We start from the raw sequence: 144,179 nt of genomic DNA, 5'->3' as shown, positions 1-144,179 counted from the left end.
TAGAGTTGGTACTTTTTTCTACAGTAAGAATGTTGACTAATGCTGTTCACCAGAGGAATGTCAGTGTTAAGTAGCAATTCTAGAGTCACACTGAAGACGACAGAGCACTTGATGAAATGCACTTGATGGAGATGGAATGAGCAGCTTAGCTAGTGATTGCTCATTCTGCTTCACATATGACATGCTATCCTAGGTTGCTGAGGTACTCAGCGGCCTGGAGGATCTTTGAAATGTGTGAAAAAACAGAGTGCTAAAAGGCTTGACACAAAAGCAACCAGTGTCATGCATCCTTTTTACATACTTAGTTTCAGAAAAAGAGTTTTTCAGACCCTAAGAAAGGGATAAAATGAACATTAGTATAAAATTGTGTGTTAGGCAGGTGCTATAATTGGGCGAGAAAATAAAAAATAAATATTGACTATCTCTATTTCCTAGACAGATTTCATTAAAGATACAAATATTGTAAAATTTTCTACTATTGTATCCAAATAAGAATATACAATTTGTATAGTCTAACAAGTTCAGTATATCTTTACTTATTATAACAGACTTAATAAGCAGTTTCTTTTCTGGATACATTTAGCATAATTTTTTTCCATAAAATATAGTTTTAGAGAAAATACATAAGAATATAAAAAGGCAGTATTTTAAAAAGAATCCAATTAAACTGATTCAAACTTTTATTATTTTTTTTTGCCAGTTCTGGGTTTTGAACTCAGGGCCTGAGCACTGTCCTTGGGCTTTCTCAAGGCTAGAGCTCTACCACTTGAGTCACGGTACTATTTCTGGCTTTTTCTATGTATATGTAGTACAGAGGTCTTTGTGCATGCTAGGCAAGCACTCTACCACTAGGCCAAACTCCTGGTCCCACTGATACAAACTTTTACAATCAGAATATATAAGCAAAAATTTTATCTGTGTGCTCTATTTAGAAGATCTATAAACAGCTTGATTTGTACATTTAATTTAAAGAAAGCCTGATCACACATCCAAATGATCTGAAATGCAATTTTACTTTTTCTGTTACAGGGTTTTCTGTGTTACAAATTTGTTTCAAATTTAATTTGGAAGAAAAGTAACTATGAGTTCTGATTTATGTAGACATTTTATACAAAAAATGTGTCTTTTTACAAATAAGTTGTCCTCATCACTTAGAATCTCATTCCATTTTTCGTTTTTAGCAAATGTGCAAAAGAATGTATTTAGTTTCTATATTTGTAGCTTACCATATTAATCCCTTACTGACTCCGAACTTATAACCCATTCAAAGTTATTCAATTCTTAAACATAGGAAACATTCAACTACAAATATGATATTACTATACAAACAAGATTAAACCTACTTGTGTGTGTGTGTGTGTGTGTGCCTATTGTGTGCCTATTGTGGGAAGCAGATATTCCACTGCTCAAACTCAGATTGGGCCACTGTAAATGAGACTTTAAGCAAAAATTTTTATGTTCCTGTGCTTTCATTATAATTTTTAGTACTAACATAATAGAAGCTTTAATAATCTACTTATTGAATATTTGCTATGCCCAGAAATTACCTTAAGTATTTATATTTATTTCTTAAAACTCCATTAGATAAAGTATATTGGTATTCTTTTTCAGAAGGAACCAAAGTCAGCAATGTTTGAACAATAGGCCTGCAAGAAATATTTGTATATTGTAATGTACCCATTACCTGGCAAATGTAATACCTTTATACATTATCCTGACAATATAATAATAATAATAATAATAATAATAATAATAATAATAATAATAATAAAATTCAGGGCCCTAGGTCCTAAGTTTAATTCTTAAGACTGGTACAAAAGAAAGAAAAGTAACCTAAGTAATCAATGAATGCATGGAAAAATGTTCAACATATTTAGTAATAAAGAAAATGAAAACCAAAACCATACCAAGATGCCATCTCACCATAATCAAATAGCTATCATGAGGAAAATAAACAATAACAAATGATGACAAGAATGCTAGAGGGGAGAACTCTTATGTGCTATTGATAGGAATATAAATTCTTACAGTCACTGTGTAAGCCAAAATGGAAGCTCCCCAAAATACCAAAGAAAGAAACAGAGAAGCCACTTTTTATTTTTGCAGTACTGGAGCTTGAACTTAAGGCTTGGGTGCCTTCCTTGGGCTTTCTCAAGGCTAGAGCTCTATCATTTGAACTATAGCACCATTTCCAGCTTTTTTCTGTGTATGTGGTACCGAGGAATAGAATCCAAGTCTTCATGCATGCTGCAAGGCAAGCACTCAACCACTAGGCCAAACTCCCAGGCCTGAGAAGCCACATTTTAAAGAATCAAATCTTGGAGTCTTTATTAAAATGACAGTGACTGCATAGTGGACTCCTTTCTCAAAGACCAGCAGCCACTTAACACTGTTAGGAAACTGAGCCATGAGGGCCAGAGAGGAAAGAAAGAACAGAAACAATATCAACAAACCAATTCCATTTCAATGGAGTGTTGAGTTGGAATCCATGATGACTACAGACGGTCACAGGACACAAACATGGAGACATGTGGCATGGGGTTAATGCAGTAATGATGCTTAAGCTGGTCCTGCTCTAAATAGAGTCAGGTCAGGGGATTGGGTCGTGGGAACTGGAGCCCCAGGCACTGGACTGACAGGTTTAGTAACCTATCAGGCAAGCCCATTACCTGGAAGGCGGTGCTTCACCTTCCCTTATCATAAATACAAGGTGCCAGACCCTACCATCCACCATGAGGCCAAGATGACGCCAAGGTCCCAAACACTCTATTTCATTCATTATGACCCTTTTATGCTCCTCGTGGGCATGTGTTCAAAGAAGTCAGCATGAAATTGAAACACACACCCAAGCACCCATCTTCTCTGATGCACCATTCAGAAAAGATTTTTATTTTTAAAATGTGATGCAATGTAGTACTATTCAGCCATCACGAAAAAAGAAATTGTGTTATTTGCAGAAAAACAGCTGAAACCGGAGATCACGTTATATGAAATAAGCCAAGCTCAAAAAAGGCCAACCATTCAAGATTCATTGTACTTGTAAACTCTATGTTGAATTGAAATCCCTTTATACAATAAAAATGTTTTTAATAAAAAAGAAATATTTTGTATATTAGAGTATACATGGTTGTCTGAATGCTATAATATGTAAATTTATAAAATGTAGATGATCCTTATATTGAGAAAAAACAAATTTATAAGTAGACAATGCTAGTTAGAAATAATTTTACATTTGTTGGCAAACATCACATTTCAGATTTATGATAGTCTGTCTTCTTCTTTCCTACCCCTATCTGTTCTTCCCTCCTTTCCTTTCTTCCTTCTTTCTTTCCCTATTTTCTTCCATGATTGCTCTTTTCTTTGAACATTTTGTTATCTCTGCTCAAATTTCCGCTCATTTCTACCCTCTGTCAGTTCATTGCTCTCTCTTACTTTTCACTGCTTCCTTCGCTCCTTCTTTCTCCTACTTCCTTGATCAGATAGCCATATTATTATATATTTCCTTTGGATGGAACATGGTGCCTGGACATGAAGGACAGATACAATCCCTATCCTAGTGGAGATTCTGCCCTTATGGGACAAAAAGATGGTGTTAGTAAATAGTTGGTCAATTATTAAAATGAAGGAAGGGACATGAGGACCTCAAATATTTTAAGTCTAGAAATTGTTTTCACATACAAAAATACTTAATACACAGATTTAGAAGCCAATTACATTCAATTAAATGTACTAATTCTTGTTTGAGATTAAACTTTCATATTAATATTATGTTTTACAGTATAATTTTCTGGTTTATTTTCCTAAAACTCTAGATTTTCTGAGGTAATTTTAAAGATATATTCACAGTTTTAAATTTTATAATAAAATTAAGACATTTTAGAAAGAACACTAACTGTACGTTTCTCATTGGAATTGCAGTTTTAAAAATCAATAATGAAGTAACACTTGATTTGAAGAATTCAACGTTACAAAGAAATCTTTTTAAAGAAATATATCTTGTTGCACAATTTAAAACTACTTTAAAACTTGGTTTAGAACATCAAAAAGAGTATACAAAATATAGATTTCTTAGTATGATATTGAGTGAGTCATGCCATCACTGGTGAAACTGAAAGATAAGTGATTTTTCTCAACATAGTAAGTGCATTCATATAGTTAGATTATCTTAATCTCTTAATCAACCCCATGGGGATAATGTGAATTTGTTGGACAAGCTTAATGGAATCATTAGAAATGAAAATAGTGCAAGATAAATTTTATAGTTTGAAAACTTGGGAATAAAATAAAACTCAAGTTCCATTTCTGCAGAGAAAATTGGGATGTAATTTGAACTAAGTTTTATTGTTGATTTCCCACCACTAATTTTATTAATTTTATTATCAGATATCAGTCTATCAATCTTTCTGTCTGTCTGTCTGCCTATACCTATTTCCTACCTAACTTTGTTTTCTGGGCTACTTTGGGACTTCACTGGGAGAAGATAACTACAAGCATTTTCAACTTTACTGTTCAAACTGTGGAAAAGAATGTATTGTTGCAAGGTCAAAAGATCATGGCCATTATTGATAGCAAAAGGAGAATTGTGAATATTCTCCTGTGGTGATTTCTTCCTACTACAAATCAAAGAACACACAAATGAAATCTTAATAAGGTATCTTGACTGCAGCATGTCATAGTTGTAAGTCTGAGCATAGGCTGGTTCTGCTTCTCTGAATGTCATGAAGAAATTGAAGCAAAGTTTTCAGCTAGAGACATATTTTCATCTGTAGCTGAGAATTTCTCCAGTGTTCACTGGATGTTAGCAGAATCCATTCTCATAAAACTGTTAAGTCTAAAATCCTAAGCTCTTAGAAGGTGCTTACACTTTCGAGTTGTGGGCCCCTCTGAACTGTGGTAGTTTATTTCTCCCAATGCCAAGATAACGTGACTCAGACACTTCAAAGAATTTTTTTTCTGTATTGAAGTTCCTAAGTAATAAGCTCACCTTATTGAAGCCTATTTGATTAAAGTGATAAATTTAAAGGCTATAACTAATTCTTTAAAGTCTATTCACCCAGCCACGTAAACTAAGAAAATGGCAGTCTATTCCTATGGAGAAACATTGCCTAATATCTGGGACTTTCCCAAGGTCATTGCAAGCTGCATTAGTTTCAAATAGTACTCTAAAGAAAGAATATCAAAAAGGGAGAATTATTTTATGGAAACACAAGAGAACAGAAAAATGATATTTCTCTAACATTTTAATTGGTATAAAATAGATTTTATAACTGTAGAAATATACCTTTCATGTTTAATTATAGGCATACTAAAAGGCTTTGAAACATACATTTTATAATTTAGATAGAAAAGTAAACTATTAATAAGTATAATAGAGGGGGTATTTCATATAAGATTTTTATTATAAATTAGCAACATTTTTTTCTATTCCTGAGCCTTGAACTCAGGGCCTGGGCATGTCCTTGAGCCTTCTCAAGGCTAATGTTCTACCACTTGAGCCACAGCACCACACCTGGCTTTTTCTATGCATGTGGTACCAAGGAATCAAACCCAGGGCTTAGCGCCTGCTAGGCAAGCTCTCTAACACTAGGCCACATTCCTGGCCCCAATTAGCAACGTTCTTGATGAACTGAATTTTTAATTAGATCCATCAGTAAGCTACTTCTACATATTCATTTCAATGTGTATTATAAGGAAAATTATTTTATATGATTCTGCTTCTAGAGTAGGAAAGAAAAACTACAAGCTGATATTTAAAAGACCATGGAATTAGATGATACTAATGTTATAGTTTTATCTTTGGTAGTTTATCTTTTATGTCCAATATTTTTTTTAGAAATATAAGAAATGATGGGGAAAACCGTGAGAAATTGTAAATGTTGAAAGACATATAAAACAGATTATTAATGTGTAATTATGAACTCAAGATGTACAGAGTGGTTACAGTTGTATGAGTAAAGTAATGAGCACATTTCTTGCCAAACTTACCATCTTCTTCGTTTTCTTCCATCCCCCTCCCCACTACCACTTTGTAAAGTTCATTTCCAATAAAGTGTCTTATGTGTATCACTATTGCATTGGTTCACTCTTTCTCCTGTGTCTCACCATTCTGTTATTTCCCTTTCCTTTCCCTAATTCAGATAAATATATATACAAGGCACAGGGTACCAAAATAAAAAACAGAGGGGCCAGGAGTTTGGCCTAGTGTAGAGTGCTTGACTAGCATGCATGAAAGGCCCAGGTTCGATTCCTCAGTATCCCATACATAGAAAAAAAACAACACAAAACAGTGACAACAGGGGATAAACCAAGGGAGAAAATGAAGGAAAAAAGAAGTAACTTAATATAGTATATTAAAACAAAACTCTTGGTTCCTTATCTTGGAATTCTTCATTTGTATTTTTATTTATTTTTTTAATTTTATTTTATTGTTGGGGTGATGTACAGAGAGGTTGCAGTTACATTTATCAGGTAGTGAGTACATTACTTCTTGAACATCATTACTCCTTCCCATATTTTTCTCTCACTTTCTCTCCCCCTGCCTTTCCCCCTCACCTTGTTTTTCCCTTACCTTCTCATTTTCAAATACACAAATAAATGTGTATACAATATACCAGGTACCAAAATCAGATATAGTAACAATATGAGATAAACCTTAAGGGGAAAAGAAGAAAAAAGAAATTTCTTCACATGGTACATTAAAAACATCAATCATAAAGATAAACTTCATGTTCTCTTGGAGTTCTTTTTTATTAGCATCATTTTATATGGCCATATCCACATCACTATTGAGCCATTGTGATCCTCTGCTAAGAGGATACATATTCTGATATTATAAATAAGAGAAACAGAGCAGCCTGTGTTTTGGGGTCTGGCTTACTCCTCTTAATACAAATATTTTAAAATCTTTCCATTTCCTTATGAATGAGGTGATTCCATTCTTTATGATGGAGGCATAGCAATTCCATTTTAGGGGTCAGGTCATATCTACCTAGATTGTTTACTTTTGATTAACTAAAATATAACTGATCTGAAGAAACCTTACTTATATCTTCAAAATTGTTTCACAGATTTCCCATAATATATTACCTTGTGTCCACAAAGTCTAATATTTAATCCAGCTGCTCATAAAGAAAGTCAAGTTATCTACCAGTTGAGTTGTGTAACCAGACTAAGCCACACCTTATCTTTACTGAAGTGGCTAGTATTAGGCAAGACAAAGCTTATTAGGCATAAACTAAAAGTGATGTTTGCCAAAAATACCTAACAAAGAGATAAAATTGAAACACAAAAAGTAGTCAATAGCTCCCAAATTAAAATAGGTGGTAAATGCAAACCTCCAGTCTCATCCATGCATTAATAACATGATATAATTTGTTTTAAAAGCACACTTGCATTTCATTGCTGATGTATATCGTAAAGCTTTATTTTTCTGTCAATGGACATTTGGACTGTTTTTTCATCATGCCTATTGTGATTAATGTCAGAGTAAACACAAAAGTGCTATGTTGACTTATTTTGTATTTGCCATTATTTTGATAGTACTATCATTTATTATCATAAGCATGAGGGAAATGGTTATAAGTAACTGAAAATTTTTTTGAAAGCATCATTTCAATTTTAAAATATTCTCTGTTCAGGACAGAAATTGTCTAAATTGTGCCAGATTTTTAATTTCAGGGTTTGTTGACATTCTGTCTACCATGTTTCCATAGTACATGGACTGTCTTTAGCAAAGGCAGATGTTTTGAAGACAATGGACCCTAAGTGCTGACCCCTTTTGGCCTTCATCTGCCATCCACTTAATGTTCATACAGGAAAGAAATTGTGTACTGTTGACAACCTGCCAAAATCTTGTTTGTCCAAAGCCCTCAGATTAGAGCTTCTGACATAAATAAACTGTGTCCTTAAATCAGTAGGCGAGGAAATTAGGATGTCTTTTACCCCAACTCAGGGGATTCTGGGTAACTATTTGATACATTTTGAAAGATAGTGACCTTTCATATTAAAGACTGATTATGTTTCCTGCTTCACATCTCAATCAAAAGAAACAAACACATTACCAAGGCGATATTAGAATAGGCTAATTATCTGATTAATTCAGTTGGAATATTTTCATTGAGAACCTGCATTTTCACTTTTCCTAAAGAAACTAGGAAACCAGAAAAATGGTCCTTGTTTTTTTTTTTTAATTTCTGAGATTTTTTTTTCTGGAACTTATGCTACAGGGTACATAGAAAACATTATTTTGGTTTTTCATTTCATTCTTTCACTGTCTAGGTTTTCTTGTTAGTGTTTTCCAGTTCTGTAATCCTGTATCAATAAATTATTCTTCAAGTTTTCTATGTATAAAAGAAAAACAATGGCAGCAATTAAGAATTTTCTAAAGAAGTAACATTATTGAGAAATAGTAATATCTAGTAGAGAGAAACTTAAATAAGCACTAATAATCTGAATAATAAGAATAATTATTATACATGACTACCAAAATAATGATACAATTATAATAATAGTTTCTATGAGAACCGCTCATGATTGAATTTCACAATGTATTTAAATTTCAGAACCAAAAATGTGTATTACAGCCAGAATACAAGATCTCTCTGTGAAATTAAATACAGAAGATCAAGAATACAATATTACTAATTGGGTGAATAAGGATTCAGATATCTTGAAGCTAAATATTCGAACTGACAATGGTGGTTCTAAATATGAGAAAATGATGACTTACAGAAGGGATTTTAAAAATCTTGGATTAGGTGACCTTTAAATAATTTTAAAACAAAGAATAACCAAATTGAGCTCATGGTTAGATCTAAAATATTATTTATAGAAAAATTTATACTATTTACTTAGATATAAGAAAGAATATCAGACAAAGGAATGATATGGACATGGAATAAAAGACCACAAAAATTGTGGGACAAAGGGTGAAGAAAATCAGCAGTGATACTCACTAGACACTATGCTGAAAATTAACTATACAACTTGTCTGTGAGGGGACTGAGAGGGAAAAAAACTGGGAAAAAAGGAGAAGATGTGACACTGTTCAAAATAAAATTAATCCATTACCTGACTTCTGTAACTGTAACCCCTCTGTACATCACGTTATCTACATGATAATAATAATAATATATAACTTTTAAATATAAAAAGAGTATTTTACATGCATTGAACCTGGTTTGTATCTAGTATGATATATATAAGAGCTCCCTGTGCATGTTCTACATTAGTTAATTAATATTGAAGTTTGAGAGATAATTTCTGCATGAGTCTCATTAGGTTCTGGACATCTAGCAAACAGGAGCATTAACTATCTTTACTCCAGAAGAATTTTCTGGGGCATTTTTCTAGCACAAAGACTTAGAAAATAGAGACAATTCATCTCACAATAGAAAAAGGCAGGAAAGCTTGCTAAAAGATTTATGCTATTGGTGCTGAGAGTTTCTGTTCTGGTAAACAATGACATACATTTCACACACTGATTTGCATTTTCCTTATAAGTCAGGTTGAATGCTTTTCATATCGTCCAATCCATTGTATATTTTTATATTCATTTGAGAAGTGGTATTTGACTCATTAGTTTACTTTTAGTTTGGTACTAGATGCTTTGTTGTTCATGCTCCTATATATGTTTATAGTAAACTCTATATCCCTCATCCAATGCATAGTTCCTCCTTTGCTTATAATTTCTACTCTGTTGATTGTTTCCTTTGCTGAGCATAATCAGCAACATATTTTGATAACATCCAATTGTACAATTCTGGTGTGTTTGAAGAAAAACATTTAATGAACACTTTAGCCTAAGATCTGGACTCAGCTCTAAGGGTTCAAATGTGACTAAGACAGTTGACCTGTTGGTACCATTAACAGTTTTACATAGAAAACCATAGTCTTCTGAGATAAACAAGTGCAGGTTTAATGTTGAATCTTGTTTAATTTGATAAACACCATGAAAACATTGAAAAGCTGTTATAAATCCAAGTTAAAGGAGTGTTCTATAGCCCTTTTCCTATGTATGAGAGTATGATGTGTTACAAAGCAAAATGTAGTGTAGTAGAGATGGATTTATGCCTTTGAAGGTTCCTTATGATATCAAGTAGAAATGAAAATTAGGTAGAATGAGAGACAAGTCACATCGCAGAAAGAACTAAAAGGTCACAGGCTTCAAATCACAAAAATATAGATTAGAGAACATAGTGTAAGGTAACTGTCTAGCAAAGATTTTTGCATGAATACTTGGAAGATAAGACAGAAAGATTAATTGGAAGCATATTTTGAAGAGTATAGGCTTCAAACATTGACATGTTTGGGTATTACACTGCATAAATTGAAATCATTGGAGGTGTTTATGTGGGAAATGATATGATAAGATATTTATTGTGCTTGGGAAAATGTTATAAAACTCATGTAGCTTCAATCAGAGGATAAAAGATAGGAGACAGAAAACAGTTATAATTTTTATGTGTTCCATCTTAAAGTGTTCTTGCCTTTTTATTTCTCCCATTTAAATAGATTTTCCTTAAAACCCTTAAGAAAGCAGTTTTTGAAGTATATTCTATTACACGATAGTAAAACATCTTTATTGCATGATGATAAAGATGCATCTAATATCAGAATTTTCCTGCATGTCTACTCAGTCCAAGAACAGAGTGTTGATTAACATCACTACTACTTAGCACTTCTCTCGAAGCAGTATTAAGTGTAATCAAACAGGAAAAAAATGCCAAAGAAGACAGGCTGCCATATTAATGGAAAAACAGAAATAAGCATTTTGATGCTCTCCTGCAATCCCAACTTCATGAAAGGTAAAGACTGGGAAGAATAAGTGTTGGGTCCCAGTCTAGGAAAAAGTTAGTAAGACCTAGTCTCAAGAAAGAAGCTGGATGTATTGTTACACACCTTTCATCCCACTGACATACAAGGCATGTATGTGAGGTTTTGTGTTCAAGGCCAGCCCCCAGAAAAAATAAATGACCCTCTCCTAAGTGTACTTCAAGTGGTAGAGTGCTTGCCCAGCAAGTGTGAAGCTTTGATTTCAGAGACAATGGTGAAAGTCGGGGATTTGGGGAAAAGAAAAACCATTCAACACCTAAAGAGAAATTTAAAAATAACGGGGCTGGAAATGTGACATAGTGGTAGAGTGCTTGCTTTCCATGAACGAAGCCCTGGGTTTGTTTCCTCAATTCCACATAAACAGAAAAAGCTGGAAGTCACACTGTGGCTCAAAAGAAGCTCAGGAAAAATGCCAACACCTGAGTTCATGCCCCAGGACTGGCAAAAAAATTAAGTGATTTACAGGAGGCTTTAAAGAATTAAAGAGATATACATGGATCACAAAATTATTATAGTATCAATTCTTAGAACTAATTTTTAAATTTAACAATTCCATAAAAATATGACTACTAAGTTTTTGACTTGAAACAAATATGTTAGAAAATTTGTTAAAAGTATGTGAAAAATATATGGTGAGCTTGTATTAGTGGCTCATGAATATAATTCTAAATACTCAAAAGCTAGGATCACTGTTTGAAGCCAGTCCAGTAAGGAAAGTTTATTAATTCTTATTCTCAAGTAATTAATGAAGCCAAAAGTGATGCTGTATTTGTAGTGCTAGAACATTTGCCTTATAACCAGTCCCTGAACCAGCACCAAAAGAAAAAGAAAGAAAAAAAGAAAAGACAGTATCTATGAGGACGCAAGTTTTGCAAAATAAAGATAAATAATAAACTCTCAATATATTTATTATCAGTTATGATTTCATAGTTAATAATGGATAGAGTTAGGTATAGGAATATACAGAAATGCATTCAAAGACTGAACCGAGAGATAAGGCTTTCATGCCTCTACTGTATAACTACATAGCCATCTTGAAAAGTAAAATTGGATATGTTTTCCTCCTTTATTAATATGAATAAACATAATCACTAATATACTTATGGAGCATTAGATTTTAAAATATGAATATGCAAATTAATAGCAAGTAAACATATAACTCAATATAGATGAGTAAAAGTTAAGAAAATTACTGTTAATGAAATAGCAGCAACAACTCTAAATCATATTACACATGTACAAGTTTATCAAAGATCAACATACATTCAAATAACTGTAAGAGCCATTTCTCACTTATTGGATTTATGGCTATCAAATAATTTGACAGCATATTGGTTTGGCTACATTGCAATGTAAAACATGTTAGTGTATATACAACATATCTGTGGGAGAATTTGTGAGCTAATTATATTTGTAATGTGAGTTTCTTCTAAGAAAAGAAACAGGTTTGCTAGGGAAATGAGTAATAGAGGATTATATTGTATGAATATCAATTTGTAAATTTTTATATATTCCCTATTGACATCAGGTTTTAAATGTGATTATCGCCAATAATATTGAGTTATTAAGGATGATATGTCTTTTTTCTCATAAAATCTGACTTTTTTTATATGTGTACAAGTTGGTGTTACTGGTGGGCTGGTAGTGTGAAGGGATGGAGATATTTGATACAACCTCCTTTGCAATCTGATGAGTGGTAAAGGTTTCACTGCAAGTAGTTTTAACTGTATGTATGTCTGAACCTTTGGAATATTACAGGAGTATTTACAACACACAAGCCTCTTAGAATCATATGTAAGAGACTACAGGCCCAATCACAAAGACACCATGCCAGGAAGCCTACCAAAGTATCTTGCCAAAGGGTCCACGGTGTCAATGCATCTCTGTTTTTCCACTTGAAATTTCAGAGAATGGCATAGATACACGGATAGCAAATAGATTGTAGATGATCATATCAAATAGCAGATAGATTGGAGCTCTAGCAGACTAAGACTTATAAGTACACCATTGGATTCAGAGATCTAGCTGACTAGATTTGTATAGTAAAATATTATGATCAAGTCATGTGTGCATATCACTTCAGAAAACAGTTGGCTCTCTCTGTTTTTGTTTCAAGACATTGAGAGGAACATTTCTGCCACTTTTCTATGTGAAAATGCATAATTTATTTTTTAATCTTATTTTCACCTGTATTTTAATAAACACATATTAAGTACACCCATATATATATACTGGTATTTATGTGTATGCACATACATATGTATGTGTTTGTATGTGTGTGTGTGTATAGAACCAAACATGCCAATTTGTGTACAAACAAATTGGAGAGTAAAAGGTCATGCTTGATTATATAATAAACAATATAACACATTAAACTTGTAAGACATAAACACATATTTATTCACAGAATGAAGCTTAGAATATGACAAGAACAACAATAAATCTAAATCCAAACATCAGAGAGAGTAAAGGTACTCAAAATGCTGAGATGAAAATGACATTTCTGTTCCTGTAGCATCCAAGAAAGAAAGGTACATTGCAGTATTCAGAATAATTTATAATTCTTTAAAAATGCTTTCTGAAAGGCTCAAGAACAAGAAAGGAAAACTGTTTGATTCTGTTTGAACAGTTGTTTTTCCTGTGGGGAGAAATGTCTTTGCCATAACCAGAGACCCAGAAATCTGTCCATTTTACAAAACTCTGGTTCACCCCAAGGTTGCAAAGCTTCTGTATCTGCCAAAGCCCAAAGCCCTCTTAATAGAAGAGATAATTCTCTGTATCACTTTCTTAGTGTTTTCTTTTCATTTTCTTTCCTTTAACTTTTGTAACTTTGTTGGTCTTAGTTATTTAGAAATGTATTTGTTCTTGTATAAACCACTCTGGACTAGCCCTTATGCAATAGAGACATGAAAATATTTTCTTCATACTAACACCTAGAAATATATTGACATTAGAAAATACTTTTTTATATTGTTTTTATATTGTTCATTAAAATATATCACCTTTAGCTGACTAAATTGTTCCAGAGGAGATGTTATTTACATCTCTTGTTCCTATGTGGTTCAATCAAGGTGATCATATTCGGTTATTGTCAAATTGAGGGAAATTTTTCTTTCAAGTCCTCCTTGGTTTGACTGATGCGGAGGAAGGCATTCTTGCTGAATTGCCACAGCAAATTATACTTATCTTAAACAAATTAATCAGTGTTGGTAAGATAGGGTAGCATTGAACAAATCTATATCATTTTGATGGTCAAGGTCCCAAATTATGTGTGTCCTACACTATGGTGCAGGATCTTTTTTCACTTCAGCAGTAGCTGCATCCCTTCTTCTGCCAAGAGCACATTTGAGGTCACAGGCCACTTGGCATGCAGTGTTGGCTTGAACTTGAAAGGCAAGAGTTCTTTGTAGAGCTGGTAAAATTCAGCCAGCTGGACACAGTACTAGGTGTATATATCTCTCTGTAGGACATCTAGGTCTATATCTGTACCACTGCCATTTCAAATGCTCTAAGAACCACACGGACTCTTGAAAGTACAACCAGAAGTGTAGTGAAAGATTAAATAAAACATAGCTGCTCTGAAGAATTGAAAACACAGATAAAAGAATTATGAGTCAACAAAAGAAAAAAGAGCAAAACTGAAAAGTCATAACCTAGTTCTTTTTGGAAAATGAGTCTTCAAACATAGTTAAAATCAAACAAATAAAATGCCTCCACAGAATCAGAAATATGATCAATGCGGGCCTGTACTTTTCTCTTCAACTATTCCCCCTATAACTGCTAGTATATCTCTAATTCCTTTTAAACTTGTGATTGTAACACAGATAAATGGAAAATATAAAGCACATAAAATTATCAGAGTGCTGCTGAGAGTGTGGTCTAGTTGTAGAGTGCTCGTCTAGCATGCATGAGGCCCTGGGTTTGAATTCTTGCTTCCACTTACACAGAAAAAGTGGAAAGTGGTGCTGTGGCTCAAGTGGTAGAGTGGTAACCTTGAGAAAGCTCAAGAACAGTGCACAGGCCCTGAGTTCAAACCTCAGGACTTATGAAAATATAAATTATCAGACTATAATCATGAATTATATATATATAATTATCTCTTTTAAAAATATTTACTATAAGTATCTTGCATTTGGACATATGAATATTAGGAAAGTGTTTGTTGATTGAATAAGTATATCTTTTTTAAAAAAATAGAGCGTACTATAATATGTAGATGTTAAAAATTACTTTTAACCTTGAGGAATAGTTTTGTTTTCACTGCAGATATTGCTGAAAATGTGAGAAAATCAATATAACCAAAAATGAAGATGCTCTTTTTTTCTGTTTTGTAACTCAGGAAATTTTGTTCTCTCAATTAAATTATTTATCTCATCTCTTAAACTCAAGATTCTGAATACATTCCTGTTTCATAGTGTATTCTAAGATCATTAATTTCCTTAAATCCTTATAGAATATCCTGAGCATTTTAGACTCATAAGTCAGAATACATGAGTTTGTCTCTACTATTGAAAATCAGACATTAGTCATAATGTACTACTAGTACATTCTTGAGGAAATTCACCAGAAAAGAAGATGGTAATGAAAAGTATTTTTTTCAAGATTTGATGGTTATGGATCTTTTTTTAAACTACTGTTTCTTGATGTCTTGAAAAGAAGATCTAACTCTATTTTTCAGAGTATCTTCAATGATGTATATGTAGTGAAGAGTCTTGGTTAATAGGCATAGTCTCACACAGAATTAAAGTACAATAAAGAAAAGAAAACAAAGGAAAATGTAACAAGTCTATCTCTAGAGAAAGGGCTCTGCAGGTTGTTTACAATTAAACCTAACATTACAGGGTCCAGTGTTTGGACTAGTGATAGAGGTGCTTGCCTAGCATGCACAAAGACCCAGGTTCAACTCCTCAGTACCACATACAGAGAAAAAGCTGGAAATGGCGCTGTAGCTCAAGTGGTAGGGCTCTGAACTTGAGAAAGCCCAATGACAGTGCTCAGGCCCTGAGTTCAAGCCCCAGGACTGGCAAAATAAATAAATAAAAAAATAAATAAATGAATAAATAAATAAATAAATGAATAAATGAATGAATGAATAAATAAATAAAACAAAAGCTTGCATTCCATAGTTTCAGTTTTATTCCCTCTTTTGTGCAAAGACCCACTGGGTGCATTCAACATTGAAATGCATTGCTCCTTGTTCCCTAGGCAGTACTTTTAGATAAACGAATGGTCAGAATATGACATTCCTTTTGCTTGCTTTGCAGTAAATGAAAAAGACCCATATCTCAGATCCAAGATTTCTGTGTTATCCATGAAGCTATGCCAGGCAAATATTTTGTTTTCCAGTAGGAAATGTTTCATCATTTTTAGGCTATTAAGTATAACATCAACAATGATTAAGCCACTCTATTCAGATTTTCAATTGATAAAATAAAGTTTGTAAAATTAGTCCTACCATAAGAATGGAGTTTAAGTTACCTGTCCCAATGCTTATTATAGAAAAACACCACCAAAATCAACTAGCATCACCTATATAAATCAAAATAGTCTATCTAGGGGAGATATAATCTCTTCTAATATATTATTATAATTATATTATTTACATATTAATTATTATAATATAGGATAATAATGTAATAATATATAATCTAACCAATGAACACTTCACAGCATTCTAAAGTTTTGTTCTTAGAAAACTGCTATATTTCTTCAGCTTCTTATTTTTGCCACTGTAGTTCATTCAATGTGTATATTTTTTTCACGGAGCAGTGATGAGAGGGATAAACTACCACACCTTAGCATTTTTTAGATAAGGTGAGATATTGTGAATTATTTTGGGGAGTGGGGAACTGGTGCTGACCTTCAATCATAGCCTTCTTTTTCTCTGTCTCCAGAATACGTAGGAATACAGACCTGAGCCATCACTCCTGATATGAATTTGCTTTATCTTGTTTGTCTTATCTGTGGTATATATATATATGTATATATATACATATATTCATATATATGCCTTATTGGTTTCAAAGTAATGTGTAGGTTTTTCTGTTATTGTTTATTTTATTCTCTACAGCTTCATGTTATTTCTTTTATTACTAATAGGTAGGCATTATCTCAGAAATTGCAAGGTACTTGTACAAATTAGTGCTATTGTGCATCTCATTGCAAAGGCCTTCTTTGTTCACCTTTTGGAATACATTTTTGTATTAATTCATCTTGCATTGGTAAGCCTTGAGTGTGGTATTGTTTTGTTCATTGAAATGAATATTCACTTAGTTCTGTCCCCAAGTGACCATTTATATTTCTCTTCATTCTTTTTTGCACAGTCGGATTCCCAGCCATTCTTTCTGCTTCAAGAAATCTCTATTGTAATTCTGTTCTTTTTTATGTAGGTTTTTTATCTTACCTTCATAATACTTTTCCTGAGTTTTAAATTCCATTTAAAAATATATTTTTGATACTCTAAAGAGTATTCTTGCACAGTATACTGATTTATCAATTTCTATCCAGGTGGCTACCATTACTCAGCACTAGAACTTTTAAGATAAAGTTTTGTGTCATTCCCTGGCAGCTGTTAAGGTTTTCTCTTTTTCTCTTGGCTTTTAACAATCTTATTATCTTCCGTTTCATTTATTCTGTTGTGAAGCAAAATCTGCTGCAGGAGGCTTTAATTGTTCATCTGGTATACTGAACAACTTTAAAAACATTTTGGTCTTGATTTCCTTAAATCTTATTTTTTAACTTAAAAAATCCCTTTATTTTCAACATATGTTAGACATTATCTGTAGGCACATGTTTCTTCCTATATTTTTCTATGTTTATCTTCCACTAAGTTTCTTCCTATTTTCTGTTAAGTTTTTCATGCTTAATGATATCTTTCATTTCACAAGCACATGAGCTACAATTAAGGCCATTTATTTAGATTTTAATTTGGTATTGTAGTTTTAATTTTGCAGTATCCACTCCATTAAAATGTCTAGAAAATTAAATTTTTATCATATCCTGTATTGTCTTAAATGTATGAATTACTTATTTAAAATTTTATGCCTGGTAGTTTCAATGGTTTCATTCCAATGTTCATTTTCTGATGTTTGTCTGTCATTACAGCTCATCTGTGGTATATGGGACAAGTTTTGCTTGAATGCAGTATACTCGGCTTAATTGCAGAGGCTAGCGTCGTGGAGGGGTGATTTTGGTTCCTTCAGACAGTTACACTGATGGAAGACAATCCTATTTCAATTAGTATTGAGCTAATTTAAGGCATGGTTTAGCTTTTGCAAGGATTGGTGCCTGTTTCACTTTTCCTATTCATCGATGTTTCTTTTCTATTATGAAGTACAGTTGTTGTTGTTGGTTTTTTTTTATCAGAAGTGGTTTGCTTTTGTAGTTGTCCATGTCTAGCAGACAGTCTTTCATCACCATGAAGAAGAATCTATTTTCCAAATCCCTTTCTTATTCTTATCTCATCCCCCAAAGCTCTGTGCAGTTCTTTAATTTCATTACCAGAGGTGTAAACACAGCAAATGTCTGGGGAACAACGGGGACATGAAAGAGAAGAGAGTGGAATATAGGCTTACATTATGGTACCTTTCAAAGTATTCTTGATTACATAAAAATGGTAGATATCTAAAATGTTTTCAAATGGATTGCATAATTGTCCAGCTTCTTATATCTCTTTTCTCTGCAGAAGAATTGGTCTGACTTAAGCAAACTCATCTTAAGTAAAACAGATTATTTTCCTTTCTGTTTTTTTTTTTTTTTTTTGCCAGTCCTGGGCTTGGGCTCAGGGCCTGAGCACTGTCCCTGGATTTTCTCAAGGGTAGGGCTCTACCACTTGAGCCACAGCACCACTTCTGGCTTTTTGCTACATATGTGGTACCGAGGAATCGAACCCGGGTCTTCGTGCATGCTAGTCAAGCACTCTACCACTAGGCCAAACTTCCAGCCCAGTTTTTTTCCTTTCTAAGTATAAATTAAATATTGTTGCTTACCTAAATTTTAAGAGCTATCACAATACATAAACTTTCTTGAAACTTAGAATATATTTGGAATTCGCTTCTGCTAATGCTTTAGCAAAAGGATAAATATTTTTGTATTAGACTAATGAATCCTTCCAGTCGTCCTATAGGTACTAAGAATGTATTAAATCTGACCACAATTGAGATGATACTTTAATCTATCATAATATTTTATATCTACTTTCATCCATGGCTTCTATATTCTTTTACCAATTATTTCATTGAAATTTAGGATTGATATCCTACATATTATTCATTGTTTCATCACTGTAATTATTCTGCATTCTTGTATTTACTGCAATTAGTTATTCATTTGAAAATTATTCTAATTCCTGATGTAGAGTTGGGCAAGCTATATGAGACATCACAGTTTCTGTGCTAGGCATGGATTGATGTGATTTGGTTTGATTCCTAACACGTATTCTCTCTTAAATCTATTTTATAAATTTTAAGTATGCTTAAATGACAAAAGTATGACTATCAACACAGAAAGATTATTTTTGGATTTTATTATTGCTGTTACTAAAATTAATTTACCTACACATTTGATAAAATAAGTTCACTTAAAAATATGTTCCCCAGTGTCACAAATTTACATGTTGTTGCATGAAATTGTCTTGAGATGATAATAAATATTCATAAAATATAGGTATGATACGGTTATATCGTACCTCCGCTAGGGAAATGGAAAGTTACTGAGTATTTGATACATAAGAAAATCGGATGGATTGGTTACAGGGAGGTATTGATAAGGAAAAACAGGTTTGATGATAATATTTGAGTATGTAAAAGATGTTGCAATAAAAATGAAAATAAGAGTCTGAAAATTCCAAGGATATTTGTATGTATACATTCTAGTATCTTAACTCTGCAGCTTCCTTCAATTACCAGCTTTCAATATATAGGAAAAGAGTGACTGAACAAAATGTACATTACTGGCCATATCATTTTAGCTCTCAATAGACGAAATGAAGTAGTTTTTTTCTCAGAGCCCGGGTTCTGTCCCTGAGCCTCTTTGTGCTATCATTTGAACCATAGTGGACTTTAAACCACGAGCCTAGATCTCAGCTTCCTGAATGTTAGGATTATAAGCATGAGCCACCAGTTCCAAGCATAGAATTATTTTTTCAGAAACATTTCAAATAAAAAATATTTTTGGCAAATGTAGGTACAAACATTGAAATATAAGTTAAGGTTCTGATATTCAGCAACTTGAGGTACACTATTTGTGTACTTGAGAGAATTCTAGGTTAATATTGGCTTGATTTAAAACTTTTACTTCCTAAGAAGTAATTTATTGAATTTATCAGAATAATACGATTCAATATGATCTGCAATGGGTAAAATGCTGAAGAGATGAGTGCCACAAAAATTCTGTTGAGTTTTAAACAATATGTATTTAAAATCTAAACACATGCTTAAGATGATTGCAAAATTATTTAGCATTTGTAATGTTCCTTGAAACTCGTATACTTCTTCTTTTGTCATGAACAAATGTTTTTGTTAGTAAATTCTTCCAGATTGTCTGAACTCCCTTTTGACTCTGCTTCCAAAGAGCTACTTACTGACCAAAGAAAAACTGAGCAAAGCAAAAGTACAATTTTGTTTCAGAAATATTTTCAATCTGAGGGGCCAGGAGCTTGGCCTAGTGGTTAAAGTGCTTGCCTAGCATGCACGAAGACCCGGGTTCGATTCCTTGGTACCACATATATAGAAAAAGCTGGAAGTGGTGCTGAGGCTCAAGTGGTAGAGATCTAGCCTTGAGAAAGTCCAAGGACAGTGCTCAGGCCCTGAGCTCAAGCCCAGGACTGGCAAAAAAAAAAAAAAAGAAATATTTTCAACCTGAAATACAATGATGTATGTGACAGGTAAATTCTTTGTACTGTCCAAATGTTTTAATTGTATACTAATAATTCTATTATATCTAATACTATTTTAATAAATAGAAAGATAATTGACAGTACATTATGTTGCAGTTTTCCTATGCAACAACAGTCAGATTTTAGTTTTGCCATCCTGACATTAAAATGACTGCATTATTGTAGCTCATGTTCTATGTTTAATGAAAATAAGGTTACATAATACTAAACTACTCAAATCATTGTTCATTTTCATTTTAATATAATGTACTCTAAAATTTTATACATATAGCCTAAAGTGTCTATTAATTTAGGTTAGGCATGTTTTGCTTAGTTTCAGGAAATGTATGAAAAGGATTATATATATTCTAAAACAACTCGAAGAAAAATGATTGAAGATCTAGAATCTAGTTGTAATATGAGTAACATGGCTAATTGACATGAGAAAATATTCAGAGATACAGAGATAATTACAAATTATTTCTCTTTTTTATGAAACCTATAGATAAAGAATAAATGAGATATACAACTGAGGGAAAGGATTAACTACACACCAGGAAGTGCATTCCCAAATTCAGATTTTTTTTAAACTACCTATAGGTAATAAGTTACTGAGAATTCAAACACTACAAGTGCCAGGGACATGGCAGTGGATCTAGGAAAATATCCAATAGCTATGGATATCCATTCTAATTCTTACAATCAATTATTATAAATGACAGACTAAGTATTGTGCCACTGTATATTTGAAAGTCATCAGTGGAAGAAGCAGCCTAAGCAAAAAAGATACAGTGACTCTTGAACAACAAGTTGTACATAGTGGTACAGGTCTATAATCTCAGGGACAGGTATAGCTAGGAGAATTTCTGTACCAGTTTAGCACCCAGCAAAAACATAAGATTCAATTTGAAAGTAAACAGATGTGAAAAGCCTGGAGACATGGATTTAAAGGAATAGAGGGGTCAGACTAGTAAGCAGAAGATTCTGCATTCAAATCTTAGTATCACCAAAATAAATAAACAAATAAATCAGTATGATCTATGCACTATTACAAATACATGAAATATATAATACACATATACAAACATATAGATGTGTGTGTAAAATATACATGTAATAGTGTACAGGTTATCATTGCATTATAATGTATAAAGTAAGAATTTCTATTACTATGAAGTCTCTAGAATGATGTTAAACATCTTACACACTAATAATAGAGCATGAGTCAGAATGCTAAGGTGCTTAGTAACACTAGGAATTCTGAAAGCTCATTTAATACTGCTTTTTTATTAGTACATAAAGAAACAAAGGCCAAGATACATAAAGTTAGAAATTGTTGAAACTTTTTAGGTAGAGAAATAATACTATTATATATTGACAGCTGTGGCTACACAGTGGTGAATGCAGTAACGCTGCAGTAAAACACTAAACCACAGCCAAACTTGGCACCATATACAAATTCTTGAATTTGCACTCAACTTAGCAATTTTATAAAATTGGAACTGGAGGAAATAAAATGAGTATACAAAGGAGACCTAAATGATAGAGAATGTAATAGTGGAAAAGTTTTTTCTCTTGTGAAGACTTTTTATTGTGATTAATAGAAGGGTTACATTATATTCACCAGATAGAAGGTGCATAACTTCACAAACATAGATACCCTTTCTCATGACATGGTCCCCATTTCCCTGCTACCCTTCTCCCCGCTTATCTTGATTTCCGTCCTTCCCTATCCAATTTCTAATAACCAATTAAGCACATATAAAATATATCAGATAACAAGGTGAAAAATTGTAACAATATGAGATAACCAAGGGATGGCAAAAGAGATGAGAGATAACATAGTACATTAAGGACAACAGTCACTCATGATATGGCTTTTGTTTCCTTATCCTGGAGGTCTTTCATTTAGTGTCATACTATTTGGCCTTATGTCTCTAGATTTTGTTCTACTGTAAATTTCTGCTAGGAGAGCCCAAGGTTTCTACTGATTATGACAACTGAGGGAGACTATTGGGCCTATGTTCCTTTGAGTCTGGCTTACTTCACTTAATATGAGTTTTTCTAAGTCTTTCCATTTCCTTACGAATGGGGCAATGTCGTTCTTTCTGACAGCATTGTGTATAAATACCACATCTTGTTGAACCACTCATGACCAGGGGGCATCTGGTTGGTTACATATCTTTGCTATGGTAAATAGTGCTGCAATGAACATCATTGTGCTAGTAGATTTAGTATGCCCTTGTTTCTGGACGGTTGGGTAAATGCCAAGTAGTGGAATTGCTGGGTCACAGGGGAGCTCTATATTTAGTTTTTTGAGGAACTGCCATACTGTTTTCCATAGTGGTTGAACGAGTTTGCATTCCCACCAACAGTGTAGTAGTGATCCCTCCTGGCCACATCCCCTCCAGCATCTATTGCTATTAGTTTTCTTGATCCTGGCCATTCTAAAAGTGGAGTGAGGTGGAATCTTAGAGTTGTTTTGATTTGTATTTCTTTTGGGGCCACAGACGTCAACCATTTCTTCATGTGTCTATAGGCCATTTTTATTTCTTCTTCAGAGAAGACTCTCTTTAAGTCTTTGGCCCATCTTTTAATGGGATGGTTGCTACTTTGGAGATTAGTTTTGGAGTGATTCAATTTTCGAGCTGTTGATATATTTTAGATATGAGGCCTTTGTCTGTTGTATGGTTGGTGAAGATCTTCTCCCACTCTGTAGGCTTCCTAATTGATTTACTAGCTATGTCCTTCGCCATACAGAAGCTCTGCAGTTTAATGCAGTCCCACTTACCCAGCCTTCCTCTGATTTGTTGTGTTTCTAGATCCTTGTTGAGAAAGTTTCGACCTGTGCCAAGGAGGCCTGGTGTATCTCCGGTTCCTTCTTGTAAAGTTTTCAGTGTGTTGGCTTTTACCTCGAGGTCTTTGATCCATTTGGAGTTAGTTCTAGTGCAGGGTGACAAAGAAGGATCCAACTTTGGTTTTCTGCAGGTGCTTAACCAGTTCTTCTAGCTAGACTTGTTGAAGCGGCTGAGTTTCTTCCATTCTATTTTTTTGGCTCCCTTATCAAGGATTAGGTGGCCATAATATCTGGGTCCTCAGTTCTATTCCATTGGTCTTCAGGCCTGTTCTTGTGCCAGTACCAAGCTGTTTTGATTATTATAGTTCTGTAATAGAGTCTAAAGTTTGGTATTGAAATTCCTCCTGCGCTGTTCTTTGTGCTAAGAAGTGTTTTTGGTATATGGGGTTTTTATTATTCCTTATGAAATTTTGGATTGCATCTTCTGTTTCTTTAAAGAGTGACATTGGGATATTGATAGGTGTTGCATTGAATTTGTAGATAGCCCTGGCAAGATTGTCATTTTCATGATGTTGATTCTTCCAATCCAGGAGCATGGGAGGTTTTTCCATTTTTTCATTTCTGCTTTAATTTCCTTTTTCCAGAGTTTTAAAGTTTTCATCAAAAAATTCCTGTACATTCTTAGTTAAGATAATTCCTAGGTACTTTATTTTAATAGCTTCTTGTGAAGACTTTTGAAATGTATATTTATCATTACTTTAGTTTCCTCTGTGTTTATTTTATACTGTAATTAATTAAAACATTTTAACCAAAGTGTAGGTTTATGTTCTATCTTTTGAACAACTTTGGTGAGATTTTGCTGTTATTAGACTGTATTCTTAGAATTGAACATACACAGTTCAAATTTACAGCTTTGTATTTATGTATTTTGGTAATTATTTTTATTAGGTTATTTCTTTTCTTTCTTTCTTTTTTTTTTTGCCAATCCTGGGCTTGAGCTCAAGGCCTGAGCACTGTTCTTGGACTTTCTCAATGCTAGAGCTCTACCACTTGAGCCTCAGCACCACTTCTGGCTTTTTTTTTTTCTATGTATGTGGTACCTAGGAATTGAACCCGGGTCTTCATGCATGCGAGGCAAGCACTCTACCACTAGGCCAAACTAGGTTATTTCTTAATTTTCTTTGTGTGTACAGTTCTGGAAACATTTGTTGTTTATGATAGTGTAATTTTTAATGCTTCATCTATTTTTGACAATAAATAAATGAAGGTTCAAATATTTTGTGCACATATAATCTTAAATACTACAAAATAATTTTTAAAAGCCTTTCAGATTTCTAACCATACCAAGAAATGAACATTTTTAACAAAGAGCATACAACAATTTTCATGAGACAATATGCAACTTGGGAGGGCTGGGGAGAGGATAAATAGGAGAAAAAGATCAAGGGAAGAGTGACAATGTTCAAGAAGTAATATACTCTCTATCTTACAAATGTAACTGCAATTCCAGTATACATTACCCTGACAAAAATTATATTAAGTGAAGTAAGCCAGACCCAAAGAAACATGGGCTCCATGTTTTCCCTCAATTGTAACAATTAGTATATTTTTAGAATTCTCATAGGAGAGGATCATAATAGTTCTAAAGCTATATACATATGTCAATATAGAATGAGATTAAGTAAACTCCAGGATATGGAATCAAGAGCTTTATCTTTGTGATTGTTGTTCTTAATGTACTATGAGTAGCTGTTTCTTTTTCCTCCTTTACCCTTCATATTTATCTCATGTTGTTATTATATCTGACTTTGGTACTTGGTGTATTGTATATACGGTTATTTGTGTATTTGAAAATGGGAAGGTAAGGGAAAAGCAAGATGAGTAGGAGATGGTAGGAAAACCAAGATGAGTAGGGAGGAAAAGTGGGAGAAAAACAGGGGTAAGAATATTCATGAAGTAATATACTCACTACCTGATGAATGTAAGTGTAACACCACTATAAATGCCCCTACCAATAAAATAAAATTTAAACAAAGAAAAAATGAATAATCATTTCTCAATTGCCAAAAATCTTTTGTAAAATTTTAACTGAATTTAAACATATATGATATTGAACAAAAAAATTTATATTTTAGGAAAAATTTGCAAGATTAAACAAACATTGTAGACTTGAATATTTTATAGAAAATTTCACAAAATATTTTTAACATTTAACCTTAAATATCCCTACAAATGAAAGTTTGGACTTAAAGATAGCTTCTGAATAATTATTTTTCTGGAAATATTTCATGTTCTCAACATACCTAAATAATAGAAAAATAAATAAAACAGTAATATCAATATTTTAACCTCATAGAAATATTAACATTTTAAACAGAGCTATTTCTTAACAGATCTTTTCAAAAGAATACTTAAGGCTCCTCCATAATTGAAATGTATTAACTCATTTTATGCATAAGCCTTTGAAAAATCTAAGATATGTCTTGATTCTAGGAATATATCATGTGCTGGGTTTCTCTACTCTTACCATGTCAGTGTCCCACTTGAAGTCCTCCTAACAATTCTCTTTATTCTCTTCTGTTCATTAGAAATATGAATTCATCTCCAAAGCATTATCCATTATGGTTTTTTAGTAGAATAGAATAAAAATATAATTATATTTTCTAAATATATTTATAACCTTGAAAAGGATATTTTCCTTATTACTAAAATGAGACTTTGGATGTTATACAACATTGTCAGTATACTAGAATGAGGAACTTGGTATTTCTTTAATTTGTATTATTTTCCTTCATGTTTCCTAACAAAATATGTTGCATCATAGAGATAAATTCCTTTGAATAAGAACAATGTTCAGGAAAGCAAAGGCTTACATTTTCAAAAGCGAGAAAGTCATGCATTCGTGTATGTATTTGGTTAACAGAGTGTTAACTGATTTATAAGGCTACTTTTTGAAGATTTAATGGATGTTTAATTCAAGAATCTAGGTACATAAGGTCATATAGGATGAGACTAAATGAAAAGAACTCTAGGATATGGAATCAAGAGCATTATCATGTGTGATTGTTGTTCTTCATGCACTGCTATTTCTCTTCTTTTTTTGCCCTTTGGTTAATTTCATATTGTTACTGTATATGACTTTTTTATCTGGTATATATATATATTTATTTGAAATAGGAAAGGTAAGAGGAGAAAACAAGATGATTGGGAAGGGGTGAAGGGATGGATAAAGGGACAAAAACATGAGAAGGGGTATCAGTGTATGAGAAGAACCTACTAACTGGAGAATGTAACTATAATCCCTGCATAAATTACCCCAACAATAAAAAATTAAAAAAGAATACACAAAAATCTATTATGATTTTCTATACTGAGCAAAGATTCACCAACAATTGACAGACTAAAGTGAAGGTGCTCGAGGTAAAAGTATCTATATACTTAAAACAATCTATTTCAGTTTACATTTATATGCCTCCATACAATTTGAAATAAGATTTCCAGTTATCTTCAAATAAATTTGTTAATGAAACTAGACTGGTGGCTCACACTTATAATCCTAGCTACTTAGAAATCTAAGTGGCCTAAAGAAACCTATTACACTGTTGGTGGGAATGTAATCATGCTCAACCACTATAGAAACATAAGCCATATAATGAATGATTGTTGTTCTTAAGGTACTATGTTATCTCTCATCTCTTGCTGTCCCTTACAGTACCTCACTTTGTTACCTGATATATCGGATATATTTGTATTTGGTTATTTGAAATTGGATAGGGAACGAGGGAAAACAAGCTGAGGGGTGGGGTTGGGGGGGAGGGAAATGGGGACCAAGACATGTGAAAGGATATCAATGTATGGGAATTAATGCATCATCTATCTGGCAAATATCATGTAACCCTTCTATTAATTACCATAAAAATATATGAAAAAAAGAGAAAGCAGTATGGTGGTTCCTTAATAGACACAGATTCCCTATGACTCAGCTATTTATTCAATGGACTACAAACAAGGTCACACTAAAGCCAGAACCATGTTTATTTCAGCATTATTTACTATAGTCAAGATATGGCATCAATCTAGATGCCCCTCAGTAGATTAATGGACCAAGAAAATGTTATACACACACACACACACACACACACACACACACACACACACACACACACACACACAAACAAACATAATGGAATTTTACTTACATTTCTTTAAGAATGAAATTGTATCATTTGCAAGGAAATGGAAAAACTTGGAAAATAATATATTAAGCGAAGTAAGCAAGGCCAGAAAAAAACATAGGCTGCATATTTTCCCTCATTTGTGGTAACTAGATTGTGCCTATAAATCTACAAATAAACACACTGAATGACCAAAACAAGTAAAAATTGAGACATGACATAGTGTAAAGGATCTTAGTCACTAACATACAGAGGCAAAGGAGACTAAGACTCACTAGCTGTGGACAGGCTATGATAGAAAATAATATTTTATGAAATGAACTCTAATAAAAGAAATAAAAGGCACTCTCAGTTGCTGTTGTTGCTGCTTTCCTTCTCCGTTCCTTTCATATTGTTTATTACTGATTGTACTTGGGAAAGTGTGAGGGTACTTAAAATGTGGAAAAAAGATGAATAAACAGAAGAGTGATACTCACCAAGTAGTATAGAAAGTGAACGAACTTGCTATCTTTCTTGTGGGTAGGGATGGGAGGGGAAGACTGGGAAAGAATGACAGAAGAGGAAAAATGGTTCAGAAAGAATTTTACTGATTGTATCTGATTCTTGTAAATGTAACCCTTTGTTTTATCAACTACACAAAAATAATTAATGAAAAATTATTACTAGAAGAAAATGTTTCAAAAATGAGTAACTCCTGTATTTTTAGTAATTACCATATTCTGTGTTGTTATTATTTGTCCATTTAATTTTATTTTCTAAAACTCTAACTGTAAGGAATCAATAATATCACATTTTTAATAGGTGCAGGAAGCATTACAGCTATCATGATTTCAGCAATCTTTGGAAATCTTGGGACTAATACTCCGTTGATAAGTGGACAACAATATACTAGTCACATAAGTGAAGAAACCCTGACCTTTAACAAGGTGCACCTGTCCCTCATGCAAACAATACACTGATTTCAAAATGTACTCATATAATTTAAGTGTTCATATGCTAGGAGAGTGCAATAGAAGTTTGTGGTGAGAATCCGTTTAGCTTTTACTGCTTAGACTTTCTAAAGAGGCTTTTTCTAGATGTGATCTAGTAGTTTATTGGAATGACTGAAACATAAGTTCAATATATCTCCATTACCTAGTGCTAGAGAAGAGTGCTGATATCCAAGCTGTTTTTGAAATATTTCATTGACCTTATCTAAATGTTATACACAACATATGCAACCAATACATTTCTAGTCCAAGGTAAAACAGAAACCAAGATAATCTAAAACATGGCTTTCAGTTTTAAAATGAGAGTGCCCTATGTTTAACTTCCATTTCTACAGTCTTTTGCCATTTAATCTAAATCTAAGGTAGCCACACAAATATGTACAATGCATGGTAATTAACAAAAATGCTCATGTGAGGTCTAAGGTTGATATGGTGGTAAGTTCTGATGAAGTAGTTATATGATGCTGTCCTTTTTTCTGGTTTCTCCTGACAATCAAGTTTTATGAACTAATTTGCAGTGCTCAAGGAAGATTTCCTGTACCTGATGTCAAGTCATTCTGAGGACTGACAAGCTTATGTTTCTTCTAGATGATTGTGCTGAAGTTGATTACATTGTAGCTTGCATTTGATATTGTGTGTGTGTGTGAGTGTGTGTGAGTGTGTGTGTGTGTTTGTGTGTGTGTGTGCACTCTTGGCTTGGTGGTGCTTTTTCAGAATGCCTAGCATTTCTTACAAAATGCTCTCTTCTTGGCTTTTATATCTGACTTGAAAAGTTATTTAACTCTCCACCTTTAGCAAGTTAATTTCTTCACACCTGTTTAATCCTGTTGAACACAGGCATCAGCTATGCCAGGCATCTGGGTCTGACTTCCTAGTGTTACTGAGACCTCTTCTTGGTGTGCATTCCTGTTCTAGCATTTATCAATGTCAAGTGCAATCATTCTCTATTTCCCTCTTTGATATGCTATCAACTTTTTGGACACAGGGACCACATCTAATGCGGAGTCTGCATTGCAGAATATCTCTCATTGTTCTAGGTCAAGCAGGGTGGGGGGTGATGGAAAGAAAGGCAGTTTCTCAAGTCTATCAGTTTATCCTTGTAATAAGAATCAAGTAACTAGAATCAAGTTTGAAGTAATCACATTATTAAGTTTTTGTTGTATCCATTATTTTAAAATAGGGATTAATCATGGTAACTGCTAAATGTTCATTATTTCATTGGTAAATAAGTGAACACCTTAGTTAATTTTAATTAGCAAAAATGCTAGGAGACTTATTGCCCAGAAAGTTTTGTCCTAGCCTTAATAATAATCAACAGTAATTTTCAGTACCCCCACCAACTCATATTTATGTTAGCACAAAAAAGTAAAAAGAAATATCTTATTTCTTAGCATAACAGAAACAAAATTCAAGCAAACTGTGAAAAGTATTTGATATACAGAGTAATGCTTACCTCTTTATATCTTACTATCGCTTAGTAGCATTGTCGGTTATTTTACTTGTTCAGCATCTGGACCTAAACGTCTCCTATCCACATGATATTGGTTCACCAATCCCATCAATCCTTCACTGTACCTAAGACCCATTTGCCTCTGATCTACTCAAGAGTATTTTTCCATGTTCCCTTCCAATTTCAACCTCATCAAATTTTCATGCTACAGAGATCATTTCCATTAGATGACAAACATGTGTCATTTACTTACTTAGAACAACTTGGTTCCATCAGTTGTATTTCTCTAATGTGCTCACTTTCTAGTTTAGCATTCTCTATCTTATCATTATTTCCTCCTAAGCTTACTACATCCACTAAAATTGTATTCAGGTAATTTGGTCAATTGTAATTTTTTTCATCTTATTTGATCTGTGCTATGGTTGGAATGTGTCCTCTCCAAAGGACATGCCGAAATTTTATCCCCAATGTGGTGATAGTAAAGAGAGGGGAGGTTGGGAAATGAACAAATCACCAGGATAATTTCACACTTATGAAAGAACCAATCTTATAAAAGCACTGGGGAATCTAACATTCAGCCATTTTCACTTTCTCTTCTTCTGACTGTGAAGACACAAGTAAACCTTTACCAAACATTGAATAGATAGATATCTTGCCCTTACAATTCTAGCCTCCAGTAAAGGAAAAGGTGTATAAATGTTTTTTCCTAGTTAAGTTAGTCTGTGCCACATTGTTATAGCAGAACAAATGTATTGAAATGACACCTCATAATTTTCTAACAGATCATCATTCTTTCTGTGTTATGAAATCTGTTTTACATTGATACATAGAGTAACATGTCATCATGGGTTTCTTCTACCTTACCAGCCACCACTTCTCAAAATACTGCCTTCTGTTTGTATTTTCACAGTTCTGATTATCAGTGCTGGCCTTATGGTTTTAATCTTTCATGTTTACTTTATCAGTGCATTCCTTTCTTATTTTCATGGGGTCCCACAGCTATAAATAACATAAATATGCTAACCAGAGGAAGCATACTTACATCTACAATTCTTATATAACCCAAAGTTCACATATACATTTCTGTAATTGATATCTTCCCTTAAATATTCAACAGATTCCAAAACCAAGACCCTGCTTTTCTTTAAGTTCTGGGTGGTTTCAGTCTTTCTGTTATTTTGGTCAGCACTTGAAATTAGTGTTAGTTTCCACTTGCTTTTCATAGTTGATATTTCACCAGATCAAAGTGTTATTACTTCTACCCAGAAAGAGCTCATGTGTCATAGGACACATCTCTAATTTGAGCTATTCACTAAACAGAGGTCACCCTAACTTTATCTCCAACTTGCATCAAGTCTGTCTCTGTTTAGTGAATAGCTCAAACATTACAACAGCTCTGAGCTGCCATAATGGTTCATAACTGTATTGCTAATTAGGAAGGAACCCATTTATAGAAGGGTCATATTCTGGTCAAAATCAAAACTAAAAGAATTAAAGGAATGTCTCAAGTTCCAGCAAGTATGAAGTCCTGAGTTCAAACCAAAGAAAGTATACATATATTTTCCCCCATTTTACATCACTCTCATGCAGTCATAAAATTCAATTTGTTTTAATTAAAGAAAAAAGTGGAGGGAAAGGGAGAGGTTAGAAAGGGATGGGGGAAAATGATAAAAGGGGTGATTTTGATTAAGTTTCATGGTAATTTATTGTTCTAGTCGATGGCTATACCTTGAACAACTACTTAAAGATAACTTTTAAAAAGCATGTGGGGTAGAGGAGGGGAAGAGAAATATGTCACCCATGTACACATCACCTGCAGTCCCTATTGCTGCCACTGTATTGTGACAATTACTCTTCACCTTACAATTGCAGTAAACTGCAAACTTGTCTCCTGTTATTATTTAATTATAAAATGTTTCCCCAAGAAACTGGTGATGGTGACCAGATCCCCTAGCATGGGTATAAGAGGGAATTCTAAAAATGTGGAGATGTAAAAACTGATTGACTAAAAGTTTGTAGCAATAGACAAAATCATTGTCCCTCATCCCCTTCATTCTTTGTGCCTGTCATCACTTGACTGACCACTGCCAAAATGCTCCTGCTGCCATGATGCTGTGCATCACCAAGCATCTTGAGACAGGAGGGCCCGGCAAATTACTTGTCTTGGACATGTGATCACAGTAATGGGAAATTTGAATAGGAGAATCTGGATGCACTGAAGCAAGATTGTTGTGTAACTAAATCTCTCCATGTCTCAATGAGGTATCTGTGCCTTTGGAACTTTTGTACATTAAGTCATCTGGGAAAGTTTGGGGAAGAACAATATAGAAAGTCTACAGTGTGGTAGGCAGGGCTTGCTATATGATTTTGGGCGACCACAGAAGACCCATATATCTACAACAATGCCCACAGTGAAGGCTGCGCTGAAAACATTTCAGATGGAAAGAACTCTATCATGAATGGAGCTGGAAATCATTCATGAATCATTCTGGCAAGTACTTTGTTTGCATTTCGTGAATGTGCTTGGAATGTGAATGAGGTTTAATTGAGAAGTAATGGACTCATTAATTAGATAGGAGAAATTCAAGAGAACATAGATTCGGACTGTATTACTGTTTTTGCTGGCTGCTGTTAGCCAACGTTATAGTGAGAGCTAGAAGCAAACAATAGAGCAGAAAAATGTGAAAGATTTAACATTTCTTCAGAAAAAAACTATGAATTTGAGGCTAAGGATGGTGTCATTTCTGATGAGTACAGGGCCATTAAAAGGAAACCAAGTCTTAGTATAGGGATAAGATGAAAGATGCTTTAAGAGCATCTTAAGAATTGGCAAGACTCCACAAATGCAGGCTCAAGAGTATGAAAAAGTCAATTTATTTGAATGACTTTACTTCAAGGGGAGAATACTTCTGTGGTTCCTGATTTCACAGGGACACGAAGTAAGATGTTCACTAGGAATCTCTTCCAATGATCAGCTGACCAGTTACTCAGAAAACACTTCTCTTTGGTCCCAGGGGAACCTGCTGCTACTGAATCTGATTATTAACATCTTTGATCTTGTCAATATGATACCTGTATTCAAATCCTAAGAGTTATGAGTTTATGGTGGTTTCCACCAAAGTTTCAAAGGAAGACCTGGGAAACTAGGCAATGTGTGAATGGGTCAGAATTCAATCTGGCAGCTCCTCTGTGGGTAAGGAAGAAAACTGTGAGGGTGAAGCCTAAGTTGCATTAGAATTCTCATAATGTTGGGAATGCTTTAAATGTGAAATTTCTAGGAAGAAATATTCAGGCAGTAAGTGGATTAAGATCATCAAAGAAAACATCTGGGGAGTTTGGCCTAGTGGTTAAAGTGCTTGCCTAGCATGCACGAAGACCCGGGTTCGATTCCTTGGTACCACATACATAGAAAAAAGCCGGAAGTGGTGCTGAGGCTCAAGTGGTAGAGCTCTAGTCTTGAGAAAGTCCAAGGACAGTGCTCAGGCCCTGACCTCAAGCCCAGGACTGGCAAAAAAGAAAAAAAGAAAAGAAAACATCTGAGCTGCAAACAGCAAAACAATAATGCTTAAACTCATTGGAACTCACATTATATCATATCCTCCATTTAGTAGATCAGGGCCTGTAATATGTAAGATGTATCCTGCTGGGATTGGGTTGCTGTAGGTCCCATTTCTCTTTTCTATGAAACTAAATATCCCATGTGGAATGGGAATGCTTATTGCATGCCACTGCATATCAGAAGAATATAATTTTATTTTTGTTTTTACAGTGCCTCACAGATAAGAGTTTGTCTTGTGTCTCAAAAGAGAATCAGAACTTGTTTCTTTTTTATGAGTGCCATAAAAGTGGGGACTCATTGGAGATTAAATGAGTGCATGAATATGAGTCCTTGGTTAATATGGGGAAATACTGTGACTTAGATTTGAAACTTCTCTAGATGTTGTGTTCTTGCAGGGATTCTGGAATGTGGTTGAAAGAAGTCGGGCAGGTCTTCAGGGTGTATTTTCCCTGGTCGTTGCTTCCTGTTAGTCTTAAAGAGTATAGCCTTTGCCACATGCTCTCAGTGTACATGCGCTTCTTCATCATAGGCCAAAAGTCGACGCAGCTGACCTTGAAGACTCAACTCTGAAATCTGAGATCCAAATTCACATCATGATGCGTGTATACTTTAAACATTATAGTCCTTTAAGATGCTTTTCTCACATATCTGTTCTCAGTGACAGAAAAGTCACTCACAGATAATACTCATTAATGGACCCAAAAATCTATTTCCCACTGGGGAAATTTTCCTTGAGTCAGATTTTGTGATTTTTTTTTAAGGTTAACAGTGGATTTCCCTTTCACTTGGAATATAGGTCACAGCCCTGGCAATAGACTTAATTGGTCCACTACCCCCTCATCTCCATATCTCCTCTAAATTCAATCAACCCCCCTTTCTCTCTTTCAATCTCTGCTAACCAGATTGTCCTATTCTAACTCTCTAGAGCCCAGGCAGCTAGATATGCTTGTGATATGCTTTCTTCCTATGTAGAATGTTCTTTTATGTGAGTATCATTCTCAGTTACCTGCCAAGAATTTCATTTGGATTAGGCCTTTTTTTTTGTTCTTTTTTTGACGATAGAGAAGTACTCAGATTTGAACTGCGGATGTTGTCTCTTAGCTTTTTTGCTCAAGATTGACATTCTACCACTTGACCAACAGCTCTATTCTGGCTTTTTGGCTGCAAATTGGAGATAACAGTCTCATAGATTTTCTTCTCAGACTAGCTTCAAGTTACAATCCTCAGACATTAGCAACTATGATGACTTGACTAAAAATAGTATAATTTTAGCTTTGCATATAACTTCTTCCTGCTTCTGCTATACTTCTTTGTTACACTTATCACTTCACAATATACAATAGCATTAATGAAAGTACAGTATAATCATATTTTACAATGCACTATAATTTACAGTGCAGTATACAGTATTGCTCCTGAAATTTTAAATTGTCTGATCTCCTTTCAATAAAATACTTAATTTTTTTTCAAAATTTTTCTCTTCAGTCCTATGACCTTAGTTCCTAAAAGATAACTAATGTGTAGCTGGTGTCTGTAGTAGGAGTTCTCTAACAGGATATAGATTTTCAGTCTCCCATGTACTCATGCCCTGCCCCTGATATGCAGTTAACCACTAATCTACATAATGAAGTATAATTTTGTAGACGTAATCAAGGTTTCCAAACAGAGTTTGATAGAAAGACTAGCTGAGTAGACCTGACCTACTCACATGGCTCTAGAAGTTGGAGATGGCAAAGAAATTTAAAATGTGAAATATATGAAGTAAGGGTCTTGTGTCAGTATTTGGCATGGCAATGGTTGACACTTTTTGACAAGGAGTTTCTAGACATTGAGAGAAACCTTCGTCTAACAGTCTGCAATAAAACATAGAATTCAATTCTACAAACCTAGTGGACTGAATTCTTCCAGTCTCAAGAGGAAATTTAAACTAATGTTAATCCCAAGAGGCACCATAGAAGCACTCCACATAATTGGCAGCCTCTGAAATCCTAACAAGAGAATAAAGAACTCTGATGTATGGATTTCCATTCTGGAGAACTGTAACTTTAAAATGTAGTTACTTTTATTGGCACTAGTAGCTCATACATGTAATCCTAGCTACTCAGGATATTGAGATGTGATGGCCTCAGTTTGAAGTCGGGCCAATGCCTACAAATCAATGAGACTCACACTTCCACCCAACTAGCGAAAAGCTGAAACTAGAGGTTTGGCTCAAATAGTAACATATCAGCCACTTCCTAGTACCAGCACATACACAAAGAAATAAATACTAGTTTAAACCACTGTATTTGGTAATTTATTAAGTAGTGGCAGAAAGCATTACCAGTAAATATGTATTTAATTAATAACTATTAATGAATTCATTCAAATGTAATTGATGTTTCATTATAGCATGATCCTGGCATTCCATTTAATGAAACAAACTCTCACTCTTCTGAAGCATGTCTTTTCACATCTGAATAAATATAAAGTATTAATTTTTCATTTTTAGAACACTAAAATATATATTTGATGATATTAAGTACCCTTTAGTGTAATAAATTATGTTTACATTTTCATTAACTTCTTTCAAGTCACTGATATGCTTGAGTCCTAAAATCAAATTTACATTTAAAATTACATTTAGCATTTTCTACAGATCTGAGTTCAAGTGTATTCACCCTCCACTCCCAGGAATGGATAGTAATGACAGCATTTCCATTTTTACATTGGGATAATCACAAGTGAGAGATGATTGATCATGGCAAATTAGAGAGCTGTGAATAATAGCTTTATCACCTAGCACCTTCTTTTGAATTGTCATCTATTCTGCACAGTAGCACTGACTATCAGGCAAGTGATAAATTTTAATCACACTTTCTGACATGTGCTTCTCCTTTTCTGCAGAAAAATAAATTAGACTTCCTTCCCATCTACATATCTCAATATAAAAACTAAGAAGTATCTGCTTGATGTTATCTTGAAGTGATATGAAGATCATTTTTAGTTGATAGTTCTTTAATTTTCCTAAAATCAAAGGGAAACTTTTAGTTCCTTTACCACATTTTTACAGAAATTTTCTGTTCATAGACTACTATAGATCAATTGGAGAGCAGAGGTAAATGCTGATACTGTATAAAAAGACCAACATAACATAAAATATACATATCAGAGTATCAGTGATAGCTGAAGTTTGGCTTTCATCATTTTCTAGACAGAGGGCAAGCATCACCATATATATTTTTCAGGATTTCTACTGATTATCTGCATTTCATGGAAAAATGAGTTTATTCATTTTAAAATGAAAATTCTCCCTATTATTGTACATATATTCATATGCTATGATGGCTTGGATTGCATTTATTGATTAAGTTGGCATTGTTGTATTCATCTAAGAGGTAATAGTTCTGATAAATTATTGTACCTAACTTTCTTGACATGCGATGCACTTGAGAACAATGTAAATGCTTTTCCTCTGAGTAACTACTATTACTCACTGGAAATTTTTCTCATTTTTCTCAGATTATAAAGCAGTTGCTGTGCAGAACATATATTTCTGAGGAGTCAGCATTTTTTTCCTAAGATGTGATTAAAAATAAAAGTAGCAGAAGGCTCAGTTCAAAGAATATTGTTTGTTTGATTGCTCCATAATCTGATGTGATTTTTCCTATGAGTGGGATAAATGTTACAAAATGTGGAAAAAAATGAAGGCCAAAGTTCTTCCTCTGAACTGCAAGCAGTAAGATGTTTTAAGACATGAAATCTATAAACTTTATTACTGACTTTGCAGTATTTTTCCTTTCTTCATTTTCCTTGGAACCTGATTTTTTTCTCGCACATTCCATTTTCACCTTTGAAAGTAAACTGTTTAAATCTTTTGGGGAAAGAGCTGGAAAGAATCATAGTTTTCCTTTATTTTTCCAAGCAATTTTAAAAATTGGATGCAAACAATTCTAACACTATTAGGAAAACTTCAAAATTATGCTGTACATTTGCCAAGTTTTAAAAAGAATTACCCTGAAAAAATGTTTGGATTTTGGAAACTAAGTCTGCTTCTACATTTTTAAAACTGAAAGGAATGCTATAAAAATTTTGATTTTTATTAATTAGTTTATTAACCTATTTAATTTGTTGGAAAAGTAATGATCTTAATTTATTCTTTATAATCTTAAGAAACTCTTCAAATTGATGAATATCAATCATAATTTCCTTTCTATAAAAGCAAAAATGAAATTGGCCTAATGGTGTGGGAAAATTCAACATGAGTTACTCTGTGGTTTTGTGAAATGACATGAGCCTGCTTAGAGCCAGTAAAGCAGCAATAAACAATCCTCTAGCAGTTTAGAGCTCTAAAGTTATGGATAAAAAGAAATGAATATAATTCTGTATAACAGAATTTATAAAAAGCAGCTACTAGGTAAGTACAAGCAGAGGAAAAGTCTTTTATTGGTCTCTAGAGTTGAAACAAGCTGCAAGGGATAAAAAATGACTGAGACTAGAGAGGCCATAGAAGTTGAATGAGTAGAGATGAGTGCTGTTAAAAGACCAACACAGATACTTTTGAGGAACAAGTAAGTTTGTTTGTTCATGTGAAGGTAAGAACTACTGTTAGACTCCTAGCCAGGCAATAAAATCCTAATCCAAGCCAACTTCTTGGGCATTATCTTGAAGACTTTGTGCTCAGAAGTTGTTTGTATATAATTATATATAATTTAATTATATAATTATATAATATGTATTATATATAATTACATAATTATATAATTAAATGTTTGCACTTTTTTTTTTTGCAAGTCCTGGGCTTGAGCTCAGGGCCTGAACACTGTCCTTGGACTTTCTCAAGGCTAGAACTCTACCACTTGAGCCTCAGCACCACTTCTGGCTTTTTTCTATGTATGTGGTACCAAGGAATCGAACTCAGGTCTTCATGCATGCTAGGCAAGCACTCAACCACTAGGCCAAACCCCCGGGCCCTAATGTTTGCACTTTTAACAAAAGAAATACATTCAAATTTGAGGGAAGCAGTGGCTTTTTGGAAGATAATACATTATTTTAAAAGACAACAGCTTTAAAATTGCACAATTTTAAGATTCAGCTTCTGGGGTAAATAAGAGACAAGAGATTTAAGAGTTATTTTGGATATTTCCAAACCACAAAGTGTTCTTGCTGTAGGAAATTGGATAGAGCTTCGTTCTTTGAATCAGACATTCAAAGTTCAGTTAGTGCCATTTCTTCTGAGGAGAATTTCCTGGCAATTTGCTTAACTCAACTAGAACTCTTGACACAGACAAACATGCTGTAGATCTGATCTTAACACATGTCCCACGTTAATTCTTCCTTCTTAGAAGTATAATTCCTTTTAGCATTACGTATAACAATACACAATGGTGTGCAGTTTGAGAGGTGATACCTTATTTATGTCATTATTTTCATGCCTGAACCTTACATTGTATTCAGAGTATTTAGTGGCTAAGTGAACAAATCATTACCAGGAATAAACAAAACAAAACAAAACAACAACAACAAAAAACGAAAACAAAGGTTATCATCTGAACTCTAAGAGACGCCAGTTTATATGTGAAGGCTTAATCTCTTAGCATTTTCTACAAGATTGTTTCAACTTTATTTGGTTTGACGTTCAAATTCTAGTAACTTCCAGAAACTTGCAGAGCTTATCAAAGCTTTATCAAAGCTTGATAAGAATCTTAAAATATCAACTGACATCTAATTGATGTGTCAGAAATCTAAAATACTCCTCAGTCTGTTTCTCACAGAGATAGCCAGATGAATCTCAAAAGTTGAAGTCATTCAGATTTTCTGAAATATTCTTTTCCTGTTTTAATTTTATGCTATGGTTCACTTAAGGAAACAAGATATATAGCTTCTGAACATCCAGAAAAAATCTTGCAACATTTAAATTCTTGAATTTAATGACAGTTGTCACTTTAAATTTATATATAAGTTTTGAAAGTCTATCAAAATATGAAAACGTGATTCTGTTCCTTACAATGAGTGGCATATATTCAGGTGTGAAAGTGTATTCATGTTTAAAAATCTAAAACTGAAAGAATTTAAAAGCAGAGAATTATTCTGTATAAATTAGTGCTAATGTTACTTGAAAGGTCAGGCACAGATAGGTATTTATTCTGGACATTTGATGACTCTTTATCCTGATGAAAAAATATATATTATGAGTACCAAGAAAAGATTTCTAGAAAAAAAAACAGAAACCTTAATAGATGAGGAATAAAGAGTACATTGTAATTATAACTGACATTCTGATATATACAAGGATCAGACAGTCATATTTGCAGATCAGGGTGTCAGTGCATACTAGTTAAATAAGTCATTTGACTCTCTAGGATTTAGTATTTTGATCTGCAAAATTAAATATAAAGAGCTTGCAGCGTTGCTCTGAATGTAAATGAAAAAACTTTAATAATCTCCAATAAATGTTGGATGTTATAATTTTACTTTCTTTTTTTCTTCATAAATTCTGCTTCTAACATCTCTTTGTTTCTATCTTACTTTATCTTTCCTTTCTGTTTTTCTAAGTTTGAACATGATCCACTTATTGAATAACATTTTCCTCTAAAATTATTATTTGAAGCCAAATATTTATTTGCAATAAGATACAAAACCAAAAGGACACAAAATTTTATCTATTTCTCCCTTCTTAGTAATTGTAAGTGAAATGCTTTTCTCTTTCTCTTTTACACCAAGTTCTTCTTTTGAGTACTTATATGTAGAAAATTAGACACATAAGAAAAGTTACAAAATTTAAAACTAATGAAGACCTTACACTTCAGCTACTGATTTCAATACTTCAATTAGTTAAAGATTTAATGAAAAAATAAATAAATTTATGGACCAGGACTTTGGTCTAGTGGTAGAGTGCTTACCATGCACTAAGACCTGGGTTCGATTCCTTGGTACCACATACATGGAAAAAAAAGCTAGAAGTGGTACTGTGGCTCAAGTGGTAGAGGTCTAGCCTTGAGAAAATCTACGGACAGTGCTCAGGCCCTGAGCCTAAGACCAGGACAGGCCAAAATAAATAAATTTAAAAATGTGGTATAAAAACCCTGGAAACAATATTCACCACTCTTGGAGTTACAGAATAAGATAGACTTAAACACAGTAATAGTGAGAGACTTCGATACACAACTCTCACCAAATGACAGGTCAACTCAACAAAAAATGAGCAAAGACACTTCTGATTTAAATGACACCATAGCCCAGCTGGGCTTAACAGATATACACAGTCTTCCACCCAACGACAGAGCATTTTTTCTCAGCAGCATAAGGGACATACTCCAAAATAGATCACATAATTTTTCCTTTTTCATACAGAAAATTTAAGCAGATACAAGAGGACTGATATAATGCATTTTATCTGATCACAGTGGAATCAGACTGGTTCTGAACAACATAGTAAAGGTAAAAAACATTCAAACACTTGGAAGCTGAGCAGCACACTTTTGGATAACTCCTGGATTACAGGACAAATCAAAGAAGAAATTCAAAACTTTCTTGAATGTAATGGCAATGAATGTACATCACAAAGGAACTTATGGGACACAGCAAAAGCAGTTCTAAGGGGCAACTTTATTGCAGTAGGAACACATATAAAAAGACAGCAGAGGCTCATGTAAATAACCTAGAGAAGAAATTGAAGACCTAGAGGAGCAAGAAAAAGTTAAATCTACAACAGCTAGAAGGACTGAAATAATGAAAATAAAATCAGAAGTATCAGAGATTGAAATAAGACCTATTATACATAAAATTAATAAATAAAAAAGTTGGTTCTTTGAAAGAGTCAAGAAAATTGACAGACTGCTGGTAGGATTAATTTAAAAAAAAGGAGAGGGGGAGACTCAAATAAACAAGATTAGAGATACTACAGGCACAATCATGACTGATATTAAAGAAATTCAGTCATTATGAATAAGTTCTTCAGGGCCTATATTCAAAGAAACAGGAAAATTTCGTGGAAATGGATGATTTCTTAAATAAATACAGGCTACAAACATTGAACCAAGAAGAGATGAGCAAACTGAACAAACCAATTTCATACAGTGAAATAGTGGAAGCAATCAGGGAAATGCCAACCAAAAAGAACCAAGTGCAGACGGTTTCACTGGGGAAATCTACAAGAATTTTAAAGATGAATTAATTAATACCTATACACTTGAAACTATTCTGAGAAATAGAAGCAGATGGAGCCATACCAGAATCATTTTATGAAGCTAATCTTATTTTCAGTGTCTTTTCTCAAGTTTTACTTGTTGAACATGGGTAGCTAGACTGGGAAAATATTTCTAAATTGCATTTTTCTTTTCTTCTGACTATTACATATATTTTAGTGACAATATTTCTAGCCAGATAAAAGAAACAGAAACTCAGTCAAAATTTTAAAAATGTATGAGAATGTGACAGGACCACTGTGCCAGCTACACATGAGATTTTTTTACATACATTTTTATTGTAATTAATAGAAGAGTTACATTACATTCACCAGACAGAAGGTGCATTACTTCATAAATATTGATACCCTTCCTTAGATGGTTTATTCAAATTTGGTAGCTCTTAAGTGGAAATTCAAATAACATTAGAAGCACCATTGAGGTGTCCTAAGTTTTCAAATCTTTTGAAATCTTTTTCCTCCATGTATGCTTTGAAATTTACCACAATTTTTTTCATATATTTTGTTTTGTTTTGTTTTGTTTTAGGTACTGGGGATCAAACCCAGGACTCTGCACTTGCTAGGCAAGCACTTTTGCCACTGAGCTACATCCCAGCCCCCATAAATTTTTTTATTGTAATTAATAGAAGGGTTACATTTTATTCACCAGGAAGAGGGTGCATTACTTCATATATATTGACACCCTTTCACATGTTCTGGTCCCCATTTCCCTCCCCCCACCCCTGCCCCTCATTGCGTTGTCCCACTTCCCTATCCGATTTCAAATCACTAAATAAGCATATACCCAATATATCAGATAATAAGGTGAAATACTGTAACAATATGAGATAACCAAGGGACAACAAAAGACATGAGAAATAACATAGTACGTTAAGGACAACAGTCACTGGATACATGGCTTCTATTTCTATATCCTGGAGGTCCTTTCATTTAGTATCATACTATATGGCCTTCTGTATCCCTGCTGGGAGAGCTCATGGTTTCTACTGATTATGAAAAATAAGGGAAACCATTGAGCCTATGTTCCTTTGAGTCTGGCTTACTTCACTTAATATGAGTTTTTCTAAATCTTTCCATTTCCTTACAAATGGGGCAACATCTTTCTTTCTGATGGCAGCATAGAATTCCATTGTGTATAAATACCACATCTTGTTGAACAACTCATGACCAGGGGGCATCTGGTCAGTTATATGTCTTTGCTATGGTAAATAGTGGTACAATGAACATCATTGTGCTAGTGACTTTAGTATGTCCTTGTTTCTGGTCAAGTAGGTAAATGCCAAGTAGTGGAATTGCTGGGTCATAAGAGAGTTCTATGTTTAGACTTTTGAGGAACTGCCATACTGCTTTCCATAGTGGTTGGACGAGTTTGCACTACCACCAACAGTGTAGTAGTGATCACTACTGGCCACATCCCCTCCAGCATCTGTTGTTATTACTTTTCTTGATCCTGGCCATTCTAAAAGTGGAGTGAGGTGGAATCTTAGAGTTGTTTTGATTTGCATTTCTTTTATAACCAGAGACATCAACTATTTCTTCATATGCCTATAGGCCATTTTTGTTTCTTCTTCAGAGAAGACTCTCTTTAAGTCTTTGGCCCATTTTTTAATGGGATGGTTGCTACTTTGGAGATTAGTTTTGGAGTAATTCAATTTTTTGAGCTGTTGATATATTTTAGATATGAGGCCTTTGTCTGTTGTATGGTTAGTGAAGATCTTCTCCCATTCTGTAGGCTTCCTAATTGATTTACTAGCTATGTCCTTCGCCATACAGAAGCTCTGCAGTTTAATGCAGTCCCACTTACCCAGCCTTCCTCTGATTTGTTATGTTTCTAGATCCTTGTTGAGAAAGTTTCGACCTGTGCCAAGGAGGCCTGGTGTATCTCCGGTTCCTTCTTGTAAAGTTTTCAGTGTGTTGGCTTTTACCTCGAGGTCTTTGATCCATTTGGAGTTAGTTCTAGTGCAGGGTGACAAAGAAGGATCCAACTTTAGTTTTCTGGAGGTGCTTAACCAGTTCTTCTAGCAAGACTTTTGAAGAGGTTGTCTTTCTTCCATTCTATTTTTTTGGCTCCCTTATCAAGGATTAGGTGGCCATAAGTCTGTGGTTTAATATCTGGGTCCTCAGTTCTATTCCATTGGTCTTCAGGCCTGTTCTTGTGCCAGTACAAGCTGTTTTGATTATTACAGCTCTGTAATAGAGTCTAAAGTTTGTTATTGAAATTCCTCCTGCACTGTTCTTTCTACTAAAAATTGTTTTTGCAATGTGGGTTTTTTTTTATTATTCCATATGACATTTTGGATTGCCTCTCCTATTTCTTTAAGGATGACATTGAGATATTGTTTGATATTGCATTGAATTTTTAGATCTCCCTTGACAAGAGTGCCATTTACAAGATGTTATTCTTCCAATCCAGGAGCATGGTAGGTTTTTCCATTTTCCCAGTTCTGCTTTAATTTTCTTTTTCAGGGTTTTAAAGTTTTCATCAAAAAATTCCTGTACATTCTTAGTTAAGTGAATTCCTAGGTACTTTATTTTCTTTGAGACTATTGCATAAGGAGTTGCTTTCCTGATTGTTGTCACATTCATCTCATTGGTGGCATATAGGATGGCGGTTGTTTTTGAGGGTTAATTTTATACCCTGCTACCTTGCCAAAGTTTTGAATCAGATCAAGCAGTTTGGGAGTGGAGTCTACAGCATAATTTGAATACAGAATCATGGCATCTGCAAGGAGGCAAAGTTTCACTTCCTGTTTCCCTATTTGGATCCTGTTTATGCTTGTTTCTTGCCTTATTGCTCTGTCTAGGAATTCTAATTATGTTAAAGAGGAGTGGAGAGAATGGGCATCTTTGTCTCATTCCTGATTTTAGAAGAAATGGCTTTAGCTTTTCGCCAATATAATGTTAGCTGTGGGTTGTCATACACAACCTTTATTATACTGAGGAAAATTCATGTATTCCTAGTTTCTCCAGAGCTTTTAGCATAAAGGAGTGTTGGCTCTTGTCAAATGCCTTTTCTGCATCTATTGAGACAATCATGTGATTCTTGTCCTTGCTCCTGTTGATGTGTTGAATTATTTTCATTGATTTGAGCATGTTGACCCTGGGATAAATCCTGTTTGTTCATAGTGTACACTGCTTTTTTTTGATGAGTTGCTGAAGACTGTTGGTCAATATTTTGTTTTTTTTTGTTTGTTTTTTGGGTTTTTTTTGACTTTTTATTTTTTTATTGTAATTAGTAAAAGGGTTACATGATATTTGCCAGATAGAAGGTGCATTAATTCACATACATTGATACCCTTTCACATGTCTTGGTACCCATTACCCTCCCCCCCACACCCACCTTGGTTTTCCCCCTTTCCCTATCAAATTTCAAATAACCAAATACAAATAAATTCAATATCTCAGATAACAAAGTGAGATACTATACCAATATGAGATAACCAAGGGACAGTAAAGGAGATGAGAGACAACATAGTACATTAAGGACAACAATCATTCATTATATGGCTTTTGTTTCACTATCCTGGAGGTCCTTTCAATTAGCTTCACATTATATGTCCTTATGTATCAAGATTTTGCTCTATTGCAGATCTCTGCTAGTAGAGCCCAAGGTTTCTACTGATTATGATGAATGAGGGAAACCATTGAGCCTAAGTTCCTTTGAGTCTGGCTTACTTCCCTTAATATGATTTTTTCTAAGTCTTTCCATTTCCTAACAAATGGGGTGATGTCATTCTTTCTGACAGCAGCATAGAATTCCATTGTGTAAAAATACCACAACTTGTTGATCCACTCATCAACTAAGGGACATTTAAGTTGGTTCCATATCTTTGCTATGGTGAATAGTGCTGCAATGAATATTGTTGTGCTAGTGGATTTAGTATGCCCTTGTTTCTGGATGGTTGGGTAAATGCCAAGTAGTGGAATTGCTGGGTCATAGGGGAGTTCTATGTTTAGCCTTTTGAGGCACTGCCACACTGCTTTCCATAGTGGTTGAAAGAGTTTGCACTCCCACCAACAGTGTAGTAGTGATCCCTCCTGGCCACATCCCCTCCAGCATCTGTTATTATTCGTTGTCCTGATCCTGGCCATTCTAACTGGAGAGAGGTGGAATCTTAGAGTTGTTTTGATTTGTATTTCTTTTATGACCAGAGATGTTGAGCATTTCTTCATGTGTCTATAGGCCATTTTTGTTTCTTCTTCAGAGAAAACTCTCTTTAAGTCTTTGGCCCATTTTTTAATGGGATGGTTGTTACTTTGGAGATTAGTTTTGGAGTGATTCAATTTTTTGAGTTGTGGATATATTTTAGATATGAGGCCTTTTTCCGTTGTTTGGTTGGTGAAGAACTTCTCCCACTCTGTAGGCTTCAGAGATTCATCAAAGAAAGAGAACTATAGACCTATTTGTTTGATGAACATCGATGCAAAACTTGTGAACAAAATATTGGCCAACCGTCTACAACAACTCATCAAAAAAATTATACACTATGATCAAACTGCATTCATCACAGGGAGGCAAAGCTGGTTCAACAATCGCAAATCAATTAATATAATTCAACACATCAACAGGAGCAAGGACAAAAATCACATGATTGTCTCAATAGATGCAGAAAAGGCATTTGACAAGATCCAACACCCCTTTATGTTAAAAGCTCTGGAAAAACTAGGAATCCATGGAACATTGCTCAATGTAATAAAGGCTGTGTATGAGAAACCCACTGCTAGTATTGCACTTAATGGTGAGAATCTAAAGCCATTCCCTCTAAAATCAGGAACAAGACAAGGATGCCTACTCTCTCCACTACTCTTTAACATAGTACTAGAATTCCTAGCCAGTGCAATAAGGCAAGAAGCAAGCATAAATGGGATCCAAGTAGGGAAAGAGGAAATAAAACTATTCCTCTTTGCAGATGACATGATTATGTATTTAAAGAATCCTATAGACTCTACTCCCAAGCTCCTTGAGCTGATTCAAAACTTTGGAAGAGTAGCAGGCTATAAAATCAACCCTCAAAAATCAACTGCCTTCCTTTACGCCAACAGTGAGAGGAACGAGGAAATAATCAGGAAAGAAACTCCTTTCACAATAGCCTCAAAGAAAATAAAGTACCTAGGAATTACCTTAACTAAGAATGTAAAGGACCTTTTTGATGAAATCTTTAAAACCCTGAAAAAGGAAATTAAAGCAGAACTGAGGAAATGGAAAAACCTCCCATGCTCCTGGATTGGAAGAATCAACATTGTGAAAATGGCAATCTTGCCAAGGGCTATCTACAAATTCAACGCAATACCCATCAATATCCCAATGGCATCCTTTAAAGAAATAGAAGAGGCAATCCAAAATTTCATATGGAATAATAAAAGCCCCCGTATAGCAAAAACACTTCTTAGCAGAAAGAACAGCGCTGGAGGAATTTCAATAACAAACTTTAGACTCTATTACAGAGCTATAATTCTCAAAACAGCTTGGTACTGGCACAAGAACAGGCCTGAAGACCAATGGAATAGAACTGAGGACCCAGATACTAAACCACAGACCTATGGCCACCTAATCTTTGACAAGGTAGCCGAAAAAATAGAATGGAAGAAAGAGAGCCTCTTCAACAAGTTGTGCTGGCAGAACTGGTTAACCACCTGCAGAAAACTAAAGTTAGATCCTTCTTTGTTACCCTGCACTAGAATTAACTCCAAATGGATCAAAGACCTGGAGGTAAAAGCTGACACACTGAAAACTTTACAGGAAGGAATAGGAGATACACTAGGCCTCCTTGGCACAGGTCGAAACTTTCTTAATAAGGACCAAGAATCACAACAAATCAGAGAAAGCCTGGATAAGTGGGGCTGCATTAAACTGTAGAGCTTTTGTATCGCTAAAGACATAGCTAGTAAATTAGGAAGCCTACAGTGTTGGCCAATATTTTGTTGAGAAGTTTTGCCTCAATATTCATCAAAGATATAGGTCGATAGTTTTCTTTCTTTGATTAATATTTGTCTGGTTTTGGGATGAGGGTTATAGTGGCTTCGTAGAATGAGTTTGGCAAATAGCCTTCCTTTTCAGTTTCATTGAAAAGCTTGAAAAGTAGTGGTGTGAGTTCTGCTTTGTAGACCTTTAGTTTTCAGGTGTGAATCCTCTGGCCCTGGGCTTTTCTTGTATGGAAGGTCTCTTATTGCCATTTCTATTTCAGTGCTTCAAATAAGTCTGTTTATTTGTATTAGGTCTTCTTGGTTCAGTGTGTGTATGTTAACATTGGCTAGAAATTCATTCATTTCTTCTAGATTCTCAAATTTGTTGGCATAAAGGTTTGAAAAGTATTACCTTATGATGCGCTGGATCTTGTTAATTTCTGTCGTGATATTACCTTTCTCATCTGTGATTTTGTTTGGGTTTGCCCCTTCATTTTTTGGTATGGATTTGTCAATTTGTTAATTTTTGCTAAGAACCAACTCCTTGTTTTGTTGATTCATTCTATTGATTTTTGACTCCAATTCATTTAATTCTGCTGATTTTAATAATTAGCTTCCTTCTACTGAGATTAGGGTTGGTTTGCTGCTCTTTTTCCAAGAGCTTAAAGTGCGACATTAAATTGTTGGTTTGTAATTTTTTCAATTCATTAGTGTAAGCACTAATGAGTAGTGCTTTGGATGTGCCCGAAAGGAGCTGGTATTTTGTGTGCTACTTTTTGTTAAATTTCATAAACTGTTGAATTTCTGTTCTGATCTCCTCAATGATCCATTGGAGTTTCAACAATGTGTTGTTCAATCTCCATGAGTTACAGGGTTTTTGTTGATGGAAACTGGTGTTGAGTTCCAATTTGATGCCCTTGTGGTCTGAGAGAATGCAGCAAATAATTTCAGTGTTTCTGAATCTGCACAGGTTTGCTTTATGCCCCCAAATGTGGTCTGTTTTGGAAAATGTTCCATATGCTGTTGAAAAAAACATATTGTGATGTTGCTGGGTGAATTAAACTGCAAATGTCTGGTAGATCTATTTGGTATATACAGTTGTTCCATTCTGGATTTTCTGTCTTTAGTTTTTGCCTGGTTGATCTGTTCAGAGGTGAGAGTGGTGTGTTAAAGTCACCAACAATCTGTGTATTTTGATCTATGTGTGATTTTGGTGAAAGTTTACTTGATGAAGTTCGGTGCTCCGGGAATAGGTGTGTAGATATTTATGATGGTTATGTTCTCCTGGAGGAGAGATACCTCTATTAGTATGTAATAATCTTCTTTGCCTTTTGTCACTAATTTTAGTTAGAAGTCTATTTTATCTTATTGAGGATGGTAACTCCACCCTGTTTATGGGGGTTGTTAGCTTAATAAACTTTATTCCAACCACTCACTTTCAAAAATGTTTGTTTTGGGGGGCAAGATATGTCGCTTGAAGACAGCAGAACGATGGATCTTGCTTTTTGATCCAACTAGACAATCTATGTCATTTAATTGGAGAGTTAAGTCCATTGATATTGAGAGTTAGGATTGAAAAATATTTACTAGTTCCTGCCATTTTTAAAAGCTTTCATTAGGGCCTGTGGCTTGACAGTTCTTGCGGTACTTAGCTGGTATGATTTTTAGGTGCCACTTTTTGTCAGTATCACGTTTGTGTTTGAGAAGTTTCTCCATATTGATTTGGTTGCTACATAATGTTGCAACTTTTCCTTGTAATGGAAGGGTTTTAAAAATGTAAAAATAAACAAACTAAAAGAAAAAGAAAAACCTGAAAAAAGGTGGGAGTAGGTCCACACAACTGTGAGTTCTTAGACAAGAAATACTATGGCTAAGATCCCAGAGATTAAAAAGCACGTGACTGTATCAATAAAAATATCATTTGTATTCAGTCTGTACTCAGTGCTGTCACTATGTTTCTAGGAAGGACCACAATGACAAAAGGAAAGCAGGGGGGCGGGGGGGGATGAAAGAATCATAACATTAGGGAAAAAAAGGTGGAGGTAAAATGACAAAAAAAATAAGAACGCATAAAAATGCAAATGAAAAAAGAGGAAAAAAATGGGGTATTCTTCAGTTTGGTTTTTTTTTAGGGTGGCACAGGATAGGAAACTTGTGTCTCCACTAAATTTGGGATCCAAACACTTCAAAAAGTCTTTTTCTTTTGCGATTTGGCTTTGCCATTTTTCTGATCAGTTTGCTTGATTGGGCAGGAAAAAAAAAACAAAAAACAAAAAACGGTGGAGCTGGGAGAGGCTTTGTTTACCAGTTGTGCACCCACTCCCCCCAATGGGGAGGAACTTGTGCTAGCGCCAGGTGTGTGTGTGGGGAATCTGGCTAAGCTGCCTCTGGGAAAACCTTTGCCCTTTTGAATGATGGCGCTTCCAGCACCACTTCTCAAGCTCCAGTTGGTTTGGCAGGGTCTTTGCCAGCAGTCAAGATGGCATTGCTCTCAGCTGGTGAGGGAAAGGATTCCTTCCCAATGCCGTTCTGCAAGCAGAAGTGGAAACATCCCCCTTGAAGGTACTCACAAATTGCTAGATTTTCTGGTTCTGTAAAGCTGGTAGGTCCGTCCGATGGCCAGGTGATGGCTCTGGGCTCACGCAGGCTCTGTGTGGCTCTGTCTGGAGCTGGCAGTTCTGTGCTGCCAAGAAGGGCTATCTGCTCAGGTTCCGGAGGGAGGCTTTAGGCTCTGAGGGTCTGATGCTGCTCCATTATGTCTTCTTGCACCGGTTTTCTGCCTTTCTCCTCTCTGATTCAGATCTCTGTAGTGCTAAAGCTTTCCTAGGAATGATCTTTGTGTATGAACTTTCCCCTATGATGCTAGAACTCATATGTGAGAGCTCAGAAAGACTCACACTGAACTGCCGCCATCTTCCCAAGAACCCAAATTTTTTGAAAATAAAAATTTTAGCTTGTAATTGAAATTAAACCTTTGGCAAATGCTTTGTTGATCCTCATTATCTACATTTACAACATAAAACTATTCTTCTGACTTACCATGTAAACTTGTCTATTAAGTATAGCTTTCATGCTTCTACTGTCTGCCACAAAACTTTTTGTTGCCTGAACATATTATTACCAGTATTATTAAGAAGAGGAAAAAGAGAACTCAAAGTATAGTATTACAGGTATTACTCAATGAAACATCTATGCAACTGTTAGTTTAAGAAAATTATAGGCGTTGGAGGAAAACAGAGGGTGTCTGGAGAAATGATGTGGTAAGATGTTCAAATGTTGACTTTATGAATGTCAGCACACCAAAGGAATATCACATTCAATTTAACCTCTTTTGCTCTTTTTGTCTTTGAAGTTGTTCCTATGTCCAAATACAAATGACAAAAATCATAAAATTTTTATTGACCTTCTATATCCTTAACCAGAAATTTGAGGTACAATTGAAGTTCAAAAGTAGTTTCTGTGGGAAATGCAGGTAGTTTTTGAAAAGTTATAAAGGTGTCAATGTCACAAATGTGAGCATTTCCATTTTCCTGAATATACTATGGTCGCATCAAGCTTTTGTTTCCTTAAGTTGCTCCAATGAAGCAAAATGTTTTGGGTAGAAATTTATGGAACCTTCAAGATAAATCCTGTCACAACCATTTTATACATAATCAAAGGATTAAAATGCTGAGTTTGCATACCTTCATCTCATGTTATCTTGATACCATTGCTTCCTCATTTCCTGTTGATTTTGTCATTTGTATATGAAGTGTGCAACCTCTGAAGTCTCCAGTATTGAAGGCTTGGCTAGGAATGCAGCAATGTTCAGATCCAAGCTATGGGGGAAGTGATTGTCTCATAACTCTCACATCCTTGGATACATCTACTAGTGGATTCTGAGGATGAGTGAAAATCTCTAAGTTGGAAGTTTTCAGAGGTGTCACCTAGTTATAGAAAGAAAGTCACTGAGGAGCTGTCTTGGGGTATATCTTGTCTGTTGCAGCTCTCTCTCTCTCTCTCTCTCTCTCTCTCTCTCTCTCTCTCTCTCTCTCTCTCTCTCTCTCTCTCTCTCTCTGTGTGTGTGTGTGTGTGTGTGTGTGTGTGTGTGCGTTTCCCTCACTTTTTTCTGCTCTATTATATGATCTTCCTTACTTTTCCACATGTTCAATACCAGGTTCCTTTAGATCCCCTCGCACAAATCCAGAAGCAACGTTTTGAAACCTCTGAAATAACAAACGAGGATAAACTTAAGGTTTTCTAACTAATTTTGCTATGCTGGCAGAAGATTGATTGACACAGTACTAGATAAAAAGTGACATGTAATGGTTATTTTTACAAAAGAAGGACGAGCTTGGTAATGAGATGTCCAAAAGGGCACCAATATGGTTATTATTTGAGGTCAAGAGTGTGCTTGACAGAGCACAACAAAGGACATGGCATCTTTAACAAAGCAAGCTACAATTTCAAATTTTTGAAATGACTATTCTTTTTAAAAAAGTAATTTTAATTTCATTAAGAGGAGTACAATTTTGAAAGCAAAACTTGAACATTTTTTCACACGAGGTATAATAAATAAATAGCAATAAGAACTTGCCTATGTTTAGTTTGTCCCCAAAAATGTGAAACATGAAGATAAATCCTTCATACATTGATAGCACCTTCTCTGCCACCTAGTCCTCAACACTCAGAGGTGGCTGAGTATCTTGTCTCCAAATCACCCTGTGAGAGTTGGTCTCCATATCAGGAGAATCTGAGTCTTTTTAGAGTTCAGCAAAATCCTGAATATCTATATTTTAATCAGAAATGGGGATATTTGCTCAGGGAGTTTTCTTGATCACTTCTTAGGATATAAACATATGGAAGCCAATTCAATCGTTCCTTAGTTATTATGCATCTTAATGTAATATTATAATCTTTTAAAATTTTTCTTAGTTGATTTTTATATTCACTAGTTCATATTTTGTTATTCTTTCCAATAATATATACTTAAAATTTAAATATTCACATAGCTTTCAAAATAGTAACATTATACCCTCAACTGAGGTATACTTCATAAATTTCAGTAATTTATTATTATCTGTTTGAAATTAATATATAATTCCACCTTTTAAGTTTATCACATTTAATTTCAAAATAGTACTGCAGTTACTTTTCTACAAGACTATCAATCTTTTTTAGAAATACATTTTACCAAATCCTCTCTAGTCTGCAATAGCCCAGGCTAGATAAGTACGACAAGTATAATTCTGTTCAATTTGATGGTAGTATATTAATTTTCCTTTCCTTTTTTTTTTGCCAGTTCTGGGCATGAGCTCAGGGCCTGAGCACTGTCCCTGGATTTTCTCAAGGATAGGGCTCTACCACTTGAGCCACAGCACCACTCCTGGCTTTTTGCTATATATGTGGTACCGAGGAATCGAATCCGGGTCTTCGTGCATGCTAGGCAAGCACTCTACCATTAGGCCAAACTCCCGGCCCCAAAATCTCCTGATACTTTTTTTTTTTTTTGCCAGTCCTAGGCTTGAGTTCAGGGCCTGAGCACTGTCCTTGGACTTTCTCAAGGCTAGAGCTCTACCACTTGAACCACAGCACCATTTCCATCTTTTTTCTATGTATGTGGTACTGAGTTATTGAACCCGGGTCTTCGTGCATGCTGGGCAAGCACTCTACCACTAGGCCAAACTCCCAGTCCCAATTTTCCTTTACTTTTTAAATAAAGTTTTCATGTACACAGGGACTTAAATATGGACACACATTTTTGGCTGATGGCTTCTTTGTATTGAGTTAACTCAGGCACAGGTAGCTGATTTTGTATGGAATCTTAGGAGGCTACAGGGAAGATTTCAGCCAGTGAAGAAGTGAAGCTCAGTGGTAGGCCACGGTCTTCGGATGCTCAAGGCACTTGATTGAACACCTAGAACAACAAATAAGAAATCAGAGTCTAGTCTCAGATACAGATGTGACTCTTCCTTCTTGGCCAAAGCTATTTCCTTGCCTGTCTCTCTATGTCCCTCTTGCAGTCATAGTGCAGACACAGTTATCTACTTCTTTGAGGTCAGTAGAAGTCTCTCTCTCTCTATCTCTTTGTCTCTCTGTCTCTGTCTTCTGTCTCTGTCTCTGTCTGTCTGTCTCTCTCTTCTTTCTCACCCCATCCCTACACCTACCCCCACAAATACTCACACACACCCATACTTTTTTTACATTAGTTTCATAAAATGGAGTGTATTTTAGTTAAGTTTCTTCACAAAAACACAACCAATAATATGTATCTAGATGGATAAGAAGCAATTTAAGGTGAGTCTGGGGTACCTGATTAGGGGTATGGAGGCCATGTTGCTCCACATTATGCTCCTGAAATTAAGAGCCCAAACTGTAATTTAATCTGAGTTTGTAGTCCTGAGAAATGAAGTAATATAATTTAGTGTGTACTTGAAAACTATGGAAATTGATTCTTAATATTGTGGTGTTGAGAGTTGGAGATTCATGGGAAGTTTTGACTATGGGAACACTACTCTACCCAATGGGTTGGGCCTGTCATGGGAATAGTTTCATTGTTGTGAGAACAGTAAGAGTAGTTTGCTAATTAAAATAGTATACGGCCTCATCTTCTTTCCTTGCCTTTCTGGCATGTCACAATGGCAGCAAGAAAGCCCTGATCCAACGCTTGCTTCTTGATCTGAACTTCACAGGCTTAAAAATCATCACAAATCCAATATCTTGCCCATATATTATTCAGTCTGTGTATCTGCTTTAGGAGCACATGAAAACAGAAATTGCAGGTATGAAGTCACTTGGGGCCAGGGCACAAATCCCAGAATCCAAACTTGCATCTAAGGGTAGGAGGAGATGAATTATAACTGATCAAAAAGCCACAGTAATTTATCATTCTTCACATTTGACTATTTCAGGGCCCTCCAAAAATTAGACAATATCCTTCCTCATGATGCATGTTCAATTACTTTTTTTTCAAATGGTTCACTGATTTTTTTTTTTGGCGGGGGGAGTCCTGGGCTTAAGCTCAGGGCCTGAGCACTGTCCTTGGACTTTATCAAGGCTATAGCTCTAACACTTGATCCTCAGCATCACTTCTGGCTTTTTTCTATGTATGTGGTACCAATGAATCGAACCTGGGTTTGTTCAACACATCATTTAAAATATGATATAAAATTAATGTTAATAAATTCTTTAATAAAAAAAGAAAATTAACATATATGTGACATATATAGGTGATTTTTTAAGTTAATTTTGCTGATTTAAATGTTATTCTCTTCTGCAAAGTTTCTCTGAGCATCCCTTAGTCCTTTAAAGTGGACATATAAGATTATCAATCACAGTCTTTTGTAACAAACACACAACATTTGTACCAAATTCTATTACTCTGAAGCATGTTAGATGGTCCTTTAGTATACTTGAAGGAATTATATAAAGATATGACTCTCTAAGGGGACAGTTTAGGTGTGGTACCAACCCCTGAGAATTAAGCAGATACAATTTACTATATTCCCATTTCTGACTTTGGTGATTGATTTGGAAGTAAAAGTGTAACTTAAAATTCTACATGATATTATGGCATTTTAACTCACAAACAAGTCTCTAAAGTATTACAAAACATTATCAATCCCAAAATTACTAAATTTTGTGAGAAATAACACCCCATTTGGCTTCCAGTTTTATTTTATCCTTCTTTTTTTATATTTTTTGTGAAACAATAAACGGACTTGCAAGTTGATTCTTTCTGAATTTATTCATATCCTATGGTCTTTTTGTTGCCAAACATATGTTTGAACTTTAGTGATGGTTTTATCTACAATCCTTGTATCTGTACTTTCTTACACAAAAGGAGAATGAGAATTGGCTCCAGCAAATGCTGCAAACACAATAACAAAGACAGGCATTGAAAAGCTGGCCTAGATTGACACCAACAATAAAAAAATACAAACCATTATTTATGAAGCCTGACTGCCTGAATTTTCCAATAGTAATTTCTATTCCTCGACTCACTCCTGTTTCAGCATACACGTTTAATGAAAACATTATGGAACAAAACCCAAAGCAATCGGATGGCAAAGAACACTTAAGTACTGCTTAGCATGATGAAAAACTATAAGAACTAATCACTGAGACTCTGATATTAATGGCATGATCCCTGGTTTCAAAGTGGCTTGTGGGTACAGGATTTATGCCACATAAATAAAACAGCAGCTTTTGTCTCTGAATAGCACAGAGAACCACACCCTTATCTAATTGCCAGGCTAAACTTTCCCCCACTATCAGCAAGGCTGTAATGTTTGTTCTTTGAGGCTGGCTGTTTCTCTGCAGAAATTATCACAAAGGACCAGACAGCTGAGATAATGATGTAACCAGGGTTACTGAACATTTCACTGCTTGCATTAGCAAGATTATATAGTTAATCAATCCACAAATCCTGAGTTCCCATTATATTCAAGAAATATTAAGGCAAACCATCTACCATAATCAAATGAGATAGTGTCAATGATAGCATGCTGTTAAGTAAATCCTATCTAAATGGGACTTATGATTACTTAAAATTTTTTCACGTACTTCCCTCTACCACCAGATAAAACAGTGTTTTCACCTGATCTGTCATCTGGAAGAACTTGACTGAAATCATGGCTGTCCAATTTCTTGGGAAGTAGCACTGAGATTTCATGAAATTCACAAATTAAAAAACAAAGGCTCTTTGCTCTTCACTAAATAAGTAGATTTATGGGATGGAGAGAAAGGTCTGTTTGTAGATGCCTAGTATTTCAGACAAATCTGTTTTACTGGAATTCTAAATTGAAGGTGTCTTTTTGCTCAAGAATAGGTTAGAGGTTTTAAAAAACTATTATTTGCATTTGATTGCAAATGTATTACCTTGCATAATTGGTACATTTTGTAGACATGAAGAAATTATTTTTATCTGTTATGATTATAGGAAGTGAATTATGATTTAAGCATAATTATGCCTTAAGCTAACTTTCCTGTATTAGCATCTAGGATTCTTGTTTTTTTTCTTTTTTTCCCTATTCTTTTATTCTCTAAGAGGCTTCTTTTATTCTCCATTTCTCTTCCACAAATATAGTCTGAACTCTAGGCAATAATTTTAGAAAAGAACACTAATCCTAGTTATTTATTACATTTACTTCAAATACTCATAATTCGATCTCCCCTTGCTTGGTCAAGTTTGGAATTGCTGGAGGGTCTAGGCAGGAAATGTAGTTTTTGTTTGTTTGTTTTTGTTTTTATTTTCCCCCTTTCTGCTTAGAGATCAGAAACAATAATCCCGAAAAGGCAACCAAATCAGCTCCCAACCCAGATGGCTCAGTTATGTCTTCGTGTTCTTAAGTGAAGGAGAGTGAGGCTGAAGACCATTATTATATCCTTCCAATCTGCACATTGCCATTTTGATGCTAATGCAATATTCTTAAAGAATATTTCCCAAACAGCAACTTGCAAAACAGATGCATTCTCCTGACATTCCCCTTCAATTTCATAGAGAGTTTCACATTCAAAGGCACATAATAGTCTCCTGGCAGACTCATTTCAGCAAAGGCACTTTTCTACACCAATTAGAATTACATACATATGTAAGGAGAAATTATTATCTGAATCTTAAATTTAATTTGCAAATTCTTTCTAGAATACATATCCTACCTAATAATTAAAGACCCTGCTCTATTTAATATGAAAATGCATTGCTAATTTGATATCAGAGTCTAAAGCCTAATTAATAAATGTCCTATGAATTATAAAAGAATTTAGAATATACTAGCCCAAAGCTGAGAATCATTGAGATTTAAAACAGATGCAGTAAATTTGACAAACCCAATAGCCCATTTGTCCTGAGTCATCTGGTGAACATTTTACAAGTTCTTAAAATTCAAAATGCCATTGGTTTGAGGGTGAGTGTCCTAAGACGTGTACAATTCCATAATGATTCAGCATTTGCCTGGAAGAATTCTACTCTTGTTTCAAGAGTGAAATCATGAATTAAATTAAATTAAATTGCCACAGGAAGAAAACCACCAGGCAAAAACACAGTTGGTGTCACAAGGCTCAGCATTAGAGAAGGGTAAAAGTTTAAAAAGAAACAGGCTTTCCCATGGCCACTGTATTTACAAACAAAAACGATCTAGTGTTTCATTTTTCAGAGATCTTCCATACTTCTGGGAAAGAATCAGCAGTGTTTTGAGCCATAAAAACAGAGTTCATGTGGGTGAGGGAGATGCTAAGAGCATAGAAAGCATTTTGTTTTGAAATTGGTTCATATTAGGCTGAATTGTGCATGGGAAGATAAAATAAAATGGAACATAAGAGACTTTCTCAACAAAGATTTTTGTCCCCGTGAAAGTCAAATACTTAGTCTAGGGCTTAGAAGACAGTGATTTGACCTTAACCTGACAAGAAAAATACAGTACCTGCTTCCCAAGGGCAAGGTAGAGGACACAGAAAGGTAAAGATGAACATGTGGGAATTCTGTATCTCCCAAATGATTTCTGGAGGTTCTTACATAACATTTTGCTTTCCTTATAATGTTTTCCCAGTCTACAGTAATGAGCACATTCAGTTGAAGGGAGTGAGAGAAATGTGTTCTTCATCAGAACGAAAATCGAGACATTCTTTTCCCATGCAACAGCAACAGAATAAATGGAGAAGCAGAATCTTTTATTGCTCAGAATAGACAGGAAGTTAAATACTGAGACTTGCAGAACAAAAGTATATTATGTCTTCAATTGTTCATCAAGATTTGGGCCTTCTGGAGTTTGAACTCATACTTATTCCTTGTAGACAAGTACTCGACCATTTGAGCCTAACAACCCCAGTTATTTTGTTTTAGTTGTTTTGTATGTGTGTTTGTTTTGTATTTTTTCATATATTTTTATTGTAACTAATAGAAGGGTTACATTATATTCACAAGTTAGAAGGTGCATTACTTCAAAAACATTGATACTCTTTCTCATGTCTTGGTCCCCATTTCCCTCCCCCAACCCCACCCTTCATCTTGTTTTACCCCCTTCTTTTTAGACAACTTTGCCCTTTTGCCCTTGACCAGAATTGAACACTGATGTTTCCAATTTCATATGAAATATAGCTGTAAACCTGGGATATGAGCAACCACACTGTTGCTTTGTTGAGATGGATGTCCTCCTATTTTTTGACTTGTTCAGGCTTTGAACTGTGATCCCAATTAATCTCTACTTTTTGAGTAGCTGAGATTTCAGGCATGAAATGCCATATCTAGAATTATAAAAAATTTTAATATACTTTTTAGCACTATGACTGTTACAAGTATATCCAGTACTTTGTATACTTGCTGCATTAGTAAATCTGTATAGAATGAGAAATGATTTTTTTGCTATAAAATATTTAAAATAGATAAGCAAATGTTTAAAGTTGAAATAATTTGATTAATTAGTATGGCTTTTGACAAAGGTTAATGCAAGTAGTGGTCATTGCATGATTATATTGTTTTATTTTTTCAAATATAACAATGCTAAATGAAAAATAAAAAATAAGAATAAGTGAATTTTGTGAAAAATCTTTAATTTGGGGGTACTGGTGGTTCATAAATATTATCTCAGCTACTCAAATTCAGATCTGTGGATTGCAATTCAATTCTAAGCGAGTCCTAGTAAACAAATCCTTGAAAGTCTTATCTCTAATTAATTAACAGAATTATGAAACTGGAGGCATGACTCAAGAGGTAGAGTACAAATTGAGAAAGACTGAGGCCCAGAGTTCAAGACTTAGTACTATTATAAATATAAATAGATAAATGAATAAAATCTTGCCTTGCTATGTTTTTGAGCACAAGTGGATGGTTTTCAATTCTGATATCTTCAGATTTCAAGTAAAGCTTTCCTGAAACCTTGTTACAAAACAGATAATAAAAAATATTTCCTACAAAGAATTTTAAATAATTCCAATTTAATCTACTATCATAGTAAACATAATTCTTATTTTTTTTCACAATTTCATAATGAGTTTTAGCTGCTAATCATAACTATTGTACAGTTGTATATCTCATTTAAAGCATATCATATGAACCACATACATGCACTTATCATTCTAAATGTCTGTCTCTAGTCTAATACAGAATAAAACCAGAAATAAATGTTATATATTTTATCCATATTTAAGAATTACTGGCTTCAAGGAAGACCTAATTTTGAATGTTATAACTTTTATAACAGTATATTCTGATTATGGAATGTAGATCCATATACTTTTCATCTTAATTACTAGAAGGGCAATTATTTTTATATACCTTGTTTCATCTAACCATATTTTCAAATGTCATAAATCATTTTCTTTAAATAATCAGGAACATGATTTTTGTAAGAACATGTATTGGTTTACTTAATGACAATCTAGTAACATCACTAATGACTTGTTCAATTTAGCAGTTGGCTGTAAAGATGTTATTAAATTTCTGAGAAAATTCTGCATTAACGCTAATTTATACTGACTCTGACAGCTTTTCAGTAATATGACATTGAAGTAAAATTCGCATAAATCACATACTGATGTTATTAAAAGAAGTCTTGACCTCATCTTTTTCTCAATATGTTTCTATAAATTTATAGTATATCAAGAGGCATTATGACTGAGTTATAAGAAAATAAAGGATAATGTAAGTGTGTTGTTACAGTTATGCATCTATTAATGCATTCATGTCTCTGTCTTTTGCATTCTTTTTTTTTTTTGCCAGTCCTGTGCTTGGGCTCAGGGTCTGAGCACTCTCCTTGGACTTTCTCAAGGCTAGCACTCTACCACTTGAGCCTCAGCACCACTTCCAGCTTTTTTCTATGTATGTGGTACTAAGGAATCGAACCCGGGTCTTTGTGCATGCTAGACAAACACTCAACCACTAGGCCAAACTCCCAGCCCCTTTCGCATTCTTTTAATGCCTTTTAGTCTTTGCATATTTGTTCATGGAGAAAGATGTATCAGCTGTAAAAATATTCTTCATTCTTGCCACTCATTTCTGCACTTATTCCTTTACAAGTGGTTTGCTTTCAACTGTCTTTATGCATGGACCGATTATCTGAATAATGCTGGAAATCAATCCAAATCTCCAACACTGGGGAACTTGCATGAATCATGAATACATACATACATGGTTGCCTACTAAGTACTGAGAACTTTTTTCTTCCATCTTCTTTGTTCAGACCCTCATTAATGTCTCTTTCTCAATGTGCTACACTAATTTCTCACCTTTGTTATGGAATACACTAATATGTAGACTTTGACCAAACTTTTATTAATATTTGGTGTTACTTCCAAGTACTCTATTGTTTATTGTTTTATAAAGAAACATTTCCTAAGGCTAACAAAATATTGCATTTCATTGGCTGGATTTGACATTAAGACTTAACACTTGCCTTACCATTTTTAAATTGTTGGGATAATGAATAGAGGGGTTATAGTTACATTTGTTAAGTAGTAGGTGCATTACTTCTTACACATTGATACCCCTTCTTGTGGTTTTATCCCAGTTTTCCTTCATCCACATCCTCCCAATCATCTTGTTTTTCCCCTTTCCCTTCCCTATTTCAAATAAACAAGTAAACATATATATAATATACTAGGTAACAAAGTCAGATACAATAACAACATGAGATTAACCATAAGGGCAAAAAAGAGAAGAAAAATAATATAGCACATTAAGAACAACAATCACACAAGATAAACCTTGTGTTTCCATATCCTAGAGTTCATTTCATTTAGTTTCTTCCTATATGACCTTATCTATCTAGGTTTTGAGCTATTGTAATCCTCCACTAGGGTAGTTCTAGATGGGTATTAATTATTATAAATGAGGGAAATCATTGAGCCTATGTTCCTTTGAGTCTGGCTTACTTCATGTAATACCAGTTTTTTCCAAGACTTTCCATTATGACAATTCCTCAAAAGACCAAATATAGAACTCTCCTATGTCCCAGTAATCCCACTCCTTAGCATTTGTCCAAATGCCCAGAAACAAGGACATACTAAAGCTATTAGCAGGATGATGTTCGGTGCAGCATTATTTACCATAGCTAAGCTATAGAACCAACCCAGATGCCCCTAAGTAGATGAATGGATAAAGATGTGATACTTATACACAATGGAATTCTGTCCTGCCACCAGAAGGAATAACAACTTTATTTTTATAAGGTATAAATGGCTTTGTATCAAACTCATGCTTAAAAGCCTCCAAAGGCTTTCTGTTGCCTTCATGGAGTCAAAAATGCCTGCAGGATGCTTTCAGTACTTTGAGCATTCATCCTTTTTTTGCTTCCCACTATGAATGATGATAGGCCTCTCTCTCTCTCTGTCTCTCTCTCTCTCTGTCTCTCTCTCTCTCTGTCTCTCTCTCTCTGTCTCTCTCTGTCTCTCTGTCTCTCTCTGTCTCTCTCTCTGTCTCTCTGTCTGTCTGTCTGTTTGTCTCTCTGTCTCTCTCTCTCTCTGTCTCTCTCTCTGTCTCTCTCTCTGTCTCTGTCTCTCTCTGTCTCTCTCTGTCTCTGTCTCTCTCTCTCTCTGTCTCTCTCTGTCTCTCTCTCTCTCTCTCTCTCTCTCTCTCTCTCTCTGTGTGTCTCTCTCTCTGTCTCTCTCTCTCTCTCCAGCACAATTATCTTATAACCTAAGGTTTTAATTTAGCTTTTGAAGTTAGGCTACCTGAAAGTCTTTTCTGATTGTGTTTCTTATATACAAATCTAAGGCAAATTCTTCATTTCTATCTCTCAAACATTATTCATTTCTTTTAATTACCTCTGATGATGTATAACTACATTTTTTGCCAGTTGTGGGGCTTGAATTCAGGTCCTGAGCACTGTCCTTGGGCTTCCTCCAGGCTAGAGCTCTACCAACTGAGCCACAGCACCATTTCCAGCTTTTTCTATATATGTGTTACTAAGGAATTGAACCCTAGTCTTCCTGCATGCTTGGCAAGCACTCTACCACTTGGCCAAAGTCCAGACCCTATAGCTACATTTTTAATGCATCATCCTAAGCCTTCTGAATACCAAAATACCTATGATAGAGACATAGGTTCATCCATATTAGCTAGATGAATGGGTGAGTTAAATGTGCTGGAAGGTGTTGTGAACATGATTTTTGGCATCAGCACATAAAATAATAAGTCATGCATTAGCTTTTCTTTAATAACCCGTGGACCACCATGTTTGTCAGAAAAATATTCAATAATTGGAAGAGCAGCAATGAGTTACTAACTACATGTCATGTCTACTTTTTCTGGGTATTAAAACTGTGAATATCACTTATGGCACAATGAGATCAGTGTTGGAGATGCAAAATTGTACTTTAGTGTATTTGAATTATGTAACACAACATTTTTTGTGATTGTTTTCGACAGAACCTGAACTATTTGTAGTATCTGGTTCTCTTTGAACCCCTCCACATATGGTTTCCGGTATAATTTTTTATTACATGTTATTATACAAATAGATATTGAGGCCTATTTACTCTTTCTTGTGTGTTATTTAAAGATAATGAAACTTCATTTAAACCTTTTAGAGTTAGTAAAGTATTTAATTGAAACAAAAGTTGTACAAGTTTGAATTTCCATAAATTGGCTAAGACTGTATAAGATTCAAGTAAGAATGAAAGTAGGAATTTTAGTCTTTCTCTGTAATTGTATCTTTATTTCTTTTTGGTTGAAAATATTTAATTTATTTCTTTGCTTTTTAAATAATTAGAGTATATTATCATTTTATATATAGTCACTAAAGGGCTTATCTCACTTTGTCTTTTTATATATCTAAAGATGGAATATGAAGGATTGAGTACCCAGGTACATATAGACATCAGACAAATCCCCAGTATTACAGGTACCCACCACTGCATGCAGATATGGAGTATGGAAAAATCTTGATAATATTCTGCCCATGTTGTCCTTAAGTATAAGCATTTCATAAACTTCTAGAAAAGCTAAAATTACAGGCATGAGCCATTAACACCCAAGTGCATTTTTGTTTTTAAATTTTGAGTGTTTTTAAATTTTGTGTTTAGAAAAGACACTTGGTAATATTCTATTTTTAAAATATTGAGGATTGTTTTATGGCTCTATATATTTAGATAAATTTCATTCAGCTGCTGAGAAGCCAAACCAGGCACTATTTTCTTTTTTTTTTTTTTTTTTTTTGCCAGTCCTGGCTTTGAGCTCAGGGCCTGAGCACTGTCCTTGGACTTTCTCAAGGCTAGAGCTCTACCACTTGAGCCTCAGCACCATTTCCGGCTTTTTTCTATGTATGTGGTACCGAGGAATCGAACCTGGGTCGTTGTGCATGCTAGGCAAGCACTCTACCACTAGGCCAAACTCCCGGCCCACTATCTTCTTTTTTATCTGGCTTCTTTAACTATATCAAAGATAGTTTAATAGGCTAAAAGCTGTTCAAATTGGTGTGTCTATGAAGAGAGGATCCCAGAAATAACACTCTGACACCATTTTGCTAAATCCCACTCAATTCCTCCATTTAGCTGGAAATTAGATACATCAAATTAGCTGTTATCCAAAGACTTCTGTATAGTAAATTTTTACAGGACCTACAAAAACACAGGCAGTTTCTTTTAGTTGAATCTCTGGTATTCTGTGGGTTATTTTTCCTTCCTCCTCCAGTCAAATACTTGTTAATACATCTGGAAACAAAATCTTGTTTGGCCTATTTTTTTCTGCCCTGAACTTTTTCATTTCTTTCTCATTCTTGCCTTACCATTTCTTTCTTCTAGGTTATGTCTTTCAGTTACTCGCAAAGGTAGTGGGACTGCAAGGAACCACAATCAGAGAAGTGCTTCTGACTAGGTAGGTTCATTCAATTACAATAAAGTGAGCTGTATTTCATCAGAATAGGCAGTATTCTAGAATTCTAAGGCAGAGATAATTGCATCCACAGGTCATGCAGCTTTTATTTATAGTTTTATTAAACTGTATTGCTTATTAGAATTTTCAAGTCTGTAGCGTGCTCATTCAATTTTATTTTTATTTTTTCTTTGTTCTTAAAGAATGCTATATCTATACGCCGATTTCTAACTTCTCATTCATAGGTTGTTTTATGTGGCTTTCTCTTTAGTTTCTATTGTGATTTCTAACCACTTTGTGGGACTTCTATTAGGAAGCCTAGAGAGCATTAGCATGAGCTTTTTAAACTTCCTGTGTCTGAATTCACAAAAGGTATAAATATAGTTCTCACTACAATAAGCTTGATGCCTTTAATCTATACACCAATCACTCTGAAAAGTCTCTTGATCTACAAGTGACAAGAATATCAAAATGTACTTGAGCAAATCAAAATTAAAAGCTTACCATATTTGGATTTGCCTAACCCTCATTTTGCCCTGAGGGCCAAATGATAATATCTCTTAGAAGGTAAATTAGATAGATAGAATATATCATAAAATGAGCCATTAATATTTCATATTCTTTTCTAATTGTCAAGAAGAAAGTAAGATGGACACAGAATTACTTTACAGTGAGAAATCTCCAGTACTTCTCTAATTTTCTAAAGGATTCTCACTGTTTCTTTCCTGAAAGCAATGACAATTCAGAGGAAGGGAAAACAATTTGCTATTCTATCTAATTTGTCAGATTATAGATAATGCTTAAGTTTAAAAATTGGACATTAGCTAGGTGCAGTGGCTCACCCCTGTAATCCTAGCTACTCAGGAGGTGGAGATCTGAGGATCAAGGTTCAATGCCAGCCCTGGCACAAAAGGACCTGAGACTCTTATCTCCAATTAACCCTCTAGAAAATAGGTTAGTGTGGATGTGGCTCAAGGGTAGGGTGGTAGCTTTGAGCTAAAGAGCTCAGGGACAGTGCCCAGGCTGAGTTCAAGTCCCATGACCCACAAAAAAGTTGGATTGTTGTAAACAATGCTAAACTTAAACATTCAAGTTAAAAAGCATGTTCCATTTTTGTTCTTTCAACATTTCAATTTTCATCTTTGTATTTTAAGTAATTATATTGCTTTCTATGATATACCTGTGCAATTACTATTACTGTCTATTTAATGGCCTTTATTATTGTAAGGTCCACATCAATCTCATCCAGTGTCAATTTGTCCAGACAATCCTAAGGAATCAATGTTATCTCAGTATTTTTTCCTGGTAAGTTTAATCTGTTCAAATTTAATAAAAATTAATATATTTTTGATTCCATATAAAATTCCTTTTAAATGAATATTTATAGGGAAAAATCTCAAATATCCAAATATCTTATATGTGCTTAATATTTTATGCATTCAATTCCATTTTCTTGATATATTAGGTACTTAATAGGTACTTGATATAAATAAGTCCCCTCGCCTCAGGGGAGCCACAAAGGAACAAAAAGCAGCAAGATGCTTGTCATCCATGCCTTCAGTTTTATGTCTGTTGTTATGATAAACTGTTTTCTTTGTAGCCACTTCAGAATCTAAGGATAGTGCTAATGGGCAACATCTTTATAAACAAAGTTAAGGAGCAACAGCACCTCACAGAAGAAACCACTCCTCCAAATGCAGGGGTTTACATATGATGAAGTCACACACTGGAGCAGGACTAACTATGGAAAGGAGAGCATTCGCCCTCAGGTGATGGAAGCAATGATCACTTTCTCTAGAATCCTTGGAGAACCAAGGCTGAGATAAGGGTCTACCAAGCTCTACAGCATCAACTCTGAGACAGTGAGTCCAGATCCTCTGCTGATAATTCTGACCATAATCATACCTGTGTCTGGGGTGGTTTGATAATAATTATACCTGTCTATGCATAAATAGAGAACAAATCACATACCTTTTCAGCTTGTCTGATCAAGTAGAGGATAAAAACAGAAACATATAAAAGATAAGAGTGAATAGAGCACCTTATATACATGAAAATGGAAACGCACAATGAAATCCTCCCCTCCCACCCTGTGTTGCTGAAGTTTTCTATTATAAACTAATAATGATTCTGCATATCTCTCCCAATGCCTCATTTCCTTGTCTCTTTAAGCCAAAAGTTTGTACTTGTGCTCTACAGATGGCAGAAGAATGGTTGAAGTCCTTCCTTGGCCTCTATAGTACCTATGCTGCACAATAATTGCCTTTTTGGCTGATCATCACCATTACCAAATCTTTATATGGGAGTTTATCTGAGGGGCTAGTATTGGCATGGGAATCCCAGGAATTTATGCTTGTACATTAAGCCTCCTGTTTCATTGAAGGCAAATGCTGCAAATAGTTGGGGGACATTTGAGGCACCAAGAAAGCAGGTAGCACAAAAGTTTGACTATTGGCATTGTCAATTTCAGACTTAACACCATAAAATCAATTGAGCCATTAATTTTATAAGGTTAGTTGATAAATATTTGAAGGCATGATTCTACCATGTTTTTCATAACATACTTATAATTCTTAGTTTCACAAGGAGTGGAATGACAAGAATGTCTGTCTCTTGATATACCAGTTATACTCAAACCTAATTTTGTATTAGATGAGGATATCTGAGTCTATTTTGAAATATTCTCATTTAACTAGAATTACCTATACATTACCTCAGACTTTCTTGTCAAGATTTTATGATTAACGATGAGAGGGGTTTATATGTAACTTAATTTGAGTCATTATATAAACTATTATATGAATCATTATATGAATGTTTATGAATTCTATAATATAACAAATACTTATCAAATTCTTTTTGAGATTAAGCTTGACAAGAGAGAAGACTAATGACTATAATTATATATCTTGAATAAAAGTAACAAATTTTGGCCTCTTAATATTATTACATTCTCAGCTTTTTCTATTCACAAGGTTCTGAACTTCTTTAAACTATTTTATGTGAACATTTGACTGAATTACTGTTTCACCCAGATGAATCTACATGTCCATGGTTGAGGATTGTTTCTCCCAAACTGTAGAAAATAAATGTAATCATTAATGATGAATTTCTAACTTCCAATTTGTGACTCCTAAGAGTTAGAAAAAATAGCTGGAAAATTTCCTCATGTTCAAGGACAGGTCAATCTGAATCTCTGAGGTGCTCATATCCCAGAATTTTCTCTTGTCAGCTTGTAAAGAAAATTTCCAAAAGCGGCTTTCCTTTCCATATTTTATCTCAATTCATCATTGTACTTGTTCTTCCATTTTTCTGCAGTAATAATTTTTACTCAAACCTGTGTGTGTGGTCTGTTTCTAGAGTGAGACTGCTAATGTCCCTCTAAGCCAGCAGTTAGGAGTTCATATTTTGTCCTTATTCAAAGTCAAAAGTAAAATTTACCCATGTAGTATATACAATAGGAAAGAGTTTAAAAGAAGGTGACTGAGAGGCATCACAATTTGATGCCCCACAATATCACAAATAAAATCTCCATTGTGATATTTTTCAAGAACGGTATCTCCAGTTTAATGTTTCAAAAGTCACTCATTTCTGAATGATACATTAATTAGTGTTAAGTGTACAAGGGACAGCTTTAACCATGGTGGATAGAAAATAAGACCAGAGTATTTCTTAGAATGGCAGTATAGTTTATAGAGCATCTGTTTTAAAATTAAAATGTCCAGTTTTCCCTTTTTTATTTGTTGCTATTGTAAAGGTGATACACAGAGAAGTTATCATTACATAAGTCATTTTGAAAAGTATTTTTGCTGCCTTTGTGATCCTTTGTCTATCCTTTTTTTGTGTTCCTCTTGCCCTCCCAAAGACAGATAAGCAAACAAAACAAGACAAAAGAAATTGTAAACAAAATAGGAACAAAGAAAAATAAAATAAAATCTCTTGTTTCCTGTTCCTTAAGTTCATTTCGGTATTATTTTATATGTCAGATGCACATAGGTATTGAGCCTTTGTGACCTTATCCTAAGAATATCCTCCTTTAGTCTCACTCTTGGTGAATGTCTAGAAACATGGATAATTTATCATGTCCCAGTGTATTTTTTAACTATCCAGTGTGCTTGCTTGTAGATTTATAGGCACCTTCTAGTTACCACAAATGGTGAAAATGTCAAAATCTATGGTTTTTGGATCTGTTCATCCACTGGAAAGGGGATGGGAGGGGTACCTGGATTTCCTTTTAGCTTCAAGGAAAAATGGCAAATAACAATTTGGGGGAATTAGAGATGAAAAACAATAAGGGGAGAAGAATCAAGCATATTTCTCTATGAACAGAATTTGGAAACAAGTTTCAATATACCAAAGGAAAGGGCCATTTAGAAGTTATTTGAGGAATGCATATTAATGGCTGCAGAAACAGGAGAGAGATGATCTTTGTGTAAAGGTAGATAAAAAATATCTTGAATCCAACTTTGATGTTTCATATTGTGTCTTCCCTTTGTTTCTGCCTTATAAAATTGATATTTAATTTCTTACAGGAATAATACAGAAACATTCAAGCAACCTAAAATGGGCCTTTACTGTGCTATTTTTGTGAAAAATGTACCCAGTATATGGAGTTAGTAACAAGAACTTCCTTGCATACAAATACAGATTTCTTAGTACATTGTTTTTCACCTCCAATAGAAGCCTATTTTCTTTCCAGGCCATGTGTATTTGTGTGGTCAGAGGAAGGAAGCTGATAAGAAGAAGACTTAGGCCTGGAATAGAATGAATCCACTCCCCATGTTTTTCTCACAGACACATAATAATTGCTTTTAGTAATGTCTTTCCCAAAGTTGAAAGCTAGAGCACAAGAAAAATAAATGTTTATAGATAACAAGTCTTACAGCAAGGAAAACTGAAACAAACATTCTGAAGTTACTCCTTAGAGAAGAACACAATTAATTGAAGACAGATAATTGCATGTGTAATGGATTCTTGTACATTAAGTACCTGTTTACAAATCAAATTATTCAATTTGGAGTCTCAAGTGTGTGCTTTGATGCCCAATTTACCCCTTATGGTTAGTTCTTAATACCTACTTTATGAAAATTTGGACTTTACTATTTTTAAGATTAACTAAAATATAGCACAAATTTTTACATTAAAATATGAAATGAAATCTGCCTGTTCATTTATATTGCTCTGAATCATTCCAGCTACTATTTGAGGCTTACATACTTTTTTTTTATAATATTTATATTTAAGTAATTTTCTATACCAGTGATATACACTCTAAGAGATATAAAAGGATGGGTAATAACCTAAGAAGGACATTTTTTAAAAGATGTTTGAAGATAACAAATAATCTGCAACTGTGAAAGTTAAGAATAATTAAATTAGAATATCCATTCAAAAGCTAAAGCCATTCCCTCTAAAATCAGGAATGAGACAAGGATGCCAACTGTCTCCACTCCTCTTAAACATAGTATTAGAATTCCTAGCCAGAGCCTTTTGGCTGGCACCGCCATCTTCCAGTAATTTGCCAAAATGACGAACACAAAGGGAAAGAGGAGAGGTACCCGGTACATGTTCTCTAGGCCCTTCAGGAAGCATGGAGTTGTTCCTTTGGCCACATACATGAGAATCTACAAGAAGGGTGATATTGTAAACATCAAGGGAATGGGCACAGTTCAAAAATGAATGCCCCATAAATGTTATCATGGCAAAACTGGAAGGGTCTATAATGTTACCCAGTATGCTGTTGGCATTGTTGTGAACAAACAAATTAAGGGCAAGATACTTGCAAAGAGGATTAATGTGCGTATTGAACATGTTAAGCACTCTAAGCACCAAGATAGCTTCCTGAAATGGGTGAAGGAAAACGACCAGAAAAAGAAGGAAGCCAAAGAGAAAGGAACCTGGGTTCAACTGAAGCGCCAGCCTACTCCACCCAGAGAAGCACACTTTGTGAGAACCAATGGGAAGGAACCTGAGCTATTGGAACCTATCCCCTGTGAATTCATGGACTAAGAGATGTAAAAAAATAAAGACCTCTGGACTATAAAAAAAAAAAAGAGTTTCTAGCCAGAGCAATAAGGAAAGAAGTAAGCATAAAGGGGATCCAGATGGGGAAAGATGAAGTGAAATTTCCCTCTTTGAAGATGACATGATTCTGTATTTAAAAGAACCCTACAGACTCCACTCCAAAGCTGCTTGAGCTGATTTAAAACTTTGGCAAGGTAGCAGGGTATAAAATTAACCCTCAAAAATCAACCGCCTTCCTATACGCCAACAATGAGATGAATGAGGCAACAATCAGGAAAGCAACTCCTTTGCAATAGCCTCAAAGAAAATAAAGTACCTAGGAATTAACTTAACTAAGAATGTAAAGGACTTTTTGATGAAAACTTTAAAACCCTGAAAAAGGAAATTAAAACAGAACTGAGGAAATGGAAAAACCTCCCATGCTCCTGGATTGGAAGAATTAACATCATGAAAATGGCAATCTTGCCAAGGGCTATCTACAAATTCAATGCAATACCCATAAATATACCAAAGTCATTTTTAAAGAAATAGAAGAGGCAATCCAAAATTTCATATGGAATAATAAAAGATTCTGTAGAGCAAAAACACTTCTTAGCAGAAAGAACAGCGCAGGAGGAATTTCAATACCAAACTTTAGACTCTATTACAGAGCTCTTGTGACCAAAACAGCTTGGTACTGGCATAAGAACAGGCCTGAAGACCAATGGAATAGAATTGAGGACCCAGATATTAAACCACAGTACTATGGCCACCTAATCCTTGATAAGGGAGCCAAAAAAATAGAATGGAAGAAAGACAGCCTCTTCAACTGTGGGGCACGTCACATCAAGGGTAAAGGGCCTACCTCATGACCCAGTGCTCACTTCCTGGTTTTGGAGATGCAACCTGCCTGTCTCCTGGTTGGGAGGTTTGGCTATGGTTTGTGATGTAAAATAAGGCTACCTTGAACCCATGGATTGGCCCCGCCTCCCTCTCTGACTGCACCTACCTCCCCCTGTCCTGCCTACTTTTATGTTAATAGATTCCTGCATCTTACTTTAGCCCCTGGTATCTTCCCATTAAAGGAGTCTGCTGGACCCTGCTGGGGCCCAATACTTCTTGGCCCATGCCACTCCGAGACCCTCTACCTGCCCTACTACTGTCATTTTGTTACCCTGCCTTTTTACATGCCTACAGGAGATGCTGTTGGAACAGACTGAAATTTTCAGCAACCAAATTGTTAAGCAGATGGTTCCTAGTTGGTAGATATCAAGGAGTTTGAGGGATGTCTGCACCATTAAGAGACCACCCCATAAAAACATTGTCCCTTTTCAGCAGGAAACAGCCCTAGAAGACAGAACAGTGCTGCTTTGTCCTGGCCAATTGCAACCCAAAAAGAGTGGAACATTGGCTGTGGTGAAGTCATCCTGCTGTAGCTTGTATTCAGGATGCTCAGGTTCTACCTCGCTGCCTGCATCTCTGTTCCCCTGATCTGACCATCTGGCTTGACCACTGCTACAATTTCCCCACAATTATTTTCCATCTATCCTCCCAGTCAATTTCCTGTACACAATGGTAAACTTCGACTTCCCTATTCCTATAGGTTTATAACTCCCCACTCCATTCCTTCAGGTCCACTCCCTATAATTGCTCTCTTAGTTTAATGGCAGCTGGTATTCTCTAGATAGAAGAAGCTGGACAGCCCCTCTGACATTAAACCTTTCACATGTGTGGTGTTCTTTACTCAGTGAAGACTTCTAACAGTTTCCTTGTTGGTAAGAGTAGTATATTATACAACCTTGCATGGGTTAAAAATGTTATGAGAATATTATTTTTATCCTAAATTAAAAAAGCCATTAGAAAGCAAATGATTTCATTATATTTTAAAAGAAAGCTATTTTGCAGTTATATGATTAAATACCTATTATGCTTACTGATAGGGAAAAATAGAGTATGACAGAAAAAGTAAGTTATGATTGCCACAGACAGAAGGACCTCTTTTTGCATAGTGAAAATAGACTATGTTTTGAAGGTCATGCGAACATATGGCTAAATAATTGGAAAGATAACTGTATAAGAGGGCAAACTTGAGAATGTATGCCAAAGGAAAAAAATGACAACTTAAGTTGTTTTTAAAATGTGATGCGTAATTTCTCTGCTAATAGGACTCTCATATGAAAACATAAAATGTATTAAAGAACAACTTTTTTAAAAAAATAATTCTTGTTGATTTTGAAATAGGATATTTGGTCTGACCAGTGCTTTCTTGGCCACATGGTGGATGGTAGGGTCTGCCATCTTGTCTTCATGGTGGGGGAAGCCCATTATGAAACCCCTCTACCCAGGTGGTAGGCATGCCTGAGTCCCTGAAGGCAGGAGGCAGGCATTTGGCTGAAAAATTACTAAGCCTGTCAGTCCAGTTCCTGGGACTGGTAGTTTCCTGTAACCCTATTCCATTGACCTGACTCTATTAAGGCCTAGACAGGTTAGGCACCAGGATGCCATGTCACATGTCTCTGTGTTTGTTTCCTGTCTCCTGGTTTTTCCCTGGTCACCATGGCATCCCAATCCAGCTTTCTGTTGGAACTGAATAGGCTTGTTGGTATTGTTTTTGTTCTTTCTTTCCTGTCTGGGCTTCATGGCTTAATTTCCTAGGCTTAATTTCATTGCTGCTGGTCTTTGAGACAGGAGTCCAAATTGTAGTCACCATCCTTTTAATAAAGATTCCAAGATTTGATGTCTCAAAATGTGGCTTTGCTGTTTTTTCATCTTACAATAATTTCACATTGAACTCTTCAACTTGAAGAAAATGATTGAAATACTTCTTCTCTCTTTATAAAAACAAAAGAAAATCATGTAGACTTGGGATGAAAAATCTATTAGATGCATTCTTGATTTTTTATACCCCTTTAGAAGTCTCTATTTAGTAATATAAATTAGTTAACTTTGTAAGGGCAATGGATTTATAAAAAAGAAATAAATGACTGGCATATATCCCTGCATAAGGAGGAGAGGAGGTATAAACATGTAATATCTTGACCATTACTGTTTGTAACATTTATTTTTCTTACTGAATATTGACAGTTTGAATTGGGTTGAGTTTTTCTGGAAATCTATATTCACTTTATATAGCTTCTGAAGTATCATTACATTATCTGGAAAATTTATAGGTCCAAGTAAAGAAAATTTCAAGTATGGTTTCTTTTTTTATTTTGTTGGCTTGTTCCTTCTCTTATTTTTTGTTCTTTTCTCTTTTCCAGATTTTCTTTACCATTTCTTCTCTGGCTATATCTTCAAGGAGGGAAAATCAACATTTAAAAATTATTCTCTTAAAAGGAAGAAACACAAATATTATTACTTGCCTACTCAATAGATCCATAAAGGTGTGACTACAGATATGAAATACATTAGGTTTAAATAGAAAAGACTGTTTCTAGTAGTCAAACTCTAAGTGAATATAACATTTTTCTTTATAGTGAGGTCAGAATATTTTGACAAATAACCCTGCATGCATGGTAAGATTTGTATGGCTACTCTGAATTATGCTTCCCCTGAAAAATCACATATTTCCAGTAGCAACCAAAGAAGAGGGCTTCCTGTGACATTACAAATCACACATTTCTGATTCTGTGTGATTATGTTGTGGCTATTTTCTGCATGTTCTGTAACCTCCCTTTTTAAAGGAATGAAATGTGCAGTTATGTGTAACAATGAAGGAGGATGTACCTTCAGATACAAGAGGAGTTATGCATTATAAATGGATTGTCTATTCATTTTTCAAAAAGATGACTTTTTACCAATTTTTATCAATGTATAATGCTGTTGCCTTATTTTCACATAAAATAATGAGAAAAAAATCCTCTATCAGTTCACCTATCTGAATTAGTAACATGCTCAAGTTTTTGCATCACTTTTTCATAGTTGCTTTTTAAAATAAACGTTCCCTGAATTATGGTGAGAATGTACACTGAATAAATATAATTTGAAAATTTTAATCATAAACCATTAAATAGGTGTCTCAAATTAGAAAAAGAAATAACAACATGAGAAAGGGTAGCAATGTTCATGAAGTAATGCATCTTCTATCTAGTGAATAATGTAACCCTTTTATTAATTACAATAAAAATATATATTAAAAAAAGAAAAAATGAATACAGAGGTTGAAGGTATGGCTCAATTGAGAGAGCCCCAAGTAAACCATCAAGTATCAAGTTTCATTCCTGGTCTTACAACAACAATAAAGAAAGTAAGAAAGCAAATTTAAAAAAAGCACGCAGATAATTTATAGTGACATATGAATATTTCTTTTTAATATTAAATCAAGGTCCTAGAGATAAGAAAATGCAATCATTGCCAAATTTGTCATAGTAACTTGTAGTGTTGGCAAATAAAAACATTTTCTGAAATCATAAAGTATAATTACAAAGTTCTGTTACTGAAGAATTATGATATCACATAATCTGACTTTTCTTTTTCATTTCTTTAACTAATATATAAAATTAAAGTGAATTTATGTTCTAACTTCCTGCCATATCTGTTGATAAACATAGCCCAAAGAGAATTATAAGCGCAAAGCAAGACAAAACCCAACAGATCATCACAATATCTAATATACATTTTAAATCATTTACTAAATGGTATATTTACTAAATGGCTATTTTCTACATCTTAATCTAAATCATCAAATGTTATAGTTCTTGGTGTTACTTTTTACTTTCTGTTGTTGATTTGGTGAAAAGACAGTGATGGAAACGAGGTCCACCTTAAGCAAAGGTATTTCGAATCCATAGGTAACAGCACACAGATTCTGTTTCTAGGGTTAAGGTGGCTTAATATCAATGTCTGTAGTGTGCATGGTTCTTATAACTCCACCTTTTGGCAAGTTTATGTGTGTGTATCTGGCTGACTGTAGAATACAGGCTGCGTTTCTGACTTATATCTAGCTGCCTTTGACTCGATTCCATCTCATTCTAAACACTGAGCTAAATTCTAGCAATAGGCTTTGAAGAGCGTGTTGGACCTAAATCATTTGCTTTTCTCTTTTTGTTTTCATTTTTTAATTTTTTTTATGGACACAAACTTTAACAAAAATATAAGCTATTCACAAATTTATTGTAAATTCTATAAGAATAGCATGAAATAACGGTTACAAGGAAGTTCTTACATTTAATTTTTTTCTCTGTAAACAGGAATAGGCAGCATTAATTTCAGAGATGAATCTACGCACTAAGAGACCATTGAGAAGAGTGGTAAGGCTGCCAAGAGGCAAGGTCAGGGGTTTGATTCAATCATCTTAATTCAGTTTTGTCCATTAGACAAAACTGTGTACCATGCCAAAAAAAATCAATGAAATACAAATAGTGGGAATGTAAGATTTTCTGACTAACCTGAGGAAATATGAATTTCAGAGGTCTGGGAAAAGTCACACTCTAGGAACTTTGGTTTTCTCTTAGAACTTTGGTTTTCTAACTATCAAATCATCTGTCTCCCCAGATCAGCAAATCCAGCAATGACAATTTATATTAAAATTATCAATTGGTTATTAATCATTTACCTCAATTAGTTGTTAGTCATTAGTTTGTTGGTTTGCTACATTTTAATTATTCTTCATATATTAAATATACAATAGAATATTTTTTGTATTGAAGTAAGTTTCATTCAGGCATAAATTTTTCTGCTAATGAAGTTTTCCACTCTTTTTGTTTCTCAAGAAGTTGAGAACATTTGTTGACCTCTCACAGAGAATAGATCATATAATATAGACCTTAATAGAATTGACAAATAATAAAGGATTTATGTTTATTTTCATGTTTCCTGAACAAAATCATACATTATTTTCTTCATAAAAGCATTTCACTTTTTTTTTTGCCAGTCCTGGGCTTGAGCTCAGGGCCTGAGCACTGTCCTTGGACTTTCTCAAGGCTAGAGCTCTACCACCTGAGCCTCAGCACCACTTCCGGCTTTTTTCTATGTATGTGGTACCGAGGAATCGAACCCGGGTCTTCATGCATGCTAGGCAAGCACTTTAATCACTAGGCCAAACTCCCGACCAGCATTTCACCTTTTGTGTATGTACTAATTTTGCTGCCTTTCAACTCTTAAGTTTTCTTAGAAAGTTTTACATTTTTATTTATTTTTTTTGAGAAGAATGATTTTTATTCACATAAGTTTACATTATTCACATGTAGTTGTGGGAGTTCAGAGAGATATACGACCAAGTTAGAATTTGAGTCCAACAGGTAAAAGGCAAGAGGGACAGAAAGCCACCTATGGAAAAACCATTAGGAGAAAGAACTGAGCCTCTGCAGAGTAGATAAGAGAAATGAGGGTTTGCTAAAGCCTTTTTCCTTCTCTCCATTCTCCTGAGTAAAAGTCAGTCTTTGCAGGTTATAAATTCCTAAGAGGAGATTTATGATGTTTGTGTACTTTTGGGAGGCTCTACTTTTAAGTAGATCAGAGGAATTCAGAAAAAAACAAAGAAAGAACCCTCTTCACAGTGGAATATTCTAGATACCTTCAGTTCTAATCATTTCCTTGTTGGCCAAGAGAGATTAGTTCTCCTAAACTCTCTAGGTGGAGCTAAGATTTGAATCCAGGGCAGGTCTGACTTCAGTGCCTTTGAAGTTCAAAAGACCACAGAAGAAGCTTTTAACTTTGTTTCAAATTTCTGGTACAGTATAAATTCTTTATATTGAATTTATACCATTTGGTATAAATCATTTGGTTTCATCATTTGGAAAATAAGAATAGTATGAGTTTTAAACACGCCCGTATGTCCGAAATTAGTTTATTTATTTATTTTTTTAAGCACAAATCATACTGTTGGAGAAGAGTGTAATTATATTTCAGATAATGTAGCAGAGGCGCCGTTGTGATGTACATGCCTGAGTGCCAGTGCCCATATCCATACGTGAGCATCACTAGCTCTAAAAAAGAATGATTTTCTTTGGAATGAAAAGGGATGACCCAAAGATGAAGATCGTTTAGTTGTTTATTTCTACACACATGCTGTTGACCAACAATTCTGCATGTCATCAGGGAGTGTCTCTCTCAGGCCTTTTCCAAAGGGTGATTGGCAAGGGAAGTCCTAGAAGGGACAAGTGGTTTTGTAAAGTAAACTCAGAATCAATGGAGGGCAAGATCTGTTTACTGAATATTTCCTGGTTGATGGCCACTAACATGCAGCCTTGCACGATGTGCTCTTCAAGGACATTGAAGAAACGGTGTTCAATTCTGTGTCTCCTTTCCTTGGCTATGAACGGGAAACAGTCTCAGATGAAAAGTCTCATCCTCTCTCATTCATAGAAATAGAGTCCTGTCTTATTTCGCTTAATATGATTTTTTCTAAGACTTTCCATTTCCTAACAAATGGGGCGATGTCATTTTTTCTGACAGCAGCATAGAATTCCATTGTGTATAAATACCACATCTTGTTGGTCCACTCATCAACTGAGGGACATGTAGGTTGGTTCCATATTTTTGCTATGGTGAATAATGCTGCAATGAACATTGTTGTGCTAGTGGATTTAGTATGCCCTAGTTTATGGATGGTTGGTCATATTAAGTGAAGTAAGCCAGATTCAAAGGAACTTAGGCTCAATGGTTTCCCTCATTTGTCATAATCAGTAGAAACCTTGGGCTCTACTAGCAGAGATCTGCAAAACCTTGATACATAAGGCCATATAGTATGAAGCTAATTGAAAAGACCTCCAGGATATTGAAACAAAAGCCATATAATGAATGATTATTGTCCTTAATGTACTATGTTATCTCTCATCTCTTTTGCTGTCCCTTGGTTATCTCATACTGTTACAGTATCTCACTTTGTTATCTGATACATTGGATTTATTTGTATTTGGTTATTTGAAATTGGATAGGGAAGGGGGGAAAACCAAGATGGGGGTGGTGGAGGGGAGGGTAATGGGGACCAAGACATGTGAAAGGGTATCAATATGTGAATTAATGCACCTTCTATCTGGCAAATATCATGTAACCCTTTTATTAATTACAATAAAAAAAAAAGAAATAGAGTCCTGTGCCAGGATGCTCTGGATTTGGAAACCACTGGGAGATGGTAGAGGATTTGGAAAAATCAGTACAAGGCTGTCACATACAGTTTATATAATTTTGTACAACCATGCAGTTTCTTATGTTGTTTCCTTTCTTTCTGTGGAATACCCTTGCATTTTCAAAGTTTGTGTTTTATTTTTTGTATTTATTTATTTATTTATTTGCATCAGCCATGGGGCTTGAACTCAGACCCTGGGCATTGTTCTTGAGCTTTCTCAAGGCTAGTGCTCTATCATTTGCATCACAGCACCACTTCCACCTTTTTCTATAAATGTGGTATGGAGTAACTGAACCTAGGGCTTCATGTATGCTAAGAAAGCACTCTACCACTAGGCCATGCACCCGGCCCCAAGACAGTGTTTTAGAACTATGATTTTTTTTTCTGGTGGTGGTTATTCTTAAAAGAGGATTTTCTCTTACTCTTCTTCTTTCAAAGAACAGACAGGAAAGACATAAGCTTGAGCCTGTAGCCCTCAATCATTCTTGTCTTTTCTTTCTTTCTTTTTCTCTTTTTTTTGAATAAAATATTTCATTTGTTGTTGTTGCATCTCAGCAATACTAATGTAGTAGCATGATTCTTATGCTGAGTCTGACTTTTCATGATGTATTCTTCAGCCAACAATAGGTCTTATTGTCTCATAGTGAAACTTAAAATTATCCTTTTTTTTTTTTTAAAAAAAAGGCCAATACAAGAGGAGATATTGAACAATTCCAAAGGATTCCTTACTGATACCAAATCTTTAGCTGGGGAAGAAAATACAGTTTTCTTTTTACCCCATAATGTGAGAAAAACAAACTCATAAATAAATAAAAGTAAGTCATACAAAACAAAAGAATTGTTAGTAAATAAACTGTCATTGGCCTTCTCCCAACTACCCCCAAAGATCTTGTCTTTCATGGGGGAGAGGGGTGGGAGAGAGCACATAAGGCCAGAGAAACAAGAAAGGAAGTAAGTGGGACTCACTAAATGAGTAAGGTTTTAAAAAGCCATAAAGCAAAAAGGGGGAGCTAAATCTCACTTGATGCTTAGATTTGAAGTCCTAAACAAAGTGGGCAGAAACTCACAGGTCATACAAAGGGCTTTGGTGGGGGGGAACCCCGTGCTTAAAGGTAATTAGGATTAGGCTACAATTGGACTGATTTTAAAGGGTGTGAGTAAATCCCCTATAGGGAAAGGATGGGGTGGGGAGCGGCGAGTGAAGTTTAAGAGGATTTTTTTTTCATATATTTTTATTGTAATTAATAGAAGGGTTACATGATATTTGCCAGATAGATGGTGCATTAATTCCCATACATTGATACCCTTTCACATGTCTTGGTTTATTTTGTTTTTAGCCACGTTAAGCACACAAAGTAATTTCCTTGTGCTATGTCCTAACATTCATATAATCATATTCACCTCGACTCTTATCCTTGCTTATCCATTTTATTTTCTTCTCTGCTTTCTTTCCTTTCTTTTTTTGTGGTAAATGTAGTGAGCTTATGCTGTTTTAAGCCATGTACATGAAATATTTTATTCACCCCTCTGCCATCTTCTGTTTTTTCCTTTTCCTATCTTTTGCTGATAATCCCCCCAAAAATGTCCTTTTTGCATTCATGTCAAGCTTTTAAAAGTGTAGACTATATGCTTAAGCAAAAATACGTGTTTTGTTGTCTTTCTAAGCTGGTATATTACATTTAATATAAAGATCTCTAGAAATTGAGATCAATTCTTTGATGCCAATGTGTTTCTCCTTTTCTATTATATCTGTTCAGATAGATTTTTGTTGTTCTTAGTTTGTAGGTCCTTGAGCTTGAACTCTGGGACTGGCTGCTGTTGAACAATAAGGTTTACAGAACAATGAATATTGAAGATTTCCAGGCAATACACATTTGTTTAATGAAGAAAAATAATTGGCTAAGTTCATCAAAATAACCATTGAATCCTACTTTGTTTTTTGTTTTTGTTTTGTCTTTAGTGGGGCTTGAAATCTTGGCCTGGGTGCTGTTTCTGAGCTCTTTAGTTCAAAGCTAGTATTCTACCTTGAGCCACAGCACCACTTCAGGAATCAAAGTCAAGGCTTTATGCATGCTAGGCAAGCGCTCTACCAGGAGGCTGAGCTTCCAGCCCCATATTTATTTTTATTATTGCCGCCAAAGTTTCCTTAAATCTTTTACATTTGAGAATGACACATTTAATAAATACATTCATAACTTTCTCAAGATGAATATGTTTTTTTCTTCTTGTTCCAGAGGTAAACTGGAATCCAATTATATCCCTAAATGCTGATATTAGTCATTAAATAACTTGCTCACTTTAAAGCCATAAAGTGAATAAATGCCACAACATGAATGTCTATACATCTTGATCTCTAACTAATATATGTATATTAAAAGAAAGAAAGATAATTTACCAAAGGCTGAATAATATTTTGCAGATAGGTTGAGAATATGAAAGTACAGATAAAGTTATAGAACAAGTGATCATTTACGAGAAAAATGGCAATATTATGAAAATAACCAATCAGTTTGATATAACCTTTAAATTCTGGTACATAGTTTATAAAAATGTGTTGGGGACCACACAGTTTGGTTCATGAATTTTCTAGTGGGTAGAAGGAAAAATCTGAAATTCACATATATAGTTTTTTATATTTTACTTAGGCTCTTCTGAAATGTTCCCTGTTAGGAGTAAGTTCGTTCACTATTTTTTTTTTTACCAGTTTTGGGTCTTGAACTCAGAGCCTGACACTCAAGGGTAGCACTCTGCCATTTCAGGCATGGCACCACTTTTTCTGTGTATATGGTTCTGGGAAATCGAACCTAGGGCTTTGTGCCTGATAGGTGAGCACACTACCAGTAGGCCACATACCCAGCAGAATTCACTCTTTCTGATTTGTACAGCGATTGCAAAATATTTAAAAGAAAAAGTTATGAAAACAAATTATTGACATTTTATTGTCATGTTGATTTAATGTAGTGGATAAATAAAAACTAACAGATTTCTTGTGCTTATAATGCTAACAAAATTGTCATCCCCAAAAATGTGTAACCTACAATCATAAAATTCAAACAACTAGCATCAGTTTTTTGTCAAATAACGTTGTTTTTGTTAAAAATTAAACAGCATCTATGTTGTGAATATCAGCATCTGTAGTACAAGATCTTCCAGAAAAGCTAATGTAACAATTTTCCATCTCAAATTACACAAGGACTTTTTTGTATAGAACAGCAACAGTGCTTATTGTATTCTTGGTGTGAATTGTGTTATTGTATTCATGGTTTCCTTTCTTAGCATGTGGTAAAGGTGTTTTATTGAAAACTTAATTGTACAGTTGATTCAAAGCAGTCACTATAAAAGATTGATATTAGGATGTAAGTATAGATATAAATTGAAGAAATATTTTAGAATTTTACTATTGAATATTTAAAGGACTGAGTTTATATTCTAAGACTCGAAGAGTGCTTAATATAGTTATAGAAATACTAAATTACTTGCAAACAATATATAGAAAATACTTAATAAAGCCATTAATACCCAGCAGAATGAATACATGTTAACAAGAGTAGCAACTGTCAGCAAAGAAATTGCAAATAAAACTAAAGAAACCATTCTCCAAATAAAAGAAATAGAGAAATTCAATACATATTATGCATACATAAATATTAATTTATATACCAATTATTATACCATTACATTGATTATTATGCATTGATATGTTATTAATTTAATATAATATTATATGTATATATCAAACCAAACAAAAAATTATGAAAAGGGATAGCATGAAAAAGCAGTTACAAGACTGATTCTTACATTTAGTGTTTGATCTTTGGCAAAAGGGAAAGGTAACATTAACTTCAGAGATAATGCCTATAAGGAACATGGGGTTAAATTGTACCAGGGTTGAAGATAGGATCAAAAGCAGAATAGCTAAACCCACCAAAAGGGCATCCAGTGTCTAGTCAGTTCAGAATGTAAAACAAATTAAAGTGAGAGGAGAAGGTCAAATATGCTCAAAACTTTTCTTTGGGGATTCAGTCTTGGTTGGCAGCCAAATCTTTGTCTTTTGATGTGGATTGACTTCTATCTATACTTGTGATAATTTTCATTTTCTTTTGTTAGTTTTAGTATTGTACAGCAGCATGCATTTCTTTCTTCTTTCTGTTCTTACTTGGTGAAAAAGAGCAGCCTTGCCTCAATAAAGGCAAGTACTTAAGTAGATGATCTTCCTGTAGAGATACTTAATAAAAATGGGGTTGTCTCCATAGCATTCTGAGTGGATATTTTACTTCTGTCACTACTGAGATAATCATTTAGTTGCAAGAGGTTTGCCTCACTATTTTTCAGTGGATTCTTTGGTTCTCCTCGATTTTTCCAAATATGAATATGGTTAGTGTTACATGTTGAAGCAAATTGAATTTGAGAAACTTTCATGTAACAGTTCTTTCCCCAAATTGTATAATTTCCATTATATTCATTTTCCCCCAGAAGACAGCTTTTCTTCAGTCCTTAAGTATCCAACTCCTTATATGGATTTTGGTGGTCTTGGAGCAGCACCACCAGGTCTAAATCGGTGTGGGGTGTTGGGTCTTTTTGGTCTTCAGGAGATCCGTTCCTGACCATGTTGCTGTGAATGGCATAATTCACACAGTAATTGAGCTTTATGTAGAGCTTTATGTAGAAGCACCTGAGCGTCAAAGACACTCCTCAGAAATGTCTGTTACGGCCCTGAACTTCTTAATGGCTTGTTCCTTGGGCACGCATCCTCTAGAGCAGAAGCGTGAATGGGCTTCACATGACCATGGCCCTTTTTGGCACGACGACTGTTTCTCCTCTCCTTCTCCTTTTTCTTTTCCTTCTCCTTTTCCTTTTCCTTCTCCTTCTACTTTTCCATCTCCCCTCCCCCCTCTTAAATCTCCTTCCCTTCCCCCCTTCCTTCTCCTCCTCTCCCTCCCCCTCTCCCTCTTCCTCCTCCTCCACCTGTATCAGTCCTTTATGGGATTAAATAGATGTGCTTGTTTTAAAATACACCTATGCAATATTTTAAAGAGATAAAGCCAGATTTGCTTCCTTTTGACTGCGAGCTCAATTTTATAAAGAAGATCCACAAAGAAAAGGAGGCAGCAACAATGATAACCTCTAGGGAGAGTTAGAAAGTACTAAGGGTTCTAGCCAATAAGTGTGCCTTTCATAGGCAGATTTATTATTCTACATCAGCCTTCAGATGTGCAACTTCAAGACACTAAAAGGCTTTATTGTTCAAATTATGCCATTTTGACACATTCAAGTTGAAGAAATAATATGAAATGTTTGTTGCTTAAATGTATTAGGTTATATAAAACACACATTGAAGAAATACATAAAAATAACTTTAATTCAGTACATGTGATCAAATCCTTTTGTTTGGCGTATATGTATATATGTACAAACACACATATGTTTGAAATATTCGAAAACAAGAAATATTTGTGTGCAAATGATTATATTTAAATGTCATGCACGATATAATATTCAAATGCTGTAATATATTTAAGCAGATTTTTTGTGAGAAATTGAAGTTATCACCTGTTTGTAAGTATCTGATACCTATTTCTAAACAGTAAATATTAGATGATAAGCCATGGTTAAAATGCAAAGCATTTAGTCACTTGTGTTTTATGCTGTTAAATATTTTAGAAAAATACTGATTTTGCAGTTATAATTAGAGTGAAAGACAGATGGTCAAGTTTAAAACAATGTGTTTATATAAACTGTGTAGGTTGCCAAGTTGTTTCCTCACTATCACACATGTCTATAAATTATCTGCTCTGTTGAGACAACCTCATTGAAATTGGAGAGTGAGGAGACAGAAAAATAAGGAACTGTGGTATCTATAGATGCAATACATTTGAGTTTCAAAGAAAAGACCTAATAATATCAAAACTCACTGTTGCAAAGAATTTTAATTTAATTAAATGTACAGTTGCTAAAATTTTTTAAAGAAGTCAGACTATTTATTGTTTCTCTATAGAGGATTAAAAGTGGAAATAATAGTACTAATATCTACATCATTGCAAATTTTTATATTATGTGTCCTATATGAAGACAGATATTATCACCAATGCATTTAAGCACAATGAAGATAAATGTAATGATCTATAGCAATTAAGCATTTGTTACACAGGGAAGACCAGTGAAGACCAGGGTTTCATTGCAATTATTTTACTTTTTCATTTATATTTTTAAATGCTTGTAGGCTTCCTTTAGTTTTTTGTTTTATAACATTCATAAGCTAAAATAAAGCAAAATGTATTACCATCAATAATATCAATTATTATTTAATAAGTACCACATATTCTATATATGTGCCATTTTATCTAATCCTCAGAGATGCACAGGAAGATAAGTAAAAAAAGGCCAATCTGATTTGAAAGGATCATTTATTCTTGCTGCTTCACCTTTTAGTCCTGAATCATTGATTCCCTTTTCGTAATTTAAATTTTATTGTAAAAGGTATTGATGTATAAAGAGGTTATGGTTACATACGTCAGGAAATGTGTATTTTGTTTTGAACAGTGCTACACTGTCCCTTATTTTTCCCAATTTTTTTCTTCTGACTCCCTCCCCGCAAAATTGTAAAGTTCATTTCCAACATAGTGCCTAGAGAATATCACTGCTGAATTGATTCACCCTTTGTCCCACAGTTTCTGTGATTCCCATTCCCCTACTCAAACTTACACACAAGACAAAGGTCACAGAGATTAAAAAAAAGTCAAGAAAGGGAATAAAGCAAAGTAGAAAAAAGAAAGATAAGAAATAGTAACAAACAGTATATTTAAAAAAGATCCTCTTGTTTCTATTTCTTGGAGTTCATTTTGATAATTATCATTGTATATGGTCATATGCACATAGTTTTAGTGCCATTGTGGTCCTCTCCAAAAATATCCTCCTTCATTCTCTCTGGAAGAATTCTCACAGTGGTAAGATATGGAATCAACTCAGATGCCATTCAGTGGATGAATGAATCAAGGTAATATGATATATATATATATATGTATACATACACAAATTCTATGCTTCCATTAGAAATAATTACACTGCCTCATTTGTAAGGAAATGGAAAGTCTTGGAAGCATTACATTAAGTGAATTAAGCCAGACCCAAAGAAACACAGACTACAGTTTCCCTCACTTGTAATGACTAAACTATATCTATAAACCAACAAATTAATGCAATAAAAAGTAAAAGACAAATAATTACATTTAGCCATGATTAATTAAATAGCACTCTAAGCATTCGCACACTGAGAGATTCACTTTCTAAGTTTCAGTTTATGTGGAAAGGCTCAACTTAGCTTGGATCACAAACACAACCTAATTCAGTCAGCTGTGATGACATAGTTATGCTCATAGTGATTTCCTCCTGAAACAAGACAGAAAGTGATGAAATAAAAATAGTGTGTGCTAGAATACTGAGAAAACACCAAGACAAAGGAGAAAATATGGAAACATTAATATTTCCCATATTTGGAAAAATAATGGTAACTTTCAGTTTTCATTTTTAAAATTTTAAGTATGTCAAGGGATTTCATTTCATCATGTCATCTGTAAGTATAATGCATCAAGACCAAAGTCATCTCTTTCAATATTCTTTACCATTTCTCCCTAACATTCTCAACCTCTCAATTTATCTGCTTCCATTTTACATATGTATGGTGAATGAATTACCAAATTTGCCTAGGCTTCCTATCTCCATTTGCCTAACTCTTCCCTTAGACCCTTCTCCCCTACAACAGGTATTTATTTTCAATGTATATTGGAAATTATTTATGTTCAGTAGTACAGGTAAAATCACTAAGAGATTGAGAATTTATTACTAAAGCTGTTCAATGGCCATTGATTTTACTTTAAAAGATTTCTTGTTTCATCATAATATTTCCAAATTAGAAGATACTATTGCATTGACATTTTAAAGTTGAAATGAATCATTCTATATAATAAAAACCTGTTTGAGTGTTGTATTTTTTTAGGCACAGTGCTTGCAAAGGGATTTGAGGTAAATTTATAGCCTGATAGATAGTTTTATTAAAGTTTAGCACAAGAGGGTACTAAAGCACTTTACCACTTAAATATCCAGCTATATAAATATCTATTTCAATGACTTCTTAAAGTGGTCAAGTTATGTGCCAAAGTGAAATATGCCTTTCCATTATTTTTCATAGTACCCAAATATATGCATTTATAAAATTGTGGTCCAGATTAGGATTTGACTTTTATTGAAAATAGAAAAAAAAAACCCTGATGATTGGTAGGTTTGAACATTGCATGACAAATTTAAAATTAGCCCCACTTGTTTTCCTGATAGCTTAGTTTCATGGTAACATAATTAACCTAAGTAAAGTTTACTATTTAGACAGACAGAAGAATACTTAAAAATTCTAAATGTACTAAAGTTAGATTAACATTGGAGAAAAAGATAATCTGATTTAAATTTGAAAATATCAGTAAGATGAAAGTAAGAGTCTTTCAAACTAAAATTCATCAACAACTTCCTAATATTTTGCCTTATTCGATTTAGTAAAGCAAGTCACTTCATCTGGAACACATTCAAAATGGGAAAACCGTAAAGGCACATGTTTGCACTAACAAACGTACAACTTACTGTTTACCATAACCCTGACTACTTGGGAGAATTATTTACTTAATTATTGTGATCAGTGTAATTGATTATCAAGTAATTTTAGAATTTGGAAAAGTGGCCAAAGCATTTCAATTGTTTATTTCTATCTTTCACTCTGTTTCTAGTGGCTAAAAGTAATTTATAGTGGTATAATAAACTACAAAGAACAGATCACTAATATTGATTTAAAATTATTAGCTAAAATGAAAACCCTTTTTAAATATAACATAATTGTAATTCTAATCTTGTCTTAATATTCTTTCAATGATACCATATTGTATTCAGTGTCTTTCATTTTCTTATCTTCTTAACAATTCCATAGTTTCTATGAGATGATATTTTACTTCATTTTATTAGCACATATTAAAAACAAAATAATTGTCTTCTAAATGAAATTTTCATACAAATGTCTAACATACTTTATCAAAGAAACTCATGACACTTTCTTGTTCCCACTCAGCTCTTTTAACTTTTCCTTGGTATTCTTTTCCCTAATATACTTCCATTCTATTTTCCTGTCTTTTTAAAATATAGATAGTATAACAGAATAGATTCAATATTTGTCTTTTTTTAGAGTGGTTTATTTAACTTGTTATAATGATTTCTAGTTCCATTCATTTTCCTACAAATTACAAATGTTGTATTTCTTTTTGACTGAATAACCATCTGTTCTGTACATATACCTGCAATCTTGTCTGTATATCCATCCATCATCATTTTTTTGCCAGTCCTGGGATTGAGCTCAGGGCCTGAACACTGTCCTTGGACTTTCTCAAGGCCAGAGCTCTCCCACTTGAGCCTCAGTGCCACTTCCAGCTTTTTTCTACGATGTGTATGCAACCTAGGACTTCAGGCATTCTAGGCAAGCACTCTACCACTAGGTCAAACTCCCGGTCCCATCATCATTTTCTTTTTATCAGTCTGTCTGTTTATCTGTCTTACTTCCTTTATTCTTTAGGCCATTCATGAATTCATAGGCAGCTCCATAATTTGTCTATTGTATATATTGTCACATTAAACACAATTGCTTAGGTATCTAGTGTTTGTTGATTTGGATTCTTTTCAGCATTTCCCAAGAGTAATAAAGCTAAATCAAATGTTGGTTCTCTTTTCAGCTTTGTTTAAATCTTGCCATATAGATTTAAATAATGCTACATGATTTCACATTCTCACTACCAACATAAAAAGGTTAATGTCTGCCAAATTCTTGCCAACATTTGTCATTTGTTTTCTTAACGATAACCGTTTTGACTGGGTGAGATGGAATGTCAATTTGGTTTTGATTTGCATTTTTCACTCATGGCTAAAGATGTTGAACATTTTTCATGTATTAATTGGCCATCTGTACTTGTTTTGGAGAAGTGTCTGTTCTACTCATTTGTCCATTTATTGATTGGCTTGTTTGTTCTAATAGTGTTAAGTTTTTTAGAGCTTTATCTAATATTCTGGATGTTAGTATCCTGTCGGATAAATGGCTGTCATTTTTTTCTCCCATTGTGGGTTGTCTCTTCATTCTGAGAATTGCTTACTATGATGTGAAGAAGCATTTGTAATGTGATTCACTCCCATATGACAATTATTGCTTTCATTAAATAAGCTATTTGGAGACTTATTCTGAAATTCATTCCTATGTCTCTCCCTGGGGGTGATTTCCCCTAATAGTTTTAAATGTAATATTTTACATTAAGTTCTTTGAACTATTCTGCATAGATTTACATAGTAGGTGAGAGAGGAGGGCTTAATTTCCATCTTTTGCATGTATTTACAGCACCATTTGTCTGAATATGCTGTCATTTCTATACCAAATATTTTTGGTACTTTTTTCAAAGCTCACATGACCATATATGTGTGTGAGTTTATATGTGGGTCTTCCATAATATTCCAGTGAAATTTTTTTCAGAATCTGCCTTGTGCTTTGTATTAGAGGATTTGTGCATAAATATTTATGCTATTTCCAGAAAAATATTTTAGAAAATATTTTAGAAAAATCTAGATTGCAAAGAGTACTTTTGTAGGCATGAGTTTTTGCATCTTTATAGGTAGATTCCAGAAGTTGGCTTGAGTAAAGGCACTAATAATACATCAGTCTTTGTCAAATTTCTGTCCAGGAAAGTTCCTACAAGCAGTGAATGAGTGTGTTGTGTCAGAGTTATTCGAAACTAACTTGTAATGTGGGAGATATTACAGAGTGTTACTTTATTTGCATTTCAGAAACTATAGTGAACCTGAAATTTTCATACTGTCATGTTTTATGTAATTTTCTGCTCTCTCATATATATATGTATATATAATATATATAACATATGGATTATATCTGACATAATCTATGTGTATATATTATGCATTATATGTATAATTTTTCCATAGGACTTTTTTCTTGCTTAGCATTCTTTAAGCAGGGCTAATAGCCCCTGTGGTATATATTGTGAATATTTTTCTAGTGGTGGGTATTATATTTTGTCATTTATTTTCATAATTTTAGTTTTTGTAGTCAACTTTACACTTGTGAAATAATTTTCATCATCAGGGAAGAAGATTTTTGGGAGTTTGATTATCATACAACTCCTGTGGCTTTTAGTTTTGTATTATATTGTATCTCAAAAGAAACACACACACATATTGTTTCTGAGGAACGATGAACAAATATTTTACATATATATTAATCAAATATGCCAAATAAAAATCATCTAAATAAAATAGACTGTTGCTGTTTCTTGTAGTAAAAAATTCATTCAAGGAGAAGGACTTCTGTGTTCAACTTCACACAGTAGGCCTAGTTTGGTCCATCCATGTGTTCAACCACAGGAAATTGCCTACAGAAAGTTATCATTAGAATGGAAAGATATTTTAACTGATATACAAAAATAAATTTTAGTTAGGCACCAGGTATTTGTGGTATTCAATTACAGACACACACACACACACACACACACACACACACACACACACACACCACACAGTTGTTAGAAGGACTTAAATTCAAATACTACAAATACCAACACTGTCATTTGATGTTGAAACTGATAGAGTTACATAAGCAACTTGAGTCTATTTTATAGCTTATAAATTGGGGATTAATTTAAATTACTTAGTTGTAATCAATAAACAGTAATTTCACTCTTTCTCCTAGTTTCTATGCACCTCAGAAAAAAAGTTATTTCTTACTTCTTGGCTTTCCAAATTTCAAAGTAATATAAAAGAACCAGCTGAGGTGCCTGAAATATAATCTCAGATGCTTGGGATGAAGAGATTAGTAGTTTTTGATCTTAAAGCCAGGTTCTAATCTCCTATATGAAGAAATAATTCAGGCATGACAGTATATAACTATGCTTCCAGCTAAATTAGAGGCTCTGGGAAGGAGGCACCCTCTGGGGTTGGGGTAGAAGGGCAACCTGGAGTTCTGACTCTTCATAAAAGAAAAGAGATATGGGGGGCTGGGATGTAGCTAAGTGACAAAGTGCTTGCCTAGCAAGTGCAATGTCCTGGGTTTGATCCCTAGTTCCACAAAAGAGAAGACAAAAAAACGCAGTTAAAAAAAAAAAGAGAGGGCCGGGAGTTTGGCCTAATGGCAGAGTGCTTGCCTAGGATGCATGAAGATCACGTTTAATTCCTAGGTACCACATATATAGAAAAAAAGCCAGAAGTGGTGCTGAGGCTCAAGTGGTAGAGCTCTAGCCTTGAGAAAGTCCAAGGACAGTGCTCAGACCCTGAACTCAAACCCAGGACTGGCAAAAAGAAAAAGAGAGATGGGGTCATTGTTCAAGAGGTAGAGTATCAACAGAGCAAATCCAATGCCTGTATCAACAATAATTGCATTTCTTACTAAAAATTTCTGCTTAATTATAAATTATTTTCCGTTTCATCCACATGCATGCATCTTTTCCACTACTTAAGTTTAATTTTTTAAATTTTCTTTGCTAATTTATTTGTAAATGATGCCTATGGTCGTAACTGATATTGCTAGTTGTAAAGATACAACATCACTGTTTGGCACTCAAAGCATCAGTCTATAATTTAAAATATTGAAGTTACTTTGCCAGATTAAATAGCATACTCTCAAAATAAGTGGTTAAATAAATTTAATTTATACCATATAGATTTGTATATAGATATGAGAAAGTTCTTGATATTTGAATAATTTGGAGACATATTTACAAGCAAATCTTCCTTTTATATATTTAATATCAAAGTGTAGTTTGTTGATTTCTACAACAAACACCAAAAGCTTCTTGTTTTTTCTGGAGTTTGCTTTGATAAAGGTTATTTTATATGATTAGAGGCATGTAGGCATTGCTTCTTTGTGTTCCCCCTCTAACTCAAGAGTGATATGAATCCTAAAACTCGTTCACTTTTCATATGTACACATATAAATTGCTGATTTATTAGAAAAAAATCAAATACAAAATTCTATGCACAGTTGAGTAGTTTTGAAACTTTTGTAAAACTATGGTTTTGTTCATAAATTATGAAAGGAATGTATACTACTTAAGTATTTGATTAAGTTAAGGAAAAACAAATTATAATTAATATACTTCTAAAAATTATCTAAACATTTTTTGATAAATAGCCTAGACACAAACACACAATCAAAAGTACATGACAATGCCTATAATAAGTAATTCACACAAATAAGAATTCATTTTACAGAAGAAAGTATTTCAAGTATGCATTCATTTTCAAGATGTCTAAGCCAATCAAAAATTTTGTAACTAAAAAAAGTATAATAATAAGGTTGAGTGCTGGTGTTGCATGCCTCTAATCCTAACTACTTTAAGAGGTTAAGATTTGAAGACAGCAGTTCCAAATCAGCCTAGGCAAAAAGTCCCCATGAGACTCTCATCTCCATTAACCATTTTCAAACCAAAAGTGGTGCTGTGACTCAAATGGTAGCACACTAGCCTTGACCACAAAAAGGCGCAGCAGCAGTACTCCAGGCCCTGAGATAAGCCTCACAATCCAGCAAAAAAGGGAGGTGTTGCTATTAAGATACTGTATTTCCCCAACATGATTTCTTATAAAATCATGAAGTATACTGGCTTGTCTGGTTTGACAATTATATCTTTAAGTGATATAGTTTAAAAATAAATTTATTTTGTATTATGTATCATTTGACATTACTTTTAAGTGAAATATTCTCATTTTTAATACTGGTTTTTGTTTATTGTTTCACAACAGGCATGGATTCTCTCTGATGTGTACAGAGAAGCAGTATAGCAAATTGGTAAGGCAGTTCTGCATCTTTTGTTTAAAGGAACAGCCGTATTGATTAATATATTGAATATGCTAATTTATGTTCCTGGAAACAGTATATTATATCTCCTGCATCTTAATCAGAATTTATTGTTGTTGTTAATTGTATTGATGATTATCATTGTGATTAGGATGAGATTAAATCTGAGGATCTTTTGATTGTATTTCCTTAATGGCTAATTCTGTTGAATATCTATATTATGTACTTTTTCCAACTGTATTTTATCTTTTAAGAATATTCAGTTCAACGACATAGATTATCTAGTTGGATCAAAAAGCAAGATCCATCGTTCTGCTGTCTTCAAGAGACACATCTTAACCAAAAAAACAAATATTTTTTGAAAGTGAGAGGTTAGAATGAACTCTACCAAGCTAACGGCCCCCATAAACAGGCTGTAGTTGCCATCCTCATATCAGATAAAATAGACTTCAAACTAACATTAGTGAGAAAAGACAAAGAAGGTTACTACATACTACTAAAGGGATCTTTCCTTCAGGAGGACATAACCATCCTAAATATCTACACACCCAATCCCGGAGCTCCTAACTTCATCAAACAAACTTTACTTTCACTGAAACCATACATAGATTGAAACACAGTGATTGTTGGTGACTTTAACACACCACTCTCACCTATGTACAGATCAACAAGGCAAAAACTCAACAGAGAAACTTAGAATGGAACAACTATATAGACCAACTAGATCTAACAGACATCTGCAGAATATTCCACCCAGCAACAACACAATATACGTTTTTCTCAGCAGCACATGGAACATTTTCCAAAATAGACTACATTTTGGGCCATAAAACAAACCTGGACAGATTCAGAAACACTGAAATTATTCCCTGCATTCTCTCAGACCACAAGGGCATCAAATTGGAACTGAACACCCATCTCCACCAACGAAACTCTGTAACTCATGGAGATTGAACAACACATTGTTGAATCACCAATGGGTCATCAAAGAGATCAGAACAGAAATCCAACAGTTTATGAAATTTAACAAAAAGGAGCACACAAAATACCAGCTCCTTTGGGACACGGCAAAGGCAGTACTCAGAGGAAAATTTATAGCTCTGAGTACCTACAATAACAAACTGGAAAAACTGTAAACCAACAATTTAATGTGTCACCTTAAGCTCCTGAAAAAAGAGCAACAAAGCAACCCTAATCCCACTAGATGGAAGCATATTATTAAAATCAAAGCAGAATTAAATGAATTGGAATCCAAAAAACTATAGAAAGAATCAACAAAACAAAAATAAAAAATAAAAAATAAAAATCAGAATGTAGAGGGAGTTTGGCCTTGTGGAAGAGTGCTTGCCTGGCATGCACGAAGACTCAGGTTCAATTCCTAGGTATCATGTATACAGAAAAAGCCAGAAGTGGTGATGTGTCTCAAGTGGTACGGCTCCAGCCTTGAGAAATCCCAAGGACAGTGCTCAGGCCCTGAGTTCAGTCCCCTGGACTGGCAAAAAAAGAAAATTAGAGATTGGATCAACAATACATGGTATTTATACACAATGGAATTCAATGCTGCTATCAGAAAGAACGACATGGCCCCATTTGTAAAGAAATGAAAAGACTTAAAAAAAATAAAACATACTAAGTGAAGTAAGCCAGACTCAAAGGAACATAGGCTCAATGGTTTCCCTCATTTGTCATAATTAGTACAAACCTTGGACTCTCCTAACAGAGGTTTACCATAGGGCAAAACCTAGATACATAATGCCATATAAGATGAGGCTAAAAGAAAGGACCTCCAAGACATAGAAACAAGAGCCATAAAATGTGTGACTGTTGTTCTTAATGTACTATGTTATTTCTATCTCTTTTGTTGTCCCTTGGTTATCTCATGTTATTACAGTATCTTATCTTGTTATCTGATATATTGTATATATATTTATTTGTTTATTTGAAATAGGACAGGGAAGGGGGAAAACAAGATGATGGGCAGGGGTCAGGGAGGGAAATGGAGACAAAAACATGAGAAGGTGTAGCAATGACTGTTAAGTAATGCACCTTCTATCTGGCGAATATAATGTAACCCTTCTATTAATTAAAATAAAAATTCTATAAAAAGTCAAAAAAAAGAATTAACAAAATTGACAAACCCTTAGCAAATCTTACAAAAAAAAAAGAAGGGAGCATACCGAAATAAACAAAATCACAGACGAAAATGGTAATATCACGAGAGAAATTACCAAGATCCAGAGTATCATGAGGGAATACTTCTCAAACCTTTATGCCAACAAATTTGAGAATCTAGAAGAAATGGATGAATTCCTAGCCAATATTAACATACCCCACACTGAACCAAGAACTAACCCAACAAAACAGGCCTATTTTAAGCACTGAAATAGAAATGGTAATAAGAGACCTTCCACCCAAGAAAAGCCCAGGGCCAGATGGATTCACAGCTGAATTCTATAAGGTCTCCAAAGCAGAGCTCACACCAATACTCCTCAAGCTCTTCAACAAAATTGAAAATGAAGGCTCTTTACCAAACTCATTCTATGAAGCCAATATAACCCTCATCCCCAAACCAGACAGAGATTCATCAGAGAAAGAGAACTATAGACCTATTTCTTTGATGAACATCAATGCAAAACTTCTCAACAAAATAAGGACCTCCAGGATAAGGAAACAAAAGCCATATAATGAATGACTGTTGTTCTTAATGTACTATGTTATCTCTCATCTCTTTTGCCATCCCTTGGTTATCTTATATTGTTCCAATATTTCACCTTGTTATCTGATATATTTTATATGTGCTTAATTGGTTATTTGAAATTGGATAGGGACGGGGGAAATCAAGATAAGTGGGGGGGTAGGGTGGGAGGGAAATGGGGACCATGTCATGAGAAAGAGTATCGATGTTTGTGAAGTTATGCACATTTTATCTGGTGAATATAATGTAACCCTTCTATTAATCACAATAAAAAAGAAAAAAGCCAGGATACTTAATTTTTCCTTTTGATTCATGCATTCCTTTTATTAATTTAAGTTAGAAATTTTACCTTTTTACATGTTGATATTTGGTTTATATATTGATTATGAAATAAACTAGATGTTATTAAAAAGGAAAAATCTTGTTATTTTATTTCTATTTCAGTACCATTGGTGGACTTCATACTGTGGTTAGAGTAGATGAATAGATCTGGAAGGCAGATCTTCACCAAGGAACAGTGGTGGGTTTGCTCTTCCCCACCATCCACACTTTCTCAGGGAAACTTCTCTGTTTTGTAGTATCTATGTTGGATGTTATATTAAGTTTTATTGAGGAAAATGAAAAGGACTGTTATGTTTAAAATGAAATCAAAAGTAAATAGATGACCATGCCTGAAAGTTTCAACAAAAGCCTACTAGGTAAAAAATTAAACACCAATATCTTTAAATGCAAAAATACATCTCTTTACTGTAGGTGATTCAAAATTTCCATCCTTACTTGTACATATATCAGGTGAGAAAATATCTGTCTAGCGACTTAAAATAATATTTACTTTTGATAAGTAAATATGTACCAGTGATTCCCAAATATATGTTACTTTTATGCAAAGCTATTTAAATTTTTCATTTACACAACTAATTCAAAGAAAACTTTATGAAATAATAAGATTTTCACTAGGTAGAAAAATGCTTTAACTAGATTAAGGGAGGAGAGATTTGCTTCAGTTTGACATTTCAGTGATTTCAGTCCTTGTCTCTATTCAATAATTATATTCCTGAAACTTCATGTCAATAGGACCATCCCAAGAAGAAGATTCAATTTAGAGTCTGAAAAGTAGAGAAATCCATAATGGAAAGGTCCTCCAGAACTAAGATATACCCATTAAAGACATTTTATCAGTGACATTTTCTCCAGCTAAACCCTAGATTATAATGGGATATTCACTAACCATTGCATGCTAGGAACTTATCAGGTTAATCCATTGGTGAAGCTGGCACCCACATGAGCTAGTCACATTTCAATCTTGCCAGAAGCTGGCATGATTCTCAGGATCTTTTTCACTTTCTATATAAACCTTATTTTCAAACACTTTTCTGGAAACTGTGAACAGTGCAGACCCAGTCTCCCTGACAATCTGGGGAGCTCCTTGGATGTTTTATCTTCAGTTCAAAAATAGCTCTTGTAATGTTTCCTAGGGTTAGTTTTTTATGGTGCAAACAGTTACTAAAGCTTTATAATACTTTGTGATATATACTCTATTATTCCTCATAAGAATAAGAACACCTGAGAAAGACAAAAGTTGATAAAACATGACCGAGTTTACATTTTTGAAGAAGTGGATTCTGAAAAGATGTTATTGATGGGGCCACAGTCACTTCCAACTAGTCTCCATGGAAATACTGGCAGTATAGCCAAGCAGGCTAAGCAAATACCACTTGAACAATATGTACTGGAAAACTTGGTAATAAGGGTTCCCTATAGACACTATGTACTTGCAGGCAAGCACAGATATACCAGCACACAGCATCCTTACATTAGCAACCTGTCAATGGGAAGAAACTGAAGAAAGACACAGACATACTGAAAGCCTTGTGAAATTCCCCACAGCTGCACATTGAAAAGATGTGCAGTCTTGTCTGAGAGGAGAAGGTAAATTCATTGGCACCAATTCATGAGGGAAGGCCTAAGGACAAGGAAACAAAACAGATATGAAAGTGGTAGAGCAATCAGGGCTCTACGAAATATGGAACTTAACAAGCCAAAGCCCCATGTCAACGAGACAATAATTGCTTACAGTGGGTTTAAATGAACAGAAAAGGCAGTAAGGAGTGAGAAGATTCAGTGAAAAGTGGGAGTGGGGAGCAATGGTGGCAGCTCAATAAATTATATGAACATTTTTCTCATTAATATGTCAGAATAACACATGGAATATCTATTGAGCTGAAAGATCAGACAAAATAAAGAAAAACAACTAAAATAAGATAAGCCTCCTCTCAGCATCTTAAATACTCCAAAAGTATTAAACATGTTAATAATAATATTAAATATATCAAATATATACTCCAAAAATATTAAAATTCATTTTACATAAGGAGCTAGGTCCAGACAAATGATGTGTGCTTACTCTTCTATTTGGAGACTAGATTTATTTATCTTATAAATGTAAGTGAAATACAGTATAGGGAAATTTCAAACTATAGTTGTATAGAAAGTTAAAAATCACAGATGAGGAAAATAAGATACCAGGAAGTGGGTAATTGAAAGGGATGGGGTGGGGGCCACAGGGAAAAGAATAGTGTAATGCTGCAGAGAAGAGGGAGAGAATAGAGTAAAAAATCCAACATGTATCCTACAAAAGTAAATAGCAAGGGAATGTGAGGGTTGGGGAGGGTTTGATGAGAATATTGAGAGGGTTGATATTCATAAAGATGCACTGTATTCATAAACGGCTCAATAGCAACTCCTTATTACAACTATTTAAAGGTAATTAAAAAAGAAGCAATGAAATATTTCAGCCAAGTTCATACATAATGAATACTGAGTATAAAATATCAAACAGAATAGCACCCAGGTGAACAATGAAAGGTACCAGAAATATTTATTCACAGAACTGAGCAAAACTGTAAGCCTAGAAATTTTCAAATGATGGATTTTAAGAAAAAATACAAATCAGTTCAAAATTTAAAAAAATTGGAAATGCTGCTGTGTCTTAAATTGGTAAAGTACTAGCCTGAGCTTAAAGGCTTAGAGATAGCAGCCTGGCTCTAAATTATATCTCTAAGATTGACAAAACAAATAATTGAACAAGAAAAAACAAACAAGCAAAACAGGTAACTTCCACTGGCACTGGTGTCTCACACCTGTAATCATAGCTACTCAGAAGCCCGAGATCTGAGATTAGCAGTTCAAAGCCAGAAGGAAAGTCCTAGAAACTCATTTCGCATTAAATAGGAGAACATGAAGTAGCTCAGGGTCTGGGTGCTGTCCCTGAGCTCTTCTCTTGAGCCAACGAGCTCAGACCATGAGGTTCAAGCCCCCATGACTAACATTTTTTTTTTTTAATTAAGGGGATTTAAGTAAGGCAAGTTAGACTAGGAAAGCAATGCAAAATTACCTTGGAAATGGAAATCAAATGAAAGATACAATAGTAAATTAATGCGTGATTTTGTTAAGGCAAAGATTGGATTCAAAGTATGAAACAGTAAAAAATATAGAGAGAATGTTATATATATAAGGGTCCTTGATCAAAGGAACAAGTCTGACACAAAAGAAGAGGTTGAACAGAGCTTTATTCTTAACCAACATCGAGAATTATACTGACTGGCCAGGGCTGTCTCTAAGATGTGTGTGTGTGTGTGAGAGAGAAACCACACTTATGTGTCACCAGCCATGGGGTTGGCTTGGCCATACACAGGTGACCAATAGAATCTCCACATACTTGAATGACCACTGATGCGACCACTGACACCTTTGCAGTTTGTGCTGACCTATCATCTCGGCAGGTTTCTGGTCAGCTGCCCTAATGACTAATGAAAGGGGGAAAGGGTGGGGGGCTTTCCTCACTCTGCCAGGCAAAGGGGGCTGGGGAAGAAATCTCATTCTTGGGTGCTTCCTTTCTGATAGCTCCACCTGGTCAGGCTTCCCCTGTAACCTGAGCTCTGTTATCAGGGAATTGCATACCTGACTTTATGGCTTTCTGAGGTATTTTCTTTATAAACAGGGTTAATTACTAAAAATGGGGTTTATCTGGCTACATGGTCCTTACAATATACAGTGTGTGTCGGTCACACACCGACACACACACACACACACACCCCGACACACACACACACACAGAGAGAGAGAGAGAGAGAGAGAGAGAGAGGAGAGAGAGAGAGAGAGAGAGAGAGAGAGAGAGAGAGAGAGAGAGAGAGAGAGAGAGAGAGAGAGAGAGAGAGGAGAGAGAGAGAGAGAGAGAGAGAGAGAGAGAGAGAGAGAGAGAGAGAGAGAGAGAGAGAGAGAGAGAGAGAGGGAGAGAGAGGGGAGAGGGAGAGAGGGAGGGAGAGAGGGAGGGAGAGAGGGAGGGAGAGAGGAGGGAGAGAGGGAGAGGGAGAGGGAGAGGGAGAGGGAGAGGGAGAGGGAGAGGGAGAGGGGAGAGGGAGAGGGGAGAGGGGAGGAAAAGAGAGAGATCCTGAAGAAAAAAAAGAAGAAAATTGAACAAAACATTAAAAAAAAATAAGAAAAAAATTCTAGGTAGAAAGTGTGTCCTGAGACCCTAAACATGTAATATGTGAACTTAATTTCTTTTCTCTTCTTTTCCCCTTAAGGCTTATCTTGTGTTGTTACTGTATCTGACTTTGGTACCTGGTATCTTGCATATATGGTTATTCGTTTGTTTGAAAAAGGGAAGGTAAGGGAAAAAACAAGATGAGTGGGAGGAATTGAGGGAGGGGAAGTGGGAGAAAAACATGGGAAGGGGGTAACAATGTTCAAGAAGTAATGTACCCACTACCTGATTAATGTAACTGCAACCCCTCTGTACATCACTCAAATAATAAAATAAAATAAAAAGGCTATTTGTAAAATTACCTAAGAGTGACAAGATAAATTAGAGTCAAACTTGTCCATAATGAAATTTTACACAAAAAAGTTAAACTTCCTTTTTTGCATTCAAATAAATGTAATGAGCCTGTTAAATATAAAGAAACAAACTTCGTTTCATTTTTCAACAGGAATACTTAATGGTAGATAATATTAAAATTGTAGTAAGACATTTTATGAAAGAAAATATGAAATATAGATTCAAATACTGGAATGGAATCTAAACAAGGAGACAAAAAAGGATTCCAAATAAGGAGAAAATAAGGAAATAATTTGAGTATATAAGTATATTCTCTTAAAAATATACAGATTTTCTGGAAGATATTTTTAAAAGAAGTACATATTTAAAGAAAATATTAAATGTATAGTACATTTTTATTATTTACAGATATCCACTTAGCATTGTTATATGCTAAACCTGTGAAGAATAGAAGTAAGATTGAGCACAGAAAGTTCCTGGGATAATAAGGTGATTTCAGAAAGTCAGCTTCTAGGAAGAGTGATGTGATGTGGTTCATTTCATTATAGCAAGCTTATAACAGGAAACCAGAGAAATGGAGATAAAAGCAGAGGGTTAAGGCTATCACAGTAAATTATTAAATTAAAAATTTCAAGCATAAATTAAACTCTTCTTTCAAAGGACAAAATATATACCTAGATAGTCTTTCACTAAAAGAACAGGAACTGTGCGAAACAGAGTATAATTATACAAATCTGATGAATGCACTATATAAAAGAAAAAATATCTTCACATTGATGATTTATCAATAAAACTTAATATGATATACAGAGATTAAATGCAATGAACATGTAACCATTGTTAGTGTTTTGAAAAAATGAAAGCCAAATAAAGATAAAATGAAGGTAGATGACAGGATAAACTAAAGGTAGACCATAAGAAAGAAAGAAGATGAAGTTTGCACATTCTTTAGCTAATAATAATTTCAAAGCAGGAAATAAAAATTATGCAAACAGAAATACAGATTTCACTGTTCATCCCTTCACTTCTGGGGTCAGGGTTTGCTTTTTTTAATGAAATTTTGACATTTATTATTATTATTATTATTAGTTTGAAACAATGTACTTTTCATTCAAAAAAGCAGTTTATAGTATTTGCTCCTTTCAAGGTAATGAGTTAATACCATGAATTACCTTTTTGTGCCAGAATCCTTTGGTGTAATATTAGCTGTTATTGATGTTTATATTGCAATGATAAAAGCTCATAGATGCATTGAATTAAGACCCAACTTTGATAAGCTGGGCAGGGTCATGTATCATCAAATAGACATAAATTACAATTAGAATTGTTATTTATTTATTTATTTATTTATTTATTTATTTATTTATTTATTTTTGCCAGTTCTGGGGTTTGAAACCCAGGGTCTGAGCAGGTCCTGGGCTTTCCTCAAGGCTAGTGCTTTACAACTTGAGCCACAGCACCACTTCTGGCTTTTTCTGTTTATGTGATAACCAGTGAGGGCTTCATGCATGCCAAACAATCACTCCACCACTAGGCTAGGCTCCAAGCCCTGTAAATATTTTTATGTCACTAAAATTTCAGTCCAAGTGTTTTTATTTTTTTGTATTTTTTGTAGGCATCAGAAACCTTTTGTAAGAGCCAAGTTTATCAGCTAAGTTCTAACACTATTTGATATAGCTATCTTTCCAAGGAATTCAGACTGTATTTCTAAGAACATACATTATTCAGTGATGAATGTGGTTTTTCTTTAAAGTTTTTTTTTGTTGTGCTTTGAGCAGAGTGTATTTTAAATAATATAATTTTTGTAAATAAAAAATACAATATTCACATGAGTCATTTTCAATCAAATTTGGGGCATCCCCAGTAGAATGTTTGATTGGGTCTTCTAAATGTTGTAAACTATAAGGATAAAAGGTGATATTTTCAATATAAAGATGAGGGCAATCTTAAAAAAAAGGTAATATTTTTCTGTGGTGATTTCTGCTCCTTTTCTCACTATTTATATCCTATTATAAATTCCTAGAGCGAATCTCTATTGGAAAACTAGCATAGTATTCTTAAACAGAATCTAATTTGAGTATTTTTAAAGAAAATATAGTATTTGAACTTCCTTTATTCTCTTATACTAACCTACATGAAACATTTGGCTTTCGCATAATAGAACTTGGCAACCAAGGAAATCTTGTGGGAAAATTAATTCTTGTTCACTTCAACTCTTGAAAACCTAAATTCTGTTTTTTTTCTTCAGTAGAATGGAACTAGATTTTCTGGGAAGTCTTTCTGCTTTAGATCCTGAAAAATGTATTCCCCAATGGTACAGTTGTGAGTTTCCTCACTGTTAATTCAAAGCAAGTCCTGGGCATGATGCCTCTATTTGAAGGTTGTGGCTGGAAATTACACCACACGTGTTTGCTAATGGTTCCACTGTACATTACATAATCCACATGGGATTAGAGTGGAGGAAACTGCATGCAAGGAGGAAGTCAGGGTACCATGACCTTTCTCATCTAGTACTTTATCTCTTTGTCTTTATACATGAGAGGTAATTATAATAAAGTCAAGTAAAACTCTTACGGAAGCAATTAATTTACATTATTCTTTTTTTTTCTTTCTTGTTTCCTTTTATGTACTGGCCGGGCCTTGAACTTAAGGCTTGGGTATTGTCTCTGAGCCCTTTTGATCAAGACAAGTGCTACTCGGGTAGATATTTGGAAATAAGAGACTGGCCAACTTTCATGCTCAGGTTGTCTTTGAACTCTGATGCTAAGATTTCAGCCTCTGGACTAGCTAAATGGGCTAGAATTACAGGCTTGAGCCACCAGTGCCTGGTTAGGATTATTTTTTTCCTGTTAGTGCTTCTGTTAGCTGAAACAGAAGAGAATGGAAGTGTGTATTCATAAGGCAGGAATTAGCTCTTGAGGAATTTGCAGCTAAAGGAAGTAGAAAAAAAATCCTGCAGGCACAGCTTTACTAAAATGAGAACCAAGATGAGAAAACTCCTATGGATTAAGTATATGGAAATTAAAGGAACGATCTCTAATGGAAAAGAGGAAGTTGTATCATGTTACTAGAAAGAAAAAATATGAAGAGCTTATAAAGCATATCTTCAGAGTTGATTGACTGTGGAATATAAATTTCAAAAGAGAAAACTGACTTTATATTCACTTTGAAAATGCAGTGATTTCTTTAATTTGTACCTTATCTCATTGAGGAGTAAATATATCTTTTGGCTTATTTATTTTTAAATACTTAAAAATAGAATTTTTCAGTTATGTGTTCCCTTTTACTTCAGCCTTCTTCCTGTCATTTTAGTTTCTCCATTTAGGCAGCCCCACAATGCATATTTAATTAACATACCTTGTTGCTGCAAAAATAAATCATCATGTTTCTCTTTCCAGAATCCTAAAGACATTATCTACTGCAATGAATAGACCTTGTCATGTTATCAACTCTCATTCTTGCATTGTCTGGAGACAGAGAATAGCAGAAGCTAACATAACACAACCTCAATGACAGTAAATCAAGTTGTGGAATCCAAAAAGTATCCCTTCAAGAAATCAAACATTATTTATCTAAAACATAATTAGAAATGATACTGAAATGGAAAAAAATGGCTTGGGCAACCATTTTCTAAAGAATGATTTTCCTAATAACTGGCAGAAAGTTGAAGAAGGAAAAAATGTTCATCAATAACTACTAGCACATTCAACAGCTTCAGGAATCATTACTCATAACAATTATCACTGTGTTTATATACACTGTGTAACTCCAAAGGTGAGGAATGTATTTGGGAGACAAAAGTCTAAATAAAAACAAGTGGCAGAACAGATTTGACATATTTAGGAGATTAGCTTTGTCAGAAATGTATCTAATACCAAGACAGACCAATGGTCACTGTCATTATCAGAAATCTGAATAAGATTCTGTTGTTGATCTTTTCCCAGCAGGTAGTAGTAACTGAACTAAATGTCCCACCATGGATCCGTTGTATGGATCACCTTTTCATAATAAAGGAGATGTGCATTTTCTATCTTATAATCCATAAAAAGTAAATGGTATGCTTATAAATATCTAGTGGCAATTATTTTAAGTTATGCTGAGTTGATGAATTTAAAACTCTGCAATAGAGATATACAAAGTAGAGAGTATATATCAGAGTATATAATGATTCCAATATTACACATAAAGACAGCATAGAGAGGAATAGGAACAACATAAACTATTAATAATATTGAGGGAAGTATATTTGGCTCCTGCTTTGAAAGTATAGATTTGGGGTATACATATTATAAGTATGATTATAACCATTTTTTCATATTCTGTGTTTAGAAACTCCAGTCATGTAACCATTTAAATTCTTGTTGTTTGTGAAAACCACTTTACAGGTCCATTATTACTGTTTGAACTTCTCACGATCTTACTTCTTCAGTAGAGGGACTGCTCTGTTTGCCCAACTTTTTCATAATGCCAAGGTCACTGGCTTCCTGAACGTTATGCAACAAAAAGGAATTCAGATGGCGAATAAGTCTGTAAATTTGTTCAACATCACATAACATTGTGGATTTGCAAATCATATCTGTAGCAAGATACACCAGATACATCTTTAAATATCAAAACAAAACAACTGAATAACCCAATCTCAAAACACCAGTGTTGTTAAGGGCATGTGCTTACAGAATGCCCACTTATTGCTATGGGAAGGAAAATAGTTTATCATTTTGGAAGAGTTTTTTAGTTTCTTGAAATCTATGATAATGATTTAATAATAATAGCTCTTGGGTTTCCTCAAATAATTTCCCTGGACCACAATAAAACCCCTGTGAATTTATGCTTGCATTAGATTTGTTGCCAAACCTTGGAAGAGGCCAAATTTTCTTCACTAAATGAATAACAGACAATTGTACATGCATACATACACACACAATTAAATATTGCTAAGCAATGCAAGTGGTGAAAAAAACATGAAAAGTGCTTCTGAAGAAAGAGAGAAGAGTGAGTATGGGAGATTTTATGTGGTCAAACCATTCTGTTAATAAAGGGCAAAGAAAGAGTTTTAGATGGGAATTTTTATGTTTTCTGATCACATTCTGTTATCTTTATGGAGCTCAGAAATAAAGTCTATTCATTATGTTTAAAAATTAAATTAAATTAAAGTTGATTGCATGGGAGGTTTCAAACTAAGTCAATGTTACAATCAATGTCCTTAACACCAACTGCACTGTAATTTTAATGTATCACCTGCCTTTTTGAATGTTTTAATATTAACCCGCTTTCTCTAAATTATACATGCAGAGGAAATATTAGTCAAGGTCAAGTGTTGAAACTGAACTGAGTACAAAATTATTGTGACAGAGTTCTTGAGAGGAAAAGATCCAATAAGCCACATACATAGATGGTCTCAACTTACTGGTACACCATACAATCTTGCAGTTTTACTGTGGTGCGAAATAATATCCATTTACTTCAATTTTAAAATAAAAATATTTTCCTTGACTAGCATTTGCAATCTTATGCTCTCTTTCTAGTGATGCTGGGCAGAGGTAGTAAGCCAAAGCTTCTAATATTGAAGATGAAGTATAGATGGAGATTTATTATGAGATTTAAGTTATATTTGTTAAGAAGTGCAAGCATAGGCCAACAGTAAGCTGAAGAGTCAGCAATGACAGTAGTGGAATTCATTCTGAGAACAAAGGTTTGAGAATTAGGGAAGCTGACAGTGTTGTTGCTTTCAGAGCCCAAAGATAAGCCTAAGAACTTGGGAAGTTCTTAGCATCAAAAGCTGGAGAATACAGAGTGCTGATGTCCAAAGATAGGATGAGAACAATGTCCCATCTCTATATAAGAGTGAGTTCTCTTTCCTCTGCTTGGCTTTTCTATCCAGTGGATTACTTGATGCCTACCTGCACTGGTCAATGCGAAGGTGGAGGTTCTTAGTATAACCACCTCTAGAAATATTCTCACAAACATATCAGAAATGATTCTTTGTAAAGTAAATTCTTGGTAGCAGTAATTTCTTCTTTAGGACAGAAACCACAAGAAATCAATGAAAGAAAACATCCTTATATAAATGAACAATAACAGTAAGAAAAAATCTTGGAAGCATTCCCTAGCTCCTCTGCAAAGTATCAGAGATAGCAGCTAGAATGGTCATTTCCCATGTGATGTGGAAACAGAGGTGCAAGTGGAAATTCTATTTTAACTTCATAGGTGTATTTTTCTATTCTTTCCCATGGGATGCTCAAGTATATTCATATAATGTATCATAATCACTTACATCTCATAGTTTGGGAAGAGATGACTACTCTGGCTTCAGTAAACTTTTCATCACCCTTATGTATTCTTCTATTTCTGTAAATGTGATCTTCAATACAGATCTCATTCAAACCACAAACTCCTGAATTCCTTCTAAGATTTTATAAAATTTTACTTTTAATTAAAAAGTATTTTCATAAGTATGTGTTCAATGTGATATTTTAATCTACTTATGGATTATAGAAATATCCTATTAAGCAATGAACATATTTTTCACTCACCAGCTCATCATCTTTATACTGGACATATATTAAAAATGTTAATATTAACTGTAATAACTCTGTGCATTCATTGCAAGAGAACTCCAAAATATTCCCCCCCCGAGTTGAAACTTTTCACCATTCTACACAATATTTTTTATTTCTTTTCTTCCCCTCTCTTTTTAGTCATTTTATGGTAATTACCTTTTCATCATCTGTTTAATATTGTTGACCTTAGTTAAATTAACTGACTCTAAGATGTTGCTTTAATCATTTCAAGCATATTATTTTCCTCGTTTTTAATGAATTATCAACTTAGCCTGGCTATATGTAAAACAGATAAAAAGCAGTTGTTGTTCCTATTATGTATTTGTGAGAAAGCATGGACAACAATCATTTTGATTGTCTACTATTACTTGAGATGTTGTAAATCAAAAGTCTTGAAATTCCTTGATTTCACTTTATTCCATGTTTGCATTTAGTCTTCCCACATTAACATCTTCTATTAGAAACTCTTACAGATTAATGAGCATATGGCAAGTTCATTATGTCATTATATTCAATAATAAAGAACAATCTGCAGTTGCTTTCTGCAGATGATACAAACTTAGGCTTCAATAGAAAAAACTTCATATGCTGTTACACAAGTATGTAGGGATGGACACTTTCAAGACTATCCTTTTAGAAATAGTCTGATTTGCTTATTCACTACCTGCTGATTTTATTAGTTATAATCATGAGAAAATGTATCGCTATTTTTCTGCTCAGCAGTGTAGCTTTACAAAATCAAGCCTTCTTCTTTCTACATTCTTGAACAAGTAGAATGATCATAGCTTGTGACCTGAGAATCTGTAATACACATGGTGATGGTGACACTTCAAACAAAAGCTCATGATTTTTTGAAAAGTAAGTTATGTCCTTAAGGAAAAGCCATAGGTAACTGTGGAATGAGATGTTTTAAATATCCATATTTTAGTTTTATCTTCTTGGAATCAAGATTCAGATATGTTTTTGTTTAGCTAGACAATATGTAAATCTAGACTTCCATATTTTCACTGTGAATCCATTGTGCAAATAAATTTTGATAAAGTACATGCATAAATGCGAAGAATTTTTTTCCTGTTTCTTTGGTATAGAATCCTGAATGTCTCAGAAGATTTGGTGTGAACACTACTAGAAGCAATGAAAAGTTCTTTTTTTTCTGGTGAAAACTTGAACTGGGAATGTTGATCTTTTTCTTTATCCTAAAAAGAGGCCATATTCTGGTGGACTGAAACTGTAGGCCTAGCTAAACAGGAGGCTGAGGTCTGAGTCTCACAGTTTAAACCAGCCTGCACAAGATAGGTGGTAAGATTCTTATATCTTATTAACTACCAAAAATGACAGAAGTAGAACTTTAGCTCAATTAGTTGAGCACCAGCCCTAAGTGAAAAAGCTCAGGGACAGTGCCCAGGTCCTGAGTTAAAAGTGGGTCAAACATAAATAAATAAATAACAAAATAATTAGTTCAAAAATCAATACACTCAAAATTCTTACAGGAAAATTTAATTGTAAATAAATAGACATGATCCTTACTCCTGCTCTCTAAAATGGGCATTACAAATCCGTTCTTCATGCAGCTTTGCTATCAGATTTTCTGAACTATAAGAAGGATTGTTTTCTTGAAAAGTCTTACATTTGAGTGTAAACTTGATGAGACACGAAGCAAACAGACCAATTATTTTATATGAAAAGAAAATAAGATTTCTTGCCGTAGCTTGGCATAAGAGCTGAGGAAATACTACTCAGGGAAGTACATGAAAGAGAAAGTTCTGAGAGAAATCCATAAAATGCTTGTTTAAAGTATTTCTGGGGTTACCAACAGAAGAGGAGCTCCCAGGCAACGATTTAGGTTGTAAGTTACAGGTTTCCTGGGGAAAAGGAAAATAAAAGACAGTTATTATTTACATCTACTTCTCACTGGAAAAAAAACACACTGTTTTGTAAAATTCCTTTTAAGGAAGAATTTCTACTCATGAAAGCTAACACCATAGCTCCAGTTTACCACAAAGACATAATCACAGCAAAACTAGGTCATGGCTACCACAAGATCTTTAAATTGGACTTTTAGAGTTTTATGACACATTTTCTTCGTAAATGACATCAAAATGGTAGCTACTTAATAAAGTTGAAACAAAACTAGCATTTCTAAACATAAAACTTACTTTTAATAAACAATAAAGCACAAAGGCCTATCTTTTACAATATTATTTCTAGTCATTTATAACCCCCAATACCCAAATATTGTTTCTTTATTTCTATCCTAGTATAAACTCAGTGCTTTGGCTCAGTGCAGTTGGCTCATGCCTTTAAACGTATATACTCAGGGTTCTGAGATCGGAAGACTGAGGTTAATACCAGCCCTGTAAGAAAAGTCCATGAGCCCAGATCTCCAATAACCACTCAAACATCAGAAATGGAACTGTGGCTCAACTATAGTACACTATAGCCATGAACAAAAATACTCAGAGATAGTATTTAAGCCCTAAATTCAAGCTCCAAAGTAGGCATAAAAAGAAAAGGAAAAAGAAAAAAAGAAAGAAATTCAAAGAACTATTCCTTCTACATTTGTATGATAAGGATACATAACATTTTTAAATGTTTTATTATTTTAAGTCATTGTACAAAAGAGTTTCAATGGACCATGTCAATTTTTGAGTACAATTTATCTTGACTATTGTCACTCCTTCCATCACCATTTTTCCTCCTCTCATTGGCCCAATCCCAACTCTCCCTGCATTTTTACACATTCCATTTTTACACATTCATATTGCATATCATCACTGTATTTACCCATTATTTCTCTCCATGCCAATGTTTTCCTGCCTTTTAACTCTAAATATGTTTTAGTTTTGTGGTATCTCACTTTGTGAAACCGTCAATTGTTTAAAGGAGTTACCCCATTTGAATCCTCTTTTGTGTCTAGCATACTTTAGTTTGATGTATATATGCATATGACCACTTATATATTTCCATGTAAGTTTATCATTTAGATCTACCTTCCATGTATGAAAGAAAACATGTGCCCTTTGTCTTACTCACGGAAGTATGTATAAGCTTTTAAATGATTAGCTTCAACTTTGAAGCTAATTTGCAAATTTGAAGATTATGAGTCTTAAAATAGAAATATTCTGGGGGATCAGGGAAAGTGAATGAATATCTGAATGTTGATTTTTAAAATTATTAATAGAAAGGAAAGATTCAGATTGACAATTCTGTATTGCTTTCCAAATAATTTAAAAAATAGATAAACATTCAAGATTTCTATTTTAAATGTGAAAAACATTGATATAGATTCAATAAGGATAAATGCTTTAAAGCATATTGTATGTCTGAAATTTATCTCAGTAAATAAGCATGAAATAAAAAGAAGGAAACAATAAGGTCCCAGGAATTGAAAGTAAACATTTTTCATAAGTCAGATATTTTGTAAGTTTTAAAATGAACATTCCAATTTCAATTCTAGGAATGTCATAAGAATTACAGTATATTTTTCTATACAGCTTCAGCCATCCTCAATTACCATGAAGCTTAAAACATATTAAAAAATAGCTATCTTTTCTAAAAGAGGTATGTGGTTTTTGTTTTTATTTTGAACTTTGGTCAATGAATATAGCTGCCTCTCCTTTTTTATATTATTGATTTAATATAGTAAATGCTCAATAAAATGTAAATAAAAAAATTACAAATTCAGCCAGGGCCAATGGTTCCTCGCTACTTGGGAGGAAAGATCTGAGGTTTGCAGTGTGTAGCAAACCCAAAACAGAGTAGGAAAATACCCTGTGAGATTCTTTTTTTCTTCCGTGTGAGACTCAAATCCAATAAATTATTCAGAAACCATAAGTTGTGAATCAAGGTGGTAGAATGCAAGTCTTGAGCAAAAGAACTTAGAGACAGCAGACAGAACCCGAGTTCTAGCCCTGGACAGATTGAAAAAAATGTTAAAAATTCTATCAGTTATTCTCTCAAGTTTTTTTTTACTCAATTCAAGACTCATATTTGGTATACAATGTTAGGTGTTTTGACAATATTTTATATAATCAGTGTAGGGAATGCTTCAAAATGTTAATGTGAGAAACTATTGCAATGCTCTAAAAAAATTTATCCAAATGATTAAAAAATTCAGGTATTACTGTCAATTTTAAAATACAACTTTATTATTTTTTTTCTTTTACTGAAAGACTTTAGTAGTTCTGGAAAAATAGATTTATTTTTCAATCTACCATAAGTGAATCTGTGAGACTATTTTAGATAGAAGGGATAGAAAAAACTATGAGTAAAGGTAACCAGGAAAGTTAATAAATGTTTATGGAGGTCCTAAAAAGTAATAAATATGTATCATAGGATTTAATTTAATATCCCTCTCTATATTTTATTAAGTCTTGGTTTGATTAAGGAAAAATATATACATAGATTCCTTCATCAAGGTTTCTCAGTATAACTCAGTTCTTTGAAAATGTTTTCTTTTGATTGGAATTTAATAATTGTATAATAGTAGGTATATTATAGAAACAATCCTATCAACAAGATTTGGATTGACCTAGTGCAATAGTTACTGAAAAGTTATAGGACATTAACCTCTTCAGGGCATGCTGAAGGGACAAACAGAAACTCCACTGTCCCCAAAGAGATTACAGACTATTTGTAGAGTTTGGTCTCTTTTAAATTCAATTATTATTTTTCTTTTTAGTTTGTATATTCAGGAAAGATGGGGAGCTGCAAGATGGTTTGGTAAAGTCTGAGGTAAAGTATTGATGGGCTAGCTGTAAGTGCTAATAGAAATGTTTTTGTCTCATTATCCTCCTTTCAGATTATGGCATTTCCTGTCATTATTGTTTCTTATTTATTTATTTTAAGAAAAACAAAAACATAATTTTATGCCCTGTCTTAGTGACCAAAAGGAACAGCTGTTACATTCTATTCTTGGAAAGGATGCCAAAGATAGAAATATGTGGGTAAATGATGGTGTAAAGACTTTGAAACCTGTCTAAGCAGCTGTCGCTGCAATGGCATGGTACGACATGCAAAATATTGTCTCCACTGCCAAGGTTTTCTGTACTTTTGGCACTGAATCCCCACAGTTTCCCATCTGTGTGGCTGTTGTCATTGTTACAGGGCTGTATGAGTTAATGTGTAGAAGATACAGGATCTTTCTTCAGCATGCTTGACAAAGATAAAAAATGGAACTAGTTACTACATTTGTTTCAATGTGATATATCTAAACACGCACACACACACACATATATATATACTAATTGATATATACATTTCAATGTGTTTTGTATATATTAATAAATTTTAAAGAAAATGACTGGATATTTGAATGCCAAGCTCGATCAATTTGCAAAGCCTATAAATTCTATATTTCATTTCTTTAAATTAGTTTTATAATACTTGTTATATGTGTATGGATGGTTTGTATATATGGACTTCCTATATTCCCTCAATCTATTCTTGCCAGTAGCTGGTGAGTGGTTTTGTAAATTTTTGTAAAATGAATTTGCTATGTCTTCACTTATTAGGGAATATTTATATGTGCAATATATAAAGTGTTAAGATTATTTATATCAAATAAAAATAATACCTTGATTTTAAGAAGAATTCTGGAGAGGAGCTTTTGGGTCGGGGGGACAGGACTCAAGTTTGTATGCAGATTAGCTAGACTGATGGCGTAGTACTGAATCACACTTATATTTGGGATCTGGTATACATTGCAGCCTAGATATATGGCTGAGCTGCAATATTCCTACTTTTCAGCATGAAGATGGAAGTTACATTCCTGCCTGTGTAGATTCTTTCCTGGGAGACCGAGTCAGAGTTTTCTGTCTAGGTTGACCTGGAACCATAGACTTCCTTATTTCTGCTTCCCACTTACTTTAGACTATTAGATATATGCCATCTAAAAAAATATATTGTTCCAACTTTTCAAAAATTATTCAACTCTTGTTTCTTTTACCTAGGCAATATTCATTTGATAAAAATTCAGATAAAAAATCCACTTTAACATGTGAAAGGGTATCAATGTATGTGAATTAATGCACCTTCTATCTGGCAAATATCATGTAACCCTTTTATTAATTACAATAAAAAATATTTAAAAAATCCACTTTAGCCAGGCATGATGACTGTGGATTGTGTCTGTAATCCCTTCACATGGAAGGCTGAAGCAGGAATTTCATGAGTTCCAGGTCATCCTGGGCTACAAAGTCCCTGACTTAGAAAATAAAATAAAATGCAATAAAATAACCACCTTAAAGATTCTATTGGTTCATCATATATCCTCTGAGTTAATGCTTGTAATTGTAGTGCTTGTATTAGTTGCAGGATCAAGTTTAAATCAAGTAAATAGAGATGGGAAAATACTAGGCATATGCATTCAACAGGTTTTCTAGTATTTATGAAAGAGCCATTTTTAAAATAGATTTTACTAAAGCATAAACTTGCAAGAAATAATTTGTCATAGTGTGTTTCATGCATGCTAAACATATGTGACGTATATGTCACATCTGTATGGTGAAACTCCCCTAATACTTTCTCTGCCTGGATATAATTAATGTATAATTAACCTACTTGCACACCTGTAGTTTATAAAGTTTTAATTGCTATTATAACAGAATGTCATTCTTCAAATTTCAGTGAATAAAATTTTGGTTTTGTTACTAACAAATTCTAAGATAAAGTTAATCTCATAAGATCCTTACTGTTTTATAATATAGTGTTTCTGCTGGGCACCAGTGTCTCCTGTCTGTAATTTTGGCAACTTGGGCTGAGATCTGACAGCCAGCCCTGCATACACACCCCTCCCCCCCACACACCTTTCACTCACTGCCTACTAGTAATCCCTCCTTCCCTCCAATCCTAAACAATCACTGACCTGTTGACTGACACTACAGTGTTACTTTTTTTGGAGAATGTTGCAAAGTTGAATCAATTTGTTTTACTCAGAAGCATTTTCAGATTGGTAATTTTCCCTTAATTACCTACATTTAATTTTGCTCTCTTCTTCATGGTTTGATAGCTCATTTATTTTTACCACTGAAAATTATTCCATTCTGTGAATGCATCACTGTGTGTGAATTGCAGCACCTACTGCGGGCATAATAGTTGCTTCCAAGCCTTACAGTTATGAACACAGCTGCTATAAACATCTGTTTCTTGCATCTTGTGCAGACTTACACCTTCAGTTTTGCTAGTGTAAATATGGAGTAGTAGTGCGATTCATAAGTAGAGTCAGTTTTACATAAAAATGTCAAATATTCTTCCAACTATTTGCAATAAATGATATTTTTTCACTCTTCATTCTGTCCAATATTTGGAGTTCTCAGTGTTTTACGATTCTGGGGTCGTTGAGCTGATTTACTATGGGACTGTATTTCTGTTTTGATAACCAGAAATTATGTAATTATTTGCTATCTTGAGATTATTTTTTTCATTTTTTCAATGCTTTGAATTTGAAATTTTAAAATGCCCTTCTCGGCCAGCTAAAAGGTGCATACCTGTTCTATCAACAATGCATGAGAGAGAGACAGGAGAATTGTGGTTCAATACCAGGGCAAGCAAAAGAGCCTGCAATATCATTTCTTAAATTAAAGTTATAAGAGGTGGAACTTCACTTTAATCCTAGCTCTGTGGGAGCTGGTGTTAAAAGGAGCATAGTCTAAAGCCACTGTTGAGCAAAAGCACAAGATTATATCTGTGATGAAAAGTACACTCAAAATACCACCAGCTACAGGATTTAGCATTTGCCTACCAAAGACTTGGACTGCACTGCTCAGATCTCAGACACCTAAGTAGCTAGGATTATAGACATGAGACACCAGTGCCTGATATTAAATTTGAGTAGATCATTTCAAATAACTGAGTTTTTTCCCATCTTGCCAATTTTGTATTCTTTATATGGCATTGCATTTATCATCTTCTGAGGTTGGTAAAAATCTCATTGAAATATTTTTGGGTTTTTTATTAAAGAATTTATTAACAATGGTTTTAAATCATATTTCAAATGACCTGTTTAACAAACAGTATTAAAGAAGAGAATATCTATATACAATCACTAGCACTTACATTTTAGAACATAATTAAAATTAGGCTGATGGTTTGTATGTCATAGATACATATTAATCTATGTAATAAAACATTATGTCTACAGAGTAATAGATATTTTTCTCATGTCTTGGTCCCCATTTCCCTCCCCTCACCCCGCCACTCATCTTGTTTCCCCCCCTTCCCTATCCAATCTCAAATAACCAAATATGCATATATACAATATATCTGATAACAAGGTGAAATACTGAAACAATATGAGATAACCAAGGAACAGCAAAAGACATGAGAGATAACATAGTACATTAAGGACAACAATCACTCTTTATATAGCTTTTATTTCTATGTCCTGGAGGTTCTTTCGTTTAGCGTCATAATATATGGCCTTATGATGTATCTAGCTTTTATTCTGTGGTAAATCTCTGCTAGGAGAGCCAAAGGTTTCTAATGATTATGACAAATAGGGGAAACTATTGAGCCTATGTTCCTTTGAGTCTGCCTTAGTTCACTTAATATGATTATTTCTAGGTCTTTCCATTTCCTTACAAATGGGGGATGCCATTCTTTCTGACAGCAGCATAGAATTGCATTATGTATAAATACCACATCTTGTTGATCCACTCATAAACTAAGGGGCATCTGGGGTGCATCTATATCTTTGCTATGGTAAATAATGCTGCAATGAACATCGTTGTGCTAGTGGATTTAGTATGTCCTAGTTTCTGGATGATTGTGTAAATGCCAAGTTGTGGATTTGCTGGGCCATAGGCAAGCTCTATGTTTAGTCTTTTGAAGAACTGCCATACTGCTTTCCATAGTGGTTGAATGAGTTTGCACTCCCACCAGTAGTGTAGTAGTGATCCTTCCTGGCCACATCCCCTGTAGCATCTGTTGTTATTAGTTTTCTTGATCCTGGCTATTCTAACTGGAGTGTGGTGGAACCTTAGAGTTGTTTTGATTTGCATTTCTTTTATGGCCAGAGATGTTGAGCATTTCTTCATGTGTCTATAGGCCTTTTCTTCTCTACTTTGGGATTGAATTTTTAGTTTAACAATTCCCTCAGCTCTTCATCAGCTCCCTCCCTGTTGTGTCTAACATTTTGCATAACCCATGAGGTTTCCTTCCATATGGGTATGTGCTTCAGTTATGGCCAATTTTATCTATTTTTTCACTACTATAGACAAAACAGTCTTTCAAAGCTTAATATTCAAAGAGGCTACATGAATACCAAGAAATCAAACAAATTTCAATGTCTTTGCCAAAATAAAAACCAAAAATATATTTGAATACCCAATGCTATGGACATGGTGTTGGAAATATAAACACAACTACATAGACATAAAAACCTATGACTCTAAAGATCGGCAGAAGATGGTAGTTGAGTGTGAGTCTTTCTCAGCTCTCACCAAGATATCAGTTCTAGCATCGTAGGGGAAAGTTCATAGCCAAAATCGATTCTAAATGAGCTTTAGCACCACAGAGACTCAAAAGACTAAACATAGAACTCCCCTATGACCCAGCAATTCCACTACTTGGCATTTACCCAATAGTCCAGAAACAAATCCACTTGCACAACAATGTTCATTGCAGCACCATTTACCATAGCAAAGATATGGAACCAACCCAGATGCCCCTCAGTTGATGAGTGGATCAACAAGATGTGGTATTTGTACACAATGGAATTCTATACGGCTGTCAGAAAGAATGACATGGCCCCATTTGTTAGGAAATGGAAAGACTTAGAAAAAGTCATATTAAGTGAACTAAGGCAGACTCAAAGGAACATAGGCTCAATGGTTTCCCTCATTTGTCATAATCAGTAGAAACCTAGGGCTCTCCTAGCAGAGATTTACAATAGAGCAAAACCTAGATACAGAAGGCCATATAGTATGATGCTAAATGAAAGGACCTCTAGGATATAGAAACAAAAGCCATATAATGAGTGATTGTTGTCCTTAATGTACTATGTTATCTCTCATCTCTTTTGCTGTCCCTTGGTTATCTCATATTGTTACAGTATTTCACTTTGTTATCTGATATATTGAATGTATTTGTATTTGGTTATTTGAAATTGGATAGGGAAGGGGGGAAAAGAACACGAGGGGTGGGAGTGGGAGGGAGGGAAATGGGGACCAAGCCATGAGAAAGGGTATCAATGTATGTGAATTAATGCACCTCCTATCTGGCAAATATCATGTAACCCTTCTATTAATTACAATAAAAATATATGAAAAAAAGAAAAAAATCCTAAAAAAATGAAAAAAAAAGAAAAGGAGAAACTAATGATTGAAAGTACTCTGTAAGTTAAAGCTAGTGTTTTGAAAGCACTTAAGGCAAGTTCATGAGAGCAACATTGGTTATTTCTTTCTTATAGCTTCTTTTATCACTCATGTGTTTAGTCACTCCCAGTGTATGGGAATATGTGTGTTAATTTGAATATGAGAATCATTTCAGTGCAAGTGAAGGAAGGTGCAGGGTTCACAGGCCATCACCAGGCCATCTGAAATAAACCTGTTTGTGGCTGTTACACTTCATTTCAGTCAGCTTGGTTTCCAGCTTATTACTTTTTCCATTTTATCTTTATATTCAGCAATATATTCTACATGTTATCTTTTCCAGATGAATACTCTTAGATTTCATTTATTGTTTTGACTGTACATTGTACATTTTTATATACCATGTTGTCATTATATGAATTCAATGTCAATGCTTTAATTTTGCTTTTACATTTTTAGCTCATATGGGCCATTGGCCTATGGGGAAATACCATTTAATCATAAATATCATCCCCTCTCTATTTCTGACATCTCAACTTTAGACAATGTAGTTGATTCTGATAAATCCCAAAGTATTGCATATATCAATATATTTTTATTGTAATAATGTGTATAGTATATGTCATATGTATATTATCCCTGTAAATTAACTAAAATGTTATATATTAATGGCATTCTTATGTATATTGTACACACATTGTCTTATTGATTGATTGATTGATTGCTAACTGATTGATGGTGCTGATTGATGGTTTTGAACTCAGTCCTTGCTTGGCAAGATCTTCATTACATGAATCATCCTGCTCCATTGTTGTTTACTTTTCATTTGTGGACAGCAGGTTACACTGTAGTTCTCATACCTCTACCATATGCATAACTGGAAAACACCTATGCAAATACTTATATTTGGGTATATTTCAAATAAAAATGCTTGTTATTTTAGCAGATTTACAAATCTTCCTATGTGTATAGTGTTTTAAGGAAGATAAAATTGTTCTCTGCTGCTCCAAGTTCATTGTCTAGTCACAAGATGGAATACCAGAAAAGAAAATGGATCAAATCATTGATCAGATCATAAAATTATTGTTTGGATAGTAAGAAGAGTATTAAGTACCACTAATGGATATCAGTAGTAAAGTTAAACTTTTTTGTGGGTCATGGGACTTGAACTCTGGGCCTGGGCACTGTCCTTGAGTTCTTCAGCTCAAGGCTACTACCCTACCTCTTGAGCCACAGAGTCATTTTACAATTTCTAGTGGTTAATTGGAGATTAGAGTTTCATGAACTTTAGTGTCCAGGCTGGCTTTTAACTGTGATTCTCAGATCTCAGACTCCTAAATAGCTAGTATTAGAGGCATGAGCCACCATGCCCAATTAATTAAACTTTTTAAAAAGTATTCTTCTCATTTGAAGATGCCTTTCCTGCTTTCTAATGCCTGATTCAATTTGGATGATGAAACTTGATCACACACAAAATAGTCCTGTGAACAAAATGAAAACTGTTGATGCTAAGTTGATGCATTGCAAATAGTGTATTGAAAAACTTTTGGTGCTAAATTGATGCATTGTAAATAGTGTATTGAAAAAACAATGTGGTTAAGAGATGATTTATTTCTAAGATACTCAGTCTGGTAACCATGCACAATTTCTCTTTAAAATAAGATTGATAAACTCATGTTCAAGGGATAATAGACAAATGTAGTTGGTCTCATTGGTTCTCTGTTCAAAAAAATGAAATTTCCAGTATCTGTCTTGACTTTTAGAGAATTGTCATAATTAGCAAGGAAAGCATTATGTATACTGTCTGAAACAATATACATAAAAGACATTATTTTGATTGGTTGTAACATTCCACAGGTTAGGAAAGGAGAAGCAAGTGGTCTAAGAGCCTCTTCGCAGAAAAGACTGGATAATTTCTACCATCCTTTACTTTCACTGTCATTGCTATAATTCTAGTTGATAAGTAAGGTTTACTGACACTGATGAATAGAAAGGGTGCAAAAGCCACACAGACATGAATGTATGCTCCTGGAAACTAGAACTTAAAATATCATTAGAGTTTTAGTAAAGTGTGTTAAAAGAAACATAACATTTTGCTGAGTGTGGAAACATTTCTAACGCAAGTTAGTGGTAAGTACAAATTTAGCAATACATTTTGAGTCTGCAGTACCTGAAATCTCAAAAGTATATTTATACCTACATGAGCTTACACCTGGATCTTAACTTTTCACTTAACATTCAACAGCAAACTGAATTGGAAAAACACAACTCAATTTAATGGCAGAGAATTGGTGAACTGCTGGAAATATCCCTGGTAAAGACAATAGTGGATTTTGCTGACTAAGCAGATACTCCAATAAAAGTTAATTTTAGGGCCTTTTGGTATGGATGTACTGTCAAGGCATCTTGGAAGAATGGTCTATAACATAGGTTAAAATGTAAAAGTTGAAATGTAGAATATATTTGAACTTAATGAAAATTATTCTCGGTAGTTCTGGTAGTTAGAGCCATTTAGGATTTAAGAATTATATATACATATATGTGTGTGTGTGTGTGTGTATGTATATCTTTACATTTCAATATGCTCCAGGCTCATTTGCTTATATTCTCATTTCTTAGACTTAAACTAGTGAAAAATAAAGATACACAAAATCACTTTGAAAGATAGAATTTTGTTTTTTTTTAATAGGAATTAAAGTCTTTCTAGCTAGAGACTAAAATGCTTAAAACCACTTTGAAAAATATACAGATATGATAATTTTCTGTGTAATACCAATGTAACATTAAATAGCTACTTTACATTATATTTAAAAAACAAGTCATGTCTTCAGAAAAAGCAATTCACTTTCTTTTTGGTAAAAAATGTTATTATTTTGTAGTATAAAGTTTTCTTTTCTTTTTAACATATATGAAATTTGTTTCCACATTTAGACTAGTTTCCAATTAAAAATATTCTCAAATTTGGTATATCAATTCATTTAATTTACTTTTTTTAATCAAATTGAAGTGTATGCTGAGGAACCCTTTCCAAATGATTACAAAGTATCTTCAGTTTAACCTAGATGAAGTGCTTACATTTAAAAACTCATGTGAATAAGCTTTCTAGCAATTACCTGAAATCCGTCCCTGAGCTTTTGACATTAAACAATTAAGCTCTATTTCTTGACTTTCAATTAGGATATTCACTATCTCACTCTATATTTGATAGGTTGATTAATGAATCACGAGAGCAATTTCAGTCCTGTCAAAATAATGTAGAATTCATGATATTTGTTCTTGCTAACTAAATTTAAAATGTTAATTCAGGCTCCAAGGTAGGATCCAAAAAAAGGTAACTGCCTCATAAAAGGTGCTACTAAAAGTGCTGTGAGAACCTGGCATCAGTGACTCAGCCTGTAATCCTAGCTACTCAGAAAGCTGAGACCTGAGGATCTCTGATCTAAGCCAGCCAGGCAGAAAAGTCCCCCTGAGACTCTTATCTCCAAATAACCATTCAAAAACCAGAAATGACTCAGGTGGTAGAGCACTAGCATTGAGGACAAAGAGGCTTAGTGATGGTGCTCATGCCATGATGATTTCCAGTCCCATGACCAACAAAGAAAAAAAAAAAAGTACTGTGAAGAGGCAAAGTTAAGGTATGGGCCAGAGAGTGTATAATACCCCAGGTATATGCATTTGAAACTTTGTAATAAGATTATATAATTATCTATAAATCTGTCTGTCTATCATCGATCTATATATCTATCCATCAATCTATCTGTACTGGTGCTTGAACTCAGGGCATGGCTACTGTCTCATAATTTTAGTCAAGACTGTCACTTTACCACTTGAGTCACAGCTCCACTTCCGGAGTTTTGGTGGTTAATTGGAGATAAGAGTCTTAATAATCTTTCTGCTCAGGCTGGATTTGAACTGCAATTCCTACAGCTCAGCCTCCTGTTTAGATAAAAATTACAAGCATGAGCCACCAGTGCCTGGTTGGTTATATAATATTTCTTCTATTGAAATTCTATAGAACTTTTAATTTAGAAATATCCCTTTCCAAATTCTACCAAATGAAAAGAATTAATTTAACCATTTTCTTTGGACATTGAATGCAACCTACAATTCCTTTAGGAACCAATTATTCCTGTTGAAACATTTGTTTGCTGTCATGTAGACATGAGTTACATGACAGAATTCACAGTATTCCAAAAGATTAGATGAGGCAGTGAAAAAATAACTAAAGAGCCTTTGGGCAAATATGAAAACAGCCCACACAGAAAATCTGAACCAGTGATGGAAATTCCTCTTTTGATGATTTACAAAGACAAATAAAATTTGCAATTTTGTTGCTGAAAATAGGAAAGCATTTTAATGTATGCTTTACCCACATTGTGAGTAGACAGAAAAGAACTTGTATCTTGGGAGTCCATTTTACACATACTGTATAATTTAAGGCCTTATGCTACTGGCTATATTGGTACAGGTAATGTGTTTAAAGCATAAATATTAGAAACAATCTGTATCTAGTACTCTATGCTTAAGGTAATGTAAAACATTCATTGATGTGAAACAAAATTTGAAGGCATTATTCTGAAAGTACACCTAGGTAATTTCCTTTTTCTGGTGCCTTTGAAATGATCATCATCAAGTTATATATCTCATAGTACTATCACTATGCAATTATAAACCAAACTTTCTTTTCCCACTTAGATATCTTGTATCAGTATCTGCTGAAATCAATTCTAACTAAACCTCCCCCAAAGCTCACATTCATTCTCTCTGTTTTGCAACCTACCAGTACTGTCATATTTCAGCAAAACAGACACAGTATTTGCCCTTCAGTATTTTCTATGAACACAATTGATTGAACTATTTCGCCAATCCTTTATCAACTGTTAGCTTATCACTGGCTGTTTATACCCTTTGACACCCTTCTTGCCCTTCTGCTATTTTCTCTGTGTTTTCATTCCTTCAGTAACAAATCTCTCTACTTCTTTACTCTGGTGGAAATGAGGGAGATTCTTACTGAAAAAAAAAAAATGGACCAGTTCTCTCCATTTTCCTTCCTAAAACAAAATGATTTTCTTTCCCGTTTACCCTTCTTCATTCCCTATTCAATTTTATTTTCATGTCTGAAATATGTGTATCAAAAATTTGGAAGAAATTTCCTTCTCATAGTATTTTGACTTTCAAAAGGAAAAACAAATTGAGCCCCTGACCACCAATTCCAAAATATTGGTATCTTCGTAGCCATTAAAATAATTTACTGTAATAATAGTGTTACTATTATTACTAATACTATTTCAAATAATATATTACTACTAATACTATTATTATTTACAGTACTGGAGATTGAACTCAATACCTCAAATTTCCTAGACAGGTTTTCTACTTCTTGAGCTATGCCTCCTGACTTTTTTATATATTAATTTTAGAGGTTATTGATTTCATTTATTTAGCAATACAAATTTATTGTTATTGCAGAAGTGATGTACAATTACATGAATTAGGTAATGAGTACATTGTTCTCTGTACATTGTTCCCTTGTTCTCTGCCAGTTTTTACCTCTTATACCCACCCACAAAATGCACTGTTCATGGGGCCGGGAGGTTGGCTAGTGGTTAAAGTGCTTGCCTAGCATGCATGAAGACCGGGGTTAGATTCCTCGGTACCATATACATAGAATAAAAAAAAAAGCCAGAAGTGGTGCTGAGGCTCAAGTGGTAGAGCTCTAGCCTTGAGAAAGTCTAAGGACAGTGGTCAGGCCCTGAGCTCAAGCCCAGGACTGGCAAAAAACAAACAAAAAAAATGCACTGTTCATTTTCCACATGATCTCTAGTGAATACCACTATTATCTTTGTTCACCCTTGTTCCACCTTTTCTGGGCTCCCTTTGTCCTCTAAGAAACAAACAAACTAACAAGACAGAAGCAAAAAGAAATAAAAACAGCAAAAATGGCAGTTAAACTGATGTCTCTTGTTTCCTTTCTTGGAGTTCATTTCACAAAATGCTGTAATCAAGCACACATAGTTATCAAGCCTTTGTTAACTATTCCTATGCATATCCTTTTTTTAGGCCTCAGTGTGTGAGTATCTAGAATACTATATGGTTTACCATGGCCCTGTTTTATTTGTTTGTGTTGGTCATTCATTATGTTTACGCGTAGATTTATAGGCACATTGTAGATACCACAAATGAGGGAAACAATGCAGCCTATGTTTCTTTGGCTCTGACTTATTTTGCTTAATATAATTTTTTCAAGCCTTTCTATTTCCTTATGAATGGTATACAATATCATTCATTATAATGGATGAATGGAATTCCATTGCGCATGCACCATATTTTCTTTATCTATTTTGTACACTGAGGGATGTCTCGGTTGCTTCCATATCTTGGCTATGGTAAACAATGCTTAATGAACATAGTTGTGCTGGAGGCTTCCGTTTGGCTTGATTTGTGGTTCATTGGGTAAATGCCAAAAAGTGGAATTGTTGGGTGATAGGAAATTCTACGTTTATTATTTTAAGGAATCTTCACACTGCTTCTCAGTGATTGAACAAGTTTACATTCCCACCAACTATGTAATAGGGTTTTCCTTTTGCCACATCCCCTGCAGCATTTGTTATTGTTAGTTTTCCTGATAATGGCCGTTCTAAGTGGATTGTGGTAGAACCTCAGTTTCGTTTTCTTTTGTATTTCTTTTATGGCCAGAGATGTTGAAAACTTCATGTATCTATTGGCGATTCTTATTTCTTCCTCTGAGAAACCTTTCTTTAACTCTTTAACTTTTTTGATGGGGAGGTTGAGTTTTTGAGGTTCATTTTGGAGGGGGGTTAACTTTTTGAGCTCTCACGGTATTTTAGATATAAGATCCCTGTCAGATGCATAGCAAGTAAAGATTTTCTTCTTTTTTTGCAGAATATTTTTAAATAATTTTTATTGTGATTAATAGAAGGGTTACATTATATTCACCAGAGAGAAGGTGCATAACTTCACAAACATTGATACCCTTTCTCATGAAATGATTCCTATTTCCCTACTACCCTGCCCCGCTTATCTTGATTTTCCCCTTTCCCTATCCAATTTCAAATAACCAATTAAGCACATATAAAATATATCAGATAACAAGGTGAAATATTGTAACAATATGAGATAACCAAGGGATGGCAAAAGAGATTAGTGAAAACGTACTACATTAAGGACAACAGTCCTTAGTTTTCTTATTTTGGTGGTCCTAGCATTTAGTGTCGTACTATTTGGCCAAATGTCTCTAGATTTTGTTCTATTGTAAATCTCTGCCAGGAGAGCCCAAGGTTTCAACTGATTATGAGAAATGAGGGAGACTATTGGACCTATTTTCCTTTGAGTCTGGCTTACTTCACTTAATATGATTATTTCTAGGTCTTTCCATTTCCTTACAAATGGGGCAATGTCATTCTTTCTGACAGCAGCATAGAATTCCATTGTGTATAAATACCATATCTTGTTGGTCCACTCATCAACTGAGGGACATCTGGGTTGGTTCCATATCTTTGCTATGGTAAACAGTGCTGCAATGAACATCATTGTGCTAATGGATTTAGTATGCCCTTGTTTCTATGCCAACAATGAGAGGAACGAGGCAACAATCAGGAAAGCAACTCCTTTTGCAATAGCTTCAAATAAAATAAAGTACCTAGGAATTATCTTAACTAAGAATGTAAAGGACCTTTTTTATGAAAACTTTAAAACCCTGAAAAAGGAAATTAAAGCAGAACTAAGGAAATGGAAAAACCTCCCATGTTCCTGGATTGGAAGAATCAACATCTTGAAAATGACAATCTTGCCAAGGGCCATCTACAAATTCAACACAATATCCATCACTATCCCAATGTCATTCTTTAAAGAAATAGAAGAGGCAATCCAAAATTTCATATGGAATAATAAAAGACCCCGTATAGCAAAAACACTTCTTAGCAGACAGAACAGCACAGGAGGAATTTCAATACCAAACTTTAGACTCTATTAGAGCTCTTGTGACCAAAACAGCTTGGTACCGGCACAAGAACAGGCCTGAAGACCAATGGGATAGAACTGAGGACCCAGATATTAAACCACAGTTCTATGGACACCTAATCTTTGATAAGGGAGCCAAAAAAATAGAATGGAAGAAAGACAGCCTCTTCAACAAGTGGTGCCGGCAGAACTGGTTAAGCACCTGCAGAAAACTAAAGTTGGATCCTTCTTTGCCACCCTGAACTAGGATTAACCAGTGAATCAAACACCTCGAGGTAAAAGCAAATACACTGAAAAGATTACAAGAAGAAATTGGAGATACACTAGGTCTCCTTGGCACAGGTAGAAATTTTCTTAATAAGGATTCAGAAGCACAACTAATCCGAGAAAGTCTGGATTAGTGGGACTGAATTAAACTGCAGAGCTTCTGAATGGCAAAGGAAATAGCTAGTAAATTAATTAGGAAGCCTACAGAATGGGAGAATATCTTCACTAACCATACAACGGACAAAGGCCTAATATCTAAAATATATAAACAGCCCAAAAAATGGAATCACTCCAAAACTAATCTGAAAGGTAATAAACATCCCATTAAAAGATGGGCCAAAGACTTAAAGAGAGTCTTCTCTGAAGAAGAAAAAATATGGCCTGTAGACACATGAAGAAATGCTCAACATCTCTGGCCATAAAAGAAATGCAAATCAAAACAACTCTAATATTCCAAATCACCCCAGTTAGAATGGCCAGGATCAAGAAAACTAATAACAACAGATGCTGGAGGGGATGTGGCCAGGAGAGATCGAACTTGAACAAGTGCAAACTTGTTCAACCACTATGGAAAGCAGTATGGAAGTTCCTCAAAAGACTAAACATAGAGCTCCCCTATGACCCAGCAATTCCACTACTTGGCATTTACCCAGCAAGTAAAGATTTTCTACCACAGTGTGGGCTATTTATCTTACTATGTCCTTCTCCATGCAGAAGCTCTTCTGTTTGATATAATCCCATTTATCCAGTCTTTGTTTCTTTGATTTGTTGTGATTGTGTACCTTAGGAACTTTCCTCACCTACAAGGACTAGAGCTTCCCCTACTACTTCCTACCACAGTAATATTTCACAGTATCTGGCCTTATATTGGGATTTTTGATCCATTAAGAATTGATTCTGGTGCAGGGTGATATACAAGTACATAGGTTCAGTATTCTGCTTATAGCTAGCCAATGATGCTAGCACCATTTGTTGAAGAGACTTTGCTCCAGCCCCTGTGTTTGACTCTCTTATCAAATATTAGATAGCTGTATATTTGTGGGCTTGTTTCTGGGTCTTCTCTTCCGTTGGTCCTCAGGCCTACACTTGCTTATTTTTAAGTTTAGGTCTTCATTTATGCTCAGAGAAGACTGCATCACAGATCAAACAATAAATACATGCCAGCACCCACAGCCTGAATTTACATTTTTGAAATCCCAGCTCCCCCTGCTCTATAGGGACACACTGCTCTTGGCTGTCACTTAAGACTGGTGGATTTTGTTTGTGTGCCTGGCTTGGGCTCAGACCATGACCCTTAAAATTGAAGCCTCCCAAATGGCTAGAGTTGCAGGTATGGGTCACTGGCCCTATGCTGATTTGTTTATAGTAAGGAAGTTTAGTTATTATTTGGTTATGGATATAATATATATACATGTATGTATTGTTCCTCATCACAATGGATTAAGTAAAAAATATTAATAAACTTGTGTGAGATTTGTAATTTGTCTTACAGTAAAATAGGTGAAGGAAAGTGAACAGGAATATAAATAGATAATACTTGCTACAATGTATCAGTTCCTGCTACAGAATATTATAAACAGGGAGTTCATTACATTTGGCTTTTATTTTTACATGTCCAAAATTTTCCCAAAAAAGGAGTCATAAAACCTTAAAATATGTGATGGTTTTATGAAATGTGTTATTGACTTCTTTAATCTAAGCATCAAATATTTATAAGGGATATAATATGCCAAGTCTCCCTTTTGATATTTTGATATTAATACACAGCTTGATAATAAGACTATTCAGACATTCTACTCAGGATAAAACAGCATTCCTTGAATTTCTAATTTCTATAAACTTACTTCCACTTCTAAACTCTGTAGAGACTAACTGAGGGCTCTATTTCTCCATTGCTATTGCTATCTGGCTATGATGCTATGAAGAATGATTTTAGGAATGATACCAGGTTCAGAATGTTCTACTGGGTACTTAAATAACTCTAAAGTGTCTGCTGTGGTTCATTTCCAAGAACATGATGTTTACACTCTTAAGAGGCAATGTACCTTAGCAGATGAAAATACAAAATAGGCAAAATAATTCAGGAGTGCTATTTGTAAAGAATGTTGAAAATGAAAAAGAAACTTTTACTGTAAAACTTTGCAGTGGATTACAACATATAGGCAAATCCATTAAAAGGTCATTTGCAATTCATACTGAAGCTTGTATTTCTGTTGCAAGTATTTTAAAAGGTTGTGTTCATCAGTGTAGAAAAGAAATTGCCTTAATGTAAATATGGTCTGACAACAATTTTCAGGGACAAATATATAAAATTGAATTCTCTTTTGCCTTTCACCAATATTTGCAACCCTAGTGGTGCTATTTTAAAAGTTCAACAAGCAGTCTATGCTTAAATAATATCCACTGAAATAATAATCAATTAGGGCACAAAATTATGGTAAATGATTTTACCTAATGAGAATTTTTTGCACTATTACATTGTATCTTTACTTAAATGTAATCTAATATAAAACTTTTGTATCAAAAGTTTTGACTGAATGCAGATGAATAAAGATTTCTTAAAAAAATTGAACCAAGAAACGGAAAAGAATTTTTATTTTTAAATTTTAATTTTAATAAAATGTCTATAGTAAACTCCATTCACTTTCTAATGAAAACAGATTAGTGATTAAAATGGAGTAAAATGCAATTTAAAGCATATTGTCTTTAGCCATCTAGCTTCTTTCATTAATTTATAATCAAATTATATTTAAATATTTACAGGAAATTATTTTTCTTATGTAATGTTTTCAAAATATTATGTTCACACACAGTTTTCTTATTGGCAAATATTTCAAGCTATCACAAACAATATAAAATATAAATAAAATGGTAGATTCTATAACTTGAACTGTAATTCATGGCATTCAGAGAGACAGAATTTCTAGTATTGTAAATTTATTCATGTAAGTGTTACATATTTATTCTTTTTTAAATTTTGCTTTTATCTTTACAGATTATACAGAGATATTTCCTTTCAACAAAATATCATATAAATGCAACTAAACTTGTCACTGCTCGTCATTCAACTAACCATTGTCAGTGCTTTCATCAATCTTCCCTCCCCCTTGCAACCCTATTCTATACCTCAATTTTCTTAATTTTGTAGAATATGCATTGATTTTTTATTTATTGAGGGTTTCTTTTTATTGTCTCCTTCTCTGTAATATTTTCTGTCTGTCCTACTCATTCTATCTTGTTACGGCAAAAATACAAAGGCTTTATGAAATTGTTTCCTATCCAACAAATGTATATTAGTGTAGTTGTTTGATGGAGGGATGACATGTGTATACTCAATGAAAGCATTATCACGCATATGATAATGACAGCATACATTCACAACTATAATCAGAGACAGGAGAGAAAAAACAAGCAAAAGAGGGGCTGTGAACTATTAAAAACTATGCATTGAAATTTATGACTGCCTTTTTCCCCTCACCTCTTCTATTGTTAGATATTTCTGTATCTAGCAACCTTAGTATTTTATCCAGGGCATTTTATATTAGCTTAATGTGAACTTAGATATTGACATAATGTCATATTTTTAATTTCTCAATGTTTTTCTTTCAATGAAAATGAAATTATTAAAGGAATCCCTTGGTTGTGATTAAAAGCAAATAGACCATGTAAGTCAACTTATTATCTCAGTGTTTTTACGGGGTTCAGGTGGAGTGAATGGATACTAATCCCCATAACACAGAACATAGTAGATAGTGTACCACTGGGCACTTCATCAAGTTAAAATCATGTAGTGCTGAATGAGATTCCTTCAGCTTTTAATTTTGATTGTTTTTCTAAATGTATATAGAAAGATATTTATTTTCTCTCTTTTGTTTTCTCCTCACAAGAAAACATCTCATGTTTTACCTCATGTTGTTAATGTATGGGACTTTAATACCTGGTATATTTTATATTTTCCCATGTATTTTTATTGTAATAGTAATCGATAGAAGGGTTACATTATATTCACCAGATAGAAGGTGCATTACTTCACAAACATTAATCACTTTCTCAAGTCTTGGTCCCCATTTTGCTCTCCCCACCCCACCCCACATCTTGTTTTCCTACCCTATCCGACTTCAAATAACCAAATACGCATATATATAATATAACGGATAACAAGGTAAAATTCTGTAACAATATGAGATAACCAAGGGATAACAAAAGAGATGAGAGATAACATAGTACATTAAGGAAAACAATCATTCATTATATGGCTTTTGTTTCTATATCCTGGAGGTCCATTCGTTTCTGTCATAGTATATGGCCTTATGTGTCTAACTTTTATTCTATTGTAAATCTATGCTAAGAGGGCCCAAAGTTTCTACTGATTATGACAAATGAATGAAAACATTGAGTCTATGTTCCTTTGAGTCTGGCTTACTTCACATAATATGATTTTTTCTAAGTCTTTCTATTTTCTTACAAATGGGGCTATGTCATTTTTTCTGACAGCAGCATAGAATTCCATTGTGCATAAATACCACATCTTGTTGATCCACTCATCAACTGAGGGGCATCTGGGTTGGATCCATATCTTTGCTATGGTAAATAATGCTGCAATGAACATCATTGAGCTAGTGGATTTAGTATGTCCTTGTTTCTGGACAATTGGGTAAATGCCAAGTAGTGGAATTGCTGGATCATAGGCGAGCTCTATGTTTAGTCTTTTGCTTTCCATAATGGTTGAATGAGTTTGCACTCCCACCAACATTGTTGTAGTGATCCCTCCTGGCCATATCCTCACCAGCATTTATTATTATTAGATTTCTTAATCATGGTCATTCTAACTGGAATGAGGTGTTTTGATTTGCATTTCTTTTATGACCAGAGATGTCGAGCATTTCTTCATGTATCTATAGATCATTCTTATTTCTTCTTCAGAGAAGACTCTCTTTAAGCCTTTGGCCCATCTTTTAATGGGATGGTTATTACTTTGGAGATTAGTTTTGGAGTGAATCAGTTTTTTGAGCAGTTGATACATTTTAGATATGAGGCCTATGTCTCATATATGGTTAGTGAAGCTATTCTCTGACTTGGTAGGCTTTCTAGTTAATTTGCTAGCTATGTTCTTTGCCATACAGAAGGTCTGCTGTTTAATGCAATCCCACTTATCCAGATTTTCTCTCATTGCTGTGTTTCTTGGTCCTTTTTAAGAAATTTTCAAACTGTGCCAAGGACACCTAGTGTATCTCCTTTTCCTTCTTGTAAAGTTTTCAGTGCATCTACTTTTACCTCAAAGTCTTTGATCCATTTGGAGTTAATTCGAGTACAGGGTGAAAAAGAAGGATCCAACTATAGTTTTCTGCAGGTGCTTAACCAGTTCTGCCATCACCACTTGTTGAAGAGGCTATCTTTCTTCAATTCTATCTTTTTGGCTTCCTTATCAAATATTAGGTGGCCATAGGTCTGTGGGTCATCAGTTCCATTCTATTGGTCTTCAGGCATGTTCTTGTGCCAGTAAATTCCTGGTACATTTTATATACTTTTATTTGTTTATTTGGAATAGGGAAGGGAAGGGGTAAAAATGAGATGAGTGGGAGGGTGTGGGGAGAAGGAAAATGGGTGAAAACATGATAAGGGGTATCAGTGTTCAATAAATAAATAAATAAATAAAGTAATAAAATAATGTACCCACTACCTGACCCTGACAATAAAGCACCACAATATTAACGGAAATTTCTGTTTGTCTATTTGAAAATCATTCTAGATTTTACAGTTCTATTATCTGAGTGTGTCCATTATTTATTTTTTCTTTTGCTCTGATTTGAGGTAAATTTAGTTCATCTTCAACAGCTCTTGAATAACTTCAATTTATAACAAGGGCTTCCCCTTTATTTAGTTAGACCATCCATTTGGCTATAGCACCCAATTTTAAAACACTGGTTTGAATTTGTTCCTATAAAAATATGTAAATAAAGTTTACTCTACTAGTGGGTGTGAACACTGCAAACTACATCGCAAACTATCAAAATTAGACCTTACATTAATGACCAAGACTGATTAGAGGAAATCAAGAGAGAAAATTAACAGTAATTGAATGAGTGTAGGACTTGAAAAATATAATTGTGCAGGAAATATGCTGCAAAACTTTATGACATATTTTGACCTAGGGCTGTACTTTTTCTCTTATTCTGGTCTCCCTTCTTCCTTTTTTCTCCTCTTTTATTCCTTTACTTCATTTACTTTCCTTGAACATATATCTTCATGTTCTGTCTTAATTTCCTTTCCCTGAAGCTATAGCAAAGTTCTGAATGATAGCTCAAAACAAGTTGCAAGTTCTTTATCTTAATGCTTGTTGATGTTTTCTTCTTTTCTCCTGACAGACACATAGTAAATGAAGGTATTAAAATAATCCAGGCAATAGACATTGATGTGTACTTTTGATAGTTAATTTGAGGCTAGGTTTCAGTAAGACATGTGTAATCATTATGATTTGTTTAAGCTATGGCATGTAGCTCTAATGAGCATAATGTTAGAGAGCCACATTTCTTAGCATAATGAACAGGAATCAAATGCAATCTTTTCTGATGATTCAGAATTGTTGGTCTTAGACAATGGGTTTAGCCAATGATGTGTTAGCCTGGGTTTTTTGTTTAGAGAATTACCATTTCCATAAAAATATTTTAGATTCTGGATCATTTTGCATGCATATTTTGGCTATCATAGCAGGCATTATCATTGTAGTATTCTGCAAGCCATATTGGCATTATTAGTCTTGTAAAGTTAGCAATAGATTTACTTTTAGTTTCTTTTCTTTTATGTGTGTTTTTTGTAACTTTAGGCAGTATCTCTGTTGGAGAGACTATATGGTGTTTGTTTATCACTATGATTTAAAGTCAAGAGAAGCCAATTTTAGCTTTTCATTTCTTTCTATACTCAAAGCTTTCTACTTTCACATGCGTAAATAAGTAACAAAATGCATGAGACACTTCAGAATAAATATTTATATCTGAAAAAAAGCATTTTGTCCCTAGTAGAAATTGTCTAAAGAAGCAGTTTTTTTTATTCTGAAATTTAGAAATCTTATTATCAGTTTCAAAGAGTAAATAAAATGCTGTAGAGGGTATAATTGTTCACTTTATGTCACTTCTCCTTGTCATAATTAAATGGTCTTGCTATTTGTAAATAGTTAGTATCAATAATTTTTATTACAAAAACAAATTTGGGTAGCTAGAATACGAAATGTTTTATTCTCAGTGAACATGCACAACATTTTTAACAGGCCTTAAAAAACAAAAAAGTTAAAACACATAGCTACTCATGAGGCTGAGATCTAAGGATCATGGTTTGAATCAGCTCAAATAGAAAAATCCATGAGACTCTGGTGAGAAATTAAATTGCAAAAGGCTGAACATAAAGGTATGGCTCAAGTGATTGAGTTCCAGCCTGAGTGAATAAGCCAAGCAAGAGGACAAGACCCTGAGTTTACCAGCACGAAATGCTTATATTTCCAGTTACAAAGCACAAAATGAAATTTCTTATTAGTTTACTTATTAAATATCTTCTATCAAAGTACCCTAGTTCATCATTGAAGGAGTTGTATTAAGACAAATGTTAGGATATCCCTCTATTTTATTTTGAACCATTAGCCATCATAAATATTGCTGCAAAAAAACATGAAAACATACAAAGCTTATGAGGTGGCATTTTTAGCTCCTTTGGATACATATCTAAAAGAAATGTCTTCCCAGATCATAAAGCTGTTCTTTTTTTAAATATATTTTTTATTGTAATTACTAAAAGGGTTACATGATATTTGCCAGATAGAAGGTGCATTAATTCACTTACATTGATACCCTTTCATATGTCTTGGTACCCATTTTTATAAATTGTATATATAGTAGGAACTTCTTGTCTTCACACCTTTACAATATTCATTAGCTCTTCTCATTGTGACCATAATGTTTAGGCAAGGAGAGGAATGCTATCCAAGAAATAATGAGGGAAATTTCTAGTAAGAATTAAAGGTGGTTTCTGGATGACCTGCATATTTGGCTGGGCTGGCAACATAGGCTCATCCTTGTGTTCCTACCACACTGGAACACAGGGGAATACTTCAGAGGTTGGAATTAAAGAGAACACATACAAATTTATTTAACAATGTTAGTAGGTTTGAGAAATTCAGGCTATCTGAAAATATTGGTCTTAGCTTGCTTGGTTACAGCATGGAAAAGAAAGTAGCTTTCAAGAAAAGCTCGCAATCCTGTTATGTATTTTTCCCATCTAACTTGATAGATTCTTTAAAAGGAAACCAGACAGGAGTTATCTTAACCCCCAAGGAATACATTTATAGTAGAAGTAAGCTACTATACTGAGAGAACAGCCACTAACATTAGAAAACTAATGAGCTTAGAAGAGATGAATCAGTAAAGGTTAGAGTTTATTTTATAGAATAAGACCTACAGGATATTAATGGACATTACCCTGAAGACAACAGGCAAGATCCAGAAAACTGATTTCCCACTTAAGCACAAATGGATTCCTGTTGTAGGGGATTTAAATAAAACTTCATGTCCCTGATTCTTTTATGACATTTGAGAACTTTGATATTTACTATTAAGAAATAACAAGTGATATTTGTTTATTTGAAATAGGAAAGGAAGAGGGGGAAACAAGATGATTGGGAGGGGGTGAGAGGAGGGAAACGGGGAGAAAAACATGAGAATGGGTATCAACGTATGAGAAGTAATGCACCTTCTATATGGCAAATCTAACTGTAACCCCTCTATACATTACAATAACAAATTAAATAATTAAAAAGGAATAACCAGTGATGAACTTAAAAAATAAAAAAATTAAAGAAATGTAAAACATGCTTAAATATTTAAGGACAATGTTGTAATTCTATTAAGTTGAATAAAATGAACAATATGACTACATGAAGTCAAAGCATTATAATATTTTATGTTTATTTTTGATATTGAATCCACACATTTAGGAAGAATTATGGCAAATAGACCAATAAAGACCATTCTTAAACCCAAAACAGAGTCAGATGATAATACAAGACTGTGCTATTATCAGAGTACAAGTTCTGCAGTTTTATATATACATGAGTGGTGTAAGTTTAGACAGGTAATACAAATACCACTTCAATGTTTACCTCATATCCAGAAGCCATTTCAAAAAGTAAACAGCATACTATCTTTTGTCCCAGTGATCCAGAACAAAACAATACAAAACAACAAAAACATAGCAATTTGGGTTCCAAAGTCACTGGACTCTTAGCATGGTTTATTTATCTTCTTTCCCTCATTCAGTGTGTGTCATCCTTCATCCAGTATGCTGCACGTGCATTCTCTTTGCTTGTCTGGCTCAATTATGCCACCTTCTAGCTGCCTGTCCCAGATTGGACACTACCACACTTACTGTGCTACATCCAAGGCGCAGCTTCTTTATTGCAGCACAACATTGTCCTAGCTAGCATGAATCTCTGACCTTCATCTATAACATAAAATGTTCATTAAAATATCTTATAATAATAATGACATAAAGAATTTCTTTATGGCTCAAATTTCAGAGGCATGAAAATAAGTTAGTTAAGTAAAATGAGAGGGCCTTTTGGTTTCATACCCCAAATCCTGTTATTTTGTCCCCTTAATGAAAATCTAGATGATTTGAACTGTAATAACACATTTATATCATAATATTCTATATGACATTTACAACATAATTATTTCCTTCGTATATGTAGAAACAAAAAAAATCTAACTGAGGAATCCTTTGGGCATAAGTGCTCCATTGCTTCATTTTAAATAAGAAAGATTCTGGCATTTTCTCTCTTCCCTCTTCTCTGAAGAGATTGAGGATAGCCACTGAAAAAGTAAAGTAAAAAGTTAGTCATGTCTAATAAAAATAAGTGAAAGGTCACTGGCAACTAATTTGGGTAAAGAAGAATCTAGAGAGTTTAACTAAGGTACTTGTTTCAAAATGATATTTGAAAGGCAATATTAGATTCAAGTTTCCAAATTTTTTTTTGCCAGTCCGGGATTTGAACTCAGGGCCTGAGCACTGTCCTTGGACTTTCTCAAGGCTAGAGCTCTACCACATAAATCTCAGACCGCCTTCTGGCTTTTTTCTATGTATGTGGTACTAAGAAATTGAACCCAGGTCTTTGTGCATGCTAGGCAAACACTCTACCACTAGGCCAAACACCTGGCCCCAAGTTTCCAAATTTTAATGTAAGAATTCAAAAGTGAACATACTAGGATTTAATAATTAGATCTGTAAGTTGAGAGCATAAAATTTGAAAAATATTAATGTTCCCATTACTTTCATAGATGTATTTATTTTTTATCCAGTCCTAGGGCTTGAACTCAGGGACTGAGCACCTTTCTTTGACTTTCTCAAGGCTTGGGCTCTGCCACTTAAGCCACAGCATCATTTCTTCCTTTTTCTATGTATATATCATCAGGGAATTGAACCTGTGTCTGTATGCGTGCTAGGCAAGCACTCTTCTGCTAGGCCAAACTCCCCGGCCTTCATAGATGCCATTTAACCATAATTAGGTGAAATAGACTCGAACTTGAGACTAAATAATAAGTTTAAAAATATAAGAGAATGAGAGAAATGATCTATTTGGGTACTGATGCGCAGTATTAAGAGAAATAAATAGAACAAATAAAGTATAAAGATTTTGTGTAAATAAAAAATTTTGAAAATATTCAAAATAATAGCTATTTAATTTACCATTTTTCATTGTAAGTAAAATTAAAATTTTATTTGCTCTCTCTGGACTGGTAAACCTTAGAGAAGAGTGAAAGTTTAGAGATGTTTCACAATTTGATAAAAAGAAATCCTTTGGGAAGATGGCAGCGGTTCAGTGTGAGATGTACTGAGCTCCTGCCAAGATTCGAATTCTGGCAGCATAGGGGACAGTTTTTTTTTTTGTTGTTGTTTTTTTTGTTGTTGTTGTTGTTGTTTTTTTTTTTTACTAAAATTGATCCTAAGTAAGCTTTAGCACCACAGAGGAAAAAGGAAGAATACTGGTGCGAGAAGACAGTGTGGAGCCCTTCCAGCCACGGAGTGGCCTGGAGACAAAGGCTCTTCTGAATCAGAGCAGAGACAGTGCTCCACAGCAGCGCAGACCTGCCAGCTGCAGACAGAGCCACACTGAGCCTGCACGAGCCCAGAGCTGACACCAGGCCGTGTACGGGCCTGCCAGCTTCACGGAACCGAAGAATCCAGCAATTTGTGAGTACCCACGAGGAGAAGTTCCCACTTCTGCTCTGGGAACCGCATTGGGAGGGAGCCCTCCCTCTCCAGCTGAGAGCAGCCCCATCTTGACTGCTGGCAAAGACCCAGCCAAAGCAATTTGAACCTGAGAGGTGTTGCTGACAGTACCATCTTTCTACCTGGTAAAGGATTTCCCAGAGATCCCTTAGCCAGAAATCTGGCCCCAAGGCTACTGAAGTCCATCCCCTGCATTGGCCACAGACCTGGTAAACAAAGACGTCCGCGGATCTTTCAGCTTTGTTTTACCAATCAAGCAATCTGATCCGAAAAAGTGCAAAGCCAAATCACAAGAGAAAAAGTCGTTGTGAAGTGTTTAGATCCCGAATTTAGTAGAGACACAAGTTTCCTGTCCTCCCCCCACAAAAAAAAAACACAACTGAAGAATACCCTTCTTTTTTGGTTTTTCTTTTTGTTTTTTTTTTTGGGGGGGTTTTTTATCTAGTTTTGGTTTGTTTTTGTTTTTGTTTTTGTGTGTGTGTTCTGTTTTATTTTGTTGTTGTTTGTTTCTTTTTTCTTTTTAAAATTTGTATCATTGAAATCTCCTATATCTACGTCCCTCTTTTCTCTATATATTCTTTTTATTACTCTTATTTTCATAAGTTTTATCTAAGTTCATCTAACCTTTCTACACAAATATTCTACCTGTCTATCCCCTTAGGTCAGTTATCCTTACACGATACCCTTTCTTCCTTACTATAATATTCTTACACTCCTGCATTATTCTTTTCCTACCTCCCTTGTTGTCTTTCATATTATTTTTCTATCTCTGGTCCTCTGTTCATCCTTCAACTCTAATAATGCATGGATCTAAATTTGATGGTTTTTGAGCAATGCTGTGTATCTAGGTGTGCAAATATACTCTAGGTCCAGAGGGACTTAAATACAATAGAGATTGGATTGAGGGGCTTATTGTCTTGGTCATAAATTGGTGATCTGTGGTTGCATTAGATTTGTATGTAAGTGCACAAAAAGAAAGAGAGAGTGATATTACCAATCTAAAAGAGCGAACATCTACTGTCAGCCAACTAAAAAGGTCTAGGTTGGTTATATCTGAGAAATTATAGTCTTATTTAGTACTAATCTTGCTCCCATCCTCAAATGGGCAGGACAAGAAACTCAAGAAAAATGTCAAATCAAGGAATAGCATCTCCCACCCAATATAAACAGGGAATGGAACAGTCAGTGGCAAATCTAGAGGAGAGTCTTCCAAGTGCTATACAAATACAATTGATAAACATTATTAAAGAAAAGTGTGAAAACATAAAGAAAGAGGTAAAGGAGGAAGCCATAGCTAAACAAGAGGAAACCATAAACAAGGTGATATGTGAAAAAGGGGAAGCCATAAAGGAGGCCATAATAAAGTTTTTTCAAAGAAAAATGGATGAATTCATAGAATCCACAAACCAAAAATGTGACTGAACTCCAACAAATGTCCAAAGAGAATAAAGCTGCTGAGCTAACCACTCAAATGGAAATCAAGGAGCTAAAGAAATCCATACATGATCTAAAACAAGAGTTGCAAGGCATCAAAAATGAGCAATTAGAACCAAGGGAGATGAAGAATAAAGTAGAAAGCTTTGATAGCAGGTAAGACAATGCAGAAGAGAGAATTTCCAGGGTTGAAGATAATTTAGTTCTTATAGGGAAAGAACAGAAAATGAGTCAATTCAAATCTAGGAAATATGAGAAAATGCTACAGGAGGTCCAAGAAACAATTAGGAAGCCTAATTTAAGGCTAATTGATATTGAGGAGGGTCTGGAGCAAGAGGTCAATGGTATTGGAAATATACTTCAGGGAATCATCTCAGAGAACATCCCAAATATCCAAAAGGGCAGGCCCATCCAGATACAAGAATCATTTAGAACCCCAAACAGACCTGATAAGAAAAAGACATCCCACCGCCACATTATAATCCAAACTGGATCAATAGAGACCAAAGATAGAATCCTAAAAGCAGCCATGGAGAAGAGAACAATCACCTACAAAGGCAAACCAATCAGAATAACTTCAGATTTCTCAGCAGAGACAATGCAAGCAAGAAATATTGGAAGGATGTATGTCATGCCCTGAAGTCAAATAACTAACAATCAAGAATACTGTACCCTGCTCAGCTCTTCTAACTGAGGGAACAATAAAAACATTCCATTCCAAGGAAAAGCTTCAACGTTATGTAGCAACAAAACCAATACTACAGAAAATTCTCAAAGATGTTCTAAACATGGAAAACCAACACAATTGTAATACAGAGAAGGACATGGCACCTAAACTCATAACATCTAAGTACCACAAAAGCTATCAAGACACAGGCCCTAATTAAAGCTTTTAAAAAAGGCAGGAACTAATAAATATTTCTCAATCCTGACTCTCAATATCAATGGACTTAACTTCCCAATTAAAAGACATAGGCTATCTATTTGAATTAAAAAGCAAGATCCGTCGTTCTGCTGTGCTCAAGAGAAACATCTTAACCAAAAAAACAAATATTTTTTTCAAAGTGAGAGGATGGAATAAACTCTATCAAGCCACGGCCCCCATAAAGAGGCTGGAGTTGCCATCCTCATATCAGATAAAATAGACTTCAAACTAACATTGGTGAGAAAAGCCAAAGAAGGTTACTACATACTACTAAAGGAATCTTTCCTCCAGGAGAACATAACCATCCTAAATATCTACACACCCAATCCTGGAGCTCCGAACTTCATCAAACAAACTTTACTGTCACTGAAAACATACATAGATTGAAACACAGTGAATGATGGTGACTTTAACACACCACTCTCACCTATGTACAGATCAACTAGGCAAAAACTCAACAGAGAATCCTTAGAACTGAACAACTATATAGATCAACTATATCTAACAAACATCTGCAGATTATTCCACCCAGACACGACACAATATACATTTTTCTCAGCAGCACATGGAACATTTTCCAAAATAGACCACATTGTAGGGCATAAAACAAACCTGGGCAGATTCAGAAACACTGAAATGATTCCCTGCACTCTCTCAGACCACAAGGGCATCAAATTGGAACTGAACACCCATCTCCACCAACGAAAACCCTGTAACTCATGGAGATTGAACAACACATTGTTGAATCACCAATGGGTCATCGAAGAGATCAGAACAGAAATCCAACAGTTTATGAAATTTAACAAAAAGGAGCACACAAAATACCAGCTCTTTTCATACATGCTAAAGACAGTACTCAGAGGAACATTCATAGCTCTGAGTGCCTACCACAACAATTTGGAAAAATTGCAAACCAACATTTTAATGTGTCATCATAGGCTCCTGGAACAAGAGCAACAAACCAACCCTAATCCCACTAGAAGGAAGCAAATTATTAAAATCAATGCAGAATTAAATGAATTGGAGTCTAAAAATCTATAGAAAGAATCATCAAAACAAGGAGTTGGTTCTTTGAAAAATTAACAAAATTGACAGACCCTTAGCAAATCTTACCAAAAAAAGAAGAGAGCATTCTGAAATAAACAAAATCACAGACGAAATGGTAATATCATGACAGAAATTTCCAAGATCCAGATTATCATGAGGGAATACTTCTCAAACCTTTATGCCAACAAATTTCAGAATCTAGAAAAAATGGATGAATTCCTAGCCAATATTAACATGCACACAGTGAACCAAGAAGAACTAATCCAACTAATCAGGCCTATTTCAATTATTGAAATAGAAATGGCAACAAGAGAACTTCCACCAGGGCCAGGGCCAGATGGATTTACAGCTGAATTCCATAATGTCTTCAAAGCAGAGCTCACACCATACTCCTCAAGCTCTTCAACGAAATTGAAATGAAGGCTCTTTACCAAAATCATTCTATGAAGCCAGTATAACTCTCATCCCCAAACCAGACAGAGATTCATCAAAGAAAGAGAACTATAGACCTATTTCTTTGTTGAACACCGATGCAAAACTTCTCAACAAAATACTGGCCAACCGTCTACAACAACACATCAAAAAAATTATACACTATGATCAAACAGGATTCATCACAGGGAGGCAAAGCTGATTCTACTTATGCAAATCAATTAATATAATTCAACCCATCAACAGGAGCAGAGACAAAAATCACACGATTTTCTCAATATATGCAGAAAAGCATATGACAATATCCAACACCCCTTTATGTTAAAAGCTCTGGAGAAACTAGGAATCCATGAAGCATTACTCAGTATAATAAAGGCTGTGTATGACAAACCCACAGCTAGTATTATACTTAATGGTGAAAAGCTAAAGCCATTCCCTCAAAATAAGGAATTAGACAAGGATGGCCACTCTTTCCACTCCTCCTTAACATAGAATTAGAATTCCTAGCCAGTGCAATAAGGCAAGAAGGAAGCATAAAGGGGATCCAAATAGGGAAAGAGGAAGCAAAATTTTCCCTCTTTGCAGATGACATGATTCTGTATTTAAAGAATCCTACAGACTCTACTCCCAAGCTCTTTGAGCTGATTCAAAGCTTTGGAAGGATAGCACGGTATAAAATTAACCCTCAAAAATCAACTGCCTACCTCTACGCCAACAGTGAGAGGAATGAGGCAACAATCAGGAAAGCAACTCCTTTTGCAATAGCTTCAAATAAAATAAAGTACCTAGGAATTATCTTAACTAAGAATGTAAAGGACCTTTTTGATGAAAACTTTAAAATCCTGAAAAAGGAAATTAAAGCAGAAATGAGTAAATAGAAAAAACTCCCATGTTCCTGGATTGGAAGAATCAACATATTGAAAATGACTATCTTGCCAAGGGCTGCCGGGGCCAACCGGCAGCAAACCAGGGTTTGCAGATTGGGGTTCCTGAAATAGGGGGCAAGGACTAGGAAGAAATAGAAGAGAGACAGACACACTGGGTCCGGGATGTCCGCAGTCCAGGTAAAGACTGCCGCGTTTATTTTTCACTCCCGCTTCTTCCCTCCTCCAGACCCAGGCAACCTCCAGGTGTTACATTCATATGGTAAATCTCAGGTCATTTACATATAATAAGGCCAGAAAACAATAAGACAATAAAGCCATTGTCTGATGCAAGTCAAGGTACAGTTTGATTCCACTCTGGCTCCCAACAAAGGGATATCTACAAATTCAACGCAATACCCATCACTAACCCAATGTCATTTTTTAAAGAAATAGAAGAGGCAATCCAAAATTTCATATGGAATAATAAAAAACCCCATATAGCAAAAACACTTCTTAGCATAAAGAACAGCGCAGGAGGAATTTCAATACCAAACTTTAGACTCCATTACAGAGCTCCTGTGACCAAAACAGCTTGGTACTGGCACAAGAATAGGCCTGAAGACCAATGAAATAGAACTGAGGACCCAGATATTAAACCACAGACCTATGGCCACATAATCTTTGACAAGGGAGCCAAAAAATAGAATAGAAGAAAGATAGCCTCTTCAACAAATGGTGCTGGCAGAACTGGATAAGCACCTGCAGAAAACGAAAGTTGGATTCTTCTTTGTCACCCTGCACTAGAATTACCTCCAAGTGGATCAAAGACCTTTAGGTAAAAGCCAACAAACTGAAAAATTTACAAGAAGGAACAGGAGATACACTAGGCCTCCTTGGCACAGGTCAAAACTTTCTTAATAAGGACCAAGGATCACAACAAATCAGAGAAAGGCTGAATAAGAGGGACTGCATTAAACTGCAGAGCTTTTGTATGGCAAAGGACATAGCTAGTAAATTAATTAGGAAGCCTACAGAATAGGAGATGATCTTCACAAACCACACAATGGATAAAGGCCTCATATCTAGAATATATCAACAGCTCAAAAAAAAATTGAATCACCTCAAAACTAACCTCTAAAGTAACAACTATCCCATTAAGACATGGGCCAGAGACTTAAAGAGAGTCTTCTCTGAAGAAGAAACACAAATGGCCTATAGACACATGAAGAAATGCTCAACATCTCTGGTCATAAAAGAACTGTAAATCAAAACAACTCTAAGATTCCACCTCACTCCATTTTAGAATGGCCAGGATCAAGAAAACTAATAACAACAGATTCTGGAGGGGATGTGACCAGGGGGGATCACTACTACATTTGTTGGGAGTGCAAACTCATGCAACCACTTTGGAAAGCAGTATGGCAGTTCCTTAAAAGACTGAACATACAGCTCACTTATGACCCTGCAATTCCACTACTAGGCATTTACCCAATTGTCCAGAGACAAGGACATACTAAATCCACTAGCACAACAATGTTCATTGCAGCACTATTTACCATAGCAAAGATATGGGACCAACCCACAGGTCCCTCAGTTGATGAGTGGATCAACAAGATGTGGTATTTGTACACAATGGAATGCTATGCTGCTGTCAGAAAGAATGACATCGCCCCATTTATTAGGAAATGAAAGATGTAGAAAAAAAATCATATTAAGTGAAGTAAGGCAGACTCAAAGGAAGATAGGCTCAATGTTTTCCCTCATTTCTCATAATCAGTACAAACCTTGGTCTCTCCTAGTAGAGATTTGCAGTAGAGCAAAACCTAGATACGTAAGGCCATATAGTATGACGCTAAATGTAAAGACCTCTAGGATATAGAAACAAAAGCCATATAATGAGTGATTGTTGTCCTTAATGTACTGTTATCTCTCATCTTTTTTGCTGTCCCTTGATTATCTCTTATTGTTACAGTATCTTACTTTGTTATCTAATATATTGGAAAAATTTGTACTTGGTTATTCGAAATTATATAGGGAAGGGGGGGAAACAAGATGAGGGGTGGAGTTGGGGGAGGGAAATGGAGACCAAGCCATGAGAAAGGGTATCAATGTATGTGAATTAATGTACCTTCTATCTGGCAAATATAATGTAAGCCTTCTATTAATTACAATAAAAATATATGAAAAACACACACACACACAAATAAAAAAAACAAAACAAAAAAAGAGAAATCCTTAAAGAACCCCTATATTGCTTTCCAAAGTACGTGTACTAGTTTACATTTTTACTAATAGTGTAATAGATTTCTCTTTTGGACACATCCATGCTAATATTTCTTATTGCTAGTTTTCTTGATCTTGACCATGATGAGATGAAGTGGGATTGCAGTGTTCTTTTTGTTTGCATTTCCTTTATAGCCTCAGATTCTGAATGTTTCTTCTGTTGGCCATTTTTGCTTATTTATTCAAGAAGTCTCTAAGTTATTTGACTGTTTATTGGATTGCTGTTTATTTATTATAATTAAAGTAATTAGAAGTGGTTTTGGCACATTTTTGGGTGATGTTGTGTTTTCATGTCATTTTTTTAAAATTGTGGCAGTACTGAGACTTTAACTCAGGCCTTTAAGATTGATAGGCCAGGGCCGGGAGTTTGGCCTAGTGGTTAAAGTGCTTGCCTAGCATGCATGAAGACCCAGGTTCGATTCCTTGGTACCACATACATAGAAAAAAGCCCGAAGTGGTGCTGAAGCTCAAGTGGTAGAGCTCTAGCCTTGAGAAAGCCCAAGGACAGTGCTCAGGCCCTGAGCTCAAGCCCAGGACTGGCAAAAAAAAAAAAAAAAAAAAAAAAGATCGGTAGACTGACATATTTAGCTGAGTCATGCCACACCAGCCATGCATTTTGCAGGTTAAGATTTGCATTTTACCTCTGAAACTTCAATTTTTTATTTCTTCCTTGATTTTAAATGAACATTTGATATGTCCATGACATATTATAAATACATTACCTTAAGTGTATTATCCTAAAGTTAAATTTCTCTGTGTCATTTGGACAA

General features: G+C 34.5%; 1 long non-coding RNA gene and 2 pseudogenes across 1 annotated transcript; 1 reads left to right on the top strand and 2 right to left on the bottom strand.

The window, feature by feature from the left end:
• Nucleotides 1-53,503: 53,503 nt before the first annotated feature.
• Nucleotides 53,504-64,553, bottom strand: LOC150064262 (uncharacterized). Its single transcript, XR_016535145.1, has 3 exons — nucleotides 64,467-64,553; nucleotides 59,544-59,620; nucleotides 53,504-53,662 (listed from the first exon to the last, which is right to left on the bottom strand). It is a non-coding gene; the product is annotated as an uncharacterized LOC150064262 (long non-coding RNA).
• Nucleotides 64,554-70,044: 5,491 nt separating this feature from the next.
• On the top strand, nucleotides 70,045-70,584 carry LOC150064261 (large ribosomal subunit protein eL21 pseudogene; annotated as a pseudogene).
• Nucleotides 70,585-83,133: 12,549 nt separating this feature from the next.
• Nucleotides 83,134-104,587, bottom strand: LOC150064260 (small ribosomal subunit protein eS26 pseudogene; annotated as a pseudogene).
• Nucleotides 104,588-144,179: the final 39,592 nt, after the last annotated feature.

Source organism: Megascapheus bottae, chromosome 4 (assembly GCF_031878675.1).
Source record: "Megascapheus bottae isolate mThoBot1 chromosome 4, mThoBot2.hap1, whole genome shotgun sequence".
In the NCBI taxonomy this organism is placed as follows: domain Eukaryota; kingdom Metazoa; phylum Chordata; class Mammalia; order Rodentia; family Geomyidae; genus Megascapheus; species Megascapheus bottae.
Note: the sequence above shows the minus strand (reverse complement) of the source record. Positions and strands in the feature narration are given on the sequence as shown.